The sequence below is a fragment of the Sinohyriopsis cumingii genome, chromosome 11 (assembly GCF_028554795.1).
Source record: "Sinohyriopsis cumingii isolate HCF-2022 chromosome 11, ASM2855479v2, whole genome shotgun sequence".
Classification (NCBI taxonomy): domain Eukaryota; kingdom Metazoa; phylum Mollusca; class Bivalvia; order Unionida; family Unionidae; genus Sinohyriopsis; species Sinohyriopsis cumingii.
This window is the reverse complement of record NC_142971.1, coordinates 90,292,583-90,436,761: the sequence shown is the minus strand read 5'-3', so window position 1 is coordinate 90,436,761 and position 144,179 is coordinate 90,292,583. Positions and strand designations below refer to the sequence as shown.

Below are 144,179 nucleotides of genomic sequence, written 5' to 3'. Positions count from 1 at the left end.
GTTAAACCCTAGAACAACAAAAAAGACCTTGAACTCAGATATCAGCAATGATTTATTTCTAACTTATAAACAAGCCAAAAATTATTATACAGTTGAATTTGCAAAGGATAAAAAGCTACTGAACTCAAATCCAAGAAAGCATTTTCTTTAAAAATAATATTATTCATATAGGCACAAACTCCTACCCACAATTATGGACAAAGGTCAAGCACACAAAACAAATTAAATATACATAATTGCATCATATTAAGGATTGCTCTTTTCAAAATACATAAAATTCTCAAAATCTCAGTTTTATGCCTGAAGAGATGTTTCTTGTGTTATAGCTCATATAGATTAGGTCTTTATTTTAAAATATTTAGTTAACAAATTTACCTCCCACAATCATTCATACTTTTTAAAAATAATCCTGATTTTTTAGTATAAAGTTTAATAAGTGAAACACCTTTTATTAGACTCGAGCACTCAAAATTGCAGTCATTAATGGCACTATTTCTTTCCAGGTCAAACAATATAATGCACTGTGCAGAAGAGGTTTCACACTTAGTGGTTATCAAAGACAAGCTGTTGCTTTGGAGACAACATAACAAAGCCAGTGCTATTAACAACTTTCTTCTCAAGCTTTTAATTACAAATGGCTCAGCCATTCTAAGTGAAAGTGGGAAACAACTTTTACACCTATTTACCTGTGAAGCTGTACCCCAATGTAGGGCAGTCTGGAAAAGCAATGGGATATCCCAGTGTAGGGCAATCTGGAAAAGCAATGGCATATCCTGCCTCATTTAATCACAAGTGACTTTGTTGTTTTGGCAAAGAAAAAAATAGACATTTTATATTTGGTTGTATGTTCAGTCAATAATAGCATTAAAGCCTCTCATACAAACCTTATTAAGGTTAAGCTGGACAAGTTTTTCTTTCTCTATAATATTTCTTGCCTCTTTCTCTACTTGGTTTTTCTTGTACACACGATCTGAAAATTAAGAATAAGCCAAACATATGTAATCTCTATGCAGACATCTAGATTCAAGTAACTATCAATAGTTTTCAAATTTTTTAAATGTTCATCTGTCAGTCCAGGTTTCAGTCTTACCTGCAAAAAGCTTAATGTGAGATTGCTGTCATAACTGCCCCACACTTAACCTTTACAGCAACTTTTTGACAATTTTATTTCTTTATGACTGATGGTTTGCATTTGTCTACCAACTTCAAAATTATTGTACTCAAACGTGCTCCTTGCAAGAAATGTCAGGAAGAATTTCTTATATTCTTAAAGTTGCATTCCCTCACACTGGATAGAAAACAGATAATTAATGACACATGATACTACAGTTTTCAAAAGGAGAATAATTAGATTTGTTTGCAGATATGTACACCAGTGTCATGAATAAAAGGGACAAACTGAGTTGGGGGGACCTATACAATTAGTCAGACATGGTAATTGGAAAATAGGCTAGGATGATTCCAATACATTCTTTGGCACATATACATATAAAAAATATATACTAATCACAGAGAAGTTGAGCATGGTACATGCAATGTAACACAGCCTACCCAAAACTATCTCAAGGGTTAGTAAAGTGTAGAGTGAGTACTCTTGTTGACCAAGTGTCCCTTTCATGACAACTATGCATGACCTACAAACCGTTATACCTGAAGAACAATAATCTTAACAAAGTTCACATTGATAATCTGGTGAAGGCAAGATTTGGACTTTTTTAACGTAGCTTTAACAATTTTTCAGCCATATCGCTACGATGTCTGCAGTGTGGCAGTTTATAGTGATGTCTAGCACTGGGGCATCATGCCGCAGACATGTAGCACGATGTCCCACCCAGTCACATTATCCTGACACCAGGCCGACCAGTCCTAACACTAACCTCTTAATGCTGAGTGCCAAGCGAGGCAGCTGTTAGTACCATTTTTGTAAGTCTCTGGTATGACTCGGCTGGGGATCGAACCCATGACCTCCTGCATCTGAGGCGGATGCTCTAACCACTAGGCCACCGGAGTGGTTGGTGAACGCAAGATATGTTTTTGAATCTACACATTATTATTAAGTGCTAATTAATAACATTTTTAGTCTGAAACACAAGGTTCAAACAGGACGGCCAGGGCAGATTTTGACTACAAGAAACTCTGGTTACATAGTATAGTAAAAAAATAATGCACTTGTAACATCAGTTCAAAATAGCTTTTCTGAGGAGATGCAGCTTTAAATTAATGAAAAAATAGATGGATGTAGTAAGCAATAAAACATTTTTTTAAAAACTCTTGAGACTGCCTCTTTCTGCCAACCAAAGGATGGTCTCTTAAATAAGATGCATGCAATATGGTACATACTAATCAGTACATGAAGAATCTGATCTCTCAAGACTGGTTGTCTTTCAAGTCAAGTTCTACTTCACTTTGCTAGACTATTATGTTTCATATGCTTTCAACAACTCTTAGACATAACTAATGAATTGATCATACTAATGTTTTGTTCAACACAAGTATCAGCACCTTTTGATTGGCCTGTAATGCCTTAAACAGGTACTTTATTTAAACTCACTGCATAGCTTTCTGTTCTACATGTACTCTGTCGTGTTTCTATTAAAGCCATGCAAAGTACCGCATTGTTGCAGAATAAATGTGATTACTGAGCCTGTACATTTTCAACAATGCTGTTGACCAAATCAATTTTTTTTCTTCATTTATTAATTTCTTTATTCATGAATGAATTGAAATATTTAGAATTCAAGCAATGTTAATGTTCTCATTAGAAGATGTTTTTTTAAAACTATGGTTTGTCTGTTATAGTAACACTGGCACATACTCTAAAACAAAATATTAAGTTGATGTATGAAATTGGCAACAACTTTTTGCTTGGTTTTGAAAATAAACTTGGCAATTAGTTTTATTTCTTATCATAGATCACATTATTTCATACTTCTTCATAACTTTATAGTGATCACTGCTTCAATGACTCAATGTGGTTGTTTTCAATGTAATCTTTGAAAGCTAAGGTTTGATATACTAACATAATTACAACCAGGTTAAATGCATGTCCTAGGATGGAAATGAAAAAAATATAATTAAAAAACCCCAGAATAACTGGGACAAGCAAGTTTAAACAAAAGATCGAACATAAGAATACCAAAAATGTTATAAAACAATATTTGAGATACCAAAGCACACTGAACTCGTGAACATCTTGTTTGGGAGCCATATTACCCGTCCTAGAATGGAAATGATAAAAGAAAGTTTCAACATAAAAAAATAAATTTAAAAATGTAAAATAAAATAAAATAAATAAGAATTGGGATGAGTGATTTGGAAAGAAAGTTTAAACATAAAAATACAAAAAGTAACAAAAAATTGGTATTCCACCTTGAGTTTCAAATTTGTGACCTATTGTTTGGCAAGTGGGACACACAGAAAAGAAAGACAGAAAGGTAAAAGTGTGTGTTTATATCTAAGATGCTCTATCCAAGTAAATCTGCCAAACAAACATGGTTCTTTATTGTATTTCTCTTCTTAAACAGCAGTATCTGACACTTCTTTGTCACAATACAGTGATCAGCGTTTAACTGACTTGGTGTGCACGTCTTTTTAAAGGTAATCAGTGCTGACTAAAGCTCTAATGTGCCAGACATAATTACATACATTGTCTTGCTAAATTCTATTGTGGACAGTAAAATATATTTCAGAGATGTCATGGTAGTCCAAATAAGTATAAATACTGGCCTTGAACTTTCACATACCATCTTGTTTTTTGAGACCGCTCTGGTGGCCTAAATGGTTAGAGCGTCATGTGCAGGAGTTTTGGGGTTAGGACCCTGGACGGGTCATACCAAAGACACATAAAAATAGTACTAGCAGCTGCCTTGCTTGGTGCTCAGCATTAAGACGTTAAATGGTTAGAGCGTCATGTGCAGGAGTTTTGGGGTTAGGACCCTGGACGGGTCATACCAAAGACATATAAAAATAGTACTAGCAGCTGCCTTGCTTGGTGCTCAGCATTAAGACGTTAGTGTTATGACTAGTCACCTGGTGTCAGGATAACGTGAGTTAGTGGGACATGATGCTAGCTGTCTGTGGCATGATGCCCCAATGCTAGATATCATTATAAACTGCAACACTGCAGACATCATAATGATATGACTGAAAAATTGTTAAAGCTATGTTACAGCCCCTAATCACACACACACACACACACACACACACACACGCTTACTTATTTGACCTTGAATAATCATTATAATAATAAATATCAACACTGGCCATGTACTGTAAGAACCTCATACACTGCAAAAGAGCTAACCATCATTGCCTATGCAGCAGCTCACAGTAAATGATATGATGGGAAAAAGTTGAATGTAGGAGAGTCTTTTGTTTTAAAATTGATAAAAATGACAGAAGACAGACATCAAGAGATTTGTTTTGAGAGTGGTGATGAGGAATTTGATGCAACATACTGAACTGCATCAGCAAGATAGGCTTTAAGATGGCACTTTTTTGGGCAAACCAAAAAAATCAGAAATATACATACATATATATTTAAAACTATTTTTTTTTCTCCATTTTATGTCATCGTTCAAAAAATTCCTAGCCATGAGTGGGTATGTGCTGACAGAAAATACAGGTAAAACAGTCAAGCACTGGTTTATTGTAAATAATTAAAACATAGTGTAACAAATGATGATCAGTGCACTTTCCAACTATCATCACATGAAAATGGATTGAAATAATAATAATTTTTAAAATGTATTAAATCACATACTCTTTATACGGCAGAACAATGGGTTGATTTTACGTCATTCTGGTTTGAAACTGCGGTGCATGTTACACATCAGTGCACATTATACATGCCAAAACAGCATCATTTAAATATAAATTTACTGTACGCATTTAACAGTATGGCCTAGAACCAGAAACTGTGGACTCGGTCAGGGATTCAGATTCCATCACAATATGGTCTAGAGCCTGGAACTGTGGACTCAGTCATGGATTCAGATTCCATCATAATGAATACTGTGGCAACTATCCTCAGGTGTTCCAACTTACAACTGAGTAAATTGGAACAAGCATATGCTGGAAGTTAATGTAGCTTCGTTACACTGTTATGCCATCCAGTGCAAATCATGCATTCTCAGTTGCTGTATAGCACAAAAACAGTGATCAATAAACTTTGACCTTGAGCAGGAAACAGTGATAATTAAATCTTGACCTTCAACAGCCAAAAATTAAATAAGCAAGAAATGTGATATTGTGAATAAATTTTACAGAATAGAAAGAAGAAAAAAGCTTACAAAAGTTTGTTTCTCCAACAGTCCAGTTGATCATAGAAAATTCCAATGCTGCTCCCAACAAAAAAAAGAATGGCATAAATCGGTAAGGTCCAAATATTCTCCTTCCTGGCCACTTGTCAAATATGTATGAGATGCTACTACTACGTCTGGCTTTTTGCATGTTCAGATTCTGATCACTCTTTTCTGCACTCTGAAAACAAGAGTAAAGGTCAAATTTAAGAGACGTGTTTACAAAATCATACCTCATATATATAGTCCATCAGAACAGATCCAGATGTGCTCAATGAACTAGCATATCAGGGTTGATGCAGTTTGTTAAGAGAAATCAGTAAAACAAACAACACAGGCCCTGATCTGTTGTCACATTGTGTGATGGCAGAGAGGTACTATGCTGTCTGCAGATGAACTCAACTTACTGGTATAAGCAAGTATAAATGGTACCATTAAATTGTTAACAAACTCCATTGCTGACCCATCATTAGTACTATCAACTGACAACATGTCACATGTGTCATGAGTTCAAGTTAAGAAATAAAAACATTAACACTTCGAAGAGGAAACTTATTCTTGGAAAGTTCCAATACAATACTGCATTAACTTATATTGGCCAATCTTAACAAAACAAACATAAAGGTATATCTTAAAAAAATTGCATTTGTACAAATGCAATTTGTCCAAAATTTCATTATCAGTTATCTGAACAATCATATGGATTGCAACAACCTTTGGATAACCTAGGCTGACATTTAGTGATACTGATAGTGAACCTATATATAGAGATGCAGACTGAAAGATGTCAACTCCAGCAACAGCAAAAACAAAAAAGGTTGTGGCAAGGAACATAAAAGATTAAGGGTCATGAAATTTAACCCTGAGTTGACTGGTCCACTGATGGAGCAAGAACTACACTCACAAAGGCTCAGCCAGGTATTTCTGGGTAGTGCAAAACCTGCCTGGGTTCAGGTGGCCAAGCTTGGTACTTGTCCATCTACAATGATAATCTGTGTAAATAAAGATGCTGTGTGCTGTACAAATCATGTACAGTAATATAATACTATAATGCATAAAGAACCTGGAAGCTTTTGGGGCATGACAGATATTTGACGAGGCAGAAAATGTGAAAAATAATTCTAGTAATAGGAAACACTTATCAATAGAAATTTGAACAAGTTGCTGTATGGAACCAATATCTGCACATTCATTATTTATTCTTGACTGTAAGGGAAGCGTTAATACATAATGCAATTTATATTCTGTAACTGCCTCTTCTGAAAAATCTTTGTATAATCTAGAACAATTAACAGTTGTACAGTAACTGATACAGTGCAGCAGCTGGTACAAACATTCGTCCTTCGTGACACAGACTCGTATCGTTGCTTATATAGTACATGTATGGCGGGTCAATTGTAAGCAACGATACGAACGACTTTGGTTCTAACAACTTAAGCCACAGTAAATCTTAATGTAATTGTAGCCATGTTTCAAAGTAAGATTTAAAACAAACAAACGATCTGGGGTTATAAGTATCTAACTTGCTGAAAACAATAAGACAAAACTAACCATGTTGATATATTTCCATTTTTCTCAACTTTATTACTTGAGCAGCATGGTCAAGAAAGAAATTTGATGAATGCAAATACTCTATATATTGGGTAGTCCTACATGTAAGACATCGACGCTGATATTTATGTTTTGAGCGTCAGGCACTAAAACAAAAATAGCACTTGCTATGTCTTACATTGTAGGAATAGTTATTGGATGACTTGTTTCTCACGGATCAGAATACTAGCTCATTTTCAAGATCAAACAGAAAACTGGTCACATTTCTTCGATTGCAGCAATTGTCGAAGAGCTATAAATCTATGCATGTATAATACTTCAAACAAATAATGACCTTCAACTCTCAGCTAGTGACATTTTGGCTGAATACTATATAAGAAACATGTTGCGTATACACATCTGGTTCGTTTAACACCCCTATATGATATTGGAGAGTACAAGCGCAATATGTTTCCGGTTCCTGTGATGCTCGACAAAAGGGAGAAGATAATCTGTACAATTGGTGGATCAGACGACGCAATGGCACATTGGTCTCTTAATCAATATTTTTCAACAGTAAGAAATTACTTTATATACTTCAGAGCAGCTCACAACAGTCAGTATGTTTGATAAACACGAATATTTAGAGGGAAAATGTGTCAACATGTGAATCCGTATTTGACATGACTTTTAGGATCAAGAATTTATTTTAAATAATGAAATGTCCGTGATGAACCATAAGGGCTCCTTACAGATGTTATTAAGAGATCATTAGACAGAGGCATGGGGCCAGACCGATACTCATAATTCATTTTTAACGAGCTTCTGTGCGATGGGCTATACAATTAGATATACTATCTCTCGATTAGAAAACAAACTGATTAGAACTTTTCAGTGACTTTTTATGTAGAGTCTTGAACTTCACCCCCTCCCCGAATTGCAAGTACAGAATATTTTAATCAAATTTAGATTATATATACTATACGCCTTTCTTTTAACCAGTGAGTAAAGACCTCTACATTGGTCTTATATCTTCTTCAACCAGTAACAGGATTCCGAAAATTAATTAAAAAAAATTTCAATAGCACCTTACAAGCTTTCTGTAATATGAATAGGTAACAGTTAAGAAGTAAGCAGTTTGCTTACGGTGGTGTTTGTACTGACGGATTAACTAAAGTTATGGAGTTGTTGTATTCTTAGCCATTAATATAGAATGACCTACTGACATTGCAGAGATCTCCCCCATGCTTTTTTCATTACATCAGGGTAAGTATGCAGTAGTATCACAGAATGTTTTCAGAAGCACTCATTATAATCATAAAATTTAAACAATAAATAAAATCTAAAAGTCCATATAGTATTACAGTATTTTTTAAATTTCCCTTTATCTAGTTAAAATATCAGCAACAGTTTTCATTTTAGAAGTCTTTTTTCATCCATTCATAGGATGAAATATTGGATAAAGTGATTAATTTTATTAGTACTGAACCTGGATACATCCACTTAATCAAAATTTGTGCCTGATTGGGGTACACAAATTTAAGTTTACACTTGTTTTTTCAAGATGTCTTTCGAGTATATTAGCTGGGAATTCCATAGCTATGTAGGTGGCCCAGTATGGATGACAATGGCTTAATGAGTGGGTACTTATTCCTGATTATCTTGATTATATACCCAGGAGCAGTGACAACATTTGACAGTCACATAATAGGGCTTGGAATTAGGTGACAAGGATGTTTAGTTAACAGAATAATGTCTAAAGGTTAGTGGGAAACATTCTGGCATATATTCACTGTTGCAGAGCATATCAGCAGGTTCAAAAGTGTTGCAGCCTATAATTGTAGCTTAATTGGACCATGAGTATAAGTGAGTCTGGAAAAACACTACATTGTATTTGTGATGAATATTTTTTTAAAAAAAGAACAAGTTGCTTGGGGGCAATTAATAATTGTAATGAATGATGTGGCTAACTTACTCACAGACAAATGGTAGATTCAAGATCATAATTAAGATTACAGATCTAGGCATATTCCTTTCTACTCTTATGATACCATCACAGAAACACTGAAGCATGCCATTTGATAACACAAAATGTGAAACATAATCACCAATATTGTAGAGACTTGCATGTCACTTAAATTTATGCATTTGAATGAAGACCTTGTTTATATTTCATGAGTAAAATCATTCATTAACAGGTAAGTTTTTATCTTGAGCATTGTCTTGTATCAGAATTAGTTCCTTTTATTTGTCATTTTCTATGTATTCTAACCAATTGCTTCAAAGCATTTTAACAGCTAATATACCATCATTTGTTTCCTCTCTTTCCTAAATTTATCTCTGGCCAAAAAAAAGCATCAGTTTTGAAAAGTTCATTGTCTTCTATAACATTTACTCATCCTCCATATTTGCTTTTCATATATTTGTGACAGTCTGAGCTTCAAACAAGGATGTCATACATGTAATAATTTCAGCGCTTGATTTGTTGACTATTTTCTGATCTGTACATTTTGTCTTTCTTAAAGTTATCTAAATTAGCTTTTTTTTCTAGGCTTTGCTTATATTAGTGGTCATTACTATGCTAGAAAAGTCAAAGAAACTTATAAACCTAGAAAGTTATATAGAAAATCAATTGTGAAGATCTGTTATAATTATTCTATTTAAGACACTTTTCCTTTTTTCAGCTGTATGATGCCCTTCATGAGTATGATGGAGAACACGCAGCAGTAAGTTTCAGTTAATCATTAAGACCATTGAATGTCTTGTGTAAAGTGAGGGTTGAACGTTACTCTACTTTTCATGTTGTCAGATACATTTAGTATCATTTGTAATTAATGACTTTCAAATTTAATTTCTTTAGTAATTATTTGTACTTAGTAACTAAGTCGGTATATAACTATAAGTAGTACAAAAATTATTTTGAAACAATTTACAATCTGAATGTATTTAGATTAGAGCATTATCTTAATTGGGCACCCTCCATTTAGTGAACATCTTATAATAATGGACATTTAAGAATCCTTATCATTTTCTTTACATATTGAACTTAAAGTAAATGTATCTGTTTATTAGTCCAACAATGTCCTTTAAAGGCAGATACCATTATAGATTCAAAGCCACTTTTGACCATCAAACCAATTTGATAGTATTCGTATATTTTTACTTTCAAATCAGGAGTTGCTTTCTTTCAAACATCCACATGTGGCTAACACACGGCTGCAATTAGAGAGGCCAGAGAACAGTGTACAGAGAGTCTTTGAATCTCCCTACGATGAACTCGTAGCAGCTCATTTAAGGTAATAACTTGGATGTAACCAATATTTTGTTATATGACATCAATGCAATGTGTGGTTTGCAGGGTTAATATTTTGATGATGTATGTACATATGTATGGATGGAGTTCGTGACATATTGATACTATCCTGGCCAAGTTAGTGCCAAACAAGAGCAGAACTGCTAAAAGCCAAATTCCTCCACAACTAAAAGTAAAGACTAAAGCTAAAAGTTAAAAGAGATTGCCAAACTCCTAAAATATCAAACATAATGAAGATAGATATATATTTGTTTGCAAGAGTGATGTTGTTGTTGTTGTTGTGGGGTTTAACGCCATTTTTCAGCACGATAGGCTATACATGGCGGCCAGTATTAATGGTGGAGGAAGAACCCGGAAAACCCCGGAAAGAACCACCGACCCACGAGACAAGAGTGATGTAAAGACACATATAATATGTTTGGTGCTTTTGAATGTGATCCATGGGTCATGGTTTGGGTTTCAACATATGCGAGGTTTGAAATATGACTGACAATACTTTGCATGGATGACTGCTTTTTTACATGTAGAAATAGTTCATATTCAGGTAGGTTGATGATAATTTCTGTTTGTACATCACAATGAAAAAGTGGGAGTTCACTTAACTATTTTGGTCACTGCAGACATCATTGTAATTCATTGTAATATTACTCACTTGATTAGATTTTATGAAGGATTCAGTAGAGTTTTGCATTGGCTAAGAAATTTCACCAATTTTTTTCTGTTTATTACATCCAACATTTTTTAACCTTGGCATTTTTAATAATATCATCTTATGAAAGACAATAAAATGTAAAAAGAAATTAATCGCTGTGCTTGAAATTACATGTAAACTGCCATTTATACTCACGTTCCAATTACAAAAGAAATAAACCCAGATCTGTTGGCACACTATGTGACAGCAGATCAGGATCTTACTCTGTGTTGTTTGTTTTAGTCCAAACAAGCTGCATATACCCTGATCCGCCAGTACATTAGGTAACAGTAGATATGGGTCTTTGCAGTTTGGATTTGGATCTGACTTGTAAATGAGTGTATGTGGCACATCAACTATTCATGCAAGAGGTGAGTAGAAATATACTGATTGCAGAAATATCCAGGTCAGAATACTTTAAAATTTGTAATTTTGCTAAGTAAGTATGTTCAAATGAGGAATTCCATTTTGAAAATTTATAAGTTATTAAAGATACAAAAATTTTAAATGACTTAATTAGATTGCTTAATGATAGTGCTTTTGTTGTCAAAACCACATGTTGATTTCAAAGTAATGCAAACATTAGACTTTATTATGGTATATTTAAAAATGCCTCACTTTATACTAACAAGCAAGCTCAGAACGTTTTCTTAATTTCACCATGTTCTGATGAGTCCACCTCACTTTGAAAATTAATAACATCATTTGACTAAATGCCATGCTAACAATATGCCATTTTATAATATGTCTGAAAATGATTTGCTTTACCAGACTATTCAGTACAAAAATAGAATAACAATTCCAATTGATTTGGTCTGAAAATAGTTATTTTCTTTCAACAATACTAAAGTTGCATTCTACAGTTTTTACAAAATTGTATCTTCATTTATATGGTGTCTGCATAATGTTTTGTCTTTGTAATGAAAACTGCCCAATACTGGGAACTGTTTCAGCTCTTTTGATCCAAAATAAAATTCTGTCTAGCATATGTGTACAAAAATGCATAAAAAAGCCAAAATACTTTATTTTTGCTCTGTCCTGTTTTGGCAAATTAATTTTCCTACAACTACACTCATATGGAAATTGAGCTACCTGAATTTGCCTCTCATTCTACAAACTGTATAGAAAAACTAATCAGAGAAAGTTTTTTATTTCAATTTTAAACATTTGATAGATATTAATGCTTTTTAAATCAGGCATTCACTACTCTTTGAGTGCCTAGTTTTACATTTGAACCCTGTTGCTAGTTATCTGCAGCATCTGGTGAATACTGGATGCTTAAACAAAACTAATCAGCATGATTCTATTATTAAAATATCAAGATTCACTTCTTATTTAGAAATTCGTCCCTCAACAAAATATGAAATTGTGGAGTGGACCCTAAAACATCTAAGCATATTTGTCCATTTCATTATTGTTATAAAATTTACTCAAATCCGGTCAATATTTATGAATATCCTATTTCCTTTATTTCAAATTTACGTTTTTTCAAATGCACTGTTTTTCACATTGATAGAAAGGTTGCCACAAAGTACCTTTTTCTCAATTCAGATGTTGTCTTTTTAAGGAAACAGATTTTAATAACTTGATCAAATTATTTATTTTTCATGACCGTACTAATATGTGTCTTAGCCAAATAAGAGATACAAAAATTATCAGCTTTTGTTATTTCTTTTAAGGTCAAATCATGTAAGCAGTGTTCAACCAAATTATTATTATTTTTGAGTGAGAGCGATGCATCTTGTTGTTTTCAAGCTTATTTTGTTATGCAGCCATGATTAATTTATGTATTCATTTTCATGGGTATATTTTATTTTCAGATGCTGTTGGGCAGTGGGAAAGCATGACTTTATGGAAGCTTACCACTGTCAGTCCATAGTCATGCAGTATCCTTTTTCTGTAATTGAGTCAGATAAAAGAAGTATATGTTGTCTTCATTTACAGTTGTAAAAATAAGGTCACTATATACATGTATTAATGTATTTACTTTGATAGAAATTCTTATTATCTTGTTTCCTTAAGAAATAAAAAAAAAACCTAGATATTACAGTGTGGACAGACTTTTTATTTTCTTTGGTTGTTATTCAGATTACTGTGCACATGGATTATCATTTTACACAGAGTATCGACTGAAATGCCTGGATAACATGGATTATCATTTTACACAGAGTATCGACTGAAATGCCTGGATAACATGGATTATCATATATTTTTTTTGCAGTTTTTCAGCTGAAATGTCATGGTTCACAGATTATCATTTTACAGAGTGTACCAACTGAAATGGCATGGTTAACATGGATTATCATTTTACACAGTGTATCAATTGAAATGCTATGGTTAACATGTATTATCATTTTTCATAGTGAATCAACTGAAATGCATGGTTAACATGGATTATCATTTTACACAGTGTATCGACTGAAATGCCTGGATAACATGGATTATCATTTTACACAGTGAATCAACTAAAATGCATGGTTAACACGGATTATCATTTTACACAGTGTATCGACTGAAATGCCTGGATAACATGGATTATCATTTTACACAGAGTATTGACTGAAATGCCTGGATAACATGGATTATCATTTTACACAGAGTATTGACTGAAATGCCTGGATAACATGGATTATCATTTTTTGGGCAGTGTTTCAGCTGAAATGTCAAGGTTCACAGATTATCATTTTACAGAGTGTACCAACTGAAATGGCATGGTTAACATGTATTATCATTTTACACAGTTAATCGCTGAAATGACATGGTTAACATGGATTATCATTTTAGACAGTGTGTCAATTGAAATGCAATGGTTAACATGTATTATCATTTTTCATAGTAAATCAACTGAAATGCATGGTTAACATGGATTATCATTTTACACAGTGTATTGACTGAAATGCCTGGATAACATGGATTATCATTTTACACAGTGTATTGACTGAAATGCCTGGATAACATGGATTATCATTTTACACAGAGTATCGACTGAAATGCCTGGATAACATGGATTATCATTTTACACAGAGTATTGACTGAAATGCCTGGATAACATGGATTATCATTTTTTGGGCAGTGTTTCAGCTGAAATGTCAAGGTTCACAGATTATCATTTTACAGAGTGTACCAACTGAAATGGCATGGTTAATATGTATTATCATTTTACACAGTTAATCGCTGAAATGGCATGGTTAACATGGATTATCATTTTAGACAGTGTATCAATTGAAATGCAATGGTTAACGTGTTATCATTTTTCATAGTAAATCAACTGAAATGCATGGTTAACATGGATTATCATTTTTCACAGTGAATCAGCTGAAATGCATGGTTAACATGGATTATCATTTTACACAGTGTATCAATTGAAATGGCATAGTTAACATGGATTATCATTTTACACAGTGTATCAGTTGAAATGCCATGGTTAACATGAATTATCATTTTACACAGTGTATCAATTGGAATGCTATGGTTAACATGGATTATCATTTTTCACAGTGAATCAACTGAAATGCATGGTTAACATGGATTATCATTTTACACAGTGTATAAAATGAAATGCCTTTGGTAACATGGATTATATTTATGCAGTGGATCAATTGAATTGCCTTTAGTTTTTATCATTTTGCACAGTTTTTCAAATTAAGTCACCCACAATTTGGTATTTTTCGGAGTCACAGGCTGAATGTTTACTCAGACTTTACATTGCTCTCAATACCCTTGATTCTATTTACCACCCAAACCCTGGACATTTTGAGAATTAAAATACATGTAATAAATAATGGTTGCCTGAAGAATTCTACATTCAGTTGGTTGATCCCAAAGAAAGGTTATGTTTAGAGAAACACATACACATGCAAGCACACAGAACCAGTGATTTAGCAAGTTAATTAAAAAACTTGTAACTGTTTCTTATGTTCTGCATAGTTTGTGGAGGAAATTAATGATGTCAGTTGTCAGCTTCCTGCAAGGAGATCATTTTCATGTTTTAGTTTTCTATATTATTTCCATTGTAGCTATTCATTTGCAGTGCATAGACAGAGTGACTGGTTAGGTGAGATTAGTAAAGAATGTTTACCACACACACACACATATATACATATATGTATATAATAACAGTAATAATTAAATTTCATGAACCTATTTGTGTATCTCATACTAGGCTAGAAATTATTGCTACACAGAATAATCCAACATGGATACTAAATGCAAGCACATTTGTATAATTAATGTGGATAATTATATCATTAAAAACATGAAGCAAGTAATAAAAAATTAAGTTTTAACAATTATATTGCTAAACAAATATAAATATTTTCTTATTTGAAACACCCACAGTGATTGTGTGTGAAAGCTGCTGTGATTCATAGCAAATAATTAAAACAATGAAAATTATAATACAAGTATTTATTTCAAGAAATGTAAACTGGAGGAAGGTTGTCCTCTCTTTGAGAGCCTTTAGTCCTAGAGGGCTTTTTTCCTACCGCTGTAAAGTATATATATATATATATATATATATATATATATATATATATATATATATATATATATATATGAGTTGACCTGCAATCAACATATACCCTGATCTGCTGTAGCAGAGTGTGCCAGCAGATCAGACTCTGTATTATTCTGTATTATTCTGCTTAATAATCCCAACAAAATGAATAGATCAAGATCTACTGGCAAATATAGATGTTTGCAGCTTTTAGTTGAACTCAACTTCTGTAGTTATGTGATTTGATGCATTTTGTATACAATCAGACCATTCTCTCTGTACATTGGAATGACTTCTCTTTCCCTGCCCCCCAAAAAGAGGTAGAAGGCTCCAGTTGAAAAGTAGATGACACATTCTTTTCTGGTTTCATACATTTTATTCTGTTATAGAAAGCAGTATTTAAATGATACTGGAAAATACACAGCTATAGTATCTGTATATAGCATATTTTGATAGTACTGCATTGGTGGCCATTGCATTGTTTTAATGTGTCTCTGTAATGCTTATAGTATTCAATAAAATTAATACAATTTCCATCAGGGGTCTCTTTATATGTTTACTTTATGCTTCAAATGTAAGTTCATATGTTTTTCCTTAACTTTGTTAGAGCATTTACCAAAATATTCCAAAGCCAGAAGGATGAGAACTGGTCTCTACCAATACTCTTTGTCATCAGCATTGATCTGAGAGTCTTTGCAGTTAATGTAAGGTTAATTTTTACCATTTATATTGTATCTTCATTCAGTATAGTATAAGAAACTGGGTTTCTGACAAAACTACAATTACTTTAAGACTGCATGAGATGTTCTGAGTTTGGAATTGTATTCTTAAATACACTTGTCTGTTGTGAATATTGAGATAAATTCATGGTACACAGGAAACCTGCTATAATGAAGTTGTAGGAATCCATAGCTGCTGACTGCATTATGTGCCAAGCTGCAGTATGGCACAAATGATTGGAAATTAAGTGAATGAAAGCATGATGGTCACAGAATCAGGGTGGGGGCAATAAAACAAAATGCAGTCAGACATAAGGTAAATTTTTTACTGCTTGCTGATTTATATAATGGTTTAGATTAAGATAGTCCCTTGTTCCATAAAAATTCATGAGTGCTATGTAAGAAATATGAATTGTGAAGTTCTGAAACTTATTTTTATCTGTTTTTCAGGCTGGCTGATGATTTGTGTAGTATTAGAGAGTAAGGGACATCTAAGACCAAATATCGGGAACCTTGACTGTGTTTTATCTGTATTCATTTAATAATGAAGCATGTTATAGCAGGGTTCTTCTGTACCAGTCAAAGCTGGCATTTTTCATTTCTACTATATGTATATGACATAATATTAACAATAATGAATTTGAGGAAAGAAGTTTTAGGGCTTTTAGAAGTTATTAACACAAGTAGCTCATGTGCAAATTCTGAGTTTTGGCAGCAATCCATGATGGATAAGAGGTGAGCTTATTGTGTAAACAGACAACACAACAGCAGATCATAAGTCACTTGATTTCTAAAGTTCTTGTATAAATTTTGTTATTTTTCTGTTATTGCAAAGATTAACATTTTTTTGAAATTTTCCTATTTATTATTTAATACGTTGCAACCATCTTATTTGACATTGAATCTTTTCCAAAATTTGAATTTTTTCCAAAATTTGCAATGCTACAATATACATTTGGCAAAAATTGACATGTCAATGATGTCATAATGTAAAAAGCTGACATATCAGTGATGTCATAATGTAAAATGTACTCCAACTTAAATTTATTTTAAAAAATATAAAATTGTACTTGAGATAAAACTATTTAATCCATTGCAGCATCATCTCATCAACCCAACCCTTCACCTGCACACGAATCATCCATTCTTGGTACATGAATATTTTTTTATAGCTTTTTCATGCAGTGAAAAATTGTCATTGGAGGCAACACATATCTTGAAGTGGAAACCGCAAGGACTAAAGTCAGATTTTAAAAAATCTGCACCAGACATGATAATTCTCACACTTGTAATCCTGTCTTATTGACAGTCTATCCAGGAATGAGATCAAAGTATACTGGAATTTCACGTCAATGACCATATTGTCGGTGAAATAATCTTCTCTTCTGACCTTCACGAATTCATTAACTGATTTTATTTTCTCCAAATCTTTCATGCAATGCTGGGTAATTGATGTAGATGCACGAAGCACTGCATTGTGTTACTTTGTTCCATTGTTTCAATTTATTTTCAAAATTCACATGAACACACAGTGAAAGAAACCAAAGTTAGCTTCACTATTTCGGCGAACATTGTGTATTAAAAAAAATAATCAGCACACTAAAAAGAATCCAAATTTGGCTTCCAAGGTTGGCTTGCCTTGTAATAAAATAACCTTTGTATTGATTTCCTTAAACAAAATTGGCTAAAAGTATCCAAAGTTGGCTTCCAAGATAGGCTTGCTTTGTAATAAAAATAACCTTTGTCTTTGATATCCTGTCTGTAAGTTCAAACATCAAGTTAATTGCTAGCTGACAGTTGTGTTTATTCACCACACAGGCTTCTGATTGCTTGGTATCTGTAGTCATAACTAATACCAACGGGCATTTATGTCTGCAGGTAAATAATATACACAGCAGTAAATTGCTTTAATAATACTTTTTGTAACCCGTGCTAGTGAAAAGATTGTCATTTGCACTCAAGTGATTGTAGTTTCAAATAATGATTTTTATTTGTGAGATACTGTCATATATTTGACCTGGATATAATACAGTCTTGGTTATTTTGCAACTAACACCATGTCATGTGTGAATGACTAATGCTTTCAAGCAATATGTTGATTATTTTATTCTCCTTTGCAATTTTGTTGGATCCAGTTTTCAGTCTTATAACATATTCAATCCTTTGAGTACAGCCAAACATGATTTGTTTCTCTATGTTCATGCCAGTGAACATTGTGTCGTGTGTTATCTGACATAAACAGTATGCGCATTGGTATGGGTGCCTATGCTACATATACAGAGTTCATGGATATATTTTTTCTTCTTTAATTCTCATGATGAAAAAAGAGAAATTATAGCAGTTCAAGTTTAGTTTCTTTCATTTTGTTATTAAATCACTGTTTTGTTTATCTGTGTTATTACAGTGTGCAGTGGGGGGGTGGCACACATTCAACACAAATTTATTTTGTTTCTCAAGTCTTGGGGCATATGACCTTAGTGAAAAAATGTTTCACCAACAACAGTTCTTGTCCTGTGAAAACAATAGTACTCCTTTGCTAATCCATGGATTTAAAAATTGATGATTACTCTTTGCAAAGCCACACAAGTTGATAAGCAAGAAAATAAATGAAATGACATGTTTATCATGGGTAATATCATGTAATGGTGCACAGTTGTGTGGGCATCTTGGAGGTACTTACATATTATTTGGGGGCCCCTAGTGGCCGAGTGGTCTAAAGCGCTCACTGTTCCGAATTACTGCCATCTCACCTCTGTCTACATGGGTTTGAGTCCAAGCCTCGGTTAGTATGGGTACATGGGAAAGCCTGCCAGTAGCTTCTTGTGGGTCAGTGGTTCTTCCCTGGGTTTTCCAGGGTTCTTCCTCCACCAGTTATACTGGCTGCCATGTATAGCCTATCTTGTGCTGAAAAATGGCGTTAAACCGTAGAACAACAACAACAACAACAACATCATATTATTTGTTAGACTGAGCAGTTTTACATTTTTTCTTCATTCCAAATAAAATTTTTAATGTACTTGTGAAACAGTCAAATGAAAATGGCTACAACAGCAAGTTGGAACAACATTTTTTGTTAGGTCAGAGGCTGGTGTCATTAATTTCATACTGAGTTTGAGGTTTGTGTTTTTTTTATGTTGCCTTTGAGATTGGTGACATTTCATGTTGCCTTGGTGACATCACTGTAGAAGTAATTTCCTGAACTTTTAAGTTTCACTTGAGCCAAAAATAGATCTGAATTTCACTGTTAAATGGCCGCATAAAAAAATACAAAATTCAAAATCACACATTTTTCAGTTTGTAAATTCACTACTACAGTTTAATTTGCAGTCAGTAATTTCTTTTTAATGATGGGTGTGAACCTCTGTAACAGTTTTGATTTGATCAGGATGTTTGATGTAATTATATGTGATTAGATTTTTGTGACTGTTCTTTTCTCCTAATTAGGCTGATATAGAGGCAGTGAAGAAGGGAAAGAGTAAGCCAGGGGAACGACTGGAGAAAGCCGCTGAGCTCTTGATGAATTGTTTCAGGGTTTGTGCAAGTGACAAGTAAGAGACAGGCCGTTTTTCTTAGTTTTTATTTTAATCAAAGCTATGGAAATGAGTATGACCTCAAGTTGATCAGTTACTAAAGGTTTATTAAACAACTATGGAAGTTATAGATAACAGAATTCCAAGAAATTCGATACATTTGTTTCCCTTATCCATGGGATCAATCCTGTTGATATAGGAATTAGTTGTTGTTGTGTGTTTTAACACCATTTTTCAGCACACGATAGGCTATGCATGGTGGCAAGTATTAATGGTTTAGGATGAACCTGGGAAAAACCATCGACCCATGAGAAGCTACTGGCAAGCTTTCTCACATACCTGCATTGGCTGAATCCTAGACTTGAACCCACGCAGACAGAGTTGAGATGTCAGTGATCTGTAACAGAGAGTGTTTTAGACCACTCGGCCACTCTGGGCCCCTAGGAATTAGTAACTTTATGGTCAAAGATGCTTTCACTAAATATTGATTTGGTTATTTCAAGAGAATAACATTAGTACTAATCAACACATTTGTACCAAAACATTGTATATGTTTTACCCTCTGCCAACGAGTGGTCTAAAGTGCTCTCCATTACGGATCACTACCATCTCACCTCTGCGTGGGTTCGAGTCTAGGATTCGGCCAATGTGGGTATGTGAGAAAGCTTGCCAGTGGCTCTTCATGGGTCGATGGTTCTTCCCGGGGGTTTCCCAGGTTCTTCCTCCACCATTAATATTGGCCACCATACATAGCCTATCATGTGCTGAAAAATGGCGTTAAACCCCACAACAAGAACAACCCTCTGCCAAAAGAAAGGCATCTATTGATTTGGACATGTGTACCTTCAAGGGCAAGGTTGTTATTACTAAAAATAGATTTTGACTTTTGCCTTTCATTCCAAATAAGGAGTTCAACAAACCTTGGTGCAGTCAAGTGCATCTCCTTAACCTTTATACCAAAATAAATTGTCTTCATATCTTTTCTTGTACTCATTGTCTGCAATAGATGTAGCTGCGTTCAGAGTAAGGACGAGAGTGGCTGAATGGTCTAAAGTGCTCACCATTATGGATCACTGCCATCTCACCTCTGTCTGCTTGGGTTCAAGTCTCATGTTCTTTTTCCACCATTTATATCCTATCTAGCTGAAAAATGGCATTAAACCCTACAACAACTACAACAACAACGACAGCATTCAGGATAATATCTCAGTTCTTGGGAAATTTTAGGCCAGGATTAAGTCACAGATGGGTGAAGATCGACTTAAAAGTTCTGTTGAAATCATGTCTGCATGTGCTGGTTCATATATATTCAGCAGAAAATATATTCAGATGATTAAACCTTTTGTATCATCATACATTTGCACTATTCTCGGTTAGAGATTTGTATCTATTAAAATGTGCTTTTCCATCCATTCGTGTGTGTGTATATATATATATATATATATATATATATATATATATATATATATATATATATATATATATATTCATCTGCATGTATGTTACAGTATATTATGAATGACTTTCTTGCAGCCGGGCATCCATAGAGGATACTAAAAAGTGGGGCATGCTGAATATTGTCAACCAGTTGTTTAAGATCTATTTTAAAGTGAGTATTTTGAATATAATTACTTATGGTATTTCTTATGTAAGAAAATTGTTGACTCTGTTCAACCTGAATGACAGTGTTAAGTTTTGCTGGAATTATGTCTTTAGTTGTTTTAAAAAACATATAGATGGAATCTTTCCGTTGTGTGGTGGGAGGAGCATGTTGATTACATCTTAAGATAATTTTACAGTATAAAATGTTTTGATTAATATTTTTTTAAAGTCTGCATTAGTGGGAAAATAGATATAGCAGACTCTTTTCTCTGTTTGTCAACAAGTTTGTTAAGATTTTGATTCAAGTTTTTCATTTGCTTAAATATTCTAAACCCTTGATTGAATCCCATTATACATGGCATGAATCATTGTGAAGTGAAGACCATTCAATCTGAGACTTGCTTGATGCCTCACAGAGCATGTGTTCAAGGTCATAGTCTAAGAAACATTATACCTAGGTTTTGGTTCCAATTTGTAATTGGCCTATATTTTCCTAAACCCTTTTATGGGTACATTCACACTTGGGATGAATCATCTTGGAGCTGGGACAGTTTGTTCTGTGAAACACTTGTTCACCCATTTGACCTTTGAGTCAAGGTTACAGTCTTAGGAAATTTGCATTAAGGTTTTGGCTAAAGTTGTTTTCTCATCTGCTTATATTTCCAAAATCTCACCCTTAGAAGGAACCATTATAAAGCTAAGGCAATTCATGCGTACTGTACCTTTTGATCCTGCATGCAAGGTCCCACATTTTAAGGCAATGATACTGTTTTGGGCTTGAAATGCAGGCCATGGCTTTCTTGTTTAAAGAATTAATTCCATGTGTCACTGGAAGATGGTGTTAGTGGATTTTATGCTTTTGTTTTAATGTGCAAAATAAACTCTAAATTTTAGTTACATACATACAAAACATTACTGCAGTTAATTAAAACATGGTCAAGAAGTCATTTTTAATCACATGTTCTTGTTGTTAGATAAAATACAATCTCATCTATGTCACTTAGAGCTTGCTGTGATCTTAGTATTTATGTTTCAGTCACAGGACATACTATTTCTCTGTATATTTGTGCTTCTCTTAGTTATTATGTCTTATCAGTTTTTATTTTTTTAAAGATTTAAGACTTATTTTTTTATACTACAGATCAACAAGCTCCATTTATGTAAGCCATTGATTAGGGCAATAGACAGTTTGCCTATCAAGGACAAGTTCTCACTTTCACAGCTCGTCACATTCAGGTACAATTATTCTTTTATGACTCTACTGATTGAAGACCAGAATAGCTTAGATCTTATTCTGGAATTAAACAATTTTTGGAAATGATTTTGTGTGTGTATATATATATATATATATATATATATATATATATATATATATATATATATATATATATATATATATATATATGCATGCAAGCATGCATGCATACATACATACATACAATGTGCATACACACACACACACACATACATACATACATACATACATACATACATGACATGGCCTTTGAAGTGTTGGTATAAAGCAACTTGATATACCAATAGTATTAATATGAATACACATTATGAACATGTTTTTATAGCTATTATACTCTCTAAACATGGATATGAATTTCTTGGAACATTAGATTTAAAAAGGAATCAAAAACAAGAAAATGATTTTCATGTAAAATATTTTTATAGAAACTAACATTTTTATACAAAAAAAACAAACAACCATACTCAATCTAGGAAATAAATATTATTGAGCTCCACCCTGTGTCATCTGCTGTCATCTCTGTCAACACTACTGTTTCCAGTCTTTCCCTCTGGTAAAAGTCCAACACAGCAACTATGTGGAAAAAAGAAAACAATGACATCAGATAAGGAGCAAGATGATGAAGCAATATTTAATCTACTAAACTGTGAGTTAATTGGAGAGTTTGATAGAGACATGGCTGAGACATTTGTAAATGAAAATGATCATTGTGTTAGGGAAGACAGATTTGTACACCATGAGCCTGATGATATACTGAAATTTATAGAAAGTAAGCAGAATGCAAACACTTTAAGGCTAGTGACAGAATTCTTGCAGTCAAAAAATGAATTCAGAAATTTACACAAGATACACCCATCTGAATTGGGTCAGCACCTGGCTGGTTTTTATACTTAGTGTTAGGAGAAAAGATGGATCTGAGTTTGAACCGAACAGCTTAAGAAGCAGCATCAGCTCCATTGATCGCGACCTAAAAATCAAGAAATATGCAAGTACAATCATGATAGGAACAGACACAAATTTTACATTAACAAAGGAAGCTCTTCGGGCTAAGCCAAAGGATTTAAAATCTAAAGGAAAGGGAAATAAACCCAATTGGAGTCAGCTGATCACAAACGAAGAAATAAATGCCTTGTATAGCAAAAATCTAATGGGGATGGAAGCACCTGAAGCCATTAAAACACTGTGGTTTAACAACTCTGTGCATTTTGGTTTGAGGGGAGTGACTGAACATTACAATCTGAAATGAGGGGATATTACACTAAAGAAAGATTATATTAGTGACAAACAACAACTGATGTACTCCAATTACCTGAGCAACACCGGTCACCCAAGTAACGATGCTGTCAACCCCCACCCCCAAAAACAAAGAAATATCCAACTGCACAGCAACAGACTGTAGTAGATCAAGTTCCCAAATGTGTAATATTCAAAAGAATCAAATTATCAGCAACCCATTCTACGGATCAAACATCACCGTACAAAATTTGTTTGTCATGAACCTTCAGCAAAACATGAACAAGATCCCCAGCTGGGTCAACTTCTTTCAACATGCGAATTCTCAAACAGGGCCCACACAGTGGAAACGTAGAAGAATTATTGAAAGTGACACTGACAGTCAGTAGGAATAGCAAAAAAATGACATAAACGATATCAGTGAAATGTGGTTAAGGTTAAATTGCTTAGTTACCTCTTGTTCCTTCATTATTTTGATGTTTCTGGCTTGACTCGTACTGTTGCTATAAATGCAAATGGCCACCCTGTTACTATAATGTTCATGACAATAGATGCTGCAAATTCAATGTTTGCATGCATATTATTAAAAAAAATAATTGAATGTTAACTATCAGCCTTGTGTTTTCATTTCATTTAATATTGCTAAAGGAAACATAGGAATTAATATGAAAGAAGTGCACAGGAAATTATGAATCACTACAGAACTTCTTTGAGCATACATACATACGAGGGGTTGTGAAGAGTTCACTCCCCTAAAGTGCACTGTTTATGGCTGTCAGTTTTATTTTCCATATAAAATGAAAACTTGTATGTGGTATAAATAAAATATATGCATAGTAAGTATGTGGTATAAAAGATATCCCACTCATTGTATACATTTTTCCTTAAAAGGAAATTCGGACATAAACCCACATCTCTAAATAGGGCTTACAGCATGTGTGCATATACTATATTTTTATCTCATATAAACCCACAGTAAGTCCTATTTTGAGAAATAGGACTATATAAGCATAAAATATTGCATATAAACATACAGTAAGTTTTTTTAGAAAAGTGGGTTTATAGGGGAAAAAATATATAGCATTTACACGAGCAGTATATTCTTTCATGAGAAATGGGTTTACATGAAATTAAAATACAGCATATTCACAGTGGTGAATGATATTGCTCAGCAGTTGAGTGACATACCAGTCCCACTCATATCACCCACAAGACAGTCAGCACCAAGTTATCTTTGTTGCCATTCCAGGGAACCACTCTGGTGGCCTGAGTGGTTAGAGCATGTACCTCATATGAAGGAGGTTGTGGGTTCAAACCCTGGCTGAGTCCTACCAAAGACAAAAAAATTGTACTTACAGCTGCCTCACTTGGCACTCAGCATTAAGAGGTTAGAGTTAGGATTGGTCAGCCTGGTGCCAGGATAATGTGACTGGGTGGGACATAATGCCATATTTCTATGGCATTATGACTCCGTGCCAGATATCACTATAGACTGCTGCAATGCAGATATCATAGCGATATGACTCAAATTGATAAAGCTATGTTAAAAATCCAAAAACATACACCATTCTGGAGACATTTAGCAGTGGGAGATTATGGAAAATGATATTCCCATTGCAACTGTCATTTCACTGTCATAATAATGGCAAAGAGTGGGGTATGGGGCTCCATTTTTAACGAAAATGACATTTTGTTATATAGCAAAATGTCCTCACATTTTGATATATAGCAAAATGTTCTCTGTGAGTGCCTTTCCTTCAGTGCATGTTGAGCCATCATTCAATCATCTCACTGTCAGAAAAAATTTATATTCGTAAAAGTAAATTTTCAGACAAGCAGATAGTTAATGAATCTGCAAACAGAGAAGATGGTATTTGTGATTCATGGTGAGCATGTAGGTGGGTATGTTGAAGATTGCATTATTTTCCTGATCTAGCAAAGTGATGCCTTGTTCGTCATCAGTACCATATTACCAGTACACAATGGTCATATGTTAGAGGTGTGTGTCTGCAGGGAAGCTGACCCTTCCAGCCCTTGAGAGCAATAAAACTTTTATATAGCTGCTTACTGAGGAATTATAATGTCGCTATCTCTAAAATTCCAAGACAAGATTTTCACCTGAAAAAGGTTTGCAAGTCTGAAACTTCCTGATAAGCATCGGCTGAACCCTGATTTGCAGATGCAATGGCAGAACAAAGACTATGTTGTTTGTTGTTGGACCTGACTTGTAAGAGAGTATATTGTTATGTATATTTGATTAATTATATCTGATTTAATACACATTTATTTCAGTTTAATTGTTTGTCACTTTTACATTTTTAAAAATTTTTTCATTACATGATATTGTAATATAAATTTATTCCTTATAGATGATACTTTTTTTCAGAAAATAGTTTGACCTTGACAGTTAGTTTATAAATACCAGGTGTTGATCTAAATCCAGACCTTGTTTCAGAATTTGTAGCAACCATCGTAAACAAGTTCTATTTTATTTTAAAATGATTGGTTATCTCAAGGTCATGATGGGACTTTGTCTTTAAGATGTAAACAAATTTTATGTTTTATTTCTTAGAGTAAAATCATTGGTTTTCATCAGGGTCACACTGGGTAAACGTGATCTGTAACAAGTACTTATAACTTACTTATTCTATAACCTTCGAGAAGATGTTTACGTGACCCCTTGTTTAAGTTAAGAATACGATATAACCCATGTTTTGGAGAATTAATCTCAGTTGCAGCTGGGCCTTTTCTTACACTAAAAGTTGTATGTATTACTGTTTGGAGTTATTTCAAATTACTTGGATTCAAAAGGACTAATTCTTTTATTTTTCTGGAAAATATATGTGTTCATGTAAAATTGTTCAACAAGGACAACTCTTTATATTAAAAAATTATTCAGCTATCAGAAACTGGAGTGATAATTCTTGTTTCTAGAAGGAACTGTAGACTTCAGAACTTCAGATTGCAGCATATTATCATCGTCTTCCATCTTTAATTCTTCGTCGGGATTCAAACGTGAAATCAGTAGAACATTTTGTTATTATGACTACTAAAATTTTATTCTTGGAATAATTTTGGATTTGATTCTTAAAACTAAGTTCATATTTTTTTATTTTTACAGAATTTTTCCAGGAAAATAAATTATTGTATTTTTTCAAAGCTTGTTGTTTTCACTCTTTCTTGTGTTACTGTTTATTTGAACCTAAACACGTGACATAAGAATATATGGTACTAGCTTTGTAGTGCACCCTCAGTATTAAAAATATGGCCATATAGCATGATAAAATTTAAACAAAATCCCCAGTATCAAGAAAGAAATAGAAATTGTTTTTTTGTTCTCAAGTAAAATAATTTCTCAATAATTTGGTATTAAAATGTATTTTGGTCTAATGCATTTGTGCACCGTCAGACACAAATGAAATTTAATTTGAAATTTGAAATTAGGTGTTAGGTAAAAATCATTAATCTGTCAACCCTACACATAGTTACTTTGCAAGCATACTTGACTTTCTAACAGCTTCTCCATGTCATACTATTGGTTGTTTAATACAATCTTTTTGAGTTTATTTATGGGTGAAGTGAGTTTGCATAATATATATGGGTGCAGTGGCAGAATTTTTAAGAGTCTTGTCTAAGGGATAAAATGACAGAGCAATCTGATTTTAAAATAAAATACTGAAGAAAAAAAGCCTTATCATATTTCCTTCTTAAAGGGAAAGTCTGTCTAATGTAGAGCTCATGTTTCATACTGATGTATAGTGTGAGCTTCTGTTACTGATTTTCAGGGAAGTGAAGTAGGTGGTAGTGTCAAACTTGAGTGCTATAGTGACAGTGCTGACACCATTAATTGAAACAAGATTTAAAAAGTACTGAACTAATATAAGTTGAAAATGACAAGTTTGTAATATTTTGCTTGTGTCTGTATTACTTTACTTATAGTCTTATATTGAGGGATACTTTTAGGATGCACCTCCTTTGTATATGAAAATGCAATTTATGTTTTATTACTTTGAACAGATACTATGTTGGAAGGAAAGCCATGTTTGACAGTGATTTCAAAAGTGGTAAGTAAATACATATTCTTTTTTTATGTTTTGATATAATTCATTTATCATTCATTCAGTTTCAGTTATCTGAAGAAGAAAAAAAAATAACACCTTATACCACTTGGACACCCAAGGCCCCAATATTTTGATATGAATAATAACTTTTATTTCTAGCTGGAATTGTTGATGTTTGTCTGCAAGTCTCACATTATGTCTAGCATCAAAACTGAGGTCAAGGTTTGTGTTTTTTTAAGTTATTTTGCACTGTTGCTTATAGTCACAGACTTTGGTATATTACTACAGCCATCAGAGCTAACTAGGTTACATTGACTTATCATTGTTTGCAATCTGGCCATATTACAGTAGGTGATAACAATAATTTTTGACTCAGTTCAATTTAGTAATAAATAAGTCATGATTTGTTCCTCTGGCCATATTACAATAGGTGATAACAGTAATTTTTGACTCAGTTCAATTTAGTAATAATTAAGTCATGATTTGTTCCTGCACATGAAATAATAGTATGGATTGAACTTGATAGATTTGCATGTCATGTGTGTTTTATGTTACTTATTATTTTATGTGGGTTTTTTACTGATTAGAATATTAGTGAGCTTCAAAGTGTTATGGATTAAAAAAATAATTAATTTAAGGTGATCATCCTTCTATGTCAAGCTTAATACTGTATTTAACTTAGAAATGGGAATTTGTTATTTGACTTTTTGTCACATTATTAGTGTCTGTATGGTGTTCAAGAATAAAACTTAGGGGAAATAACTTAGGGTTCAAGTTTTCAGTGCAAGCTGTTGTCTGGTTCAGATTGTTTGTCAAAATAGTGAATGTTGTATTGCAAATACAAAGCCTGTGTTAAAGCGGGATTGGAGGGGTGGGTGGGGAGAAAAAAGCTTGAAGTGAAAGTTAAATGCAACACTTTCCTGGCTGTATTTTTATATTAATGTTGATGCCAACAAATAATAAGGTTTCATACTTTCATGGCAAGCTATAAGAGAGTGAGGAATGCATGCATGATAATTTAACCATTCCATTTTTATTGAGCCCACCTTGGCGGAAGTAGAGCATAGCAGTATCGCTGATAGCCATGTGTGTGTCAGTCTCTATCTGTCCATTCATCTCTCCATCCATCAACACCCAGGATTATGCTCATTGTTAAAGTTTTTTACTTTGCTAAATAACAGGTGGGTTTAACAGCTGATGAGTACTTGTCATTTTCAGCTGATGAATACTTGTCATTTTCAGCTGATGAATACTTGACTTTTGCATTTGAAAGATGTCACCGTGCCATCAAGAAAAACAAGAGGTTGATTTTGATCTATTTGATTCCAGTTAAGATGCTTTTGGTATGTATTATGAAATGGAATTAATGCTTGTTTGTGTGGCCTTAATACTCAGCAACAAAGTAAATCATTTGGATTGAGAACTGCAAGCAGTATAGACCCACAGCTGTCATCACATGATGTGCCAACAGATCTGGGTCTATATAGTTTGTTAGGAGTAATCAGTAGAACAAATAGCAAAGACCCTGATATGCTGGCCCATAATGCAATGGCAGTTCAGTTTATTTGTTGTTTGCACTAGGACCCAATTATAAGTGAGTATATATGGTAGCCTTACATTTAATCATCACAACATTTCTTACAGACAAAACCTATCTGGTGGCCTAGTGGTTAGAGTGTCTGCCTCGGATGCAGGAGGTTGTGGATTTGATCCACAGCCGAGTCATACCAAAGACTTACAAAAATGGTACTAACAGCTGCCTCGCTTGGTGCTCAGCATTAAGATGTTATTATTAAGACTGGTCGGCCTGGTGTCAGGATAATGTGACTGGATGGGACATCATGCTACATGTCTGTGGCATGATGCCCCTGTGCTAGACATCACTATAAACTGCCACACTGCAGACATCGTAGCAATATGACTGAAAAATTGTTAAAGCTATGTTAAAAATCCAAATGACACACACACACTCTTACAGACAAATATTTGGAATGAGTGAGTTTTTTCAATATAACCTGTAGCTTTTGTTTTTGTAATTCCATCACAGACTGATAGCTCTGGTGGCCTAAGTGGTTAGAGCTTCTGCCCCAGATGTGGGAGGTTGCAGGCTCAAAACCCTGGCTAAGTCATACCAGACACTTATAAAAATTGTACTAGCAGCTGCTTCATTTGGCACTCAGCATTAAGAGTTAGTGTTAGGACTGGTCAGCATAGTGTCAGGATAATGTGACTGGGTGGGACATGATGCTACATGTCTGCAAGATGATGCCCCAGTGCTAGATGTAATGTTATTTGTTAATGAAGAGTAACTGCAGAAGGTGTTCTATACTATTTCTTAAATACAAGACATCAATACAGCTAGGAAGTGGAATAAAGACTGCCCTGAAAGTATCTTTCCCATGGAATATAAACTTTAGTGAATGTATAACATAAAGCGGCTGTTGGTGTGTGTCAGTTTTAATCCATTGTGGATTAATGTCAGGTAGTATTTCAAAGCTACTTAGATTAAGGCTTACTCTACACTAGACCACTATGAAGTGCCACACTGCAGACATCATAGCAACATAACACAATCTGTTAAAGCGACATTCACAATCTAAAACATACACACACGCCATCATAAACCATTTCTTTTTTTTAGTATAATTTCACAGGAACCTTATTAATATCATTTAAAGCAAAGTCTTGCAGTGTTTAGAAACAAGTCTGCTTAAAATAAGGTAACTGATAATAATGAATTACTGGGACTTTGTCAGTGAAATTTGTTGAATCTTATAGTAGTTGCATCCTTCTGTCAGTCCATGTTGATATCCTTCCAGCTGTCTGTCAACGGTTTGGTTTCTGCAAGATAAGTTTATACATAATATTTGGATTTCTACCAAATTAGGTACATGTACGTGGTTTTATATTGATTAGACATTAAACAAGTTTAATTATTTTTAATTAGAGGAATAATGACACCTGACTGATAGTCATCCTAACTTTGGTTTCTGTAACATAACTGCAAGATTTTTTGAATTTCTACTAAATTTGGTGTTCACATTTCAAGCCATGAACTGTTTTGATTTCCAACATTGAGTTGCATCATTTAGAGGAGTGTTAACCCTTGATTATTTGTCCTACAAAGCTATGGTTTGTGTAGAATAACTTTACCACTGATATGGTTTGCAACAGTTTTTCTAGTTTGATTTGTACTGAAGACATGTTTAGCTCAACTGGCCATAAATCCAAGTGAACTTACGTCGCAACCAGAATATATATTCTCTCATGCATTGTCTATTTTCAACGTCTTCTCAGAAACCACTGTACCAATTTCAGTCAAACTTTGCATAGGTGATTATGGCTTACGACCTTGATGCTGATCCACTCATAAATATCTCATCTGTTACAAAAAAATAAACATACTATCCAGCAAGCTCTTCTAATAATATGCTGAGCATAAGTTGACAAAATATGACAGAAAACATCATGACATAAATTTCTTTCAAGTTTGCACAAATTACATTTGCCATCAAATATGGCTACCATTACAAAAATAGATAAACCCTTAAATAGAACAAATTTCACAGAAAGTATTTAGTATTACATTATTTAATTGGCCCAAATGGGGATACTGCCATTGCAAAGAAATGAAAACAAATCCACATAAAAACATCATACTGATCAAAATTTCTTTAAATACTATTTTGGCATTCGGCTTTGAGGAAGATGTATGCCAGGTGAGTAATATCAGGCCACTTGGGTCCCAGTTGGTTGAATATAATTTTCAGCCCACTACATTCCATTAGAGTTACTGTAAGTATACAGGATCATTAATTACTGGAGTGATGCTCCATTTTTTTCCGACTTTAACTTTTGTAGCCAAACAATAAATACCAGAAATCAGTTGATATCAAGTCAAATTTTTTGACTAGCTTTATATTTTTGGTACTCTTGCTTAAGTTTGATTGGCAGCATTTTATATCATCTCTTTGCTCTAATTTATTACTAATTTTGCCAGCAAACAAAATTCTGATTGTTTTGGGTTGTGACAGCTAGTAGGTGCAACATTGCCAGTTCATTATTCCTGATTCAGCAGATCTAATACGGTGACTTTTTATTACATGCTAAAGCGTAATCTAATGATCAGATGGTTACATAGCGGGTAACATTTAAAAAAGAGACTAGCTGTTTGTTATACTACCACTGATTCAACAATTTGCTGTTAATGAAATTTGTTAATGTTAAATCCAAAACCACATGCAATTAAATACTGCTTTCAGTTTTTTTCAGTCCTAGTAATTTTTCTCTAATAAAATACATGATCACATGGATGGTAAGAAATAAACTCCTCTACCTCTCAGTTCCAGCCCTAGATCAAACATGTAGTCTTTCCCATCTATATATCATATTGACAATGACAGTAGTATCTATGAGAAGATACTTTCAAGATACTGTTATAAGCACCTTACTTTGCTACCCCTTGGTAGACACATGTATGCCATTAAGATACTGTTATATACACCTTACCCTGTTACCCCTTGGTAGACACATGTATGCCATTAAGATACTGTTATATACACCTTACCTTGTTACCCCTTGGTAGACACCTGTATGCCATTAAGATACTATTATAAGCACCTTACCTTGCTACCCCTTGGTAGACACATGTATGCCATTAAGATACTGTTATATACACCTTACCTTGTTACCCCTTGGTAGACACCTGTATACCATTAAGATACTATTATAAGCACCTTACCTTGCTACCCCTTGGTAGACACATGTATGCCATTAAGATACTGTTATATACACCTTAGCTTGTTACCCCTTGGTAGACACCTGTATACCATTAAGATACTATTATAAGCACCTTACCTTGCTACCCCTTGGTAGACACATGTATGCCATTAAAATACTGTTATATACACCTTACCTTGTTACCCCTTGGTAGACACCTGTATACCATTAAGATACTATTATAAGCACCTTACCTTGCTTCACCCCTTGGTAGACATCTGTATGCCATCAAGATACTTTTATATTCACCTTATCTTGTTACCCCTTGGTAGACACATGTATGCCATTAAGATACTGTTATATACACCTTACCTTGTTACCCCTTGGTAGACACCTGTATGCCATTAAAATACTGTTATAAGCACCTTACCTTGCTTCACCCCTTGGTAAACACCTGTATGCCATTAAGATACTGTTATAAGCACCTTACCTTGCTACTCCTTGGTAGACACCTGTATGCCATTAAGATACTATTATAAGTACCTTCCCTTGCTACCCAATGGTAGACACCTGTATGCCATTAAGATACTGTTATATACACCTTACCTTGCTACCCCTTGGTAGACACCTGTATGCCATTAAGATACTGTTATAAGCACCTTACCTTACTTCACCCCTTGGTAGACACCTGTATACCATTAAGATACTGTTATAAGCACCTTACCTTACTTCACCCCTTAGTAGACACATGTATGCCATTAAGATACTGTTATAATGTTTCCTACCTTAAATATTTCAGCATGTTTTTTATGTTTTCTAATTTCATGGTGTTTGTTTTTTGTAATCATATCATTATATATGTTTTTTATGTTATAGGTGTTGTCTAATATTGTAAAGCGCTTAGACCGTCTAAAGATTAGGCGCTATACAAAGTCCTCATTATTATTATTATTATTGTAATTATTATTATTATTATAATAAGCACCTTACCTTGCTACCTTTTGGTAGCCGTCTGTATACCGTAAAGATACTGTTATAAGCACCTTACCTCACTACCCATTGGCAGCCATCTGTATAACATTAAGATACTATTATAAGCACCTTCCCTTGCTACCCAATGGTAGACACCTGTATGCCATTAAGATACTGTTATAAGCACCTTACCTTGCTGTTTTCATCAACACTGTGCAGTGTCTGTAAGTAGTCATGTTTTAATTTTCACTGTACAGTGTCCATAGGTAGTCATTTTTTCATCATCACTGTGCAGTGTCTGTAAGTAATCATGTTTTCATCATCACTGTGCGGCACTGTGCGGTGTCTGTAAGTAATGTTTTCATTGTCACTGTGCAGTGTCTATATGTTTTCATGTTTTCAACGTCACTGTGCAATGTCCATAAGTAGTCATGTTTTCATTGACATTGGGCAGTGTCTGTATGTTGTCATGTTTTCAGTGTCACTGTGCAATGTCCATAAGTAATGTTTTCATTGACATTGGGCAGTGTCTATATGTTGTCATGTTTTCAACATCACTGTGCAGTGTCCATAAGTAGTCATGTTTTCATTGACATTGGGCAGTGTCCATACATAATTGTCAGAGGAGACATGGTATACCATGTAAATGTCCATCAGCCAGGTCTATGAGGAGTAATCCTTTGTAGACACTGATGATGAGGATGAGCACCCTTCTTCAGTCTACTGCCACAGTTGGCAAAGATGAAGATCTCCAACCCTCTGTCAGACAAATTCCAAAACACAGGGAACTCCAGCACTTATTTTCCAGATAGCCAGTTTCCAGCATCCTCCTTCTGCTGGTACTGTACCCACATGGATATGTACTAGGCAAAGGTCCTAAGCTTAGATAAAGACATTAAAGCAGTGTGCATGACCACCCCACAGTTGTGCAGAGTTGATCACCATGTCTTAAATGTAACACTAAAACTTGTATAGAGCATATCTTCTTGTAAATGTTGATGTTTTGCTCAAGCTTAAACTGAATCACATATAACGTATGGGTGGCCACCCTGATAAGTTAAGCTAACAGTATTATGGTAGAATTCTTCCCATGGATGCTATTATTAGTTTCTAAATTAAATATGGAAAGACAGAATTCTGTCCTTCTTGGAGGGCTTGATTTCTGAAGTGGCAGAATTTATTTCCTAATGTTAATATGGATGGGTATATATTATGGAGAAAGATTTTATCGTCAAATTTACTTTTTCTGAAAATGTTTGGTTAAATTTTTTATAGTAATACAGCAAAATATCTTTTTTTTTAAAATTTGCCCTTGAAATTTAACTGTATTAGAAACTCTTGCATCATACTTTGAGCTAAATTTGACCAGTCATAATCTGCATCCATCATATGGTCTAGATCTTTTCAGTTACTTTCTTAACTTCCCTGCAAACCTATCTGCATGTATATGTGTGTGTGTGTGTGTGTGTGTGTGTGTGTGTAAACATGCTTGCGTATGTGTACAAACAGAATTCATATGCTCAGGTGTATAATGCCCTGATGCTCTTTAATTCAAATAATTGATCTTTGTTCTAGGGCCAGATGCCAAAACCAGGGCTTTTAGAGAAGTATGATTTGATGGCATTTGCAGATGTAGCAAAAGGAGTTGGGTACTGTATTTATTAGTATGAATTACTGGTACCTTTTTTCCTATCTATTCTACAATATGTCTTTCTGCATGCAGACAAATACAGAGAAGATGGTTGTTCCAACCACACTAGTAGATACCATTGATCACTGCCATTATCGTCCGGTTTAATAAGTTGTCAGACTATAGCCATTTTTTTATTTTAAAAAAGAATTTATTTTAATTTAATTTAATATCCATTTTTTATTATTATCACATGCCATAAAAGAATGTTATTTTATTGGCATAGAATAAGCTGGCATTTAGCTCATGACTGAATAGGTTTTTGCACCTTGTATATATACTGTTATACCAAGATTCATGTAACTTATTGAGGGAATGCATTTTGATGAGCACATTTTCATTACAAAAAAGTAAGTCACTGTGATCTATATTTCATGCTTCACTGACTTTGGGTAAATGTTATGCTTTAAGTTTATTTCTTAAGCTCAGTTTGTGCTAGAATTATCAAACTAGGTGATTGAATGTATCTTTGTTAGTACCATACACATACTACATAGAATGTCACTGTGACCTAGATTTCACATTTTACTGGCTTATGCGCTTATCTCATGGCCAAATAGAATTTTAGGACCAGTAGATATAAACTGTTACACTGAGATTCTTGAATGTTGGTGAGGAGATGTATCTTAATGAATACTACACCCTCATCACAAAATTAGTTCACTGTGACCTGTATTTTATGCTTATTGACTTTGGTAAAATTTAGTTTTGTTAGTTTATTTCTCAAGCTGAATTATGACAGAATCATCAAACTGGATGATTTTAAGCATCTCTATTGGTAACACACCCTTATCACAAAAGAATGCCACTTTGACCTACATTTCACTCTGTACTTCCCACACCATCTCTACTATCAATATGGTATAATTAATTTTGGGATTACAATCTGATGTTTTGACCTCAGCAGTTTGTATAATCATAAGCCTGTATTCATTATACAAGTCATCATATTTGAAAATTGGATGTACCAAATCATTCACTCTGTATGACATTGATAATAACGACAAACTGATTAATGCTTTTCACATTACATCATGTATCCTGTTAAAATGTTTTCATCAATCTAATGAGTGGCTTGTTTATTTAGGGAACACCTGTTTCAACAACATAAACAATTGTTATGTCAACGTGAAGTCCTGTGGAAATGCTTGGACGCATTATTGTTTATTAATTTCAAGTTATCTAATTTATCTTACTTTCAGTTTCAAAGCATTGAGATATTAATCTTTGAGTGATTTGGTTGATATTGATTTCAGTACCACATTAGATGACACATGATTGATTAATTAGTTAAGCAATTTAGGTTGACTGAAAACATGTAAATTTTGAAGGAAAACATGTAAATTTTGACTCAGAACCATGTAAATTCTGTCAAAGTGAATTGTAGTAGCTAGAAATTAAACATATTCTAAAAATGTTGATGATCTTCACACCTGGATCAGTGAATGCAAAAGAAAAGGATAATCGTAATGTTCATTAAAGTTGATGATTTTTTTTTACAGTTGATGAAAGAGCTATTCTTTTGATTATATGCATAAACTTGTACTGCTGTTTTAGGAACACAAGCAAAATTAAATATATACAGTAAAGCTGGAAGATAATGTAGAACAACCAATAGTATCTAATGTAGAACAACCAATAGTATCTAATATAGAACAACCAGTAGTATCTAAGGTAGAACAACCAATAGTATCTAATGTAGAACAACCAATAGTATCTAAGGTAGAACAACCAATAGTATCTAAGGTAGAACAACCAATAGTATCTAATGTAGAACAGCCAATAGTATCTAATGTAGAACAATCAGTAGTATCTATAACAACAACTAATGGAAATAAATTTGGATTTAATAAATTAGCTGGTGTGCCATTCATGATATCAGTACTCATGTTTCTCATTGCTGTCTACCTATGAGTTTGTCCTTTCTACCAATTGTTTTAAAAATGCTTCATTTCATTTTGAATGTTTAATTCTTCTTTCATTTCAGTTCTGGTAACCTGCTGCTATTGAATGAAGCTCTACAAAAGAATGAAGCATTCTTCATCAAGTGTGGCATCTACCTAATCCTTGAGAAACTCAAAGTTATCACCTACAGAAATTTGTTCAAGAAAGTGTAGGTATTTCTTACAGAATTTTAAGATGGCATGTTTGATTGCAAAACAGTTAAAGTCTAGACATCTATGATGTCAGTCCATCAGTCGATACTTGGTTTTCATTTTTTTTTTCTGGTATCATCACTTTGGTTATTGACGTTTGTCAGATACTTTGTCTGCAGAGTCATGTAATTTGATACACAAATGCATCATTGGTACTACACTGTTAGACAAAACTAGGCCACTGAGACCAATATTTGATACATCAGTGACTTGTATTATGTTTTGGTTTGATCTTTCTTTCCGAATCATGGTCTGATGAATTCTCTAACTTGATATATGTTAATCTTCATTTCAAGTGAATAGTTTTACACAGTCTGATTACTTGGTCTGTCATTTTTTAAAAGTTTTTGAGTTTATTTCATCTGTCATTTTACTTAAACGTTAATATGAGTTAACAGTTGCAATAGTTAAAACAGTGGTCATATACAGTACAGATCTTAGTAGGTAATACAGTGGTCTATACTATACAGATCTCAATAGTTAATGCATTTGCCCTATACTGTATAAATCACAATAGTTAATAGTGGCCCCTTACTGTAAAAGTCTTTAGTTAATATAGTGGTCCTTTACTGTAAAAATCTCAATACACTAGACCCTCGCTGTCAAAATTTGGATAGTTAATACAGTGGTCCATTACTGTAGAAATCTCAGAAGTAAGTACAGAGTCCCAATATTGTACAAATCTCAATAGTTAGTACAGAGGTCCAATACTGTACAAATCTCAGTTGTTAGTACAGTGGTCCCTTAAATAAAATCTAAATTATTAATACATCAGTCCCTTACTGTACAAATCTCAACACAGTGGTCCATAACTGTAAAGAATGTTTTGTGATCCACCTGTAAAGAATTTTTGACGAACCATACAGGTAATTTTATAATAAGGCATTATCATCAGTCACATATATTTAATATATATCAGAGTTTTTCTGGTGTTTTGATCCGAAATACATTAAATTCTGTTTGGATAAACCATTTTTACTATACATGCAAAAGTAACAGATATTATGGGATGTATGCACACAGTAATGACTTAAATGATCCATATTTCACTTATCTACAGTTCACTTGGGCATTGTGGGATGCTGTATCGGGGTGTAGTCTTGGGAAAGGCACTTAGCTCTCATTTCCTTGGCTTGATATTATCAGTAATGTGTTCAAAGTGCTGTTAAAAACCAGTGAAACAAATGGGAACATCACTTGGGCATAGCTCACACTGCCAACTTATTGTGAAAATATTTGCAAGGCAGGGTCATTAAATCCGGACTTTTATTAGTCAATTTTTGATGCTGTGTCTCAGAAATATTGGGAGTTAATTTTGTGAAGTTTAAGTTCATTATTACAAACACACACTGATGATATCATAAATATTGTCCATATCAAGTATCTGAATGTATGAGAAGACTTAGCTCTCTCTGTCCATGTTGTGAACTCTCCACATTTTCTAGGTACCATGTGTGCTTGATTATAAGTCGAATCCAACTGCAAACTGCACTTACCCAGATCTGTCGTCACATATTGCACTGGAAGATCTGGCATGGTGCAGTTTGTTTGATATAAATCAGACAACATTGACCTTGATGTGATGCTGTATTATGTGATGCAGATCAGGATATTGTTTGCAGTTGGACTTGACTTATAAGCAAATATAAACAGTACATTTTCTTTCCCAATCTGTTCATGCTCATTAAAAAATACATTATGGTCCATGATTAAACCATGATTAGACTGATTTAAACCATGACTAGACTGATTTAAACCATGATTAGACAAATTTAAACCATGAAATTATGTGGCAATGAGGCACCAAATAGGCATAGTGGTGGGTCCAAGAAAATCGTGCTGTTCTAGGTGGGTTAAACATGCCCCTTCTCTCCCACAAGGTATGCTGAGATTTAGACTTAGTGAGGGGCATTTTTATGCAAGTTATGACCAAACAAGAGATATATGCACTTATTAAGACATTTGTGGGTATTGTGTTGAATATCTTTTATTTAATTTTATGAGTTAGAAAATCTAAAAACATGGGAAATAAAGCTTTAGTGAGAAATTTCACACACTGAGAAAGACTGTGAGATGACTCTTAGTTCTGCTAGATTTATCTCACTTTGTTAGAGATCAAAGCTATGCATTGAAGTACCAGTATTTCATGAATGCAGATGTCTTTTAAGGTCCACAACATTGACTGCTTTAAGTTTTTAGGAGGGGATTGACAATTTTGATGTCCAAAGTGGGGTTGACTGTACTGTAAAACAACTAATATTAGCACAATTGGCACACTGCCATGTTTGTACTAAGTTAAATCTGCACCAGCATTTTATCATATTGTACTTCATAGTTTTATTTACTTCAATTACATGTTCACTGACTTTCAGTCAGCACTAAAAGTTGGATAGGTGTGGGACTGCTAAATTCTGCAGGTGCTCATGTTAGTCTTTTTAACATTATCTGAAAACCATTAACATTATAATGAGATGCCTGTGTTAAATTAGGGCTTGATATAATCCTGATTTTGTGTCTGCATTACAGTTACCTGATATTGAAGACCCATCAGCTTGCTATTGAGTCCTTCACAGCAGCTCTGCGATTGATGCAGGTACAGTGTTAGCACTCCTATAAATGAAAATTAATGTTGTGGTGATATAGAATTCAGATGCCATATATATTTTGTTTTTTTTTAGTGTTATTTCTTTAATACAGTGATGTTTCTTTTTGCTTTAAATACCTTACCCAGTCATAATACCTTAGGAAAACTGCTACTACCTCGCATATCCAGCCCTCCCAGGCAGAATGATCTCCCTTGGTTGTGCCAAATCCCAAGAATATCCCAGTTACTACTGTTGCTTGTCCAAAGATGCATGCTTTCACCACGTAAGACCTCCCAAAAGCCAGAATTAACTTTTGGAAGATACCATTACAAGTTTGAGGAGTCTTTTCACTTCTGAGAAATGTATACTCCATCAATATTTCCAACTTTCCTCTCTTCCTATTCCAACAAAGTTCTGCCTTTACAAATTTCTAACACTTGTCATCTTTTCACATTTAATAGCTCTTTAACAGGTAGCCTATGTGGCTTCTTCATAAGTTTGTGAAATGTATAAACCATCCTTGAGCCTTCCTACAGTTAGTATTTTAAATTATATTATTCGTGGACCCGTCATTGCTTTATCAGCTCATCTGCTATCACTAATTTCCAGGTAAAACACATGGTATAGCACCCTGTGTTCAAAGACAGGTGCACTGAACTTACATGTACGGGCTGTCATTGATACTTCCTACAGGTAATATTGTGAATTGATACAATATATTGTCGCTACGTTGCCCTCATTTTCATAGACATATAAACATGACATTTTACTGATTTTACCTGTATAGAACACCACTGGGCATATTCCTACATGCAAAATTCTCATAATGGATATTGTTACACCTGTTTTATAGGTATCTAAATGACAGTGCTTCAGATCCTTTTTTATGTGCAGGTTTTTGTGTGTAATATATAAAGTTGTTTATATTACTGTGTATCTTCTGCTCTAGTCAGACAAGTACAGGTAAGTTTTCTATACAGGGTTTACTCAGTCATGTCCTACTAATGCATGTTACTATAGGCAATGCTTGAGTGATGTTTATCTGTATAGGCAATCCATTGGCCTTCTGCAGGAAAGCTGTCATTAGAATTGATGTTATTTTCTTCCTTTTCATACATGTTAGTACCATAAGCAATGCTCCAGTGATTCTACCTGTACAGGCAGTCAAATTCACATGTCTACGGGTTATTGTGACTAGAAATGATTATTTAGCATCCACTTTCTAAATCCTAATAGCTATGCTCTAATCTGTCTGTACAGTTCAAGTAGTTTTCTTTGTTCGTAATGCTGCAGATACTCACTTGCTCATCAAACAGGACACTCGCTACACTACGTGTATAGAGGGTCTTCTCTAGTTTTGACCTGCATATTTAGACCATGAGTGAGACCAGTTGGACAACCACTCAGCATATGTAGTTTCTCTGGTTGTCACCCCTTGCCTATATGTCGTACCTGCATATTATGGACAGACATGAATCATAACTGGGGAGATGTGAACATCTGATTGCACATAAGGGCAGTGAGATGGAGAGCAGCAACATGTATCAGTTTCAGTCTGTCATATCAGAATTATGGACCAGATGTGCCCATCAAACATCCATTAACCAGTTCCAATCTCAAGATCTGGACAGCATCAAGCCAGCCAAGATGGCCATAACCCTGCATGACTGGACTTGACCATATAACTCTGATTGTAATGGGCCATGATCACAATTTGATTTTACAGTGTCAGCAAAAATGAACTTGTCCAGTTCCATAGTGCTGCCAAGCTCTTCATAAATAGACACTTCCTGCAGACAATGCCCAGTCCATGTTACCACATGGAACCTCAACACTTCTGGCGTATGATGTCCATTTTGGGGCCTCAGTTTTTCAAGAGATGTATCTTTACATCTGCCATCTAAGAGACTTTACTTAACAAATGTTAGAAGTAACAGGATCTAACTCATAAGTGATGAAAGTGTAGTGGGCCACCATCATCAACATTCTTCTCTGATTACTTAGCAGCTTGTACAGGAGACATTGACTTTACTGCCTTCCTCTATAAACAACAATGTTGGCGTTATTATGACTGGGTTGGTATTCTCAAAGAAGCATATTTTACTAGAAAAAAATTGATTTTATACTATTTCTTTAATATAGTCTTGTCCCTTTGTTTTTATGGCATTTCTTTAATAAAGTGTTGATCCTTTCTTTTATAGTATTTCTCTTTAATATGGTGATGTCCCTTTGTTTTTATGGTATTTATTAATACAGTGATGTCCCTTTGTTTTTATGGCATTTATTAATACAATGATGTCCCTGTGTTTTAATAGAATTTCTTTACTACAGTTATGTCCCTTTGTTTTTGTGACGTTTCTTTAATCTAGTGATGTCCCATTAAAGATAAGAGATGTACTACATCCAGCTTTACTTGCCTGTTGACTTCATGGTGTTTCCTGCTATAACAGTTTCTGAACCATCAAATTAAATAACTGTAAAAAAGCCATTGAATTTAAATGTCACAAAATGTGGTACAAAATTAAAAGCAGTAAAAGTTTACTTGGTTATCCACTGTTGGCTTCAATATCATCCATCATGCATCATCTGTCAGCAATAGCTAATTTCAACTTTTTCATGAAAACCAATTGACCAGTGTCATCCATACTTGGCATATGTCTGTGGTCACTCTATTTATATATGGTACGTGACTATTTGGAGATTTCAGCATGAGACTGTTTTTGATCAACCATCAACAAATATGGTACTCATCTTGTACAAACATTTCCAAGCTTCAAATGAGTCTTTAGTAAATTAAAAATGGCAGACAAATGAATGTCTGTGATAAAAAAATATCTTACATTGTGTATTGATCATCTTCATCAGTTGCCTCCTTCACAGCAGCCACTTCCTGCTTGCCATTAGCAAACAGTGGTCTTCCAAAACCAGGGTTATCTTCCATGGATTTGTGACCACCTGTAGTATCTATAATTTTTATTGTATACTAATTTTTGTGGATTTTGTTGTTGCCCAAGCAAGTCAAAACCACAAAAATTGTCATACCCAAGAAAATAAATGATACTACAGTATGACAGAGAATTCCATCTGTAAACTTTATCCAAGTCAGCCTTGATAGTAATCAGAGACATTTTTTAGGTCACTGTTCATTTACCTATGTTGTCACATGAATATATTTGCAGATTTATTTTGCCATTTAGAATTAAATTTATTGAAGGCTCAGAGACACAAACAAAATTACAATAAAATATTCTAAACTTTTCAAATATCCCTCAACACCCTGTTACTTACTACAGTGATTTTTCCAGGAATAGCTAGTACTTGACATAGGCACCCAACACCAACATGCTATGAACCACCTGCTCTCTTTGAATGGGTACAGTGATCTACTTTCCTGTTATAACCAGTAATGGCTTCAAGACACATATCATTTGGCATTCAATCAGTACCAGCATGGTCAGTGGCTCACCTAAACCATTCCAGGACATTGCATAACCTCATATGGTCATCATATAGTGATCATTCCCACAATAGCTGGAACTGGATACATGCTGGCCATGGATCACATTGACAGCTCATTTAGAGTTTCCACCTATGCCATCTGCCCATGGGACTAGATACAGTAATATGTTTTCCCAGTATATCCAGTCTAAAGCTTCACAAGCAGAAAAGTCCATCACTGCACAGACTACTGGGTCATTGTCTACATCCTATAAATGCCCCCATCCCCCCTCAACCATTCCTAGACATTTTCATACAAACCCCAGTAATGACTATGGTGATCATTCCTCGATAGCTGTCACTGGGCTTGTGAACCAGGTGTCAGCCAGCCTCAAATTAGGTCTCCACTTCTGGCACAGCATCAGATAAACCCAATTCCTGTTGAATTTCTTATGCATTTTGGCCACAGTTTGCCACTGGCATAGCTTTTTAGTGCAACTGCAACCCCCCACCCCCACCCCATCATCCACACCATGGAATGGAGGCCATTGATGGCATTCACAAGCTTTTATGTCTGAGGTCATTCATTTTAAGGGCTTTGTGTGACCTGGTATGACCTAGAACAGCAGTGCAATGTGCTACCTTACCAGGTCATTCTGTAGCTTCCTAAACATGCATGTTAGTCTAAGTCAGCTGGATTCATAGGATTGAACATTTTTTCTATACTTGATTCTCCATGTACTGTCCCTAGCCTGTATCTCACATAAAACCAAAGGGGCCCCGAGTGGCCGAGTGGTCTAAAGCGCTCTTCATTACGGATTACTGCCATCTCACCTCTGCCTGCGTCGGTTCGAGTCTAAGATTCAGCCAATATGGGTATGTGAGAAAGCTTGCCAGTAGCTTCTCGTGGGTCGGTGGTTCTTTCCGGGGTTTTCCCGGGTTCTTCCTCCACCATTAATACTGGCCACCATATATAGCCTATTGTGTGCTGAAAAATGGCGTTAAACCCCACAACAACAACAACAACAACAACATAAAACCAAATATTGCATTTTGTACATTGGGAGAACAGAAGCAGGGTCAACACCTTCATATATTCATAATGTATTTATATATTACATATTTGCTGAACCTTTTATTATTGGATAGGATATTAAGGGAACAAACCACATTTTTTTCTTTGATAAATACTTATTTGATCATAAAACGAGTACACTGTCCAAAGTCCTCCCTGCAATTACATCCTGGAAGAGCTTGTGCATCCAGTCCAGTAGTAACTGTTGATTGATTGTATTTGATGCCAAGCCCACCAAGCCTACTATCCAAGGGGATACCACTCTAGTCAGATGTTTGCCTTGGTAAGCTGAAGACCTTTTGGGGGTGCTCTACAGATAATATGAACTTCTTAGTGACAGGTGTAAGATGAAGTTGTTTGTGTGTGCAACATGCACAAGGGAGATAATGTTGGCATGCCTTTATGTTACTTTCATGTACTGTTGCTGAAATTTATTTGGATACAGTATTTGTGGAAATTGTACATGATCTAAGCACAAAGCTAACTAAATGACTGCTCCTATTTACTCAAAATATGTGCCAGAATTAGTCTGAAGTGTGCTATTTTTAGCAGTTATTGAAATAGAGAAAAGGAATTTTACCAGAATAGACAATACCAGCTTCTGAAAGTGCAGTGAATGAATTACCAAATATATAAAACATCAAAAAAAATGTTATCGGGTCTTTTTTAAAATACAGTATACTTCTAAATCCAGAAAGTGAAAATGACTATGTGGAGCCAGCATTTTTTAAAAATAATTGCACGTCTGAAGCATGACCAAACTGTATATTCTATAACCCAAATTACACCAATCAATCTTACACCAAAATAAAGGGAATTCAAAGTTCTTTTAACTATACCTTCAATATACAATATCTTTTTTAAACAACCAGTATAACCAGTAAGGGAAACCTGGGAAAGTCTTTTTCTTTAAAAATCTAACCCAGTGCAAAATTACAGAACTGTAGAGGGCCACCTTAAGCACTTCTGTTGCTAAATAAGCCAAAAGATATGTTGAATATACTTTTTTAGCTTAAAAGAGCTAGATTTGGGAGGTAGTGGATGTACTTGTAACAGATTATGATCAGATTAGTATAATTGAAGAAAATATTTTGTTGTGCAAATTGGTTTTACTGCCATATTTGATAACTCATGAAAGTTTTACTTTATCACTAATCTAAAATCCCTGTGAAGGTGTGGACTTATGCATATGATGTGATTATTCATTTATTTTCAGGTAGAAGACATTGATAACGATGAAACGGCATGCATTTTGGCCAACTTGATTTATGAGGTATCCATTGTGATTAAAGCATTCCTGATATCGTAAATCTAGGTGCAAGCCTAATAGATTTCTCAAACAGTAGGGTATGGGCATAGAAACAATAAAGATATCTTTAGTATATACTTGCCAGAAAGTTTCCCAATAGGTAGCACTTATCATCAGATAAATATCCTTGTTATTATGATTGCAAGTCTTACTAAAATGACACTTAAATTATGAACTTAAGACAAAAAATTTAAAAAATGTGATAGTTGTGGTTAATCATGATACTTGTTTGTGTTTGATCCAGATATGGGTTTCAAAAATAACTTCATTGGAGTTTGTAAGGGAACCAGATTAAATTGATAGGATGCTTTAGAATGCCCTTACTTTTCATTCAGAACATTTGGTTCCATCAACTGAAAACATGTTAAGTGTGAAAAGAACAATCAACCCCTTTAAAATGTATAAACAATTAGCACAAAAGTACAAGAAAGAATATTCTATTTTTTAAAGCAATTACGTATATTGGATATCATGTCATGTTGATTTGAATATGTTTCATTGTGGAAGAGATGAATGCTGTTGCCATTTGAAATTTTAAAATAAACCCAAAGATTATGTCAAGTTACGAGATATCAAGAAGCCATTGAGTCCCATGGAGTTTTCTGAAACTTTATGGGAGGTAATTAAGGTCTGAGTATAATTTACACACTTTTTAGTCAAAGTTAATTTTTCCCTTCACAGTCTCAGTCTTAGATAACACTTTCTGAACTTTTTTAAATACATGTTTTCCAAATCAAGAAAAATAATACATAATATTTTGTTGTACCTTACTAAAAATTGATCTAAAAATATTTACTGCCTTACTTAGAAGGTCTTGTTAGGGTTGGCAGGTCTTATATACCTAGAGTAAAAAAAAGTAAGTTCCAGCTTTTGAATATCGATTGTTAAAATGAGTATTTTTTAAAATGTTTATCATTTGGTGTGATAAACTGAAATTTCAATATATTTATGGACATTTTTATGGGAATGCATCTTTTATTTGTTGATGGTTAATAATCCATCCTTAGGAGGCCATTTTATTTATGCAACATATAGTTTTGAAAGGTCAAATACCAATAAGCTTCAGCTTCTCGTGGGTCGGTGGTTCTTTCCGGGGTTTTTCCGGGTTCTTCCTCCACCATTAATACTGGCCGCCATGTATAGCCTATCATGTGCTGAAAAATGGCATTAAACCCTAAAACAACAACAACAACAACCAATAAGCTTCCATTATGATAGCTTACATAAGATGTCACATGAAAGCCACGATTTGTAATTTCTTTATATTTTCATATTTGTATTATAAGTTTACTGAAGGATATACTGTGTGAAAAGGGGGTAGTTTGATATGTTATTTTGTCAACAGAGACAAAAATTCTTGATTTTTTAGTATTTTCAAGAAATGTCAATTATCAAAGAATTTTATGAGAATTTCAGAAGTGGGAACTTACTTATGACCAATTACTGTGTATAAGTAAGGTTTAAGCTTTCCTGAGCTTTATGCTGGGGATGCTCAATGATGGAACTTACCCCATATTCCATGATGTAGAGTGCTTGAAAGCACATAACTCACTATGAACAGGAAGGATATCAGTCAGTTGCTGGATATCTGTATGGATATCATCAACAGCTGGATATCTGTATGGATATCATCAACAGCTGGATCAGCTGGAGAAAATATGGTCAAATGCTTTGTTCAAAAAGCACATCATCAGCTATAGTTGTTCTTGAACCCACAGTTTCCTAGACCTATGCCCACAGCACATATAGATAAAACAAACAGCACTGCAAGCATGAGTACTTTATAGGATAAATTATTTTGCCTACAGCACATAAACAGTTCTTCATATTTAAATTATAGAATGGTAAAGAGTTCTTTTTTACAGATTATTTTCTGTTTCTCTATAATCAACATGAAGACTAAAATATTTTTTCACTGTACAAATTATCTGATTCATAATGCATGATACTTAGACCATTATTATGCTGAGAAACACATACTGTTTGTCTGGCAGTGACAGTCACTGCCAGAAAAAATAGTTATCTGTGTTTATCTATTTATGGTGCAGTTGGAACATCCATAATCTTTCTGTCACGTGTTAGAAAAGACCATGGTTGTAAATATAGACTATTTGGAAGGGGCTCCGAGTGGCCAAATGGTCTAAAGCACTCTCCATTACAGATCACTGCCATCTCATGGTGCCAGTCATATACATCTAATATGCATGCTAGGATGAATGTGTTAAAAATTTGTCATTACTGTGGAAATTCTATTTGCCCAGTAGGAGTATCAGTCCATTCAAGGTACCCTTGCTGTAGTTTGTGAAAGAATTCATATCTTGAGTAGGGCATGTACCAGAATTGTTACTTTGGTCATTACATCTTTTAGTCCATCCATCCATCATACCTTTGTGAAAGATTTAGTTGAGTTTTCAACCATGAGTGATTCATTCATGTGTCTGTAACATGGTTTTAGTTTCAGTGTATCATTTTCATGTATAGTTCTACATTTTTAGTATAGTACGTAATCATATGAGTTCTTAAATTTACATCACTTTTCATTTCAGAACAAAATAAAGGGATACATTTCCCATCAGCATCGGAAATTGGTTGTCAGCAAGCAGAATCCCTTTCCACAGTTGTCAACAGTTATATGACAAAGCTACAATGTGTTCTTGGCATAACAGGAAGAAACTTTGTTGAAAGTTAAGCTGGTTTTCTTGTGCTTTGGAATTGTCAAGAATTATCATGAAGCAGTGACCAGAAAGAGAACAATAGCGAGTCTCACAAATCAGATGGCTACCACCACAGCTATATTGCAGACTTCATGGCAGTATATGAAGATGTTTATAGAGGTAGTTATGGAAGTGCAGAAACAGCATGTATATATCATATTGGAACTATGAATTCTTCCAGCATAGAGGGGACATTCTTCCCCTCAGCTCATAAAGACTTTTCATTAATTTCCCCATTATTCAATGTATAGATGTCAGTTTTATTGTTTTATTGCAAGTAAGATATAAAAAAATTCCAAATTATTTTGTTGACAAAGTGCCCCCCTGCACTTTTCTTCTCTCTCTCTCTCTCTTATTGTTGAAAAATTGCCCTACTCCACTCATTTCTTCTCCCCACTCCTTACATACATGCCAACCATTACACTTTTGGCATAATCATTATGCTTTTTTCGCTAAATTACACCTTACGCATATCTGTGCTCGGATTATTTGTTTTCGGTATATCCCCCTCCCGAAAAAATTAATTTGTTATCTCATGCAAGCGCCTTTGGACACCTCTACTCCATTCGCATACAAGCGCCTTTGGACGCATCAACTCCATTTGCATACAAGCGCTTTTTGACGCCTCTACACCATTCTCATGGAAACACCTTTCAACGCCAGCTGTAAACATCAGCCATTTTGAGCGGGTTTTCGTGTGCCACCTTTAGGGAAAACCCCCTATTAGATACTTCATTCATTGCTGTGAATGACCATTATGTTAGATCACGTGGTTGTTGTTTATGCTCTGGTCGAAATCTGCTATTTAAAGTAGCTGGGTCATATTCTCCACTCTCCAAAATGGAGGTCGCAGATTTTGTTCAGTACTTATTCGAGTTTTCATGATTAGAATCACAGCTATGAAAGCTTCAGTAAGTTAGGTAAAGGCTCTGATATTGATGTAGGCAGCAATTAGTTTTTATAAATTATAAAATTCAGATGACTTAGTGATGTAGACGCAAAGAACTTGTAAATTTTTAGTATGAGAAATGGCAGCTACTGTTGGTCATGCGGCTTCACTGACTTAACAGAGAACGAATTCTCTCAAGATTTTAAAGCACATAAAAAAAGTCTTCTGTAAAAAATAATTACACAGCTATAATGATCAGACTTTACTCTTAAATTTTTCCATACATAATAGATGTGTACAAAAAATGTAAAATGGTTAAAATTGCTGTTAAACGTAATAAACACTGCATTGCTTAACAGTTAACAGGCAGGCCTATGTGTATGGAGTCAAATAGGTAACTTGTTTTCTATTTATAGCACTCTGCATTGGGTACCTTTGCTACATGTGTATCCAAGAGCTAACAAGCCATACACTCTTTTTAGAGTCTGTATAAAAAACTTTGACAACAAAAAGGGCAAAGTTAGAGTGCCCTTCTTTCGTTACCAGAATTAACAGTAGATTCCACTGGAGAAAACATTTTTTTATTTGCTTGATAATGCTTTGAATAAAATAACTGTGAGAGATTAAGTATTGTTAACAAAAATAAAACTGAATTCAGATCCAGGCTCAGTAACCCAGCACTTAGTGCTCTACTTGTGCACAAAGCATTCATAGCCTCAGCTGGTACAAAGTGTTTTGAAATGCAATACGAGAGTCTATTGCTTTTTAAAGCTCAAAGTGTTATATACGAAAACTTGAAGCAGTAATTGATGTTAAAAGTCCAGAGGGATAAATAAATCATTTTGAACATGTGCTTTTTGAATTTTTATCATGTTATATGTGGATTACTCTTCTTCTGCTTGGATTACTCTTTTTGTCCACTTGGATTACACTTTTTCCTCGTCAAGGGTTGGCATGTATGTCCTTATAAATTTTCCACTAAATTTTTCATTTCTTCCCTACTCTTTTTGTGGACCAATTGCTGCACTCCACTCCTCTCTTTATTTTATCAGGGCAAGGGCTAGGCGATACTGCACATTGTGTGAAACAGATATTTTGGTGTGTGGTGCCCCCCCCGATATGTATTAAAACTTTGGAAACTTGTAAAGAACAGTAAATTTCACCAAATAAAAATATTGTCAAAGTATGAAAAAGCAAAGGTTTTGTTTCATTTTATCAACCTTTAAATCTTGGTACAAACATAATTCTCTTTCCATTTGCTCCATTTTCCCACTGCTGCTGAATAACCTCCTTATCAGTTTTTGGTATTCGAGTCTTTTCTACATAGAATTGTTTGGCAAGTCCCCCCTCCCCACCTCACCCAATGTTGTTGAGTAGAATAACTGACTTCTCTGTTTACATGATGACATGTTAATGTTGGTAATGATTTATTCGGATGTTGCTAACTGTATGTGATTTAATTATGCAGACGAAACTTTTGCAAAATGGATGAAATGCCTTCTTCATAAAGGAAGCGATAAATGTGTTTCATGATTTTTCGGTCTTTGTCTGGTACCCTGATTTGTTCAAGGTTAATATCTGTGTGTGTGTGTGTGTTAATGCACAAAATCTATTTTTAGCCTATGGTGACCCTGTTATGATCTTGACAATTACATCTGGTTGTAGGCCTGATCATCAAAGAGAAGAACTCGACAGATGTGTGAAGCCAAAAACTCTATCATTACATTGTTGAGCCCACTTCTTGTAAATGGTGGCTTTTATAGACAATGATATAATATTAATCTTAGTGAGTGTTACATGTACTTTAGTCAAAACTTCTTTCAGTAACAGAAACTTGACATTGGGAGAAATGTATCGACGATAGAGATAATCTAATTATTTACCTTACATCATGATATGAATTAATTATTGGTTATGGATGCATTTGAAAAAAAAGTGGCCACTCATGATGGGAACATTTTCCATTTTTTTACTAATATCCTGGCCGCTGGTCACGTTAGAGGGGTGGCCGTTCTTGAGTGGTACTTTTGAATATAAACTCGTTGGTACCCAGGGATTCTGGCTGTAAGAAGCGAGTGACTGCTGGTCAGGGGGGCTGTTCAAGAGGGGGACTACTGTATGTGCTGCATGGAAAACACATTTTTGTGTGTTGTGTTCACATATCCTGATGACTGCATTAACCAGCATACTATGTAAAGTAGACGAGTTTACAATGCACATCCAGTATGAGTGTCTAGTAGCCCCCTTCAGAATCTTGTTATAGGTACTTCTCCAAAATTGATGGTAATGGGGTTTACACGAAAAGACTTATTATGATGCCTAGTTGGTCCTAATTAAAAATTAACCAAATCTGACATCCAATATGGCCACTTTGGCAGCCATATTGAAAATCATGCTATTTCAGTTCCTCCTGAATGGATGATCATATAAACAATGGAATTTTCACCAAAAGATTTCTTACGATGTCTAATTAATTATTAATAAAACTACTGAACTTATTCCAATATAGCTGCTACAGGGGCCCTGTTGAAAATCTTGTCATAGCTACAGAATATCAGAAATGGTTTCAGTGCTCAACTGTTAACCTTTTACCTCAAATATGCACTTTTGGACCCCTTTACCCCATTCTCATAGAAGAACTATTGGATGCTTCCATCCAGTTTGCATACGCTATCCTCAGGGAAGCATTATCAACACCTACAGTCCACATCAGCTATTTTGAGCTGGTGTTTGTTGCTTCACTTTTGGAGAAAACCCCCAACTAGAAACTACAGGCATTAAAGTTAAGGGCCATTATGTCAGATCACATGGTTGCTATCAATTAGGTGTAGGTATTGGAGGAGTTTTTCTAATCTTTTATCTTTGATTCCTTCATTGGAGAGAAACTTGTCATTTGACCAATAAAAACTATAGTGAGGAGCTTTGATTATCCCCATGAAGATCAACATGCCAATAAAGGCAGACATCTCAGGCACACTGGTCTCTGTCCAGTTTGCATCACTGATTTCTTGATCTGCATGTTGTTCAGCTGCAAATTTATTTGTTTCACTTACAATATTTTCAAAAAGTCCAAATGGAAAATATAAATGGAAATAGTCTAGTTCTGGTGCCATTTCCTGCAAATTATGTGATGGTCCTGACTGCTGAGTAAATGGACTTCTGTCAATATCTTGCACGTCTGCAAACCAGTTTGGCTGATCATCATCTGTGTCACTCTAGTCTGATGACATTTTAGTGTAGATATCAGATGAAGAATTTTCAGATTCTTCATCATTAATGGCATCATCATTTACCAAATCGGGTAATTTGTCAGAACTGAATCCAGACAAATTGTTTTCACTTCCAGAAAAATAACTATAAGACAAAATCACCATGACAAAATCAGGGAATTCCCTTCATAAATACAAAATTTCACTTCCGGTATCAGGTGTTTTATGACTTGATGGAAACTTTGCATATTGAAAAGAATGGAAGAAATTAACAATACACACATTCTTAATTTTGTTATTTTAATTTATATGCCCCATATTTATGGCAGATTTCGTGTTTTAAACATGTTAAAGCTATATTATAAAACAATGTATGAAAGAAGACTTGCCTTATTTGCCTTGCATTCTAACAATGTGATTTTAACATAAAGAATATAATGAATTTATACTATTCATGTAAACTTCGTTATCATATTAGTAAAAATTAATATGTACATCAAATTGAGGTATTACAATTGGCTAACAATGCAATCTTTGATGCAACAGTGGGGAAAAAACCTACATATAATTGGTCAGTTAAATTTAGATTTATATGGTCTAATGTTAGGAAATTCATAATTAAAATTGGATGTTAGTAAAGATGATTTATTAGTTTTTACCAGCATTTGGTTACCTCATGGCAAATCAACATTTAACTGGAAGATGTTACCTGTTTATAGTTGATACTGTGTAATGCATACAAATGCAGGGGTGGGGCAAGGTAATAGCATAGTTATGCGTAGATGGGAAGCAAAGGTCAAGGCATAAAAAAGCACACCTGGGAGTAATGGGTTAAGATGTTGTCATAATCTGCTATTTATAGTTTAACAGGGCTGGATTCTCCACTTTCCAAAATATATGTTGTTCTTTCTTGAGTTTGGATGATTAGAATTACGACTATGAAGGCTTCAGATATAGGCCTGATTTTGTTATAGGCACCACATACTTGTGACTATAAAATTCAGATGATTTAGTGATATAGACATAACCAAAGAACTAGTACATAAAGAGTTGAGAATGGTCAGCAGTGGTTGGTCACACAGCTTCATCAACCTGATGGTGAATGAATTCTCTCAAGATTTTAAAGCATATAAAAAAATTCTTCTTCATATATAAAGATCAGATTTTATTCTTAAAACCTATTTCTGGATAACAGATAAGTTAAAATAGTTCAAAGTTATGTTGAACCTAACATGTATTACATGCTAAACGTTTTGCAGGAAGACCAGGTTGCAGAGAGTCATTTAGAAAACAGGTGTTCTGTCTGTAGTACACTGCACTTTGTGTCTTGGGCACATGTATATTGACAGCAAAAAAAGTAATAGACACCATGAGGGTTAAAAAGAAGTCTTAACTTGTATTCCTCTAAATTCTTTCTGGCCAGTAGAGCATCAGTCTCTGTATGCAACTGTTGCTTTCTCAGCCATAATAACTTTTTGACTCCCAAATCAACAAGCCTCTTAAGTGCAAGCCCTTCAGATATGAAGCTAAATGGTCTAGGACTAAATTAATATGCATAAGTGTTTCTTTTTTTAGTCAGTGACATTGACCTTTGATCCCCAAATCAAAGGTTTCTTTCTGACCCAAAAACCCAGTATATGCCATTCACTCCACAAAATTTGGTGCAGGTAATTATTTTCTTCAGAAACATTTATCATTTGTCATCAATAGTGACTTTGACCTTTAACCCCCAAATCAGTAGGTACCTTGCCTGTCAAATCATCCACAGAGTTTAGCAATGGTTTGTGACATAGGACTTGAGGTATTCTGTGGAAACCATTTTCCTTTCTTGGTGTCTCTCTGACTTTTCCCATTAACCCCAAAATCAGTAGGTGTCTTCCTTGGCTCAGATCTGAGTTACCTACAGTTTTGTCTGTTGCAAACTTTCAGTATTGTGGAAATAGTTTATCAGTAACTTGTAACTGTGACCTTTTGACCTCCAAATGAATAAGTGGCTTGCCCATTTCAAATACAAGACATCCAGTGCGATCAAAATAGGTTATATAAAACATTGTGCAGAAACCATTTTTCTTCCTAGAGTTCCCACCATCTTTTATCTTATGCCCTCAAGTCAATAGGTGTCTTATCCCGAATGCAAGCCATTTGCAGTCTGATCAGGATATTGGGTTTTAAAATTAAATTATTGTGTGGAAACAGTGTTATTTTCTGTCAATTCCTGTGACCATGACCTTTGCCTTTTGAGTCCAACATAGATTGTTTTCTTCCTTGCTCCAAATGGAGAACTTGGGTTTTTGTGCAGAAATGAAGTTGGGAAGAGATGCACTGCCTATTGCTGGTTTATGAAAATTGAAAAGTGCGTGTGTGATTTGGATTTCTAATGTAGCTTTTAAAAAAATTCAGTTATATCACTACGATGTCTGCAGTGTGACAGTTTATAGTGATGTCTAGCACTGGGGCATCATGCCACAGACACGTAGCATGATGTCCCACCCAGTCACATTATCCTGACACCAGGCCAACCAGTCCTAACACTAACCTCCTAATGCTGAGTGCCAAGTGAAGCAGCTGTTAGTACCATTTTTGTAAGTCTTTGGTATGACTCATCCAAGGATTGAACCCACAGCCTCCCACATCCAAGGCGAATGCTCTAACCACTAGGCCACCAGAGCAGTAAAAATTGGAAAGTGAATCAGGTTTAGCCTGCCAATCCTCAGATATAAGAGTTTAAAACATGTTCACTTTCCAGATTTTCCTGTTGTTTATCCTCAACACTTTCAGTCCTTCCATTTGAATTATCTTGATATAAAAAAAGTGAGCAGAAATTTTAGGCTTCTTCCTGAAATATCTGTGACACAAGGCGTGCATAGGAAAGACAGTCAGAATTTGTCAGTAAACAATTACATTGAGTGGTGAGTTTACTTTTTCCTGTCCAAGCCAGCATATATATATCCTTGCATAACCCATTGCTGTTGTGGGTCAAATGCCATTTTTCAGCACACAGTAGACTATAATGGCAGCCTGTATAACTGGTGGAGGAAGAATCTGGAAAATCCCTGATAAGAACCAATGACTCACAGGAAGACACTGGCAACTTTCTCACATACCAACATTGGCTGAGCCCTAGACTTGAACAAACATGGACAGAGGAGAGATGGCAGTGATTGGTAAAGGTGAGCATTTTAGACTACTCTGTCACCTAGGGCCCCCATGGATAATGCAAAACGCATGTGTAGGATGTATATCAATTTATGAACAATCTACATTTCTGGTACTGTTTTGAGCATTAGGAGACTTCAGTTTTGCAGCAAATTTTCACATTTTTTGGGAATCACATATTCTAGATGCAGCCCTGTGGGTAGACGAACACCACTTGCACAAACTTGAAAAGCCCTGACATCAGGATGTTCCTGGTGGAGACCAGAAGTAATCCGAAGTATTTATGAAGCTGATAACAGCAAATGACACATGGCTGATAAGCATTTAAAAGAAATTAAAATGGCTGTGTCCAGTATATTGATAGCTAAAATCTTATAATGCAAAATCTATCATCGACAGCACTGCTTTAGTTACCACTAGAAAACTTTGACCATACAACCTGTCTAAACTTTCCAATAGTTTGGTTTGTTTTCAGGCACAACAAAAAAATAAGTTAATTCAGTGCTGAGGCAACATGAGTAAAGTGTTTTGCCAAAGGACGCATCACAATACCCCACCTATACATGGTAGATACAAAAAATCTCTGATAAAATTAATGAATTGTCAAGGGTTATATTGGTAACAATGGCCTGCTTTCATTATTTTGCCCACTTTCAAGATAAGTTCTAAAACTGTCTACTCCATTTGAGTCCATCTTCCCAATTATACAGAAGGATGTTCAAAGTTTAAGTCTTGAGATGTAAACCTCAAAAAAATATACAATGCATTGTCAATAAAAGTTAGTCATTACTAATTTTAAAGCTATGTACTTCATCAAATCATTGTATTGTCCAGGCTTCTTCAATGATTCTACCTTATCATTATTAGCTTCAAAGATATGAATACAATGATTTCATATAGTACATAACTTCAACTTGGATTGCTTGCGATAGGGATCTGGCCCAAATAGGTTGATCCAACAGTGCATCAGGAGGGGGAGGGGAAAGAGATTTATAGATAATAATAATAATGAGGACTTTGTATAGCGCCTAATTGTTTGAAGCTCTAAGCGCTTTACAACATTAGACAACACCTATAAGATAAAAAACATAATAATATTATTACAAAAACAAACACCATGAAATTAGAGAAAACATTATTTAAAAAAAACATGCTGTGAATATTTCAGGTAGGAAACATTATTAGGTCTTTAAGTTTGTTCTTGCAGTCAAAATAAGTGAGTTTTGAGAGCCCTCTTGAATGTGATCACTGTCTTTGTGTCTAAGTTCAGTGGGCAATTCATTCCACGTTGCTGGGCCCTGGTATGCAAAAGAATGCTGTCCATATGACTTTGTTTTCATAGTGGGAATAATGAGTATATGATTGTCAGAAAAGGAATGTAAGTATCTTGCTGGTGTGTACACATGGGTGAGGTAAGATAGGTATGTTGGACTAGAGTCTGACAGTGAAACGTAGCACAGAGAACAAATTTTGTGTTTGTTTCTGGATCGAATGGATAGCCAGTGTAGGGTAAAGAGCAGCGGGGAGGTGTGCTCTGATCGTGGTACTCTAAGTATTATCCAAGCAGCTGTGTTTTGAACTTTTTGAAGTTTCTGGAGTAGATATTGAGATGAACCAGACAGAATTGAGTTACAATAATCCAGTCTTGAAAGAACTAATGAACACACAAGTGTTTTAGTGGCATCAACTGAAAGATATTTGCGAATTGAGCTGATGCGTCTCAGCTCAAGATATGCAGCCTTGCATACGTTCATGACATGTTGGTACAATGTGAGAGTACTGTCCAGAGTAACACCTAGGTTTCGTACTGATTGTGTGAATTTAATGTTGGCATTACTGATATTTATTGTTTGAGGTAAAGGATGTGAATGAATGAGAAAGTCCTTGTGTTGTGATCAGATGACTGATATAATTTTTTTTCTTCAGAATCTTTCATCAAGAAGTCATCAATGACCTTTTTGAGGACTCCAATGTTCTTTCCAACAATTAGTATTAGTTACTTCTCATATCTCATATGTGAGAAAAAGGACATACTCCCCCAAGGCTACTAACTTATTACACAAGCACACATTGTCATGGACTTACCCTGTTTTAACTCTCTAATCCACAAACACACTTCCCCATTCTTAAAGCAGACAAAACTGACATTCACCATGCTTCTCTTTGCATAGACTGGTTTACCAATACCAACATCTAATTCATGCTATGGTAAGTTGGTGTAAAAATGTATCACAGTATGGCCATAAGGCATGGGATAATGCTGAATTTACCCAAATATACGCAAAATGTGATAAAATGATGGATTAGAATGATCATTGATACTAAGTTTTCCCCATTAATAAGAGGTAAAAATGAACATTAGTAATAAATATTAGCAAAATTCAAGGGTTTTTAAATGGTGTCAATGCAAATTTAAGGACTTTTATGTGTCCCCCCCTTTTTATATACTAAACTGCTCCAGTGGCCAATTAGTTAGAGAATCCGCCTTCTGATGCAGGAGGATGTGGGTTCAAAGACTTACAAAAATGGTACTAACAGCTGCCTTGCTTGGCGCTCAGCAATAAGAGATTAGTGTTAGGACTGGTCAGCCTGGTGTCAGGATAATGTGACTGGGAGGGACATCATGCTACATATCATAGTGATATGACTGAAACATTGTTACTTATATGTTAAAAATCCAAATCACACACACACACACACACACGCACAAGACCTTTTCAGGACCCATGCGTACTAAAAACTGGGTGGGTCACTGTAACTCTTGTCTCCATTAGCTGCCTTTTACAGAAGGAAGCATTCAACAGCCCCAAACATGCAAAAGAGCTGTCATGGGGAGATAATAAAAACACAAGATACTGATTAAATGTATTCACAATATTTATTGTGAAAATGCATTGTAAGACCACAAGATTCATAGCCTTGTCATACAAAGTGGTTTTCAATGTTAGCAAATTAAATGAACAGTGCAATATCTTCCTCCAGTTTAAAAGTTGAAGAAGGATTCAATTTATTTCACATGAGCAGCTTATTCCTTAAATGTTAGACTTGTCTTTTCGGATGGGTTTTTAAACAAGATGGGTATGAAAATTACAAAAAATAGAAGCCTACTTAACAGTGAGATATAAAAAAAGTTCTGAACAAGACAAGGCTAAATGGAAAGCAAGGTTTTACAATTAAAGCTGCATTTGTTTTTTACACTGTTCTCTAGGGGACAAGTTTGGTGTAAATTGTTTAGTTTTAGTGTTATCCTTACTCCTGAACTCCATATTAAATTGCAAGTCCATTACTTTCCATACAAAATTCATCTAGTATGTTTAAAATAATACTTTCAGCTTGAAAGGTTTGCAGTTCACTGATTTGACAACCAAGAAAAAAGATGTGTTCTATCAATCTGACTTTATCAAATATAAATGGATAGACTAAGAGAACCTCCCCATATTTGTGGCGAAGACTGGGAAATCAAACTTTTGGGACAAGATTTATATCGGGACAGGCTAGTCAAATTTGTTGGTACAAATCTTACTCCTTAAGGGTTAGCTAGACTAATTCTGGGTCTTAATTCTCTTCCTTGACCATCACATGCATAAATTTTTGGCAAAACATGGAAGTCTGTGTTCCATAAATGCATTACATAAGTGTGCCTACAACATTATGTGAACTTATCTACCATAAGCATAGGACAGAAAAACTGTCCAATAGGAGACAAAAAATGTTCTAATGTATAGACATAGTTGCAGCAAAATTAACCTTTTAAAATGAAAATATTGGGGTTTTTTTTTTGCACCATTTCTGTAATGATTTAAACAAAATAGAAATTAAACAATGCGACCCTATTAATCTTAATGTTATTTTTGCACTGTTGTAACTCTAAACAAAATGCTCAGTTATAATGATAATGGTGTGCATCTGGTAATCTCATTCATTTAAAAAACTACCGGTATTATTAACACAGTAGGAATTTTTTTTATTGATTTTTGTACTGTAACCAAATCATAAAAAGAAAAGTTCAGACTGGAATTAGGTGATGATAATATGATGAAACTTCACCATCAATGACATATCAAAATAATTTCAAAACACAAAACTCACCAACACCATTTTCCAAAAGCCAAAAATAAAAACTTACAAACATTAGTGTTGTATATTTCCACATCAACAGAGTTTGCTTATCAAATGATGGCATCTATTATTTATTCCCTTCACACTTGTGAAAACAGAATATATCACAGCGAGCTCAATGATATATAAACTTGCTGATCGTCATGGTAGTCATTATTCAAACATTTTATATTGAAGTAAAATTTCATTTTCACAAAAGACAACTAGACAATTTTTATGCAAATCATTCAACCTCGCATTACAACAGTTCACTTTCAATCCAGGCCCATTGTGAGTTAATAAACAGAAACCCAATGCAAAATATAAAATGAAAAAAAAAACGTCATAAAAAATGCACCCAATTATTTATTTATTTTTAAATTCTTGCCAAAGGGGGCTTGGATAGTAACCAGAGTATTTACACCTGTCGACAACAGCCAATTGCACATTGACACTTACTTTAAATACAACAAACAATGACATACAAGCTTAAAACGAGATAGAAAACAAAAGACAAACCAGAGAATCTAAACATACAATTGTGACAGTTTCATGGTAATATCAGTCTTCTAAACATATAAACATAAATGATAGCTACAGCACACTTTGACAAGATCATGCTTGTTTGACCATGTTTTTTTGTGGCACATCAATCTGCAACAAGACAAATTGACTAGTTAATCATTGGAACTTGAAACCAGTCGTCAGTAATTGGGATATTGCTGTATCTATGATAACTGATTTCCTAATGAAAAGTTGATATATGTTCCTGATATATGGATACTATGAGCGAGTTCCTACTATATGTAAACACAAATTAGATTAAACTGCCTTGGTCTAGATCTGCCCTCAAACCATATGCTGGCAGATCTGGGTCTATGCAGTTTGTTAGGACTAATCAGCAAAACAAATAACACAGACCCGGCTTTTCTATCACAAAATGCAGATCAGGGTCTAAGTTGTTAGTTGGATCCAACTTGCATGTGAGCATATATGATACCTTTAAAAATATCTGCCCAAATTAAAAAATGATATTCTCATTAAAATATGAATAATTATAAAACAAAAGCAATAAATTTGTATAAAAAAACTTGTCACTTCAATATTCTTTACTGCCATGGTGTCTTAAATGGATGTGACACTAGGACATACATTAGTTCATATAATATCAGTGTCTTCGTCAGGACACATGATTGTACAAATCCCCACCAAATTTAATGGGTCTTTAATATCAGACAGTGAGTGCACAAAAAACTGAATCCTCGTTACGAGAGTGAATGAAAACTATGGACAGATGATTTGCCATAAGCGTTAACAAAACTTGGAACTGTCATTAAGATTAATAGATTGTAGTAAAATAATCACAAGTCAATAATCCAACATTTACATAATAGGAACATTGAATAGGAGCAATGAGATTCTTTCTTTGACCTATTTTGTAATAAATTTTTGTACCTACTGATTTTGGGTGCATGAAAGAGTTGTGAACAGTGGAAATGTTTTTAATATTTGGTGGCTAAGAATCTGCCATTACAAGCAGTTCTAAAGTATGTAATGTATTCACATAATGCCATAACACTCTGTTGCTGTTATGCTTTTAACTGGAGTAAAGAGTTGTAATTAAAAGTTATTTATCACACATGCTTGGGAAATGTAAGTGTTCGATTCAGGAGAAATTTCCTGTGTCCAGAAATCCTGGAGAAAACATTCAATGCTACAATGACCTAACTGGCATTAATTTATGATTTAAGACATAAAATCCACCTTTTATCATATCAAATAAAATAATGATATAGCATCTTCCAAAAGATAAATTGATGAAGATGTTTCCTGTAAACAATAGTTTTAAGGTGCTGTAATATGTCAATATTGACAAGCAAGATTTGCAGAATGCTAAGTCTTGCATGTTCTACTGTGACATAAAGCAAAAACTCTTACATCATTGCTTAAACAAGAAAAGTAGGTCACTGTGACTTCCTTTTTTTGCTCATGGTGAGCAGTACCCTCCAAGATGTGTACACCCATTAAGTTACTTGACTGAACATATTAGTCTCAAATAAACTGAGACAAATGCAAAAACTTAATGCAAACATCCTTGTGAAATAAGGTCACTGAACCCTGTTTTGCAAACGATGAGTAAAACCCTCCATGAAAAATACTCCATGAAGTTTAATGACCGTACATACAAACGTATCAAATAAACTGAAGTAAATGCAAAGTCTGAAGGCTGATGCCTAAGCCATCACCCACAACAAAAATGACAACTCCTGCCGAAATGTGATTTCTACCTATCACCTATGCCCCACAGATGAGACAAAAACTGTTATAAATCAAAGTTCTTGAAATAGGGTCCACTTCCAGTGGCGCTTAAGTCTCATTGTAAATGCAACTGAGAGTTGTAATACAGTGGTTGCCCTCCTATCAGGCCACACCTTCTGCAGTGCAAAGGTAGCCTTGTAAAGAAGGACTGGCCTCTTACATGGAAAGAGCAAAACTTTTTCATAAGGGAAGTAGATGCCTTTTAACACACAATTTAGATATATGAATTTAACACTTTCCTGTACTATTCCTGAATTCTCAACATTCTCAACCATGACAGAAATATTAAAACAATATAAACAGTTTATGATATGGTAATACTCTACATGTATAATTCTACAAATTCTATATTCAGTATAATGAAATATAATAACATGAAATATACACATACATGCACCATTAGCTGCCTCACAAGATAATGATAATGAAGATTGCCAAGATATGCATGTAAAACAATATATGTTGGCCTCTACTGATGGACTAAAGTTATAAGACTAGAACAACTGATCATATTTAAAAACATGGTATTTATGTACAATTGGAAAAAGTATACATGAGAGTACACAAATATGGCCTGCAAACTGTAGACTGTACTGATGTCCTGAAGCCCTGAGCTATATAATCAACTGATTAAATTAATTTTGTGACCAATGTTTAACTTTAGAGGTAGTAACTAATGAAAACTGCATGTACACATGACCTGCTTCATAAACAATACTAAAGTACATGTAAGATACTAGCTTAAATCCTATAATGATTTAGATTTCCCTACCTGAATAATGCCAGTGACCTATCTGAGTGCCAGAATTCTATATATTGGGAACCATCATCTACTGATTGTCTAAGAAGAAAATGATTGTTATTCCTTTATATATAAAGATAATTATCAATCATTATGTAAGATATGGTGACTTTGCTCGGTTTAATTTCCATGATCTCTCAGTACCCTCCAAGATCTATACACCATTACAGTGACCATTAAAACTGCCAAGTTTCTTCCATTTTCTGACTCAATCTTCCATTGAATTATTTTGATGGAAATAGTAATTTTCTGCAAATTTTAAGACTTGGCCAAAGAAATTTAAATATATGTTGTACAAATAAAAAAATAATATATGTTGTACAAATTAAACAATCTCTCCCTCAGACCATTAAATGTTAGTTTCTTCCCCAGAAAATATTTCTGCTACAGGGTTGGTACCTATCATCTTTTAGGTCAAACTTCCTCTGAATTAATTTTGATGGATATAGTAATTTTTACACGTTTTATGACTAAGCTTAAGAAATTAAATACATGTATAAATTATGGGTTACACACTTTTGGGAAAAGACTGACAGGTTGTTATAACTTGTAGCCCAATTCCAATGCAACAAGTTTTATGTATTTATAGATGCAACAGGTTGTAATGGCATGTCAGCACATTTGTGACTATATGGTGCCAATTAAAGGTAAAGCTCTAAAAATGTCAATATAAAGAAATGACCATACAGTTAATACAGTTCTACATTGGTGGTTGGTTGGCTTGTTCCAGAATGACATTACACATAAATGCAAACCAAGCATTAGTCAAGGGAGCCTTGATTTTATTAGTAAATTTAGGGATACGTTTGGAGTATTATCAGAAAAACAGATTTTTAATCCACAGCTACTGTTCCACAAGAAGAAAGCAGGGCCTGTATGTTAAGCTCATGATCAAAACTTTACTGCAAAATGTGACTCTGACCCCAAGATCAAAAGGTTGTGTGAGCATGTCACAGTATAAATTGTCTTAAGTTCATGATGACACATCCTATATATGAAGAAAATCCATCATGGGGTTTGGGAATTATAAGGAAATGAGAAACTTGGACCAGACCATAACAAGCTGTTAATGCTCCTGGTGCTGGAAATATGACTGTCTTGATCTCCATTAACACAGACTTGACAGAACACATGATAAATGTACATTCTGAAGATCTTCATATTTGACCTTTAAGGCCAGATTGATCAGTAAGTCAAATAGCCAGTGTCAAATCGAATGAAAGAAGGAAAGACAGGATCATGGCAAAGTTAATTTGGCCATGATCGCCCCCAAAAGTCATGGGTTAGACATGTATAAGGTATGAGAAATTGTATGCATGGAGCCCAGTGGCTACCACACGATACAACCAAATCTAAATTTTGTCATAATGTAACAATAAAACGTACTACAGACAGAGCAAAGATTATGAATGACTCATAAAAAGAAATATACATAATCTTAAAGGAACATTTCAAAGTACTTTCTCATGGTTAGTGAACTTTATCTGGACTACCAGGACTTTTAAATTTGTTGGACCCTGATATGAAAATTAAAATAATTTAAACTGAAATACTTGAAAAGTATTACACGTGATACTTTTTATGAGTATTCAATTTACTACATATTTACAACAGAGAAATTCTATATACAGTAAATACACATACATAACCAATGTATACTGTATACACTCACATACAAGTGGAATTTAACTGCAAACTGTACAGACCCAGATGTGCATCTGCATTGTAAGATGACAGATCTGGGTCTGTACAGTTTGTTTGGAGTAAACGGTAGAAGAAATAATACAGACCCTGATCTGTCAGCACATTATGATACAGCAGACCTATGTTGTTTGCAGTTGGGCCATGAATATATGTGGTACTACAAAAATATTCTTTGTTTACATGTTTTTATCTGCAAAAGAGCAGAATGATGAAACAATTTACCAACTCTAGCACCAAGCTGAAGTTGTGTGCAATTTATCAAGCATTACAGATCAAAAGAAATGTCACACCACAAATGTTGTTCAGCCATATAGTATTATTTGCTTTATCCTTGACAATAGCCAGATAAAACTGGTGATTTAATAAAACATTACACTGATCATTCAATGATTTTAAATAATTCAAAGGTTTATTACTTTTTTTTCAACAAAAGTGAAACTTTTCTAAAACCCATAACTGCATAACAATACACTGTGTAACCTGACAGAAGATACAGTATCACATTCTATCTCATGCTTTTCCTGGATTGACAACAATTAGTCTAACATCAATTTTTAAGGTTATTACATCATGAAATTTGCCATCACTATATTAAATCAATCAGTATTTCCCATGCACAAATTTCCCTGACTGCCTATTGTAGGTCCGGACATGGATGTTCCAATGTAGGAGATGCTTGAAGAACTTCAACACCGATGAAGAAATGGTTCACATCTTCATTTTAAGAAGATAAGATTCTGATTTCAGTGTCTTGATATGCTTAGATGCCCAAATACATCTATGGTTTCAGTCGACTTGTGCTTTTTTTCATGAGGGCTGCCTGAAAACTCTGTAGCCATTGTCGCTTATCATGTTCATCATTAGCCATCAGTGTGTGTGAATGGCCCTCGTTAGGATTCGTGAATGAAACCCGGAACAGGTTTTTTGCTGCAAACAAATGATAAGATGAAAAATCCAATCATAAACACTTCATAAACTATTACAGTTAAGAAGAAAAAATGTGCACATTTTTTCAGTCACAAAACGCATTCTGAGCTTATAGATTTTTTTTAAAGGTTCATTTGAGACTAATGGTGTATTTTTCAGATGGCAAGTTTATTATAAACAGGAGGCTAATTTACTGAATAATTTGATACCTTTGTATTTCAGTTTCTTTATGTGATTTACTGAATTAATGGTCATAAGATGGCTATCAAAGCTACTGATGATCTTTTAGGAACTACGTGAAATGTGAAAAGCACCTTAGTTTGTAAGCAAGAATATGAAAAAAGCAGGGCATCAGTTCCCAAGAAAGGGCACTAAGCATGTGAAATCACTGCACATGGGAACCCTACTTCATATCAATGGACAAGAGAAATACATAACCAGCAACACAAATTTACCAATTTAAAAATGTATCACATTGCTACTTGTTATTAACTTTTAAAAATCTAACCAATATGTGAAATTAATTACATTTGCTGTTGCCAGATATTTGTAGGATGACTTTTTGTAAAATATTAGTTTAAATTCCTAAAAGACTTGGAATAATCCCTAAAACTCTAAAAATATTCAGAAATAAGTATTATTAATATGTCGAAACTTTTGAACAAAACATACAGTCCAAATTTGAGTTTAATTAAATAGTCTATAGAGATTTTGCAGGATTCAGTCAAATTTCTTGAATATGTTTATATTCATATAATGATATACTATTTTCACTGTCAGGTCATCATTTGTTGACCCTGAATTCCTATTACTGATTATCTCCAATAATAGTGAAAATAGCAAGTATCAGAGCATCAATATGAAGAGCTTATCGATGACTTGCACCTAACCCATTTTATCCTGTTTACCAATTTCAACTGCAGTGCCTGATTCCTGTGAAGCAATTCTAAATACATTGTGGTAAAATGGAGCATCATACAGCAGCAGCTGCTGAAATTGTGACTACCTTCACCATGTTTACTAAAAATGTTGTAACAATGTTATTTCTTTTATAAAGTATACAAAACTATATATCTCTGAAAAGGTAATAAAATTTGCAACACAGTGATATATGTTTTGTTATCATTTACCAATGCACATGCTCACAACTGTATTTTGAAATAGGACTTGAAAGAGAAGGAAAAAAAAAACAAATTAAAAAACTTACCAAGATGTTCAGTGAATCTTTTGTCCATGAAAATTAATGAAATGCTCTAATATTATGCAAACAAAATAAAGATAATTCAATTTCTAGTATTTTGGTCTAAATTTGAAGTTTCTAGCACTGTTAGTTCAAAAGTTATAATAATTTTACTAAAATTGTACATGACACAAAGAACAATTTGTTTACTTCACATTCTGGAACATGTACTTCAGCGTGCAGTTTCTCATGAAAACTTGTCACAAATTAATCCTAGAAATCTTTCAACGTAACGATTTGTTTCATCAACAAGTTTTTTCCAGATTAAATCATCCCAAAGTAACTCAAAATAATGTTTTGCATCGGCTTCTCCTGGGTGTTGCTCCTTCTATCAATTTAAATCTTGGCTGCAACGAAAGTGAAAAATCATCCCGGACCCATTTTTCTTGAAAGCTTTCAAAGTCAGCTTCATTCTCCGAATCGCTGTCGAAAAGTGCATGAAGCCATGCATCATCTCTTTCATCAACTTTATTAAATTCTAACCCATCATTTAAGTCAATATTATCATCGGAATCATCCATATCGCTACCCTCGCCATCAACATCCATGTTTACATCAGAGTTGTTGTCCATCATTTTATCGATTGATTTTCAAGTCAACAATTTCTTTTCGAACCGCGTTTTTGTTTACAAATTTCACTGTGCATGCGCGCTTTAACCATTTCCTGTGTAGGTGAAGAAGTACATATATACATGTGATGTATAACATGTTTCTAGAGATGCTACACACATACGTAGTAGAGTACAACCTTAGTCGTATTCAGGATAAAATAGGATACTATGACTGCAGGCGTATTCAGGATAGAATGAGGTATTACGACCACAGTCATATTCAGGATAAAATGGGTTAATTCCTATTCACACAGTTCTTCACATCAATATCAGTTACTTAGCTTACAGATAAAGTGCAAACTCTTAATGTGTCAATGTATAAAAAAGACAGCAAAAGAATGAGAAAGAAAGATTGACAAGCAAAAAGTGAGACATGACTGCTGGACACTTACAAATTTGACCAGAACTAAAAGCACTACGGAAGGAGCCCATTTTGACTTCCCCATCTTTCAGATCCTCCACAACCAACTCTGTAACAGGAATTGGGTCTCTGTACACTTGAAAACACTGCTGACCATTTTGTGTAACCAGACGTGTCACAACCAGGATTTTATCAAATAAAAACACCTGTACTTTCTGAAATGATACATAAAAATGAGAAATAGTAAGCAATCCATAGAAGTCGACATTCAAAGTAGTTTGACAAGAGTCACTCGATCAAACTAAAAACTATAAAATTTATGGAGAAAAATATTGTACATACACATAATTCCTGACAGAGCATATACTGACCTATATATCTCTTGCAGTTGCAGCCTAAATAAGTGATGATTAGGGCATATAAACAAAATTATGAAAAGTAAACCAAAGTTATCCATGCAACCTCAGAATGGAAACACAAAATTTAAAAATTGCCACATGACAGCTGTACACAAGTCACATTGTAAATTAAAAGAAAATAGCCATTTCTATAATATTCACATATAACTTGCGAGATTATTCAGTCCATAGGAAATTTACAGTAGTGCAAAAATCTCATTTGGATTTTGAATGTCTCCGTCAACAGAAAATAATAAATCTAGGAAAACAAATCAAATGTGGTTTTCCTGCCTCATTTTAGCATCAATGTAGCTAGTTTGCTTGGAACTATCACAATGCCATTACAATACCTAAATTTAATAAAATGATAATTCACAACAGGTCCAATTACTCATAACTAATGAATTATCCTAAAACTGCACAGCAGAATCTATTCCTTCTACCATCATGTGAGACAAATAAATTATTATAAGCTCATTTTTTTCTCCGTCAACATTACATTGTCAGAATCATGCAATATTATCCAATACTGAACTCGCGTGCAAATATACATATTGCATTCACGTGCATAAAGGAACTATTTACTATTGTAAACAAACAATGGACACAGACGCCAGCACTTTTGATTTGTAAACAAATCATGTACACTTGCGTAGTAGGTGCTTTATGTTGTGGTTGTTTAAATTTGTTTCTGAATGAAGTAAAGCAGATGTTTCGTGGACCACCACATACCAGCTGCTTTGGCACATTCCACGTTGATAATTGCAATTGAAAGATTTCATATTTTTCCCACATTATGATTTCAAACATTCAATAACAGAAACAGAAACACATCTGCAGATGTCAACACGCTTCTTTCTCGCTTCTTCAATCCTATGTATTTATGTATTTCATGTGGAATTGTCACATATAAATCCAGTTCATAATCATGAAATTTCGTAGAATCAAAAAAATACCCAAATCTATTCATTCCAGATCAAATGGAAAAGTTGTTGCAATGTGCATTCATTCACAATATGACTCCAAATTTCAATTTTAACTAGACACACCATTTTCTTTCGAAAGTTATGTTGAGCATGCACAACTAAGTTCAAATTTATCTGGTTAGAGTTATGTGCGCAGTAATAATGTTGTGTAATGACGAATTTGCACTTGTGTATTTAGTTTGGATAATGGCATACATTCAGTTACTTTGTTTCTTGTAGTGTATTTTGTTAATATAAATAAGCATTAGGTAGAATAGAAAAAATGAATAAAATGAGCATATAATAAAAAGGTTACTGCATTTGTATGGGAAAATATGAACTCGTTTTGTCAGACGGATATACAGCACTCCCAAGGTTGTGCAGTATTTCCATTCAAAAACTTATTCATATTTTCCCATACAAATGCAGTAACCTATAAATATTAAGCAGTGGTCTTGTAATGAAATAACACTAAAGAATTCACTCACAGTGCCTTTGTTGTTTTTCAGTGTTCCATTGCACAAAAGCATTTTGGAGCAGTCCAGAGCCTTGTGTTTCTGTAGAAGAAAAAAATTAACTCCTTACAAAAGCTGAAGCAATGACATAGGCCATTTACAAAGAATAATATATTTTGTTGTTGTTGTTGTTGTTGTAGGGTTTAACGCCATTTTTCAGCACATGACAGGCTATAGATGGTGGTCATTATTAATTGTGGAGAAGAACCCGGGAAAACCCTGGAAAGAACTACCAACCCACGAGAAGCTACCGGCAAGCTTTCTCACATACCCACATTAGCCGAATCTTAGACTCGAACCCACGCAAACAGAGGTGAGATGGCAGTGATCTGTAACGGAGAGCGCTTTAGACCACTCGGAGCCACAATATATTTTGCAATATAATGATAATGGTTATGTAAAAGAGATGTTTAAGTGGAAACTTTCTTATTAAATAATTATCAATAAAGACAAGGAAACAATTCTCCATCATTAGCAGCGATATAAGTTTGTTCCTTATTAATTTTGAGGTCTACTATTATACAGAATTCCTGTAAAATTGGGTGTGGGTGAGCTTGGTGGCATGTATTCCAAGATTTTGTTATCAAAGCAACTTGGCAACAAAATTATGACTGTTGAGAAAATAGTTTATCTGGTGCCTTTAATCTCGCCATAGAAATGAGAATTTCAATGTCAAAAATACATCAAGATATTTATGTAAAGAATATAGTTTGTTCTATTTAATAAAAGTTAAGTTGCATTATGCTGGGAACTTTCTACGCAATTGGAATGTCATCTTGGTCCATCATTTTGAGAACAAATGTGACCATTTGTGAACAACTGGCCTCCCCCACCTCCATACACTGTGTCAAACCCACAAACACATCCATTATATAAGCCCCTTTCAGAAACTTGTATGGATTTCAATTCCTACTGAGGGAAGCAGGAGAATCAGGTTCAAACATCAGAATTTGAAAATCAAAATAAGACTATTTAAAATTTTGTATACAACAATTTTTTTAAAGCATTAAACCCAAATGATTAAAAGTGCTTTTGGGTTCAAACATGCTTCATACAATCATCTTTCCCATAATTTGATATGCTTATGTGTGTTAAGAAGATACTGCAAATGCATGTTTTTTTAAAATTGAAATTTTATCATTTGCATTCTGTTTTGAATTTATGAAGCACGCATCATTTCTTTCATGGTATAAATCATCATCAGTCAATTTTTTTCTACATCGTTCTCAGTTGGATCAAAGCAGTGAGCTGATAATATTCAGCTGCATTTGTGATAAAAATGCTAAGGTATGCTTTTACCAGTGTTCAAGCAGTAGAGTGCCCATACAAAATTTTACATAAAAATTACAATCAGATGTATACCTGTGTTCAAGCAGTAGAGTGCCCATATAACATTTTACATAAACATTACAATTAGATGTATACCTGTGTTCAAGCAGAAGAGTGTCCATATAACATTTTACATACATATTACAATCATATATGTATACCTGTGTTCAAGCCGTAGAGTGTCCATATAACATTTTACATACATATTACAATCATATATGTATACCTGTGTTCAAGCAGTAGAGTGTCCATATAACATTTTACATACATATTACAATCAGATGTATACCTGTGTTCAAGCAGTAGAGTGCCCATATAACATTTTACATAAACATTACAATTAGCTGTATACCTGTGTTCAAGCAGTAAAGTGCCCATATAACATTTTAAATAAACATTACAATCAGATGTATAACTGTGTTCAAGCAGTAGAGTGCCCATATAACATTTTACATGATTGCCCTGGTGGCCTAAGTGGTTAGAGCATCCACCTTGGATGCAGGAGGCTGTGGGTAGGACCCCTGCTAAGTCATGCCAAAGACTTATAAAAATGTTACTAGCAGATTTCTCACTTGGTGCTCAGTATTAAGTCAGTGTAAAGACTGGTCAGCCTGGTGTGAGGATAATGTGACTGGGTGAGACATAATGCTATATGTCTATGGCATGATGCCCCAGTGCTAGACATCACTCTAAACTGCCACACTGCAGACATCATTGCAAATTACTAAAATTATTAAAGCTATGTTAAAAATCTAAATCACTTATACACATTTTACCCAACTGGAAAATCAGAATCTAATAAAACTGATTGAATGATGCAAATTAAGTTTTAAAACAAGAATGATTCTGCGAAAATTAGAATGGTTGGCATCTCTGCCTGTCACACTATCTGCTGATGCTGCATAAAAACAATCAATTTTACCTGGTCATCATACAGGTAGGTTATCCTTGCCCTGTAGTACCGACATTTGGCTTCTCCTGTCTCTTTATCAGCCTCAGCAATAACCTGCTCTGCAAGTCGAATCTGGTGAAAAGGGAGACAATCAATCAGTATGATGATAAATCTGAGAAAAGATTTCCAGTACAAGATTTAAACTTGAATTAGATTTAGTTCTTTGCTTTTCAAAAGTATTACATCCTTAGATACAGCAAGGACATTGATGTTGACTGTTTTTTTTTTTATACACTTACATACATATACCAATATGTATTTTAATCTTCAATTTAAATACAGACTTCAAAGGATCAAACTACTAATTTTTTGCAAGACAATATACTCACAGCTTCCTCTAAGTGATGTACATCGTTTTCTTCTTTTGATGTCTGGAAGGCAAAATTGAAATGTATCAAAAGACTTTGAAAATGTGAAAAAGGGACAATAATTTTTGTGATTAACATTTTTGAACAAATTATACAAATACATATCCTGATGGTACTGCATTTAATTAAGCACATCTCTCTGCAACTGTGATATTTAAATTTTGTTTGTATCTCAATATACAATAAATGTAGCTTTTTATAGGGTAATAATTTTTGTTCATTTTGTACTTGCTTGAAACCATGAATTTAAAGACCTAACAAACAATAATTTTCCCTCCAAACAACAGGTCCCCTTCCTCAAGCCACAAATTTAAGTACAAAAAAAAGCAATTTTCCATAAAACCACAAAATACTGATACCCACAAGAATTAAAGAATTCCCAGTAAACAGTAAATCCTTCCAAAAAAGACAACTGTCTGACTTGAGCAACAGTATTCTGACTATTAAGATGATCCGTGTTTAGAAAATACACGTTTGCCATGCCTGTATACGATTTTGGCAAGTAAATGTAAAGCCAATGCCAAATTACACTAGTGACACACGAAAGACAGCTGACAGATTTTTGCTATATGTTTGAACTACCCAAACTCAGATATAATGACTTAGTCATACATTGATTGTTCCCACCATTTTGACATCCTCCATAGTGCTGGAAGAAGATATCTCACTTTTTAGCAGTCTTGGCATTTAACTGTATATTCTTTAATGTTATGAAAATTTTGTGTAAAAGCTACATCAATTATAACTAATATATGTGAATGCTCTTTTAAAGGATGGATTACTTGATCAAAACTTGTTGCACATCTTGTGTATCTAAAACAAATACAATTCACTATGTTAAAATACTAATAGATTGCCAATGAATATTCAACTTACATATCTCTGAATACTCTTCAAAAGTAAGGGGTATTTGACGAACCTCCCTCTGGCACCATCTGAAATAAGAGAAATTATACAGTAACATCTTGTAATTTATTCCAACAAAAATCTGAAGTGATTGTGACACATTTTAAATTAAAAGCGCACACAAAGTCAACAGTATACAAGGATCTCATCTGCTGCTAAAATGAACATATTTTAAACATGAAATAGCCTAAATAGTTAACATCAAAGCAATGATCCCTCAACAATGTGGATGTGCATACCTTAAGTCAACTTACCAATCTGTAAGTTATAACTCTGTAAGTGTATGTATATCTGTCTTATTAATAACTTCTTGAACTCAAGACCTCACTTATACAGTACAGCAAAACATGTCTTGAAAGGCCAGTTATGAGAGAAAGACATACTATATAATGTTATGGCTTGTAATGACAGATCAGCTGTACTGAGAAACCGTAATTCTGGGGCATAGGGAGGTCTTTCAACACAGGTTCTACTGTATTCATAAGTCTAAATCTTAACTGAAATTTCCTGTGATTTGGATAATCATTTCTGTCCAAGGATATCTTTGGAGTTTTTAATTTTATATTACTCTTTAAATTCACAAAAGATTTATGTCGGCAGAGCATCAGTGGTGTAGATGTGGAATTGCTAAAATTTTGCCACTGATTTTGCAAAACTATTTCATTTTTTTCCAAGCTGGAATATAGTTACACCATGGTTCAAAGTATTTGTGCATTCTTATTAGTATCTAATCATTCACAATATTTTTCACCAAAACAATTTGCCAAATGCATTTTTTCACCTGATCAATATTTTTAAAAATCAAACTGCTAAACTGCTAATTCACAAATCAGCCCAGATTAAAGAAGTGTGTAAACCATGATCCACATCCCCCATGAGAAAACATGTGTACATCCTGTATTTATGCAGTGCTCAAAAAATATATGTAACTTTACTGAACTTACATTTGACAGGGTGTGCACATAATTGGTGCTAAATTAGTGAAAGATGCAAATGGTGCCAAAAGCAAATGTTGTCAGTAGAATGTTAACATATACACGCATATATCTCTCACTTAACTTTCAGCACATAAAGTGTCAGAATTAAAATATATATAAAATATAAAGCACTAGGAGTCATTTCCAAGAGTGTTATGGGCGTGTATACATACCTAGAAGCCCCCACAGATCCAGTTTTCTGCTGAATGGAGATTCCTGGCATCTTTGAAGGAAATCATCCACATCAGGATCATTTTTCTTCTCATCTAACAAAGCTTTGCCAAACACCTGATTGGCACAGAAGGATACATAAGCCTTCAGCTTGGGAATCTGAAAGTAAAGGAATAAATATCTTCATCCATGGCTATTTTGTATCCATAATAAACTAAAGCTTGGGAAGGACATTCTATATACCTTCAAGAGAATCCAAAAATGATATTTTAGATTTATCTCCATCAGCATGTTTTCAAATGACAGAATGATTAGATTAACTGGAAGAATAAATTTTACAATGAAATATTTTCCACCAAAATATTTCCGTGTTCTAAATTAACACATAAATAATGTGCTGACATATTTTAGAAAACACCAGATTAATAAATGATTGCAAAGGTTTAAGTTATGTAAAATAACAAAATCGTATCTACCCATTCACAGACTTGTCTTCCCACTTCAAGTGTTGTGCCATCTGGCTGTCTCTGACATTGTAATCTTTCTACCAAGTCTGAAAGTAGAGATCATTCATATTTACAATGGTGACAAATCATGAACACAAACAATTCATGGCCACCTGACCACTGCAAATGGCTGTATAATAATGACATTTTAAATGCCGTAGGTGTACTATGCAAGAAAATGCATGCACTTTTATCTCAGAGTCATGTAAGTCCAATGTACCTTGTGGATTTCATGCCAAAATGTGTTGCAGTGATTGACAAAGAAAATGCCTTTCTTAATAGCACTAAACATAACGTTAAGCAGTACCTGAATGAAAACTGAAAACCACTTAAATTCATAGCCATAGGGACATTGTGATTATAAATGATGGCGGTATTAGCTAAACAGATATTAAAATGGAAAATTGATAAAGCATTTAAAAAAATAAATAAAATTTTACAAATATTGCTTGCTCTAAAACGGGCATATAAAGACTTCATCTTCTTTTGCTTTTAGAGCAATTATCACAACTACAAAAGCTAAATATATGTGTTCATGCAGATCCAATGCCCCAAGATGGCGCCTGAAAACTGACCTCAGTACAAAACCTAACTGCATGGACAAGATGATAAGATGATTATATGCTCCTACCACATTCATGGTGGGACACCAAAAGAACCCCAACCTAATTAAAACTGAGATAGCTAACATGATGGAGATCGGAAGAACATTGAGAAAAGGTTATGTTCTGCTGAACTTTCAATCCACCAATCAAATTACAATTTATACATTTAAGAAAGTGAAAAATATCATTCAAAATATGCTATTTCATACCATTTATTTATTTCACTTTATTTGATATCTTACTAAACAATAAGTGGGCATACAGTGACACAGCAGAAATAAAAATGGCAACCTCTAAGACACTGGATTTTCAGCTGCTAAATTATTAAGCTGTTTATAAGTCAGTATCATTCATCTGTTAATGTTTTCAAAAGGTTATTTGTTCTAAGTAAGTAATGACTGAATTGGTTCAAAAAATTTCTAAAGAATGCAATAATGGCTGAATCATAGTGGGGAATAATGTCTTCTTTGTCCAATGCTTAGGCATGTAAAAGACAGACATAGAAAGTCAAACAGAAAGAAATCCTTACCATCATGAATTGGTATCAGTGAATCAATTGGTCCAAAAATCTGTTCCAATTCACCATCTGTCATCAGCTGCAGCTTCTGCATGGAATCTCTATAGGTCTGAAGATGAAAGGTTTCCACATCAAGTATCAAGATACAAAAACTACTTGTTGTAAAGCAAACTGATATAATTTGTTGCCAAAAAAAATAATCTTAGTTATGAAATTTACTTTAAAAGTTGTTTCAGAAGTTCACACAGATTTTACATTTAAGGAAAGTTTATGATTTGAACCTCTAAAATTTAAAGGTTGAAAACATCACACTTTCCAATTAAACCCACTTGCATGCCAAAAACTATGGTTAACATTTATTAAATCTCAAATACCATATTTTCAGTACCTTTATTAAAAAGACCATTTGACTCACAAAAAACTTGTGTGTAGAGTTTTAAACACAGTTGTTGTTGTTGTTGTTGTTGTAGGTTTAACGCCATTTTTCAGCACACAATAGGCTATACATGGCGGCCAGTATTAATGGTGGAGGAAGAACCTGGGAAAAACCCAGAAAGAACCACCGACCCACGAGAAGCTACTGGCAAGCTTTCTCACATATCCACATTAGCCGAATTCGAGACTCGAACCCACGCAGACAGAGGTGAAATGGCAGTGATCCATAACAGACAGCGCTTTAGACCACTCGGCCACTCTGGGCCCCTTTAAACACAGAAACCTTATGAAATGGTTAAAAAAAAACTTTCTTCATTAAAGCCTTTAAAATATGCCTATAATTTATATTAATTTAGTGATGGTGTTTTGTGGTTTGCAAGTTCCATACCATTTGAGTCCAAAAAGCCATAATAATAATAAGTCAAGACTAATTATACATTAATCCTGTCAATTATATCTGCTTGTAAAACATGTATGCCTCCATTGCTACATAAAAAGTCAAAATAGTTTACAATATTGAAAAATTCAAAAAAATTGTTCAAAGGTCAAATAATAAATGCATGGTTCTGGTTACATTGAAAAAAGACAAATGAGGGTAGGTAGGTTGAGACAAATTTTTTGTTTGCTTTTGGTCTAGACAGATTTAAATGAAGCACAAACTAAAAAATAAGTAATTATCTTTGATTATAGTTACATTATTTCGTAACAAATTTCTCCCAAAACATATGTTCTTTGTTTGACCAAATGTGTTCTCTCTCCAAAGTCAAATGTAAGGCCTGCAGGAATAAAAAAGAAAAGTCACTTGCGAAACTGCAACCACGCATACTTTTTTATTTGGTCTAATGTTATGAAATCTAATCAGGACATCTACATGTGCATACAAATGTGCCTACCAAATTGTATGTGTGTACTTCAATTAGCTTTTGGCTAATCAAGCATGCAAGGATCTGTGTGTGTGTGTGTGTGTGTGTGTGTGTGTGATTTAGATTTTTAACATAGCTTTAACAATTTTCCAGTCATAATGCTATGATGTCTGCAGTGTGGCAGTTTAAAGCGATGTCTAGCACTGGAGCATCATGCCGCTGACATGTAGCATTATCTCCCACCCAGTCACATTATCCTGACACCAGGCTGACCAGTCCTAACACCAACCTCATAATGCTGAGTGCCTAGTAAGTCTTTGATATGATTAGACCGGGGTTCAAACCCATGACCTCCCGCATCCGGAGCGGATGCTCTAACCACTAGGTCACCGGAGCGTTCATTAAAGGATCTATTCACTCTGATAGGCGAGAGGATGGATAAGTCAGACAGACAGAGAACAAAGGAAAAGAAGAAAAAATAAAATAGGCATATATATAGAAATACATAAGTACAAACATACTTCCTAAATGGAAAAAGAAAGTAGTTCCAAAAGTGATATAATTACTGTGGCAATATAATTTTTATCCCACTGATATACTTTCTCCACTTAATATGACACACCTACCTTTTTGACAATATTCAGATCTTCAATAAGGTCAACTTCGCCTTGATACAGTTCATAGATTGCCTGCAGAGAGATAAAATTACACTACTATGGTTTCCTTCACTGTAAACCTGCAGCACATTTTAGTATTTGAACTAGAACACCATGAGACAATATAACAACATGACTGTCATTCATGAATTCTTTTTCTCTCTTTGATTTTCTGATATTTAGAAAGAGTTCAATATTTTCATCCTGCAGCTTACCTTTGGTGTTCTCAACCTCAACCTGAAGATTTAGTGTTGATCCTGCATGCAAGCTACGATAAGAGCTCAAACTAGTGTTGAGCAGATATCATACAGATTTAATGTCCATCACTGCAATGGTGATCTAACTCTGAAACTACTGTTCAAAAAATGGAAGTCTCTCTAAAATTATAAGTCTGTCAAAAATGGAAGTTTAAATGATATCCTACTAAGAACTAGTGGATGTGAAGAGTACAAAGACCTCAGTTGAGTATTATATTTATTTCCTGTATTTGTTAAATTCATTATATAATCTGTAGTCTATATTGAAGCAAATGTTAGTGAAAAGTTTATAAGTCAGGAATCCACAAATTACTGGATTCAGCTACAGGCAAGTCATTTGAACTAGACTAATAACGAAGCACATTGCTGCAGTTCAGCTGATTTACTTTTAATTTTTTTTTTAAAAAAAAGGTTTAATTTTTTTACATTTTATGTCTGAGCAAAACTTTGAAGGTCATAATGAGCCAAGGCAAGTGAAATGTCTGACACAGCAGCTTAATCAGGCTGATCAATGGTGGGAAATGAACCCACTTACTTCTAGTCCCAAGCCAAACACTTTAACCACTGAGCAAACCTGGGTCCAGGATTTTATTTTAAAGAGAGGACTATAAGAATTATTAAGTACCAAACAAGTACTGTATTTATCAATCTATAGCACAATATCTACAGGAAACAATAGACCCACTTATCACATGTATGTGTGTGCGCGCGCGCATATGTTTACCCACCAATCATAAGTGGATTAAGATCAAATGCTGAAAATACTATTATTATAAGCCAAATGACCATGCAAAATCTCTGATTCTTTTTGCCACCCAAAAATGACTTTGTCTTTTCATATGTATAAGAAAGGGCTTTACTAATGTTAGCGCAATAATTGTAAGTCTTTTTGTTCCAGCAAAAAATTTATGATAAAAGTATTAGACCTATTACTATCTAAAGAAAATTATAAAAAAAAAATCAATATGCTGTTATGAAACTTTGTTCTTTTTACAAAGAAGCAGAAAATCAATGGTATATAAGAAACCTTTTTTTTCCTATGTAGAGGTGATTGGTATCAGGCTTCCAGATTCAAACTGGCACAGACAATAGCCTTGTTATAGGGTGACCATCTATATATTTTTTGCTGATTACTTTCCATCATTTCATTTGTAACATACTGAGACAGCAAAAATACCCTGTCTAGTCATTTTCCCAGATCAGACAAAATCTATTATCAGAAGAGTAGATTTATTACACTATATTTTAGTGCCATGTGCAAACAATACCTATTACAGTAAAGACTCTAAAACCACATGCTACATCAGCTGTATCTCCTTGCATACTTGTCAACGATGTTTTCTTTTAAAAATTACCTTATGCATTATTAGCCATAAACCTATCTTCTTAATGCATAATTAAACTGTCTTTGTCCTCTGTGTGCGTACTGACATACAGTGAAATGCATAAAAACAAAAAAACCTTGGACCTTATGGTGTGTGTGTGACATGATTTATGTTTACTGAGATGTGACAAAGTTTTTTTCTTAGAGAGAGAGAGAGAGAGAGTTATGAGAGCATCACTGCCTTTGTGTGTAAACATGCAAAAAATTAAGAATACTATTTCTTTTTTTAAAATAAATGTATTTAATTAAGAAGCAGCTGAACAACATAAATTCCTTCTGAAAATCCCTTCCTGTCACCTGAATAAATATAGTTGTTCCATACACAAATACAGTCCTTGTCAGAAGAAACGTTTGAGGAATGAAATACTTTTATAACTTTTACTAAAAGTCCATTAGAAAAATGAAAGATAATGTTAATACTCCGTATAATTCATAACACTTGCAGTTCAAGAACCTGGTTTGAAGAAAACATAGCGCATTTTTTCTTTTTCTTACATCTTTTTTTAAACTAATGTGGCTTGTGTTAATGACTCCATTTCTTGTGCCATAGCAAATTAATGCTCATCCTTAGCAATCGTTTTTTAATTGCTGTATAAGATATAAATGTTCTGGGTATGACATATCACACATGTTCTCATCATCACATTCATTACTTTCATCATCAACCTGATTTCTCTCACTGTGACACTCTCTCAGTCCTCGGAATTATCCTCAACCAAAACATCATTGTCAAAATTGTCCAGTTGCAATTCATAAGCCAGATGAACCAAGGGAATATCATCCCCATTATCATCTTCATTGATGTTATTATCATCTGCAGTAATACTGAAGCAGGCAACTTCAGATCACTTCTTCAATAAACTATGCATCATCTCTGACCATGCTTTTGAGAATCAGTGGAGAGCATCCAGCCAAGAGATCAGTTTACAAAGTTCACTAATACTGTCAGCATGATCTTAGCCACACCAATCAAAAGCAAAACCACATGACAGGCTAATAAGGCCCTGATATTTAATTAAAAATCAAGCAAACAATGTTCTTCATCTCACAGGTACATGCTAACTATAATTAATCTAATTTGGCATGTCAGCTAATTTAGCAGCTAAAATATATCTCCAAGTTTGAATTGAGGTTTGGTTTCATGGGGTTTTCTTAACTGTAAAATGGAAATTTGGAAACAAAATTTGTTTTCGTATTCAAAGTTGAAGGGCTTTGGTTTACTGGGGGGAAAATGATTATATTAAAAGAAGGAAAAATTTTAGTACTAAATTTTGGTCTCAAGGGGATACCGGTAGCCAGAGGTTTCAGTTTTGAATAGTTTCATTGTATTCTGAAACATATCTGCCACATATTTCCCATGAATGCCAATATATTCAACTTTTTGCACCATGGGAATCAGCTAATGTACTGGCCACTGCCATACTATATATATATATATATATATATATATATATATATATATATATATATATATATATATATATATATATATATATATATATATATAGAGATATATACACATATATATATATCAGCTCAAATTGTAGGACCATTAGTATGAGCATATTGATAACTACCATATATATTTTGACTCCTATTGGAAACTACAATGATAGTACTTCAAGGCAGCATTATAAAATCTGCTGACAAATAGATGTGCTGGTACTTAGACGAAGAAAAAAAAAACTGAAATACAGTACATACTTGCATGTAAGTAGGCTTCAGGTGCAAAGACCCAGATCTGCTGTTGCATAATTTCTTGGAAAAGTCACTAGAACATAGACCCTGAACTGACTGCATATTATGCAATGGCATATCAGGGATCTATATTGTTTGCAGTTGGACCAGACTTATAAGTAAGTATACATGGCATCTTCAATACAGGGAAAACAAGCAGTGATTGAAAATATACTTATATAGTACTGAATGAAAAGTAACATTTTGTAAAAGCAGTAATGACAAAAGTCAAAGAGAATAAATAGTAGCATTAAATAACCTATTAATTTGAAGGGCAGTTTTATTCCAATTTTCTTTAAAGAACATGAAAAATGGACAACCAATACTGCCAAAATTAGTGAGTTGTTAAAATTTAACAATGCAAAAATACTGATATATACTCTTTGGTTTTAATTTCATAGATATCATATATGTTTGACCTTACCTCTTGGTGTTTGATCTGGTTGTGACTCATATCAGATGGCATGGTGCCAGCACCTGTCATCACCATATCACTCCATGTCCGTGTCATGCGCTGCTTGGCTGGTGACGGCTGTGGTGCCTTGTATGGAGACAAGTTATTGGTGTTCCGAATTGACAAAACTGGAGAGTTGGGAATCTTGAAGCTGATTGATCGCTTTTAAGAGATTGAATTGAAATGAATTGAAAAGATTATGTGAGCTGTCCCAAGAACAAACATCCTCATTGATGAAAATATCAAATTCTCACACTGTGATCATTATATGAAATAAATTATTTGCTGTATTTATGATTCTACAAACAATTTTCTTCTAATCAATTCAATTCTTTTTATTGAATATATTTTTATGAAAATAATAAATTAAATTTCAAATCATGATGTCATATTTTATGTCAACATGTAGTTTATAACATCACAAGTCTTACACGACTTTAATGCTTGGGACGCAAATTTTTCCTTTGATATTCATGTTGCATGCTCAAAAATAATGTTATAAGAAACAATTAGGGCTGTGTATGCTTCCAATACAAAATGTAGCACAATACACACCTTATGATAAATGATGAGACACATTTAATGCTATTCAAACATGTTTAGATGATAATTGTTTTGTTTGCCTAACATAAGCCATGGCAGAATGAAATGTTTTGCTTACTAAGGATATGGGTGCACATTAGTTGTGCCAATAGTTGTACATATGCAAAACTAAGACCTATGTCAATTTTGTTTACTTCTTTGTAGTATGTGACACCGAATCATGTAGAAAACAAATGATTTATTGATTTATTTTGTTTACTGATCAAAGTATTTTTCATGATAATTTGAGAATTTGTTGGGATTTTAAAATTTCTTACTGAAGCAACAGTTAATAATGATTATTAAGTATCAAATCAGCGCATAATATTGATCTATACTGTTTTTTCTGTATAGTTATCCTGCCATAGAAACAATCAAATTAATTGATTATTACTAAAATTTTAATGATCACCCAATAATCTAGTAAAAGTACTAGCATATTTATCCCATGATAGGCCCAAGCTTTATGATAGGCCAACGTCTCATGTAATATTTTGGCAAATATTTACTAAGGATATTAAATGCACCCCTTCTTTATAATAAATTACTAGGCTCTCCCCATATCCAATATTATCGTGTACGAAATAGGATAATATGAATATGTAGACCAGTAATAAGTAAACAGATCAAGAACAAATGTCTGGCAAAAGCCATTAAAATGTATATATCTGGGGACAATTCCCTAACCCAACTAGTCTGAACAACTAAAAAGCTATGTTTTGTACATGCAATTCCACATAATCTTTACACAGAGAAAAAGCACAAACATGTGTCTTTGGAGACCATTTTTCCTGATCATCCTTGCTGGTCAAGAAGGTCAGTTAGAAATGTTGCCCTGCAGAAACTGGTACCCCAGGGAAAACAATGAATTTACAGTATTTACATCATCTATGTGTAATTTTCAATTAAGAATCACAGCATGATATTCCATAACATGTTCACAAAAATGATTAATTTCAAAAACCAAAATGACTCAATATGATTCATTTTCGGGGTATAATAATTTAAGCCAACTTCAACCATAATATGAAAGTCTCTCACAAGTCATTTTGGATTGCAAACACTTGCATCATATTATGTTCAGCTTTATCCATGTCATAAAATTACATTATAAAAATTACTGAAATATTGCAATGCCACTAAACTTGATTGAGTAACACAATATGCAGCTCACTGTAAGTCAGATATGATTCAACTCAACACTCATGTAACACCCTCTATATTATGGTGTTTTATCTATAGGAAATGGTGAATAATTTGACATAATTACCTTTAAATTTGATGACTTCCTTGAGGCTTTGGGGGAAAGCAAGTTTGCTAGGGATGACACTCTTAATAGAGATTTTCTTGTCCTCTTTTTCTGAAATGATAAAGATGTACAAGGATTGTACCATATTCCAGACACACTTCCCTCAAAGTCTTGCTGCATAATGATGCTTTCACACTGTTACCATTACAACTCAGACTGAACAGGCCTAGAATTAACATTGTTTTTTGTAGCCAGAAGTACTCTGAGACTAAGAAATATTGGCAAAATCTTCAAATCCAAGTTAAGAATTTTCCATATTTGTTGAGCGTAAAGTAATGTAGATGAAATGACTGGATTAGAGATATGTGACTCTAACATGCGAGAGGAAAAAAGGGCCACAGAATTTACACACACCCCATGTCCAACTTAGACTAATTACATGGAATTTGACTTGCAAAACAATATTTACTTCCTAGGATAGACAAATAAACAGCAAATGTGACTGTTTCAAGGCTACATCAACTTTGTCAAGTAGAGCCCAAATAAACCACTAATCATATGGCATTAGTTTCCTTTTGTTGACTAACCATCTTTGTTAGCCAAGGTTCCAATATGATAACCCTATCTAAACCTTGGCAGATCCAACAGATATTTTAGTGCTTTGACACCTATTGGATTTTATGAGTTGCCTCTCTCAGTATGTAATGCCAACTAACCAACAGCTTGTAACAGCAGTCCATTGTTCACCAGTCAAAAATGGTGGAGGCAATTGACTTAAAATGGACACTTTGTAAGTTTAACATCAAAAGTAAGACTACATACAAGAGGGAAGCCATTACAGGTGTATTTGAGTGAAATGTATTTGTGCACTGGAAAATTTCTTATTTATCAGCACATTTAAGTTGTGTGCTCTCTTTGACCATGTAGGAACAGTGTTCAAATTTGAACAATTTCATTTTGGATGTTGTGGCTTGCTGCCGCATCCAATGAAATTCACAGACTCAAAGCACAGAAATATCTGCTTGATACACCAAGGCGTAGATAGGGTTCTTGTATCAGAACCTTGGCTAGTGAAGATGTGGACTAACCAGTCAGCCTTATTACAACAAATTTCATCTGTTCAAAATCAGCACATGTCCACCAGTACTAAGCTGTTAAGTTTCAGTTAAGGTCAACAAAAACTTGAAATAGCTGGTCATGTGACCAGCTATAAATGTGACTGCACAGTGGCCTAGTGGTTAGAGCATTCGCCTTGGATGTGGGAGGTTGTGGGATTTATCTGCAGTCGAGTCATACCAAAGACTTACAAAAATAGTACTAACAGCTGCCTTGTTAGGCGCTCAGCATTAAGAGGTTAGTGTTAGGACTGGTCGGCCTGGTGTCAGGACAATGTGACTGGGTGGGACATCATGCTACCCCAGTACTAGGCGTTACTATAAACTGCCAAACTGCAGACATCGTAACGATATGACTGAAAAATTGTTAACAGCTACGTTAAAAATCCAAGTCACACATCACACACCAGCTATAAATGTTACAGGCATATGATTAGCAAATTTAAGAGTTCTCATGTATCAGTGAGCTTTTAAGGTTGCTTGTCTCCCAAGAGAGAAATTTCGGGATAGATTGAACATTGTCCACGAAATACCATATATACTAAGTTAAATCCATTTGAATAATGTGCTAGCAGATCCGGGTCTGTTATTTGCAGCTCGACTCAAATTGAGCATATAGACAATGGAACTTCTGTAAATTAAATCTTTCTAGGAATAGTCACAGAATATGTTTTCCACTTACCTGTTGTTTACATTTTAAATTTGTATGAAGTCCATTGGTAATATTTGGATATAATACTCCTATAGTAAAACTAGCAATAACAAGATGTTCACATGGCTGGTCTTTACACTTCCAACTGGTCACCATTTCCAACACATACAATTTTAGAATATTTCACTTACGAATTAATCAGTTTAGATTCTACTAGTATCCAACCATACTTAAAAATATTACTACTTAGTTATATCAGCAAGACTTCATTATTTAGACTTTTCACAATGTCTGAATCCTGTCCACAGCTTACGTTTTTAGAACTCTATCCTCACTATTGTGCAGTAACAAGCATCTTGACAACATAAATATTGGCACTTGAGCTAGGTGAATAATTATTGGTGAAAGAAATCTGCATGACGTCAATACACAAGTATCCATTCCACATGCAGCAATACACCTGAAAACCTAGACCCTTCCTATTCTGTTCCTCCTTTCAGAGCTTGATTGATGTCAATAAAGTCAAATTGTCTAGCAGAACAAAAACTGAATAACATTTGAATGCACAAAGCAATAAAAAATCTCAAAATAGACTGCCTGCTTGAGAGTCCTAATTAACTGTCCTGGAAATGTATTAATTCTCTTTTTCTACCTTTTATTAGAAACATTTTAAATGCTTATTTAGATGCATCAGGCACTCTTGGACACAAGTGGACCAAGGGCGGTTGCTACTGTAACAAATGATTGTTTTTCATTTATCAATAATGAGTAGTTGCCACTATTTAGACTGGGTTCTTGTTTCCACTACAAGCCCTAATCACAGAGATACCACATTGATTATGCAAATTGCTGTATGCAATCAAATCAGAGAAACTGAGAATGAAGAGAAAAATAAAAAGAAAAAAGGAGGCAAAAGTGGGCCTGATGTTGCTCACCTGGCATACAGCGGTCTAAAAGGCACATGTAGTAATAATAAGACAAGTGGGTTGAAATTCACCCATGACAGGACAATATCCAGCTATCCAGGTGAAATCAGCAGTATTTACATTTTGTTTAACTATTTTTAATTTTAGTGCAACTTTGGCAGAACTAGATATTGTATTGGCATCTTTCATATGACTGAAAAGGCTGTTCACACCTATCAAATTGTTACATGATCTGCAGAGCTCCACATCAGCTTAACCATACTAGATTGTCACTCTGCTTGCCATGTAAGTCACACTAATGCTAGGGTTCCAAAGGTTCCAACTTTGACAATATTCTTAAAGCAAGCCCTACAAATCATTCCTAACACATTTAATCAAAACTGGCCCAGTGATTCTGAATTAAGAAAATGTTCCCACCTGGTTGCAAAGAAGTAACATTAATTCAATTCTTGCTATGCAATATCAATATATCGATGACACACAGTATATGATATGATACATTATCGATGCACATATCAACTTCATGTTTTTTTTATCTTTTGAAGATCTGTTAGTGGTGGGGTGGTGCTATTTTATTATACACTTGGTTGTAATTCTAGTATGCAGATTACAGACACAGGCTTAACTATTCATATGCCATTCTCATCATTGGCAGGATAAGAAAGAAAAAAATGCACTTCCAGACAGACTACAGTACCTAGTTTACAGTGAATTTAATTCAACCTTTCAGACCATTTCAGGCTGATCTGTTAAAAAAAATGCATGATACATGGTTACCACATTCTTTGTTTTGGTTTGAAAGAATACTTTAAAAACATCTTATTTCATGCCCTCAACTCAAATTAGGAAGATACGATGGTGTTATCTTCAAAACTGAAGAAATACTTTAATTTCCTTGTGCAAGAAAAATCTTCTATTGAGCATGTTTGAGTGTGGGAGTGGAGACGACTAACAACCAAATCCATCACACTGCATTTACTGCCAAAGCAAAACAACTGCTGTGGCCAGAGACACTTGTTTCTGCCAGTAAAAAGGAAATTATCTGACAAAACATTATCAACTTCTACAAATTAACGAGGCTAAAATTCCTGTGGTTTGGAATACACCCCATCACTAATCCTGTGCCATATTTTTTTCCTTGTTTAATTCTGTCAGCACAGTTATCTGCTGATTAATTATGTAAATGTAAAAGTAGACATTCTAAACTTCAGTACTTCACAGTTTATTAAAAACTGACTTCACATAAAGCTCATATATTACTTTGTATCTATTTGTATCCTAGTCTTCCAGTATGTCACATAATGAGTAAGCTACACTTAGTTCTGATTAGTGGTCATTGTTTTACCATGGACTTCAGCAAACAATGACCATCAATGAGAATTGATTTGTTGTTGTTGTTGTTGTTGTTGTTGTAGGGTTTAACGCTATTTTTCAGCACACGATAGCTACACATGGCGGCCAGTATTAATGGTGGAGGAAGAACCCTGGAAAACCCCGGAAAGAACCTATGACCCACGAGAAGCTACTGGCAAACTTTCTCATATACCCACATTGGCTGAATCCGAGACTCGTACCTAAGCAGACAGAGGTGAGATGGCAGTGATCCCTAACAGAGAGTGCTTTAGACCACTTGGCCACTCCGGGCCCCCCAATGAGAATTGAATATAACAAATATCACTGCATGACACATTAGAAGTGTAGCATCCAAATTCAATCAATGAAGACAAGATACAATGCAGAGAAAAACTCAACATATAAGTGGCTATTAAATGATCAGTACTGAAATCATAGATGACGAAGTCTGGAATATCTTTATGTAAATATACATTATTGGTGGCTGAACATACTAAAATAATTAGCATGGAATTGGTGGGGTGGGGCCAGATTTTTAACCATGAGAGTTAGTCACCTTGTGTTAATTTACAGAGAGCAAGCAAATTTTGTCAACATTAAAAAAAAAACATCTGACAGAATGCATATGCCTGCAAGAGCTGAATTCTCAACTTAAAGAACAAAAACAAAAATAATGAATATTTATTCACAACTGATGAAGATTAAAGTAACACGTATAGGGTAAGGATTGTTTTATAATGATGTTTCACCTCTTGTATCAAGATGGTACATGTATTGATATGGAGAAAATACTGATGCATCAATACATTGATTGTTTCACCCCATATACCAAATTTAATGAAAAGTGACTCAGCTGTTCTGGAGAAGCTGAAAATAGGTTTTCACCTGGTTGCTATGAAAGGAAACCACACTGCTGCCAGGGAGTCACCCTACAATCAAATCTGGTAGAATATCGCAGACTTATTGTTCCTACCAATTTTAATCAAATTTTGCTCAGCTATTCTATTGAAGAAGTTAAATAGATCTTTAACATGGTTGTTATGGAAGCAATAACTCTGCCTGGGAAGCCATATTTTATCAGCTGATATCAAAACTGCCTCCTTGTTCTAGACAAGTTGAAAATAGACTTTCTATGTGCAGAGATAACAACCTCTACCAACAAACAAAAAATAGGCTGCTTAAAAAAAAAAAAAAGGACTAAAAATAACAAAAGGAGTATTTCAAATTTTCAGAACAATTTATTTTAAATATTAAATCTTCCACACTGAATTTGAGTTGAAATTTACTTATTCGTTGATGTCTTGTGTATTTAATTTAAATGCTAGTAGCATATTGTTTGCATTACAATATAATCTTTATTGCCTGCACTCAGTTTTAACATCTATCTTCAGCTTTCTCAAATGAATCTTGGCACTAAAGAATTATAATCAGATATCACAAGCGTTTTCAGTGATTTAAATATAGTGGTGTTGAAGTGTGGCTCACATACAAAATATTATTGCCATTTGAGTAGGTTCACTGACTAATCCATTTAGGACTCAAAAAATTTACTGAATCCTTTAGCATGCCATTTTGGTTTTGAACTAAATATTATTGCAAACAGCATTTTTAAATTTATTTCCAAGATTTTCCAAGATTAATTTTGAGAAATTCTGTGATATTAGAATTTGAGAATTGTAATGCAGTCTGAAGTATAAGATGCAAGTAAACCAAGTGTTTTCACCAAATGAAAATGGGTGTCAAACCCTGAGTTACCTCTACATGTATATTAAGATCATTTACAATCATTATTATAATGGACATGGCTAAGGTTAGGCTGGGTTAGAAGTACCAATAACCCTTAAATATGCTGCTTTTTGGAAATATAAACCAAGATTTAAAGTTAAATGTTACATTGTTCCGATCATTTTTCAGTTATATCCTGTCATTTACATGTTCTTATATGGAATTACAAAAGTAAGAGTGAACCTTTGCAAAAGCTGTGATCATACATGCAAATTTTCTGAATAAGAAAGCTCATGACTAGAAATTCACAACTTTCAAATTATTGGATCAGTGAATAAGTAAATACACACAAGTTCTGCAGAACAGCGTCTAATCTGTGACCCGTGTTGTTCTGTATTTCCTTGTATCTGACTGGAGAAATATTTTAACCCTTTACCTCATAGAGTGTATGGATTTTTAGCCCTCCAATACACATGTAACAAAGCTGCCCAGTGCAGTGCGCTATAAATAGAACACCTGTTACCTATTTGACTCCATACACATAGGCCTGCCTGTTAACTGTTAAGCAGTGTAGTGTATGTTACGTTTAACAGCAGTTTTGTGTAATTATTTTTCACGGAAGAATTTTTTATGTGCTTTAAAATCTTCCGAGTACTTGTTCACCATCAAGTCAGTGAAGCCGCGTGACCAACTGTAGATGTCATTTCTCATACTCGAAACTTACAAGTTCATCATCTGCATCTACATCACTAAGTCATCTGAATTTGATAATTTATAAAAACTAATTGCTACCTACATCAATATCAGAGAATTTACCTAAGTTACTGAAGCTTTCATATTGTGATTCTAATTGTGAAAAGTACTGAACGAAATCTGCGACCTCCATTTTGGAGTGGAAAATAAGACCCAATTACTTTAAACAGCAGATTTCGACTAGAGCATAAACAGCAACCACGTGATCTGACATAATGGTCATTCACAGCAATGAATGAGGTATCTAATAGGGAATTTTTCCCTGAAGGTGGCGCTACGAAAACCCACTAAATATGGCTGATGTTAAGGGCAGGCATCAAAAGGCGATTCCATGCGAATGGAGTAGAGGCGTTCAAAGGCGCTTCCATGCGGTAAAGGGTTAACACAAAATAATTGGAAGATCAATCATAATGGTGATGACAACTCACCATCACTGCAAATGTGATAATTCTTTCTATTCATGACCTCATAGGTAAGAGAAAAAGCTCATTTGGCCCATAATAACAAGACTTAGTTATAAATTTCCATGGACAGTGTTTGCATCTGTTTGATAGCTGAAAAAGTACATTACTAAAATAAAGGATTTCTCTTTGACTAATTAGGCAAGGTCCCTGATATATATAAAAAATGCTAGAAAATTTTCTTGCAGCTTTGTACACTCCATTTTGGCGAATGCTCTATATCAACTGCATTAGGACTGATGATAGGACCCTCAAATTAACTGGACCATGATTAAATGACAAGCACCAATCACCTGCCCCAAGACACTTCTAAATGTAAAAATCAATGACCTACAATTGGCAATTTGTCAAAAACTACACAAAGCAATATTTTCTCATATGAATAACATACTTAGTGATCAATACACCCAATAAAAATTCAATACTAATCCATAGATTTAAAAATACGTCAACTTTATTATTGGTCAATAAACCCATGATATTTCAGTTTTAGCCTGGATTCTGACCTTGATGCACAAACACATGTAGTCATGTGTACAAAACAGTGTGATAAGCCAACTACAATAATGATATCAATAAAGCTGCAACACTTAATTTTCTCAAAATACTTGTCAGCGTGCAACTGCCAATAAATGGGTCTTGCTATTTTGCTCAATATTGATCTTAAATATTGGATCTGAGTCTTTGGCATTAATGGTAACTTTTATTTTGCTGAAGACATACTGGGACTACATGATACAGTGAATGTCCATCAATAAGTGATGTACCCTAGCTTACATATATTTCAGTGCTATAAAATGGTCACCTGTACACTGAAGACAAGATTATGCAGTTCCTTGTGCGTCCACAATAGACTGATTCCACAGTATTATTGTACTTTTATTAGTTACTTTGTAACTAAAAGCCATACAAAGGGAGAAAATTCTTTGATATTATACTAATATAAGGTCAAAACAATGATCGAGCTCATAATGCATGGTACATATATATGTACACCACTGCCATATTTTGATAAAATATATCCAAGGTTCAATATAATACGGACTAAGAAACATTAAAAATTGGATTGATAATTAAGCAAAGTGCCATCTAGAGGCAAATCAAAAGACACTAACATGTTTTCATGATTGATGAAAGTGCACCCTAATGTCATGATGATTAATCTAGATGGAACTTATTTCCTGCATTCTAAGAAATAAGCACACAAATCAAGCCTAGAAAGGAAGTTATGTTTTTGATGAAAAATTGATTAGATATCAGCCAAGTTTTATAGCATAATTTAAACGAATTCTTATGTAGCTCTGGTGGCATAAGCCTCATTTAAAGTGGAACTCTCTCCACTTTTTACACAATTAGCCATCAGGTCTAGAAGATTTTAGTCTCTTGACAGATCTCAAACTACTACTAAGCACTGTACAGTTCTGACTCCCAGAGCATTAAATATAAAGGTCACCTTCTTTTGATTTGCTCAAGTGTTGTTCTCACTTAGATATATACAGGTTGATACATGTCAGTTTGGGGTTTAACACCATTTCTCAGCACATGATAGGTGGCCAGTATAATTATAACTAGTCGAGGAAGAACGGTGTGTGTGTGTGTGTGTGTGTGTGTGTGTGTGTGTGAGAAACACCAACCCACAGGAAACTACTGGCAGAATTCTTGCATACCTGAGTCTCAAACCCATGTGAACAGAGATGAGATGGCAGTGATCTTATGGTAAAGGCAAATACTTTAGACCACTCAGTCAACCAGGGCCACAGGCTGATAAATGTTTGCGTAGCAATTATGTTTAATAACTCATTTAATGCCAAAGATCACAGTTTGGTTTATTTTTTTGGTACATGATAGGCTAGTATATTAGGTTGAGAAAGAACTAAGGAAGAACTAATGACCCATAGGAAGCTACTGGCAAGCTTTCTCATCAACCCATGTTGGCCAAGCTAAGACTCAACTTAGGTGGACAGTGGTAAGATGTGTGAGTGATCTGTAAAGGATAGCGCTGGAGACCAATCTGCATCCCAGACCCTCACAAAAATTATGTAAAGTCAAAAGTGAATTACCATGCTAAACTAGATTATTCTATTAAATATATATGATGTGAACAAATATTCTGCTTCATAGGTGAGAACACTGTAGATTGACATTTCAATGCACACAAGGTTTCTTTACCTGAAACAAGGATGGTTTCTTAAAAAATGTGGAGGAGGAGGGAAGTGGATTAAAAGATTAGCATAGCATGAAACCTACAACAGTGCATCACAGAATGGACCCTAACCTTGCACCTTTTTTCACAACCAAATTTGAAGGAGCAAACTGTAAACTGAAAATGACAAATGCAAGTGCTATGAGTTCAGAGATCACAAGAAAAGAGTAAATCAAAATTAACAACTTGACAATGGGGAATTTCCTTCAGTGAGTAAAGAATGCAGAAGATTATGGAATAAAACTGCTTACATCACAAATAGAAAAACTGGCTTCAAAATGACCAACACGAAAAATAAAAGGTTTCATTTTGTTAACAACCTTGCAGCACTTTAACAGTAGGAACCAATTATGGCGCTACTGTACACATAGGCTTTGACAGCAATTCAAATGCAGACGAACTGCAGAAATTCTCATTATGAATGAGTCCTTGTGATAATTTAACAATATTGTGTTTTTTTAGAAAAAGATCTATTAGCATGAATTTACTGCAGTAATTGACAGAAACTTCAAAGTACATGTTCATAATTGTGGTGATATAACAAGCAATTAATAAGTAAATAAATACTAGACAGAGCCCCCCCCCCAAAAAGCAAATGACCCTATAAAATCAATGTAAAGTTTAAAGCAGGTTAAAACAAGAGACTCAACTGTGAACAAGTTGTTCATCTGAGATTTAAGGAAATCTTCACACTTAAACTCTGACTCAACTCACACTTCTGAAATCTGATTGCCAAATGTAAAATCATCGACTAAATAAATGCCTGAACTTTTTATTATAGCTGAGTGTGAATTCTTTATAATCATCAGATGTTCCCAAGGTTGACAGATTAAGGGGTCTTCTAAAAAAGACTTTTCTGCTTTTTAAATATGGTCCACAGAACCATAATTAAAGGACCTTTCAGCGGAAAACACTCAGAAGTTTTTCTGAAGTTGAATCACTGGAACGCATAAGATTTTTTAAAATGTTGGTCCCTGTGAAGAGAAACCTACTGTTTCCAGTAAAATATGTCTCTTCGATATTATACTTACCCAATCATAATGCCTTAGGAAAACTACTAGCACCTCATAAATCCAGCCTCCCATATTAAAACTTTTCAGCTGAAAAACTAAAAGTTATCTGCCCACACAGGTGGCAGTTTAAGTGATCTTCCGTTGATACCGGGACTGAGAATAACAGGGGGCGCTCACCAGTTATTATGTACTTTTGAGAGAGTGACATATGTAAGGTGAAGTTGTTTTCATTTAAAACATGCACAATGGAGAGAATGTTGGCATACCTCTATGCTACATTAATGTAATGTGGATGATATTTCTTTGGATTTTGTACTTTTGGATATTATACATGATCTAAGCACACTGCTAACTAAAATGACTGCTCCCTTGTGCTAAAAAATCAGAAAATTAAATAAATACTTTTCAAACAAGTCTATACCATTTCTTTTTAACAATCATGCAAGCCAACCTCAAGATATGTATACATGTAATTTTTTAAAATATAAGTTTGCCTAAATAAATGCATTTAGAACTTACTTCATGCATCTTGAGATGTCTTGGCTTATACATGGGCCATGTACATTTTAGTGTTTATACCTCTTCAGTTTGGGGGTCGGCTTATACGTGAACGGGCTTATACACGAGTATATACGGTAAGTTGATCATTCATTTTCTTGCTTTTTATATATCAAGATGACAAAGCTATATAAATCTGTCCAGGGATCTTGCTTTTTACAAATAATTTATGGCTGTTAAGTTCTCATTTTTCTCCTAAACTTATAGTGAATATTTTCATGTAGCTTTGATAGTTTTTTCAAAACAAGATTTGCACTTTTTGAGCATGAATAATGGTGATATTTAAAAAACAAACAAGTGTTGTTAATCTAAATATGCTTCTGACATTGTTATGTGGAAAGGACCAGTGATGATTCAGCAGCACTAAAGATGACAACAGGTAAACGGGTACTCTGGTACCTGCCCATTGATAATAACCTGTGTAATAAGATAAACAACAGGGTACCCGTTAAAAAAGTTTTCCAAGTTCAGATTGGGATAGAGAATAACGATTACAGTTCAAGACTTGTGTTGTGTGCCCATTTATTCATTATGACAGGGATTCATATGTTGCTTAAAATTTACCTGTCATACATGTACTATATAATAATACAAGGGAAGACACTTCTCTTCTTTCTTGCATGACCTATTTAAGAATCAATGCTGATATTTCAAGCAAGACCATCCTAACTTCTCACCTATCCATGGTACATGCACCTTTTTCTCAGACTTAAATGTTCTTGTTTTGAGACCCTGATGACATTAACTGAGTCAATAATTTTTGTCAACAGTGACAATATGTACTGATAAAGAAATAAAATTTAAATAAGTACACAACAATTCAAATAAAAGAAAGCACAATAGAAATGTCGGGTCAACTAATGCACTTTTGCCTTAAGTTTGTGGCCCTGTAGTCAGGGTCGCTGTTCATGTGTTTGTTTACTGGACCTTTCCTATTAGCGGAGAACCCAAGCCAGGTATTTTTTGTCACGACAAAGGCAACACAAAACCTTGGTTACCATAACATGCACTTCTTAAACCTAGTTAGGAAAAAAATGAACATAATGGGCAACAATACAAAATGAAAATTTTCACTGAAATATCTAAACATAAGGAAACAAATCTTTGTTATTTAATAATATCTCATAAAAATTCACTATGTATGTAAATGTGGTAATTTTTTGCATGAATTTTACTGAAAACAGTTCCAAGAAAAAAGACAGGTCTCTTTATCTTGAAATCAATCTGTCATAGATTCATTCTATTTTGATACTATATATGTAGCAGACCAGTCTAAATTGAACATAAATGAAGCCAGGTATAATATAACAATTTAAAAAAAAAATATAAAATGGAATGTTTCAATGTCACTGATGGATCTTATATGACTGAAAAATGTTGAGTCATATTATTAAACATAACATGTTGCACCAGACTGTCATTAAGGGACAAACCATGGCAGGTTGAGGATAATACAACAATCATCATTTGTGGACTTTGCGACTATTCGCGAAAGTTAATGTAGACATGTAGACTAGTTAGAGTGAGTGTTATGCATAAATAATTTATCAGTTTCTTTTGTGTCTATACTCTTGTACTAACTACTAATCCACATCATTAAAACTGACTGAACTCCCATTTAGACCAAGATGTTAATCCCTACCAGCTGTAGAGTACAATGCTGTCGGGTATTTCTTCACACTTAAGGTTCTCTCTCCAATACTGAAGCAAAACGCATACCGAATTCGACTGACTGATGAAAATAAAATACAGCAATGCTTACCATTTGAAAGGAGGCAGTTGTCACCAGAATATTCTGTTCAAAATAATATCAATTTTGGACACAGGGGACACCATCCCCGTGTTTTCCTGTATGTTGGCCTATTCTGCGCACAGAAAAGATGTAATATTTATTAATCGGGCAATAGAAATTAAATGCATTACTTTGGACTGTTTCTGTCAGCATTATAGTATATAGTACAAAACTGAACGTAATAATGCCAATAAATGGCAAGATATATTAAGCAAACAAAACCGATCTTGTAAAACAAGTTAGTAAAGTTCAACATTTTATAATAAAAAAATATTATGTGGAAGAGAAACAACAATGAATATGATGTAACGTGTTTACAACATCTTGCTGATGGGGACAAATTACTTAAGAATTTAGAAACAGACTATACGCCAGTGAATTTCTTGAGAATTTATATTCTAGTGGCAAGTTCGCACATTGGGTAGCTGATGATTTTGTACATGTGGGACAACTTGCAAAAATGGAAACTTGGATTAAAATGCAGTATTGATTTAAGGTATACATTTCCATCTTTTATATAATGTATTTATATGTATGATTCTAAAAGACACATAGTAAATCTGATTTTCTGGGTTGTCAGTTGAAGAAGGTCATGGAGTGGGTCTTCATGTTCACATTTAGAAATCACATTTTCATATGCATTTTGAGTCAAAATGCCAGATATTTTGGTACACTTTATGAATATCACTATTCTTAATTAAATTGCAATCGTTCTTTCTTGATACAAAATGGATTTTTGACCCAAAATAACATGTGATCCAATGTTTACAGAAATGATGTATTGTTGCGTAGAATTACCCGACGCGCAGACTTGGGAGACATGGTGGAATGTGATTGGTATATCCAATAAAGTCCTCTATCTAAAAATAGTGCTACTAGAGAGCTCTGGATCTGATTTAATAATTTCTATTATCTGATATTTAAAACAATCTATATTGCGGTCAGATAAATTAAAGTGGTTAGACACCAGGGAATCTATATGATTACGGATATCCCTCAGGTGCTTTTTTTATTCTCACTTGGAATTCCCTTTTAGTCTCACATATATTTTGAAATGATTAGCAAACTCTTATGAATTTTTATACTGATTTACTGAATTATTATTATTCCCTTGATGAGTTACAATAGTAACGAAACCAGTCATAGACAGGCGATGACTAGGACACCCAGCAGACAGGAGTGTTCGCCTCCACATCCAAACAGTCATTATCTTTACTAATCCACATGGATTTAGCCGATTTGGGACAAAATATTTTACTACAGATCCAGGTAAGTAGCAAAAATAATTGAATGTTTGTCATAGTTTTCTGTAATTATGGCACGTAATATAAAGATTGCACTTTTTATGATCAGATTATGCTTTTTTTGCCACTTATATCAATAATAATTAAGCTTATACCTCTCTTGTAGGTTGGCATGTGTGAACCTACAACAAAGCAGGTCAGGTTCACTTTTAATACAGTTTCCTTTGGATTGGGTACCTGGGTAAATGATTGTTATTACTGATGTGTACCCGGTAGAAATTTCCCAGAATTTTGACATCTCTAATCAAGACGTATATTTTTCACTCGACTAGACCTGACTACAAGGAGATTCAGGTTAAATTCTAGTCCTGTGGAACTAACATCATTACAGCATGTGACAGTAACCTGTGCTTTATCCTAATGTGATTAGTGTAGTAAGGGACTGAAAGGAAAGGTGTACTTAATGCACACACTCATACATAGGGTTTATTATGGAGAAGTGTGATCCTAAATTTGTAGTGAACACACAAAACTCAAACTGACACTGAGAATGGTGCAAGGAAGTGCAAAACTTTCGGAATTTTTACCTTTAGTGAAATCACTGAATCAATACTTCATTGACAGAACAAAACAAAAACAAAATCTAGTTCTGTTCTGAATAAACAATTTCAAGACTGATTATCTCGAATATAACGGTAATTTATAAAGAAAAGCAAACAACTTCATCAGACAAAAAATATTTATTTACAATAAATTCAACACAACTATAAAACTATTCAACAATTTAACCTATCCCTATAATCTTCTCTCAACTCACTATCGATCTCCACCCAATTTAGTTTTTAACTTGCACCTTCACTTATGCTGCAATCTATCCTTTAGGACACACTGCACATGAGATATCAAGGGAGAGGTGTAGGCTGAAAGAAATGTAACATCTTGTGCCATGTGAGAATCAAGCAGAGAAATAATTTTGTTCAAATGGTATCTCGTGATTATAGATCTATAGGGTCAAATGGTAACAATACATTTATTACAATATTTGGTGCATTCCAGTAGAATGTGTCATTCAGATTCTGTATACATGCAGGACAAAATTACACAAACATGGAGATCTAAGAACCTTTTATCTTTTGTATATTTCAATAATTAAACAGTGAGAATTCAAAGTTTTGTTTTAAATATATTGAAGACACTGAAGTGAGCTTGTCTTCATTTGCTTTAATTAGTTTTTCAATCTTTTCTGAGAATTATGTGCAAGTATTTCCTCTCAAGAAATTTACACCTGATGTCCAAATTACCTCAGTGAGTGGTTGAAAAAGACTAATTGTCTCAGAAATTCTTCATTACTTTCATTGATTATGAGATTTCCTCAGATGTACAATGAATAAATAACAATCCAGTTTGAATAAAACTTGGACATAAAACTGAATACGTGACAAACAACTGCATAATGTAAAAATGACTTCTTCAAAAAATGTACCTGATATATTCTTTGTGAACATGGCAACAAAATGAGAAATGAGCTTGAAGTTCTTTTCATATCCAATGAATTTTTATTGCTCTCAATGAACTGAACCATGCAAAAGCAAACTTCATAAAATAAGGAAATAAAATTTCAAACAATCAAACAAAACAATGAACATCTAAGTATAGGTAAATATCACAGAACTGATGGAATACATTCTTGATCAATAAAATTTCAAAAGAACAAATAACACAGACCCTCATCTACCTGTGTATTATGCGATAGCAGAACAGGATCAATGTTGCAAATGTAGTTAATATATACTTGAAACTTGCAAAAACATCACTCAGTCAGTACAAAAGATCACGGTCAACATACAGATTAAGATATAAAATTTTAGGTCCAACAAATGCCTGTTGTCCCTTGAGTTTAATATTTATTTTTACAATTGGGGTCAAAAGTCTCCTACTTTGTTCATGTTGAAACTGAGTATGTGATGCACTGTTCATAATAGTTTCTAAAATTAGTTGAGGGAATACCCAAGTCAGTCTCTGTGCCTTTTTCTAGGTTACTTCTCTGAAGTTTTATAGTATAAAAACTTGTATATATAAACTAAAGTTCATTTTCTATGCATCAATCATTACATATAATTATACAATTACTGCAACTTTCAGCTATATTATTTTTCTTCGTATCTGGTGGTTAAATTTCCAAGTTCCAAGGCATAGATATTGACAGTGTTTTCAAACCCATATAAGATAAATTAGTGTCTTTAACCCATTTTACAAGCATATGTCTGAAGAAACACACCTCAAGCCTCAATTACCGTAATGAATAAAAATCTTTTGCCACTTTAAGTCTTAGGATATGCTAAATTATTTTCAAAAGTGATTTTTATGACCTATAAATGTTGGAACATGAATTTATAGCAATTTTTTCATGTAACATAACTCCAGGAACACCATCAATATTCTTTTCTACTAAAAGATCAATGCCTTTTATCCATCATAATGACACAAAATAAAAATAACCTTGAGGTTGACTATCATCATGAATTATTTTATATGTGATTATAATTTGCTCAAGAAGTCAATACATTTAGTTTTCCTTGTTTCTTATTATTGCAACCCAATTCAGACTTGTGTATAATCTGAATGGTTGCTGTAACAGTAACCTCTCCCTATTGACTCTAGTCTAGTTAATTATTGTTTGATTATGCGCTAGAATTTTTTTTATCAATACATCAGTAATTACATTTTAATTTTGCCCTAAAAGTGTGAATGCCTAACTCATTAAAATGTGATCCCAGTATGACAACAATGAACAGCAGTTGTGTTTGGTTCAACACTCACATTTAGTGTGCATATTTACATAATGGCACCACCTGTCCACCACATGTACATTGAAGGTTTGAACTTGCACTGAATGAAGTAAATTCCTTGTATCAGAATCATAAATACCACTGCATTAAACTTAAATAATATCTCCAAAATACAATAAAGAAGATTCAGAAATAATACTTTGTAAATTAATAGTAATACCATAAAAACTCAGTTGTAGTTTGCTTTGAAATAAACCATGTGTACCCAGTAAATCTGCCAGTGATACCTGGTGTATCTCAGTTAATCAGAGTGTGATACCAGGTGCAGTGCTGTCCAACCTTTTTGACACCATGGTCCACTGATAAATGTTTTTCTTCAAGCTGAGGGCCGCATCGCGGGTTGGACAGCACTGACTAAGTAAATCAAACAGTCATACCAGATGTACACCTGCATAAATCAGACAATGATACTAGATGTGTATTTGAATCATAGGGTTAAAAGGCTTACCTTTTGTCCAGCATCAACACTTTGTAGGCTGACTGTGTCATCCTCAAGTTTTCGTTTTTTCCTTTTCTGAAAAAAGAATGTAATCACTTTCCAATAGACCATGATTTTTTTTTTGGAAAATTATAATTTGTACACTATATCTTTTCCTTTTGCTTCATCAACAATTTACCAAAGTCTGAAACTATGCATTATGCATTTAAATAAAAAGTGCTCTGATATAAGTGCAATTTGTATTCATAAATAATTTATTTCAAGTTTCATGCAATATAAATAAACTGTGAATAGATAATTAAGAAGTAAATGAGTACTAGAGGGATCAAAGGGATTTTCCCAGGTTCTTCCTCCACCATTTATACTGGCCGCCATGTATAGCATATCTTGTGCTGAGAAATGTTGTTAAACCCTATAACAACAACAATAACAACAAAGAAGCATAACTTCATGACAGGCAATCTGTACATTCAAGAATGTCAACCCTGAAAACTACTGTTATATTAAATTACAATCTTTCCAGCACCTTTTTGCAAACAAGTATATCGTATTATTTGGGGCAGTTGATTTTTTCCCACAAAAAGGAAAATATTACAGAATTCATGAAAAAGTAGAAACCAGAGTATACTCAATGATTACATCACATAGCTCACCTCTACTTTCACTAGTTCCATGCTTTCACTGCAAACAATATCATGCAGCAGATAGAGTCAGACTAATGTGATCTTGGACCATTTTCCAAATTGTCCTATTGTTGGCAATCATTTATCTTTAAATCTGAACTTTTAATCAGTTTAAAATTTAACATTTAAACTAATAACTGGCATACATAGTCAGTATTGTGCTGAACTATTGTGTAACTACCTATCTACCCACCCACCAACCTACCTCCCATGATAGTGCGTAACAGAATAAAAAAGAACATTCTTTTCTATTACATCAAAAGTTGAGGCAGCCAGTTGAAAAGAAACACATTAATGTTTTATTAATCTGTTAAAAATTATTCTTCTAAAAATCTCCATGAAAAGTTATTATTGTCTACCCCTAGAAGCCAGATGTTACTCAGTGAAAGTTGTTTCTGTTATTCATACTATACTGATCAGGCCTTAGTAGGCATGGATGTATATATGTCAAGCACGAATCAACACAGTACAAAATGTAAGCCACAATGACCATTTTTGTTTTAAAGATGTCATAGTAAGAGATGCATCCAATTATCAAGTTTTATGATCAAAACAAAATTACACTGAAGAAATGAACCTTTAATACAAAATTTGAAGAAATCATGGAGCATGAAATATAGGTCACTGAGACCTCTTTTGGCAAAGATAGATGTAGAACTTGTCAAGATGCATCCACTCAACAAGTTTCATGATAGTAGGTAGGACTATATGCATATAACATGCCAAAAACACATATGGTCATGAGCTAAATACAGAGAGTTAACAAGCTAGTAAAGGATGAAATATGGGTTACGGTGAGCTTCATTTGCTGTAAACTGTACATGCAGAAGCTCTGTAACTATCACACTACCAGGTCAAGCTGACTCAGACTTTGGCGTCTCTGGAAAAGGTGGAAGAGATACAGTAAAACCTGTTATGAGAGACCGCCCCTTCTGCCAACCAAAAGCGGTCTCTCAAGACAGGTGGTCTCTCATAAGAGGTGTGTGAAAATGGACTGGTTTTCAGGGTCAATAGTTAGCATTGTTGAAAAATAAATAATACCCATACTCACTGTACATGTATCATATCCTTTATTCATAAATCTTGTTAAATATTGCATGCATTCCTCTCAAAATACCTTTATATAATAAAGATATACATCTATCAAACAACGGGAATAAAATTTATATTTCAACATCACATTAATATGTACAAAAAATGAACAGTTAGATATGATGTATATATCTTATTCTATGCACTTATTCACTTGTTTTTTAAGAAATCCATTATACTTCTTTGTTGACATGTTTTACTCAGCTGTTTGGTCTGAACATGTATCTCAATTAATGCCTTTTCCTGAATCAACTTTCCACTTACTGGTTATGTTTTTACTCCTTGCAACACAAAACCACTCCCATACTCGCTCGTTCAGATCTCCGTAAACTGTCCTTCGTGCCGTGGCATATTTCCTCTGTACTTGTGCACCTTTCTGCCATTCGTTTCTAATGGACTCCTTGTCTTTGATTACATTTTGAACTTGCGTTTTACCGACGCTTATCTGACTGCTATTTTGCGAGCGGTCTCCCCTTTTTCATTTCTTTCAATGACATTTTTAATCCTTTCTTCCAGTATTAAAATTTTTCTTTTTTTCAGCGGAGGTTCTGACATTGTTATTAGTGTTGACGTTATAAAGACTATCGGTTTTGATCAGGTTTTGGGGAAATGTGGAATAAATATATATTAGGTACCAATGAATGAAACCAAAAGACATAATTAACTCATCAAGAAACTGAGACGAAGTTTAAATCAACAGCGTTATAGCTCGACAAACAAAGGTTGCGACCATCTGCACCCAGGTAAACACATGGTGACTTGGTGAGACACTAACAAAAGAAATAAAAAATAATTTTAAAAAAATCCGGAAATGATTCTCACTTACTAGTATTAAAGACAATGAGCGCATTCACCCTCTAGGCATTATGGATTAACTGGAAAGACAAACGATGTACTCAAAAGTACACTGAAGCCCTTTCAAACGATTTTTCACTGGGACACAAGGACTACCGGCGTTTTGTGAGTTTTCATAAAGATAAAGAAAAAATACAAACCTCTCAATTGACTGCGTGTATCCATCATTACTCCCTTTGATGTTACTCTTACTGGCTATTCACATGACTTTGGCACTACAATGGCGGTTAGTGACATGTACTTTAGTCTGGTTTACTGCAGTTTACAAATGACACTGTACGCTGGAGTTGTAAATTTCACAAAACTGGTACTGTAGCAAGACAAATTCTTTTTAAATACTTTATTAGAGCAATCTTTACTATTTATGCAGTCTTTGTTACAAAGGATTAAATGATGGTTGGAGGTGTTTATCTCGATATATGATTGTTCAACTAAAGTGTTATTTAATGTGCACTTTGTTCGCATACATTTATCCCGAGCTCTAGTGTTTACAAAGGATTAAGTTAAGGTCAGTGGTGTCAATCTGTTTTTTTTTTTTTTTTGCGATGCGGTCGTTCATAGCAGTGTCAAAATGCATATTTTGCCAAGAAATCGCGGTCGCTGGTCGCGTTCAGCAGGTGGTCGTTCATAACAGAGCGTTTATATAGTAAAATCGATCCGTGCATTACGATTGTGGTCGGAAATGACAGGTGGTCGCTCATGACAGGTTTTACTGTATTTGATTCTGATTGATTACATTAACTAAGGGGCATGTTTCCCACATAAAATTTCCTGTTTTAATATCGCCACATCAAAAATTTTAATCAGTCTAAGCTTTTCCTGCAAGAGGAAACCCAAGAGTAGGACTCCTGGAGGAATTTGCAAGAAATTCCCTCGTAAAAGAACTGTTGTCCAAAGGGGACTGTTGTCAAAAGAAACCGACAACCTAATTTGGCGATTAGAGGGAGGAATGTTGAAAGCAAAGGTAGTGTGACAATTCCATGTAATTTGTTGATGCCATATATAATGCTTTGCTGAATTTATTTACTTGTATTTGCATGAATCTTTTTTCTACATTTGTATAATAATTTGCTTTATGAAGTATAACTGTGTTGAGTTTATGCATAGGAAGTCATACATTAATCTTCTATAGATAAGTTTGACAAATTGTTTGAATTTGTCGTCTTGTTTGCACAAGAATCAGGTTATAAGAATTTAATGCAGTACATTAGTTAATATGATTACAAGAATCCGTGTGAATTCAACGAATTTAGAAGATTTCACGTATGTTTAAGAGTCAAGTGTGTATTGACTGAAATGATGTAGTTATTTATGTAATGTATCCCATTTATTCACTGTGTAAATTGAGGCTGGCTCAGAACCCCAGGCCTCGTGTGGTGTGTTAATGTGTGACTAACTAGGGTCATTATAGGACATGTGGAGTCAACTGATAGCCTCAGCATCTGTCTAGTACTGACAGTAAAATCTGATAACGAGGGAGAATTATGCAGAATCTCCTGTATCATAAATGACAGGAAATTTTGGTTGTCTCTATTTATATTTATTTAAAAAGGAGAAAATAGTTCCTGAGACATATAATCTTGTGACGTATCAATTCTGAGACATATACAGAGAAGTAGAGAGAGAAGTGCAGTGGGACGTACAATCCTGTGACATATTAATTTCTGAAACCTATTCTAAGAGTATCCTGAGACGGATGGTGGAAAATATCATCCTCAGATCCAAGGGTCTGAGCAGCTACAGTGGAAGCAGAACTGGGGATGAGCAGGTTATGCAATTGTACAAGACAATGACTTTGATTGTTCACTTGATCCTATGATGAACTAAATCTATCAGTAAACAGATTGGCTATTTTATTTAAATCTATTGTGTTTCTCTGTAATTTGGTGAAAGTTTGATTTCTAAAAGCAGAGTATATTCTCACAGTTGTTTTATGTAATTGATTAAATTGTTTGTTTACATGTACGGGGGCTCGTGTTGGTTTGTTCAATATATCTGCTCAGATCTTCATCTATTTCACCTATAAGTTTCACAACTTATATTTATATTTACTCGAATCGGGCAATAACATCAAGGGGGGTCAACCCCTAGATAATGAAAACCAAATTAAGTGGGACACCCACCAGAAAACAAAACCCCTTACATATCCAAATCAGTGAAGCATAACAAATAGTTATTATTGACCTGCTACTGAAATGAGAGAGCAGTTTACATATAGATGCATCCTCAAGGTTGTACACAGAATAGTAGGTAATAAGCCTGAAAAAAATCACCAACCTATAAGTGGTCCTGAGCTAAATACAACCACCTAAACCAGTTGCATGAAATATAGGCCACAGTGGCCTTTTTTTGGTTTGGATGTGGTATTAAGAGAAATTTGTACAATCATTTAGCTTAATTATTAGCGAATAAACTGTAAAAATATCAAAATGAACTAGTCAGTGAAATGTGAAATGAGTTATGAGCTAATTGCCAAAACAAGCCAATAATTTCTTATAGGCCACAATGACCTTTTTTTTAATGTAAGGGTGTACATCTTATAGGAATGCATACAATCACCTAGATGACTTGGGCAAAAACGGTGCTTGAGACTGAAACAAGCCACTGAAGCACGAAATAAAAGTCACAGTGATCCACTTCTATAATGAGGGTGTAGTACTCATGAAGATGCATCCTCTCAGCAACTTTCATGAATCTAGGTATAACAGTATATACATAGGGTTCTAAAAACCTATTTGGTAATGTACTAAATGTAAAAACTAAACTAGCTAGCTAAATGCAAAATGTAGGTCAATTCTTTTGTGGTAAGGGTATGGTGCTAAGGAAAATGCATGCAATCATTTAGTTTAAATATTCTGGCCTGAACACTGCTTGAAAAATAACATGGGAGATACAATTTACCAAAGGTCACTGAAGCATGAATTATAGATCATCGAGACCTACATGTGTGATGAGTGTAGTATTCAACAAGATACGTCCCCTGCCCCAAAGTTTCATAAATCTTGGCATGACAGCACATATACAGTGTGCTAAACTTTGGTAAATGTAAAATTTGTACCATAAAATTTACCTAAAGTCAGCGAAGCCTGAATTATGTTCAGTGACCTATAGGTGTGATGAGAGTGATGTAATCCATCTTCACTAGCCGAAATTCTGATATGTTAACATACCCATACCATGGCAGATTGATCAGATATTTCAGTGCTTTGTACTAGTGATAACTAATGAATTTCATGAGTTGCCTCTCTTAGTATGTAATGCCAACTGATCAACAATGTGCAACTTTGGTATATCTTACACTGGCCAAAAACGGTTGAGGCAAGTGACCTCAAAAGGATATGTACCCAAGAGAAACCATTTCAGGTGTATTTGAGGGAAAGGATTCATTTGTAAAAACATGCACCACCATTGGAAAATTTCTTATTTATGACTCCATTCCAGTTGTGTTCTCTGACTGTCTCCCCACCATTCAATAAAGTGTTCAAATTTGAACAACTTGGTTTTGATTGGATGAAATTCACAGACCCAAAGCACCAAAAAAGAAAAGTGGATCAATCTGCCAAGGTGAAGATTAAGATATCAGAACCTTGGCCAACAAAGATGGTAGTACTCATGAAAATGCATTTATACACCAAGTTTCAAGATTACAGGTATTACTGTATTTATACAGTGTGCAAAACACCAGAGCTAAACACAAAAACTTAACAGTGTACATATGTTTACACTTTTTGTATGGACACTGATGTCAGTGCTGCAGTTACTAATATACAGTTTTACTCACAAAAACTGAATCAGTTAGTGATTTCATGGTCATCTTCAAACTCGAATGATAACAATATAATAGAGGTCAACTAAAAAATAGGAAAAATAGGACTACTGGACATGCTGTAAATTATGTTTCTCACTACTTAATTCAAGGAAGCTCTGTATACTTGACAAGTGACTGCAAGGATATATGACTATTTCCAAACTCTTTTTACAAAACTGCAATTTCAGCCAAATAATGGAGTAACTACCAATTTCACTATCTCCTTAGGACTCATTGAAACAAAACACACAAAAACTAGTATATGTATATAAAAAAATGTGGATACATAATTTCATATTTCTAATAAGCTTACACAAGTTGTGTACAAACTTCAAGGACACCATACAGATTGAAGAAAGATGAAATTCACTGACCAATGTTGAAAATTCTGACAGTAATCCAATCACTGAATGTCTGCGAGAATTCTTTTCTGAGATGACATCTGTTGGCAATCTGAAATTAAAGAAATGGAAGTGATGACACAACAAATAAGACAAATGACTAAAGCTGTACCAATGTCACTTTTTGGCGATTATGCAATCACTGCATATAGCCCATTAATAAAAATGCCGATACTGATTATCAGACCAATTATTTCAAGAAACCACCTGTTCTACAGTTAGTAAAAGCACTATCATTTGATTGACAAGTAAAGCATGTCCTATTTTTGTTATAACTAACAATGCCTAAAACGGGTGCAGATTTATGTTAACAGTTCAAATGTGGTCTCAAGCTACCATACATGTGACAACTATTTCCTACATTTTATATCCCACCTTATTTCTTATTGTTAATTCATGCATGCAAATAAAACTCTTTACTAAATAACATATTTATTCAAAGTTAGTTTTTTTGGGGCACATATGCTCTGTGATGTGTTTATTCACTCCTTCTTTTAATTTAATGAAGGCAATCAAAGCTTACATATACAGTACAGTAATGCCAGGTAAAGTTACTTGTGTAAGTTTCATTGGTGGAAATGGAGATCATAATTTGCTTGTTGAGAAAGAATCTACAGTATTCTGTGATCATTCCTGGGATTTAGGAAGCAATTCACTAACAAGCAAAGCATGTAAAGCGCAGCAAAAAAATAAATTTCTGAATTCCTGGTTGATGGAGATGTACTTGTGAAGCTAGCCATTAAAAAAAAAAGGGGGGGGGGGGAGGATGGTTTAATTTATGAATGCATGAAATCGACGGTCGCATTATACGTCACTTATCTTACATTGCAAAGTACGATCATAAGGTTTTAGTATTAAAATGTCATTATCTAAATAAAGTTTCTTACAAAACTATTATTGGAAAAAAATATACATAATTTAGATTTAATGCCTCATGTTTCTATTAAAAAAAGAGATAATGAAGGAAAGTAGATATTTTACATTTGATAATGCATTTATTTCAGGTTACAACAGTTAGACCTATGCACTAACAGTGATGTGCAACACAAATTTCATTGTAGCCAGAAGGACTAGTATATTGAGAAATTTACCAGTCCTGTTCACAAAACAATGTCACACAGCTTTCATGTACGTTTCCTGAGTCAATTTTAAAGTTCGAACAACCCACAACAAAACTGGATGTTTTCTGTGTGTTTGTTTTTGCAGGCTGTGTACACCAGTTACACCACATATTGTTCCTTTCCTTGTCATAATTCAGCCATTCCCTGTCTTTTGTACATTTCTTTTGAAACTTTCCATTAAGCTTTTCCCTATCATAAGAATTATTCCTTATCATTCTCATTCAACTTTTGCTTTTTTTCCAGTGGCTGAACACCTATCAAATGCCACCTTTTGCCTGTCTTATAAGGAGGGAATTGTGCCTTGTTTTGAAATATGAGATGTTATAGCATAGCTGTTGCGAATTATTTAAAGCAAGAAAAGGAATGGTACAGTGTCCATTATATAAGAAAGTCAGAAAAAGAAACACGTGTCTTTGCCCCCTCCCACAATTAAATGGCCTCTCCCTAACAAAGACTTAACTTCAGCAAATGTTCTGCATGATCAAAGCAGTAGCTATTGTAAACATTGTTATAAAATATTAGTATCAGAAGATAGTGTTAGTTTCAGCTTGGAAAAGGTGTGTTCAAATCAAACAAAGCCATCTGAAACTCGGCGTGTTGTATTTAACAGATCCAATTATGGCATCATAAGTCGTAAGTTTGGTAATTGTTCCTAATTAATCGAACCTCAATGCATTGTTGAAATTAATAATAAGGCGGAAAATTTTCAATTCTTAGATGCCCCTGCTCAGAGATTTTAATTCCCAACAAATGTGCAGCATTCTGCTTGGATATCTCCACGTTTATTCAATTATTTGTTCATTCTTTTAAGGGAAGAATATAAGAACCATTCTTATCATCATATAAAAAGTTGTTGTATGGAAAGGATGTGTCAATAACGTAATTGTAATAAATTGATCTAATTCTTATAATTATTTTGATGTAATGTAAAATATGTAGTTTCCTGTTTGTGACTGTTGCAGCGTTTGGGTAGCGAGCACAAAAAAGAACCTTAAACAAAAAAACAATGCTAACTAATTTCTTTGAATAGTTTTTGCAGTGTTCTTTTGTGTGGTATACCACTTTGTAGTTTTTTACTGTGGTCGAGTGAATAAAGTGTGATACCACATCATTTTTTCATTTAATTCGTTATCAGATTTATTAGGATCAATTACCAAACTTCCGTTGTTAATAAAATCAATCAATTCTCTCTGCGCTGTCTGGTACTTGAGGCGACAGCAAGGGAGCACCATTTTGGTCTGTCGGCTGCTGTTATGGGGGCGGTCTGCAGGGTGAGGCCTCTGGTCTTGAGTTCTCGCTCCACTTTTCAACGCCAGGTCTCTTTGGGTCTGCCACGGTTCCTTTTCCCCTGTGGAGTCCATCTCAGTGCCACCCTTGGTAGTGAGTCAGGGGGCATTCTGCAGACATGGCCAAGCCATCTCCATCGACGCGTTGCAATGGTCTCAGCGATGGTGCTTGTGCCCGCTCTGTGCCGGAGTTCCTTGTTCGAGATCATGTTTGGCCAGAAGATCCTCATGATCCGTCGCAGGCACTTGGCCTGGAAGACTTCGACCTTGCATTCTATGTTAGCAGTGGGCCTCCAACACTCTGACCCGTACAAAAGGACGCTCAGCACGTTGCTCTTGAAGATACGGATCTTCGTGTGGGCGCTGAGGTTTGTTGTCCTCCAGATGGGCTTCAGCACTGTGAAGGCCTGGTTGGCCTTGCTGATTCTTGTGGTGACTTCCCTTGTGCAATCTCCATCCATGGCAACCTTGCTGCCCAGGTACTTGAATTTGTCTACTTCTTGCAGAGGCTGGTCATTGATGGTGATTGGGTCGCCCACTCTAGTGTTCTTCCTCAAGACGTGTGTCTTCCCTATGTTGACTCGAAGACCTATGGAGCTTGCTGTCTGTACCAACTGTTGTGTCTTCTGTTGGATATCCTGGTGTCTGCTTGCCAGCAACCCGATGTCGTCAGCATAATCCAGGTCATCCAGCATTGAGGTTGGCATCCACTGTATTCCTTGCCTCCTGCCCTCTATGGTGCGGCGAATGATCCAGTCAATGGCCAGTGTGAAGACGATCGGCGAGAGAATGCATCCATGCTTCACTCCGGTTTCCACCTTGAATGGTTCAGTGAGTAGGTTGTTGTGGATGACTATGCACTCAAAGACCTGATGACGTTGACAAGTTTCTGGGGATGCCGATGTGTCGTAGGATCTTCCACAGAGAGGCTCGGTGCAGGCTGTCGAAGGCCTTCTTAAAGTCCACAAAGACCACATAAAGGGATCCATTCCACTCATGGGACTGCTCAAGGATCTGTCTCAGGGCGAAGATGTGGTCAATGCAGGATTTGCCCTTCCTAAAGCCTGCCTGTTCCTGGCGTAGGATGCCCTCCACAGCTGTTGTGATGCGTTGGAAACTGATGCGACTGAAAATCTTACTGGAGATGGATAGTAAGGTGATTCCTCGCCAGGTGTTGCAGTTCCCCAGATCTCCTTTCTTGGGAAATTTGACGCTGATTCCTCTTTTCCAGTCATTCGGTGCTTCTTCACTATCCCAGATCTTTTGGAGACTCTGGCAAAGAAACTGCGGTGTCTTTGTGTCTTCTGCCTTCAGCATCTCGGGACATACTCCATCATCGCCAGGTGCCTTCCCATTCTTCAGCTTGTGGATGGCCTGCTTGACCTCCTCAACTGTGATGTCGCAATTGATGTCAAGGTCCTCCTCTGCTTCAGGAATGTCAGTGAGTACTGGTAGGTCTGGGCGATTTAGTATGGACTCGAAGTGTTGTTTCCATCTATTCAGCTTCACCTCCTCCACTGTGACATGAGTTCCATCTTCATCTCTCACTGGAGGTCGTGGTGCTGGTCGTAGTCGCCCTTCAGCCTCTTGGTGTTCTGGTACACCGTCTTCATGTCTTTCTGCTCTGCTGCTGCCTCCGCCTCCTTTGCCAGTCTCTCTGTGTATTCTCTCCTGTCTCTCCTTGCTGATTTCTTCACCTCCTTGTCTTTTCCTCTATACGCCTTCAAAATTCTCTTTCAGCCTTGGTGACTTGGAGTCCAAAAGTCTCTTCTTAATCTGCTTCTCTCGTCTATGCGAGTCCACATCTCTCCCGATATCCACTCTGTCTTCTTACTATTCCTATAACCTAAAACTACTTCTCCTGCTTCCTTCATTACTCTGTTGAAATTGTCTGTGGTCAGCACTGTCTCATCTTCTAGAACACTAAACCTATTCCTTAGGGCCAGCCTAAACTCTTCCTTCACTTTTGGATCTTTCAGCTTGGCCACATCGAAGTGCTGATTCCTGGAGACCCTTATCCTAACTTTCCTAAGCTTCAAAGTCACCTTGGCCACCAGAAGACTATGGTCGCTGCCAATGTCAGCGTGCCGCATCACTCGCAGCCAGCGTCGGTTGTCTTTTGTTCCCTTGTTGTCGTTTCTGTAGCAAGAGCTGTTTTAATGGGGTGGGGTTGCTAGCCCCACGCCCAACCCTCCTCCTTTTTCAGCCGGGCTTGGGACTGTCCTTGGCGAAGATTTGTTAATAATGGGACCATAATTTGCGCTGTTAAATGAAATGCACAAAATTGGATGGATTCTTGTTATAGAAACGCACCTTTCCGAGGCAGAAATTGACTTCATCTTCTCATGCTAATATTTTATGACTGTGTTTACAATGGCCACTGCTTTGATTCAACAGAACATCTGCTAAGTCAAGTCTTTATTAGGGAATGGCATAAACAAACGCTGACTATTGATAACCGAAACTTACTAGCCCATCGGACTATTAACATTATGAAAGTTACTAGTCAAATAGGAAATCTACTAGCCTCTGGCTAGCGGACTACTGCTAATCTCAAGCCCTGTAATAGTCTTGGAAAAAGATTCACTACTTATTCTGGTGATTTTGTTTTGAAAATTGGCGACATCTTTTTAAATGCCAGGACCATCCCTGTAATGTGTATGCTGGAAGTTCAACAGCCACACGTGGCCTCATTGGCTAGTTGGCTGCTGTGATTGGAATGAGTGCATGTATGGTATTGATAATTTGTTGTGAGCAAAAAATCAGTGGTAGCTTACAGCAAAGGTGTTAAAAAGTATTTACTTTTAAGAATATACTGTCTTTCAATTAACCCCCAAATCAAATGTTTATTCCTTAATTTCCACTATTAAATTCTGACTTAAAATTCAAGTCATGTCAAGAAGAATGCTATGATTAAATTTTCATTTTGGAAATTTGTTTACATCGGCACTGATTATTTCTGCCGATACCAATTATATCAATTGTTCCAATAATCGGCCTGATTATGAGTATGGCCGATTAATCGGTACAGCTTTACAAATGTCTATGTCAAGTTTAAACTCCTGTGAACTTTAAGGTTGGTATCCTTTTTGCTGATGATGCTTTATCCTTCTACAACCACTTTGCAATATACTCTTTATTAAAAAAGTCTATAAAAAAACCAGAAGAAAAAAGAAGAAATGATGAAAAGGGTTAGAAGTTTTATGTTGGATCAGTTGATCATAAAAAAGCATAGCACAGTCGATTTTCCACATTTTACTGTTGTATTGTGTGAGGAGGAGACCTCTAATATTCTTCTTACATTTAGAGACTACCAGGAATACAGCCTGGGTGATTTTAAATATTTTAACATCCATGGTTCCCAACAGTTTTGAGTATGAGGATTGATTCTTAACTTTAAAAATAATTTTGCATAACCCCCACATGCTAACAGTTGTACTTTTATGCTCCCTTGGAATTTCCCCCACCCCCACCCGTGTGTGTGTGTATATAGTCAACAGGCTAGGAACCACTGATCTACATCATCTTTTCAACTTGCTTATACGGATGCCAGTTGAGGACATTATTTTTTTTAAAAAAAGAAGCTGTTATTTTCAAGATATTAAATAATACAGGCCATGTTTTTATTGTTGTCAATTTTGTAAGAATCATAAGCATACAAGTATCTGGTTGAACAAAAACAATGATTAATATGAAGAATGTTCAGACAGAGTATTTCAATAAATATTTTGCACAGCATGATGTTAAAAGAGCATCAAGTGTTTTAGCTTTTAAGACATTATCATGAATACTGCAATCATGTTTCCTAGAACAGATCCTATATTTAATGTATTTCTTCAGCTTCCATTAAATGAAGTTGTAACTAACTACTGGTATCATTTAAAAGCTAAATAAAAACTTTCCGTAGACTACAAGTTTTTAGAAAATCTAATTTTAATGTTAAGCATGAGAACAAGATTCTATCTCTGAAATAACATGAACAAACATCATGTCACCATTGTCAAATACATACCAATGACACATATTTCTTCATGCTATCATTTAAAAGATAAAATAATTTTTCAACTGACTTCACCTAGAAAAAACAAGCTTGTTTAAGATCTAAGGGCAGCATATAGGGTGTAAACATGGGTAAAAATGCCATCTTACAAATAATATGAATCTACTTTCTGATATAACTACTGAAGATAAACAAATTAATCTATCCAAACATTTCATGCAACAATGTAGTTACATTTTGTATGATTCAAAAGCTGAACATTTTTTTAAAACAGAAAAGTTCAAAATTACCGGCATTGTCAAACTTAACCATGACAAAATTAATTTAGAGATAACCTGAACTTTACTGCCACCACAAGTATGCTCTGCTCTCTGTAATTGCTTTGATTAAAGCACATCATCATTTATTAAGTAATTTTAATTTAGTTTTATTGAAACTATGGATTTTCTGCAACCTGCTGTATTTTTTAACCCTATTAATCATCTTGGACATTTTGTAATGGTAAAATGCATAAAATTTTACAGTCACAATCCTAAAACATGTTTGATTCTGTTTTATTTCTTTCAAAAGACACAAGTGCTTCTAGATTGTTTTTATTAAGTTAAAGGTTTTATTACTTTTAGATAAAGTAATATTTTACTGTCATTAAACAAGAGTATCTTAATGGACTGGGACACTATTGTCCAAAATGAATTTCCAGGAATTAAAGATAAGGCTACTACTTTTAAATACAAAGAGTTGAAACCAAATTGATATTCTTCAGCAATAGCATTTTCAAATTAGCCACTCTGGTAGCCATACTGGATTTAAGGTCCACACCTTTTTCATTTAGGACAAACATGACACCTTTAGATGACTTTTCATGAAATGCAGATGTTAATATGGCAGCCATAATTGAGGTCAGTTCAGCACCATCTAGATATCATAATTAGTCATCTGGCAAAAACCTTATGTCAGTATGACTTAACATTTATAAGTACAGTCAAACCCGGTTATCTTGATTACGTCGGGGGTGTAAATAAATCGTCGACATAACCGGGTCCCGAGATATCCGGGTTCATAAAAACCGGTAATTTTAAAAATGTCCTTGAGCATTACTCCTGTCTCTTGCTGGTGTTTACTGGAATCCCCTCCCACTGCATGTTACAATAAAATAAACAAAACGCTTAATTGATAATAAAATGAAATGAACTAACCTGGTGTTGTTATCATTTATTCCTTTTTTATCATCATAAGTAATTTATTAAAGAAAAAATATATCTATGAACTCCATATATCACATGTAGCGTATGCATCCATTACTGTAGTGTGCATCACTTATGTCAGATAACACACGACGCATTTTTATAATTGATGTGAATATTGAAAACCAAATCATGTTTGGTTGTACTCAGAGGTTTGAATATGTTATCAGATTGAAAAATGGATCAAAGAAAATCACAAACGAGAGAGTGAGAGAGAAACATCCACCGATTGCTTTCAGGCACCCGCCATTCACGCATAACGCGGTGTTAGGTGCAAAATAACCAAGATTGTATTATATCCAGGTTAATATATGACAGTATCTCGCAGATAAAGATCAATAAATGTTTTTGAAAATACATGTACATGTACATGTACATTGACTGTGAGTGCAAATGAGGAAAAGCGATCCTATAAACCAACTCTGCTAGACGCCATCATGTATGCCCGTGCAGCTTGGAACAGTGTATCGCTGAAAACCATTCAAAACTGCTGGTTCCATTGTATTTTTCCAGAAATGTCTGATGAAGAATTTCACCAGCAGTGTTTAATTGCACAAGAAATTAAAGAGCCTCAATCAGAAATAGGTCTTGAAGCGATGGCTGATGAGATTGCGGACTCCATAGGCATTGCTCGGGATGAATTTTCTAATTATGTTCACGTGGATGATGATGCCAATGCCTATGGTGAACTTACTGATGAGGAAATAATCCAATCGGTGACAACGAAGCAGATACAATCATGCAAGCAAGATGATGATGATGATGATGATGATCAGCCTATCACTATCCCAAGCTACAGTGAAATGGCTGAATGCATTAAAAAAATGAAATTGTTTGTGGCAAGTGTCGACGGTGCCGAGCATATGTATGGAAACGTAAGTGCTTTTGAATCGTTCGTTACAGATCAGCACCGGAGTAAACAAAAGCAGACTGATATTACTTCATATTTTCTACAAATCGATCGCTTTTGCTGACTATTTCTTGTACAATTTCTGTGAGATTGACGTTAAAAAGTTGCATTTCGTCGAATTAAGCGGGTCCACATGTTACTTCGGACCGAAACTTATGCCCGACATAACCGGGTTATCGACTTAACAGAGGTCGAGATAAGCGGGTAAAAAATAGCATAACAAAGAAGAATTTTTTCGGGACCAGACCAAAACGCTCGACATAAGCGGGTTGTCGAGATAACCGAGGTCGAGATAAGTGGGTTTGACTGTAGTAAATATAGCCAGATTTTCAAGATTGCTGCCATAGTAGCCACATTGGATGTCTTATCAGAACCCCTTTTGTTCAGCCCTTATTAAGTCTTCTGGTGAAAAACTAAAGTTTATGAAGTCTTCTGGTGAAAAATCAATGTTTTTGTGACTTTCTATCTAGAAACAGCAATAACATTGTCAAGATGGCTGCTGTGGTGACCAAATTGTAAATCAGATCAGCAAGATTTGTATTTAATACCAGCTAGACACCGTAAAAAGTTTCCTAATGAAATCTCCATGCTGGTATGATTTTCTATTAAATAGTTACATTAACAAGATTTTCAGGATGACTGCTGTTTTGGGAATATTGGATGTCAGATTGGCATCATTTACATTTAGAAAAAATTGCATAAGAAGTCTTTTAGAAAATCCAAATGTTATAATGACCATATATTTAGGAGGAATCACAATAATATGATTTCAAGATGGCTGCTTGGCAGGTATATTAGACCTTAGAGCACCAACATTTTTCTTTAGGATCAAGTAATGGAATATGTGTGTAAAGTTTCATGACAATCCTCCAAGGAGGAATAACAAGAAGATTTTGCTATCAGCAGGACATGTCAGGCAATAGGGCATTACAACAGCTTATTTTCTATGACCAGAAGCATTAAACAACAAAAGCTGATCCATGTTTCAGTATAACATCATCTCTCACAGTGTCAGTAACTGAGAGCTGTTCAGTTTATAATGTTAATGTTTACAGTGATCTTCATCAGCACCAAACTCATTCAATTTATAAATCAAAGACTGACAAAAAATTGTGAATGGTCTGGAAATTTTACTGCATTATGTGCAGGTAAATGCACCAAATGTGTATAATTTGTGCAGATAATTTGGAAATACTACTTGTTGTTGTAGGGTTTAATGCCATTTTTTAGCACAGGATAGGTTATACATGGCTACCAGTATAAATGGTGGAGGAAGAACCTCGAAAACCCTGGAAATAACCACCAACCCACGTGAAGCTACTTCAAGCTTTTTCACATATCCACATTCACTGAATCTGAGACTGAAACCCATGCAGACAGAGGTGAGATGGCAGTGATCCATAATGGTGAGTGCTTTACACCACTCAGGGCCCCCAACAAAGCTAGTAAAAGCTGTAATCCAACTGAAAAGTTATGGAATGAATGATGAATTCAAAGTCATGAATCAAACCATCTATTCGTTCTTCGATAAAACTGAACAAATATTGATTGCTGCCATGCAAAGTTAGTCTTCATCAAGAAGTTCCAAAAGCAAACACTACGGAAAGGTCATGTATGCATTCAGTAACACTTAATTCAGTAACAGGCATAGTTTCCTCTGACCCTTGCCACCTCATTTTTGATATTTTGACATTTATGTTGGGGTGTAGAGTCATAGTGCATTCCCTATTGAAACGTTTGAATTTGCCGACACCATTTTTGATAGGGAATGTACTCTGACCCTACACACCAATATAAATGTCTAAATATAAAAATGGGGTGACATGGGTCAGAGGAAATTCGGACTATACACAGGTGCTCGATGCAAGCTTGATGTTAAGAAAAAAAAAAACAAACATCTAAAGGAAAAAAAATCATATAAAGTGACAAAATTACCTTAGATTACCCCGATGACCCGTTCTGACACAGGACCCTCTGTATCATAATATATAAGAGAGAAGGTACGGAACTTCCAAACACTTCGCTTCACCCATGACCCTTGATTTCCTTCTGCTATTTTCGTCTTTACTCTGTATGATTTTTTCCCTTTAGATGATTGTTTTTTTTTTCTTAACATCAAGCTCGCGTCGAGCACCTGTGGGACTATAGCAGGCATTGTTTTTTTTTTAAAGTTGATAACACATACAAAAATGGTGATTCACTTTATTTGGATATTGAAACATTTTCCTTTGGAAGGTCATTATTTACCAGCCCCAAGAAAGACATGACAAAATTCGATATTAAAGCACATGATTTTTTTTTAGATGAAGTCAACCTAAATGTGTGATCCAGTGAACAGTGAATTGATTGCCACACGCTGTGATGTCACAATGAAAATAGCTTTCTGAAAATATCCATTGCGGATATTGAATTAAAAAAAAAATCATACCACCACATATTTTGATGATTCAATCCAACCTGTTCTTTTCTTGACCAGTATACTACCTGACCACCATTATAAAAGTCCACAGCAATCATTTTCGTCTTAAGTTTCTTGATAACAAGTAAGGTGCACTTAATTATTTGCCAAGTTGCTACACTGTCACATTAGAGTAACAGCTTAATCGTGGCCAAATTTACAACAAAATGCAAAGGTTTACAAGATTAGAGACACCTTTATGTGTGAGAAATACATACCTAAATAGACTTTCATCACCCATCCTGCGTAACAATTAACAAAACAACAACAAAACCAATCCAACAATTTTGAAAATGGCGGCCTCCTAGTGTGACATCTTTGTTAGCCAATCAAAAGAGAGAATTTGGGAATACCCCTTTTCGGTTTTGTTTGAATTTACCTAGTAATTTAGTAATAATAAGCGAATCAGTACCGACTGATGGGAATAATAAGTAAAAAATAAAATATTTTAAAATATTTATACAAGCAGAAATTTATGAAAAATATATTGATAATTATATTGTTAAGAAAATTTTGAAATATATGGTTAATTAAGTACATATGTATTTTTTAATCCGTTAATATAAAATATATGTAAGTTATATATTTCATAGCATTTCGTTTCTAACATGAACATGTGTGTAAACTCAATATTCTCAATGCATGCGGGGTAAGTTTGATGTAATGCAGCAGAGTATAATTCCATTGTTTAAATTAACATGTTTTCTGAACAAGATATCTCACGCTTCAGTTTAAGTTTCAGGGATACGTGTCTTAAACCCGCGCGTGTGTGTGTGTGTCGTTTGACTTGAACGTAGCTTTAACAATTTTTCAGTCATATCGCTACGATGTCTGTAGTGTGACAGTTTATAGTGATGTCTAGCACTGGGGCATCAAAGGTACAATCAAATTTGTGACAAAAAGTTTAACTGTTTAAATTTTCTGAACACAGGAAACGGATGCACACATGGCTTAAAATTTGGAATGTACACTAAGCTTATAAAGTTATGAATCACTTTTGGATTTCGTGAAGCAAAGCATGTTTTTGAAAAACAATTGAAGGCATATTTGTTTCTTTTTTTAATTTTTATTGCTTCACTTTTTTCTACTTTTCATTTATGATGCATTACATGTGCACGTATTTGCGCAAGTTTCATTTTTGACCCCTGTAAGAAGAGTCGCTGAGCAGGAAATATAGATCAAACTTTGCTTGGGTCTTACCTCATTTAAAACCATATATATATATATATATATATATATATATATATATATATATATATATATATATATATATATATATATATATATATCTATGTGTGTGTGTGTGTGTGGATTCTAGATGTGACATCCCCAGTTTTCATTGTAAGAGGTGTACATGTAAATAAGAATAAGCATTTTTTGGGGGGTTGATGATTTCCATGAGCTTTTCATATTTATTTTATCTATTCACCATTCAGATGTTCAATATAATATAGCTGCATAATCCAGGATTTAGAGAGATCTACTTTTAGAGAAATCCTTATTATTGTTTTTTAATATTGTCATTAATATCACCAAAAAAGTCATGCAGGAAGAGTCAATAAAACTATACCTAGATGTATAGTATGAATTGAATGTTAAAGTGTCATGCTTGCATACCATTTTCGGGGGGGGGGGGGGGAAGTCACTTTACAATGATTGCCTTAGCACTAAATAACCTGACTGCATTGTTGTTCATGTGGTAAAACACCAAACCAAAGCAAACTGAACCCACACCATATTCATTGAAAAATAAGCACTTGATTCAGGAAAGATGAATTGGGTTTCAATATGTCTAAGTAGATGTAAATAAAACAATATATATCAACATTTGCCAGTTGCCGTATATACCTGCTTAAAACTCACATTCAGTTGTAAACTAATTAGATCAATATCTGCTGTGACAGTAATGTGCATGCAGATATAGGCATATGTTTGTTATGACTAATCCTCAGAGCAAACAACATGGACCCTGATCTGCTGGCACATTATTAGGTTAGAAATTATTTATTATTTTAGTTGTAAGATGTGAGATCATTCACGTTTATTTCAGTCACTACTGTACACCATGTTAGAGTTGGTAGTAATTATCTTCAGCATGTATAGAGTTGTTAGCAATTATATGAAATCCTTTCTGTTGGTTTATTTGTAATCAACATGTTCCCCATGTTCCTCAATCTGATTAAAATCATATCTCCACTGTTATACATGAAGATCTGTCAGCAGCTGCATAGGGGTCATATGTTCTGGTAACTTAATCTATTACCATAATCATGAATTTTATCAAACATTCGGATGAAGTCTTATATCTTTACATTTGGAGACTGAGCAGTGCGGATGAAGAGCATCAATGTGTACCCAACAATTTGAGTCACATTCAGATTTTTGAAAGCTTCATTTCCATTGGTTGATTCAAAGGTCACCAGAATATGACCCTTAAGCAGTTGCCATCAGATCTTCATGAAGAGATCTGATTTTGAGCAGATCAGATTGTTATAAGTTGAGTCCAACTGCAGATGGCAAGACCCAAACCTACCATCACATAGGTCTGTGTGGTTTGTTAACAGTAATCATTAGAACAAACAACATATATGGCAGATCAGGGTCAATGTTGTTAGCAGCTGTACTAATTGTATAAGTAAGTATACATGGTATGTCATTGCATATTATACATGAGTTTGATGCATACATAATTGGAAGCACTTTAAATCAGTGATTTTCATTTAGTGAGTCAGAAACCCCATCATTTCATTTTAGAAAAACTGCACAGTTGGGAATTTGCAAATATTTAAGTCTGCAAGATTCTGAAATAGTTTGCATTGGGACTATGGTCAGTTTTTAGCTTAGGGACTTTAAAAAAAGAAAAAATCAACATAGACCAAAAATCTGCTTTGGCATGATTCACCAGCACATTAGGGTCAGCACTGTTCTTCTTACTTACGATTTAAAGCCAACACCTGTCCTCTCTTTTTTTAAAATAAGGTTGGGAGTCCCAGAGTGGCCAATTTATATAAATCAATCACTGTTACAGATCTCTGACTAAGCCAGTGTGGGTATGTGAGAAAGCTTGCCAGTTGTTTTCCTTGGGTTGTGTCATTCTTCCCAGGGTTCTTCCTCCTCCAGTTATACTGGCTACTATGTATAGGCTATCTTGTGCTGAAAAATGTCATTAAACTCCATAACAACAACCACAACATGCAAGTTGAATATTTTTCTGAAAGAAACTTGGCTAATATTTTAGTAATACTTCTCAAATGTTTTCAGAATATCTAGCTATATGTGCAAAGAAATGACCCTCATTGAAAGACACTAAAAATAACATTCAATAATATTTCAGTCATCAGTGAAATACCTGGACTTTAATTTTTAAAGATATTCTTGGAATCTTTGAATAAACAAAAATTAAAGAAGTTTGTCAGTTTCAAAAGCCTCAACTATTACTTATGTTGCTATTAGTGATGACATTTCATCGAGTCCTTTTGACAGCAATAAAGTTATTATTACATCTGAGGTAAAATGTTTAGTGCCGGAAAAGGCATGGGATGTTCCAGCTGACCTGAATGCCTGATTTGTGAATGAATTATGCAGTAGCATATCTAGGTATACTAATTTCTTCGATCTGCACCAATAAGGTGTCCTTATAAAAGGAGTGATCTATTGAGAAGAGGAAAAAATGGTACCAATATACTATTTTGGTGCCTGACAAGGTAGTCTCCGAGCCTGGGTGGCCTTTCTTGAGAGGGTCTCTCAAGAAGTGACCACTGTATCTGATTTAAGAACTTGTCATAAAATATTAAATTGTTTTTAAGATAGTTATAAATTTTATTGAAATTAACAGCAAATCATCACTTTGTAGCCAGGATTAAACTGAGGTGGTGTTATAAATTTGTATATACATATGTATTGATAGACATGCAGGCATACACACACACACACACACACACACATGGACATACATACTGATAGATATATATACAGATATATAGATAGACACCAATTGTCATAGATCTTGTATTTATAAGAAAACATTAAATTAAATGGCCTACATTCTGTTATCTGTTTGTGACAACAATAAAATTATATTCCCCTACCCTGACTGCTTCGGTGGCCTAGTGGATAGAGCGTCCACCCTCAGATGCAGGAACCTGTGGGTTCGAACCCCAGCAGAGTCATACCAAAGACTTATAAAAATGGTACTAACAGCTGGATAATATGACCAGGTGGGACATGATGCTGCATGTCTGTGGCATTATGCTCCATGGCAGTGCTAGACATTACTATAAACTTTCACACTGCAGACGACATAGCAATGTGACTGAAAAATTGTAAAAACTACATGTACATTAAAAATCCAATCACACACACACACATATTCCCCAAGCCACACTTTTAAGTACCAATGGAGATCTGTTTATGAAGACTATAACTTTCCCTTACCCAATCCACAGTTTCAAATATCAATATTACCATCTGTGTATTATAACTAAAAGATTCCCTTACCCAATCCACAGTTTCAAATATCAATATCACCATCTGTGTATTATAACTACAAGATTCCCTTACCCAATCCACAGTTTCAAACATCAATATCACCATCTGTGTATTATAACTACAAGATTCCCTTACCCAAGCCATACTTTTAGCTACCAATGTAGATCTGTATGTGAAGCTATAATATTCCTTTCCCCAAGCCATACTTTGAAATACCAATGGAGTTATATTTGTGAAAACAATAAAATTCCCTTCCCCAAGCTACACTTTAAATAATGCTGACAATGTTTTTGCATTAACTCACACAGATTGATTGATTCACATTTTACTTCCATCATGATACATTTGTTTGAAAATAATGATTAGATCTAAACAATCTTACACAGTCCATTCATGCATTGCAGTCCATTCATGAACTGCAGGTTTTTTGTAACTTCTTTATCATTGGGCAAGGTATCAGTTTGAGGTTTAAAGCACACCTGCATAGATAGAGCATCCATCTCGGATGCACAAGACCATGGGTTCGATCCCCAGCCGAGTCATACCAAAGACTTACTTAAATGGTACTAACAACTACCTTGTTTGGTGCTCAGTATTAAGAGGTTAGTGTTAGGACTAGTCAGCCTGGTGTCAGGATAATATGACAGGGTGTGACATCATGCTACATGTCTGTAGCATGATGCCTCAGTGATAGACATCACTATAAACTGTCACACTGCAGACATCATACCAATATGACTGAAAAATTATTAAAGCTACATTAAAATTCCAAATCACACTCACACATCACACACCTGCATAACAGAGTGAGAGAAAGAGAGACAGACAGACAGGCATAGAGAGAGTGAGAAAAAAATCTCTATCGTCACATAGTCCTAACTGGGGATCCCACATAGTGTGTGAAGATTACCAGTGCTAAGGAAGTGTTAAAGCACAACTTTAAGATGTCAGTGCAATATAATGTAATAAGTGAAGATCTGACGGCAGCTGCTTGGGGGTCATGTTTGGTGACCTTTGAATTAGCCAATGGAATTGCAGCTTTCAGGAATCAGGAAGTAAATCAAATCATTCGTCACACATTAATGCTCAGTCTCCCAAGTATCAGGATATAAGACTTTATTTGATTAGCTGATAAAATTAGTGATTATGGTAATAATATAGATCACCAGAACATAACATCTAATTGGTCACTTTCTGATCTTCATGCTGTAGAACAGTTGAGATATGATATTAATCAGGTTGTTTAAACCACTTACTGGCTTCCCACTGGTTAGAAAAAGTCAGAATTTTCATCTTTGAGGAGATTCTGGGAAAAGTAAGAGAATTTTATGATGAGAGAAATTCAAAATTGATCCATTAGTAATGGAAAAATGAGGGAATTTTGTACCCTAAGTCAAAGAAAATTTGATATAGACAAAGACATGGGAAATGTGCTGTGTAATTTCACTTGCTAAGGCTGTTTTCCTATCCATGATTTCAGGTTTGAAACATTGTCCATGGGCTAATCACAGAACACTGCTTTCCTAAAAATAAAGCCTCCTAAAATTGATAAAAAGCATGGTGGGGTGTCTTTTCAATCATTTGCTTATCATTGGAGAAATATGGCCAGTTCTGCTTTTTAGGTTTAACAATAAATTATGTGTCAGTCTGTGTTTTAAATGGAAGTTATGGTCAGGGAAAAATTGATTTGATCAAGGAAAAGTCTAATGTTTATTCTAGTAACCTGTGGGAACCCTGACCTAATAAATCAACATTTGATTTTTAAATCATGACTACTGACCTATGCATTTAAAGTGTAGCACAGTGGATTATTATGAGTAAGTATTAAGATTAACATTGTTATTTCATTTCTCTCCTATTGATCTAGTTTTATTAATTGCAATATACAATCAGCCATTTGTTAGAGTTATTTGTCCAATGTCTGTCTTTAAGAATAATGCTGATTTCTCATTAGCTGGGTATACATTCTGTACTAAAAATGTAAGTTGATATGATCTCTGTGACATTTACAATAGCTACTTCCTGGTCTCTGCTTTAAATGTATTTTATCACATGCTTATAACCTTTGTAAGCTGATTAGGTAGTCTTTCCTCATGTATGCCTTTTTAAACTTCCTTCTCCAGGTATTTAGACAGGTGGAAGTTGACAAGTGTTGGAGTGTTTGTCCTATACTGGTGAAAATCAGTTAGCTGCAGAGCAGTGTTGGATTTTATTTATCAAAAGCATGGGGGAGAAAAAGAGAAGTATAATTATTTTAGCTTTATAAAAATTTTACAAAATTTAAGGATCAACTTTAATTTACTGATTTGAGCTATGTATAGCTGCTGATTATTTTACTATCATAAAAGGTAAAAAGTATACACCAGTCTTTTTGACCTTTTGAATAATTTTAATTTTATTTTCTTTGGGAGAGAAACAAATACATGTAATATAAATAGTAACCAGTCTCTCCCAAGCCCAGTCAGTGTAGAGCATTCAGTCCTAGTAAACTATATTTCTTTTAGCTCTATCGGTCACAGACCAGAATAGATTTTAGATGGCCTGTTGTCCAGTGTCTATCTGTTCAAGTTTGCTATTGACATTCTTCCTTAAGAAATTGGAGGATTATGATGAAACTTTACTCACTTGTTTATCCCACTGTCTCGTTGGTCTTAAATGAAATTAATGTTGTTCAGACACTCAATACGAGGGGCCCCGAGTGGTCTAAAGCGCTCACCATTACGGATCACTGCCATCTCACCCCTGTCTGCGTGGGTTCGAGTCCAAGGCTTGGCTGGTGTGGGTACGTGGGAAAGCCTCCCAGTAGCTTCTCGTGGGTCGGTGCTTATTCCCTGGGTTTTCCGGGGTTCTTCCTCCACCAGTTATACTGGCCGCCATGTATAGCCTATCTTGTGCTGAAAAATGTCATTAAACCCTAGAACAACAACAACAACAATGCTCAGTATGGCCACCACAGTAGCCATGATGAATAACTTATCACTACTCCTCCAAAATGGATGGTCATATCAACATTGGGAAATCACTTCTTATGATGTCTAGTTTGTTCTAAATGAAAGTGGTGCTGATTTGACATCCAATATGGCCATCATGAAAATCTTGTCATTACTACTTCTTCTGGGTGGAAAGTCATATTCACGTTGGATTTTCTTATGGTGTTTTGTTGATCAATCCTAATGAAAATGGTGCCCATCTGATGGTCACCATTTCAGACAGCTTGAAAATCTTGTTACTGTTACTGTTGCTCCTCCTGGCATGGTATTTTTACTGACTTTTTGGTACTAGATGAAAATAGTACCAATTTGAAATCAATATGGCCACTATGGCATACATGTTCAAAATGTTATTGCTGTATATTGACATGAGGTTTTTACCAGATGACTAATTTTGTATGATTTCTAGTTGGTCCTGAATCAAAATAATGCAAATCTGACCTCATATTATGCTGCAGCAATGAACATATTGAAAATCTTGTCTCAAATTCGCCTGAATGGATGGTTTTTTTAATGTGGGATTTTCACAGAAAAATCTTATAATGGTGTCCAGCTTGTCCAGAAATAAAATGGTATCAGTCTTGCATCCAGTATGGCTGCCACATTGGCTGATTTGAAATTTTTTGTCACCTATGATTATCAGGGATGGTTTCAACCATCAGTAGTTAAAAGGTAGGAGATTATGTTTTTTTTACTTTGAAGTATCAGAACCTTTAAGGGACTCTTGTTTATGGTTTAAAATAACTTTTTTTAATGAATATTACAAGCCTATGGTATCAGATCTGATCTAGTATATGAGAAATCATTCTACAAGCTTGTACAATGAGAAATACAATTCATTGAGAAATTAGGGACACTACTTATCTATGGGCGTGTCTTGAAAATCGGATTACAAGGTAAAAGATTAAACTTAATTTAACTTCGGTTTGTTTAAAGATCAAGGAAGGATCTTTGAAATAACTGAGGAAAATTTTTCAGGAGATATATGGATTTTTCATGAATGTGTTATGAACAAATAGGAAACTAAGAAGTTAGTCAGTTTCGGTACATAATTTGTATTCATTTACATGAACAGGAAGGAAAGGTACAGATCAGTTGATATTATATTTGTTGACCCTATCAGTTCATATATAGGTCAGTTTTACAAGTTTCAGCATGAAAAACAAAAGCGAAAACAAAAAACTACCTTGCCATATTTTGAAACTTAGAAGAACATTGTATTCCCCATATGAAAAAACAAATTCCATATAACCAGACAAACTCTTAATATAATACCATTTTTTATTTCAAATGTATTTTACTTCACCGTAACAAGACAGTTTGAAATAACTACCTCATCACCCTGCTACTTAGCAATACTGTAACCATATCAATGTACATGAAGACCCAATGATTGTCAAATTCCCCCACCCCACCTGAGGCCATTTACTGTTGTGAGCTTGATATGATATAATTTTGCCAGCAATCATGTTGGACTTGCTGATAAACTGCACCAGTGCCAATATGCATTTTTATGTTTCCTGCCATCATGTAAAAATGAGTATGTTAAAGATTCTGTTGTCTGATTCCAACCATTAATACTTGATACTTTTTCTTAATGCTTCTTGGTATGTAGTTGCCCAAATCGGGAATAATTACTCACTTCCCACAAGCACTTGGGCTTAACACTCAAAGAGACCCTCTAACTTAGTAAGCACATACCCAGGAAATAACTTCAAAAGCAAGAAAAGGAGTTAGGTTTATTTTTTATTCATATTTTACAGAGTCTCAGATTCAGACTATGTAGGAAATGTTGGTGTTGTGGGTTGGATGTCATTTTTCAGCACCCAATAGGATATATAACTTGCGGAGTGAGAACCCAGGTAAACCTTGGTAAAAACCACCAACCCATGGGAAGCTACTGGCAAGCTTTCTCAAATACCCACATAGGCCTAGCCCAAGCAGACAGGGGTGAGATGGCAGTGATCCATAACTGGGAGCACTTTAGACCACACTGCCATTCAGGGCCCCGACTCAATGGCCATGATAGCAGCCATCTTAAACATGTTGTTATCCTGACTCTACTTGAACAGAAGGTGATATTGACATGGAGTTTCACTAGGAGACTTCCAATGATGTCCAGTTGGTCTTAAATGGAAATGGTGCCAATCTGATGTCCCATATGGCTACCACAACAACCATCTTGAAACTATTGTTATTGCTATGGAATGGAAAGTCATGTCCTGAAATTATTTTCTCTATTCTTGTCTAAATGGTTACCATTTCAACATGGGTTTTTCATGAAAATACTTCTTATATATAGTTGATCCAGAATGAAAATGGTACCAATCATACATCCAATATGGCTGCCATGAACTCTCGCTGAAAAATCTTGTTAATAGATAGTCATTATGACATCTTGTTTTCATTAAAAGATTTCTAATGATGTCCACTTTGTCTTACATGAAAATGGTGCCAAGTTGACATCCAACATGTGCATATCAGAAGCTTATTTGAATATCTTGTTATTGCTGAAGAATATCAGAGATGGTTTTGGCACTTTACAGTTAAAAGGAAGAATTAAATTCAAGGAAATTCTTTTCACCCAGTAGAGTGTCAAGCCCTATGATGGATTCATTATTTTCTTTTTTGTACTGTATTTACATTATACTTGTAAATGTTGTATTTTCTTGCTTCAAATATTAGTAATATCAATCAGAATGATATTACATCAATATAATGAATTGTTTTAAGGAAATTGGCTTATGGCCATATCCCATAATTATATTTTCACTATGCTGATTGACAAAATTGATGTTGACTAAGCCAAGCCAGGCATATATCTCATACAAAATTTATGCAGTATTCTTTAGTGAGTGACAAATCAGATGCATCCCTAATTATAACATGCTTCATTGTTACATGATTTTGGGTATAATATGGTACCACTGTAGAGTCCATGACTAAAATCACAATAATATATAACAACATGGGTTGAAAGAAAATGTGGAACTCGTGATATGTGTTCATTGACTATTCAAAACACCATTATTGAAATATTTTCTGTTATATCACAGCTGGGTACGTTATGCTGTTCTCATAATATTATAGACCATTCTCAGAATATATTTATGTATTCATGTGACCCTGGGTCAGCGAATCCAAAACGAGGCTAAGCTAGGCACCATCTTCATTTTATCTTGCAACCATGGCTGCTACAATTGATACTGGCAAGGGGAAAAAATAGTGACAAATTTTTTATGTTTGTTGTGCAATGGCAATGGTAGAATTCACATAGATTTAAGCTTCCACTATATTCCATCAGCGAAGAAGATGGAGCATCGTAGAAAATGGATTGTTACAATACGTCGTGATGAGGAACTGAATGTTAAGATAATAAACTGGATGAATGTTGGTGTGTTTGTTTTTTCTTCTGAATGATGTAATAAAGTGAAATCAGAATGCAAAATAGGTTCTGTCATTGAAGCAAATGAGTGTGTGTATGTGTGTTATATAATGGTAGGTTTCTAAAAAAAGTTACCCCATGTCCCATTCCACAAAACAGGGTCATCGAAATCTCTGCGTACCTCCATGCAGCGCATTCATCTCAGCGATTATGAATTGATATACGAGTAGTAATTACATAAAAAGTGAATTTTATTATCTAGTTGAACAAATAAATAAAAACAGTAGAATGAAAATGACCACGATAGAGAAGAGATATAGCACCAATAAAATGAAAACGAGAGGACAAGTTGAATAAAATTAAGAGAGAGAGAGAGAAAGAACGTGACTGGATACAAATTAATGAAACTGTTGATAAAACCTATTGATATGTGTAAACGTAAGGAAAATGCACACTTATATCACAGGCCATTGAAATTCTATCACTGCAGTAAGTTAATGTCAGAGAAATCCCCCAAAAGGGAAGCAAATATATATATATATATATATATATATATATATATATATATATATATATATATATATATATATATATATATATATATATATATATATATATATGATTTTTCCTCCTTTTTTTTCTTGCATAGTTTGGCTTTTTCTTTACTACAGTGGTATAATTTTAATGGCCTGTGCTGAAACAATAGTTTGATTTTTTATGACAACTAATTATTGCAATTAACTCATAGTTGATTTTTTTTATTTGGAGACACCCATGATGAAATTCTCAACGAATGCAAAAGAAATATCTGGCAAACAGCTTAGATCGTTACTTGGTGTACTTGATGTACAGTAGAACGCCATATTATTTCTCGATCTGTCCAGCTTAGCTTTGTTTATTAATATTCATGAGGATCTCATTAAGAATGGTCTATAGTTCTCACATTAATATAGTTCAGTACATATGGCTGTTATGGACATCGATTACCAGGTTATAACTAGGAAGAGATGTATTTATTGTATGCCTTGTTACAATGCAAATACATGTGTATTTACCAAAATGGCCATAGATGGTAATAAGTCATTTACATGTACTGGATACTATTACCAGTAAAGTTATATCACAGGTTCATCCCCAGATAAATTGTAAGGTTCTATCAGTTGTGAAGGATGATGAAAAACTTAAAAGGTATTTTTTCAAAAGCTGTACAGAACCCTATAATTCAGTGAAATTCTGACAAAAGTGAACATTTTCTTATAAAGATTTACAGTTTATCTTGTATTAAAAAAGTAGCAATATGATTCATCAGATAATACAGAGTTGAGTACTCTACAGGTTTAAAATTGACCTTTTCATTAGCGTGTATCTTACCTTATGATCTCATCACAAAAGCTTGACATGTATAAAATTGTTTAACAAATTTCCTTCCTCACTAAAATCTTACTAACATTTTGTGATTTATATTAGATAAATGATGTACTTATTTTGTATATTAATGTAATCTACATTGTACATGCAAGGGCAGAGGCTGTGTCAAAAAGCATGATTGGTTAGTTTTGACAACCAGAATGAAAATTCTGGGTGCCACATCTGATTATAACATTCTAATTAATTACACTAATGGTAATTCCAATGAAAACAATGATTAATCAATTATTTAAATTTTAGTGTTTAATTTCTGGCAAATTCTAAGCACATGGAGGCCAAATATTCCTAATTTCAGTTCTCATTTTATATAGGCAGCCCATTTTTATTGATTTTGCATTTTGGCAACATACTTAAGTCAATCCATTAACTTTAACAAAAACGGGTTGTCCACCTGAGTTTTGACTTTGAGTAAATTGGTTTAATTTTAAGTTGCCTGAGAAAACTGAGTGGTTCATTTTTCTACTTGTGTAATTTACCTTTAAATGCAGGTGGTCATTCTCTGCAAATACATATTTGTCTCTATACCCAGTTTATAAGGTTGGAATCTTGATAGTTTTCAAGTTATAAGCCAATTCTATGAGCCACATTCTGTAATGGTTATAGATATACGTGCCATTTAAATGCATGCATGATTATAGGGTGTGAATCTTAAGTTTCCAAGATTTTACCCTGGGGAAGTCTCAGACTCCATGGACATGACCCTGGGTCTGTATTGGATACATGCATGAAATAATCTCCTGATGTCCTTCAAACCTATATATGGTTATAGGGTCAGAACCTCTGCAGTTTTCAGTCAGCATAGGTATCAGTGTCAATGGTGCACTTAAATTGATTATGGATTTAAAGGAAGTTTAAATGTATTTTTTTATATATTATAGATTTTAAACTTAAATGGCAGAAGTACAAAAATGCAGCTTAAATAAATAAATTCCTTTGTATGAGGGCCTCAAGGTAGATTAGTTTTTAGCTAATTGTGTTACCCTCTTTAAATAAGGTCATTATTATTATTATTTACAAGATTTTATTTCTAAAGTCAAACCACCATTATCTTTATGGAGTTTCATTCTTTTGGCTCAAAAGTTCCTGTTTGATAATGACTATACAATAGGCTTTGATTGAAAGTTGGTTATGACTCTACAACCGGCTCTCATTGAAAGTTGGTAATGACTCTACACCAGACTGTCATTGAAAGTTGGTAATGACTCTACACCAGACTGTCATTGAGAGTTGGTAATGACTCTACAACAGTCTGTCATTGAGAGTTGGTAATTTGGTAATGACCTTACAACAGGCTCTCATTGAAACTTGGTAATGATTCTACAACAGGTTCTCATTGAAAGTTGGTAATAACTCTACAACAGGCTCTTATTGAGAGTTGGCAATGACCTGACAACAGGCTCTCATTGAAAGTTTGTAATGACTCTACAACGGCCTGTCATTGAAAGATGGTAATGACTCTAAAATGGGCTCTCTTTGAATGTTGGTAATGGCTTTTCAAATGCTCACATGGAAAGTTGGTAAGGACTATACATATGATGTCATTGAAAGTTGGTAATTTCTTTACAGTAGGATCTCTTTGAAAGTTGGTAATGACTATACATAGGCTGTCATTGGAGGTTGGTAATGACTATACATAGGCTGTCATTGAAAGCTGGTAATGCCTATACATTGGCTTGCATTGAATGTTGATAATGACTATACAAAGGATGTCATTGAAAATTTGTAATGACTATACACAGGCTTACTTTGACATGGTAATTACTATAGATAGGCTCTCTTTGAAAATTGGAAATGATGATACGTAGGTTTCATTGCAAGTTGATATACAAAACATTCTCTTTGCATTGATACACAAAACTTCTATACAAGAGGCTTTCATTGACAGTTGATGTCATACAAAATTTCCTCTCTGGTGATGACTGTACAATATGTTTTTATTGACAGTTGATATCATGCAAAATGACATAGACACACAGACTTTAACATGCAGTTCAGCCAAGTCAGTAAGTAATGTCACATGATTTTCCTTTTGCTAGACCAGTTGAAAAGGCAACCGAAGGAGGATAATTTATATCATAGGATATACTAATGATGCATTTCTCTGATCTATAACAAATGAATTGGGCCCTGTTCTAGACAAAAAGAAGATTTATATCTGCCATCTTAAATGCAACAGTAAGCTTAGATTTGCATTTTAGCTGGTAATATTTCATTATTCTTTTTCTACATATCTTGTTTTGTCCCAAAAAAAATATAACTATACCTGATTTTTTTATATATATCATTTTGGGATAGAATTATGTTGGCAGTTTAACTGGTCTTAGGAAAATAATTTTAGCAACAGGAATGTTTACATGTTACTGGTGTGCATATTTTTTTTAAAAAAATCATTGTCAGATTTCACTCAGTAATATCTCAGATGTGTAGGTGGTAGAGAGGTAGTTGTGTAATGAACAGACTAATTGGTCAGGGTTTCACTGGTATTACCAATAATTAGTACATCTGATTTATTGATGGTTGCTGATCGGGTTACTTTTGCCTGTCTGTATATATTTTCTTTTTTTCCAGCCCATCAGCCTATCTAGTAAGTTGAAGGTGAGAAAAGCACAGAAGTATAGACAGTGAAGAAGACATGATGCTCCCATAGATACGCAGAGTGGAATATATGCTTATATCATCAAGATTGTAGATGAATTCAGTAATGTGTGAGACCCACAGATATTAGTGAGGTGGTCTTGCATATTTTATGTGGATGTAGAGTGCATGAAATGTTAAAGAGAACAATGGTAATTACTTGATTAGTCACTTAAATTGTAGATGACACATGTTAATTGAGAAAAATTGTGGAAAGCATGAGTAAATGAAGATTTTGGAAGGCATAATTGTAAAACAGTAGCAAAATATAAAATATACAAGAAATACAACATAGATGTAGAGGACGTAATCAAAGGAAGAGGACTTTGGTTTCTGTGGCCTATAGAACATAAATAAGTAAAGATAGGTTGAATGTGGATGTGGAAGACAAATGGATATTATGGACATGAATTTACTGTGGTTTGGGATGCTTTTTCTATATACAGTCAGCTTTACAGCATCCATGAAGTGTGATGATGTTCAGTTTGACACCACCTGCAATGATGACTGCTCACAACCGGTAAGTTTGGTCAAATGGTTTACCACAAACTAGCTGGTAATCTAAAATAATTTTTGCATGTGGGTTTGTAGAAATAGGTTGAAAATGGATTTGCAGTTCTGGGCTGTACCTTATATATAGACTTAAATTATCCATGGGCAGCAAATTTGCAATGTGGGTGCATCTTGTCATGTTGACATGTCATATCTTTATAAAACTTGGTTGTTCAATAAAGAATCTGTATGGTAAATTCAGTTTTGTAAATACAAAAATAATTCCCCCAAATTTGAAAATTTACCATTGAAGTTCTTAAAAAGTATGTGAAATTGTGTGCAAAACATTTATTTTTAATTTGCTATTTCAGGTAGATAGCTCATTTTACTTGCTTTGCATCATGGCAGACATATTTTGTTTGATATACTTACCATCAGAAGCTTGTTTTCCAGATTGGTTTTGACTCTTGAGTCATTTGGTTATCTCGTATTAATTGTATGTTGCCCTGGGTTACCTGGCAATTGATTTTTCTATACATGGTCCTGGATTTAAGATGAGTTGTTTTTGTAGATATATCTTTTTCTTAAGTTTTTGCAGTAATGTTAGTTTGGAAGCTGTGATCTACAATATGATTACAATATCTACAATATGATTACAATATCAACATAAACCTTTAGGAGCTTTTGTCATTCTATTTTAGATTGGTGTTCATCATCTACATACAACCAAAATGTTGTTTTGTAGCAATAAGCTATTTGATGTTCCTTATAGCATTGCAGTGTTCATTTTTTTGTATTTATATTCATGTGTACATTCTATTGTCTTTACTGATATTATTAGGACCATTTCATACATATCAGTTTCATTGTTCTCTCTATCAAATGGCACATAATTTTAAATTCTGTGCAAGAGAAGCATTAAATAGGTCCCCAAATTGATGCACAACATATTTTTTAAACAAAATTTAATTGATTGCAATTTAGTAGCATCTGTTGGGTTCAGTCAGTAAGGTAAGATTGCATCCAGGGGATAATTAATGAAACAGCTTGATAAATAAGTAAAATGTTCTTGTTAGAAATAAATAGATTATTTCTATTATGTTACCCTTATCCAGGGCATTTTATCAACTTTATCAGTCATTGTGTGATATGATTGATGTTAATTTAATCAAGAAGGTCATTTGTGTGTAAGAAAGTACTAGATTTACTTTGCTAGTAATGCATAGGTGTCAACTTGTATGGTTTACCCATAATATGTACGTTTGTTTCCTTTTTCATCAGTGTACAGCTGTACAACAGTTTTGTACATTTTTTTCATAAAAATTTGTAAATAATTTTGTTTTTCTTTCTTGTTTTGTGTGCACCTGGGGCTCTTGGCATAAAAAAATTTTATCAAGAGAATTTAGTGAGAATTTGGTGGCCCAAAACAACCAATCAAATCGTACTCAAAACCGTGCTTTTCCTTTGATAATGAAACAAGTTTCATTTATGGTTCAACTCCCGTGCGTGAAGATCTTGTCATTTATCACTCGGAGATTAGATGCTCACTCGGATTTCTAATATTGACTAACTACCTCTGTAGTAAGTATGTTTTCTTATTTTATACATTATTATTTTATTATTTATACTTATTGCCATCAAATGCATAAAGTCTGTATCAATTTTCATACTTTACATAGTGTGGCAATCATGTTGGTGTAACCATAATTCATCCAACTTTTCAGTGTGGAGATAAAGTCAATTTATTAAAATTTTTAACAATACACTAATTAAAAATAAATACTCTATTGATTTTAGCACCGGCATTTTATCAGGCTGTTATAGTTTTGAGTTTGTCAGATATGTAATGCAAACAGGAAGATGCATTGCCATAATGACAGATACTGAGTGACTCAAAAATATGTAACACTGCCAATTTATATCAAGCTTGTGACCAAAACTGGCACACCATATAGCAAATTCATAACTTTTCAAACACCAGATACGCACTTTAATAGAAACGATCAGCATCCTTCGAGGTATAAACTTCTGGACTGCTACTGTGTCAATTTCTTTATTTCTAGATTTCAATTTTTGGATAGCTCCTGGTGTAATATCTTGGGGCTTATGGGGAAAAATATAAATTTGTAACATATTTGTAACCAGGAGATCTTCCTCTATCACATGTCAAATCTTAATTTTTAAATTATTTTTTTTTATTTCTCTCATCTAGTTGAAATATTCCATCCATCAAATGGCTGAACCTAACTCAAAGAAACGCAAGCTTGAAGACACTGACTGAGGTCATGGCAAGTTTCAGACTAATTGGATTAAAGTCTTCCCTGGCATTGTAGATGTATCCAAGTTAGGATCTTCACATGTTTTTTGTAAAATATGTGGTAAAGACATTAAAGTGGTGGTGTCAAGCATATATGATCTGGAGGAACACTTCAGGACAAAACTGCATGAAAGAAATTTTGAAATGAAGAAGGGAGCATCCATCAAAAGCTTCTTTGCTTAGCCAAAGCATGAAGATGATAGTGTTATAAGTAAAAAGAATGAAATAAAGTTTCAGAAATTTAAATAATTATGTAAATATGTGTCATAATAATTCGTGTATAGCATTTGTTGTTTTAAAATTTGATCTTATATAATGTATGAATAGATTCTTTCATGTAAGGTTTTTTTTTGGTCTTTGTAAGTTGTTTTTTTTTAGGTCTTTGTAAGGTTTTTTTTTGGTTTTTGTAAGGTTTTATTTTTTGGTCTTTGTAAGGGTTTTTTTTTTGGTCTTTGTAAGGTTTTTATTGGTCTGGCATACAGGTTTTCATCTCAAAGGGTTGACACCTATGGTAATGTGTTTGTTTTGCTACATATTTTAATAATCATTTTAGAAATGGTGGGCACAACTAAAATGGGTTTGTATTTGCCAGGAAGATCTTTCTCATTGCCTTTACTAAGGCTTTATTCTTGCCCTCAAAAGAAAACTGTTTTATTTTAGACTTGCATTTATAATTTTTCCTATTGACTTGTGCATTATATAAAGACTTTGATTTGCCAATATGATCTACCCCTGTGCCTTTTTGAGTATTAAGCTTTTTGATATGGTGCCATACATCTTCATTAGTTTTATTAGTTCTTTCTAGTTTAATTTGAAGTTTGTTCTTAGTATTGGAACCAAAAATTTCTTTGAAATTGCTTAGCTTATTGTGGTGTTATTTATTTTGATGTCTTCAGCACAATTGCAGAAATGATTGTTCAGATGTTCAACTATGTCTTTGTTATCTGAGAGGATTTTATTGCCATTTTCATTTGAGTGAGTAACCCTGGATTTTCTTTGGTACTTACGTTCTGGCTAATCGCTCCTGTGAGGTTTTTTTTTATTTCCTGATAATGAACATTGTTTTCCTTTGCTGTAGTCTGTAATTCCCTTCATCCTTATGTTTGTGATATTGATCTTGTAGCTTTGTAATGGTTTGGAATTTCTCATCATACCATTGAGGCTGTATGTGTGTTTTTATTCTTTAATCTTTTTTGTGGAGTATTGTTATGAAAGAATTTGGAGTTAAGATTTTAATCTGGAGCCTGATATTTCCAATTTCTCAAATAAATCTAGTAGAAAATTATTTTTATTAAAATTTGTAACATGTGTTTAATTTCTAAATGCTTTCCCATCATTATGGACAATGTGAACTAGTCTTGTGAGTAAGACAGACTGGTTACATATGTTAAGTATCAGTCCTCTTAATTCTTTGATATTTTTAGATGAGTGGCATATACATGGACGAGATACAATTTGCTTGTGTTTTCACCAAGATTTATGTTTATATCTTATTTAACCAGTTGCTATTTGTACACAATGGATTAAAGTTTATGTTAAGATTACCGAGAACAACCATTTCCATGTTTCTAGATGAAGCCATAATTATTTGATCTGCAAATTCATCAGAAGATGAAGATTGAGCATTTGGTGGACAACATTCAAAGTAGGTTTAAATTGGTCTAGTTATGGGAATTCAGGCCAAACAGTTTCCAGATCAATGCATTATAAATCCATGTCACTGTAGTTGAGATCCTTCCGTATATATACCAGAAGTTCCTTTCCAAAATTTGCTTATTCTTTCCTTCCATTTAAATACAAACCCATCTGTTTGTAATTCTCTATCTGTTATGCTTAATCAATCCAAGAACTTTGAAGTTTTGATATAATGCATTATTAATTTCATCAAATTTTGAAATTTGCATGCATTTAAGGCTCCAGTTTCAATGCTCTTTTTACAAGATTAAAATTGGTGGCCAAGTGGTCAAAGGTGCTTCCCTTTACAGATAACTGTCATCTTATCTCTGTCGATGTGTGTTCGAGGCTTGGCTCTGCCAGTGTTGGTATCCAGGGCTTGAAATTAGTGGTAGTCATCTAGCCCAAGGCTAGTAGATTTCCTGTTGGACTAGTAACTTTCCTAATGTTAATTGTCCAATGGGCTAGTAAGTTTCGGTTATCAACAGTCAGCATTTGTTTACGCCATTCCCTAATAAAGACTTGACTTAAACAGATGTTCTGTAGAATCAAAACAGTGGCCATTGTAAAATATTAGCATGAGAAGATGAAGTCAATTTCTGCCTTGGAAAAGTGCATTTCTATAAGAAGAAGCCATCCAATTTTGTACATTTTGCTTAACAGCACAAATTATGGTTCTCTTATTAACAATGGAAGTTTGGTAATTGATCCTAATTAATCTGATAACGAATTAAATGAAAAAATGACATGGTATCACATTTCATTCACTCAGCCACAGTAACAAACTACAACGCGGTATACCACACAAAAGAACACGGCAAAAACTATTCAAAGAAATTAGTTTGCATGTTTTTTTGTTTAAGGTTCTTTTTTTGTTGTTGCTCACTAGCCAAATGCTCCAACAGTCACAAATGGGAAACTGCATATTTTATAATTGCATCGAAATAATTATAAGACTTATATCAATTTATTACAGTTGTGCTATTGACTCATCCTTTCCATACAACTACTTTTTCTATGATGATAAAATAGTTTTTATATTTTTTTCCCATACAAGAATGAATAAATAATTGAATACACGTGGAGATATCCAACCAGAATGCTGTACATTTGTTGGGAATTAAAGTCTCTGAGCATAGGCATCTAAGATTTGAAAATTTTCCTCCTTATTATTAATTTCAATAATACATTGAGATCCGATTAATTAGGAACAATTACCAAACTTAGGTATTAATGATGAGACTGTAATTGGCGCTGTTAAATACCACACGCCGAGTCAGATGGCTTCATTTGATGGGAACACAGCTTTTTCAAGCTGAAACTAACATTATCTTCTGATGCTAATAATTTATAACAGTGTTTACAATAGCCACTACTTTGATCATGCAGAACATCCACTGAAGTCAATTCTTTATTAGGGAGAGGCCATTTAATTTAATGGAGGATGGGGGGGCAAAGGCACATGTTTTGAAACATGTTTCTTGCTCTGACTTTCTGATATAAAGGACATTGTGCCATTCCTTTTCTTACTTTAAATAATTTGCATCACCTATACTGTAACATCTCATATTTGAAAATGAGGCACAATTTCCTCATAAGACAGACAAAATGTGGTGTTTTATAGAAGGTGTTCAGCCACTGGAAAAAAGCAAAAGTTGAATGAAAATGACATAAAAGAGAGGAATAATTCTTATGATGGGAAAAGCGTAATCGAACGTTTCAGAAGACATCGACACAAGACAGTGAATGGCTGAATTATGATAAGGAAAAGAACATTATGCATTGTAACTGTTGTCCATAATTTGCAAAAAGCAAACACAGAGAAAACATCCAGTTTTGTTGCAGGTTGTTCAAACTTCAAAACTGAATCAGTAAATGTACATGAAAGCTGTGGGCAACACAAAAAGATTTCAGAGAGAAAAGCAGCTATGCAGATACGACCAAAAGAATCGACCGCTGGTAAGATATTGGAAAGTTTAAATCGGAATGTGTTTGACTGGCTCGTTAACTTGTTTAGAAATGCACATACTACTGTAAAGAACAGAAGACGCTTCACTGATTTTGTATGGATGTGTCAGCTGGATAAGTTGATGTTGGAGAGACTTTCAGGAATAATAAACAGGTTGTTACATTTACTCACTACATGGCTGAAGGTGAAAGGCAGAAATTTGTCAAAGTTGTGAATGAAGCAAGGTTTCATTCAGTAGCATGTGACAGTTTAACTGACAGTTCAATTCAGGAGGAGGAAATTATATATATATAAGAATTTGCAAAGGAGGTGAGATTAAATCATCATTCCTAGCAATTGATAGTGTAGAGTAGGTAGATGCTGAAGGTGATCACCACTGCATTAGGTAATGCTGGAACAGCAGAACAAGACTGTTGCATTTGGTAGTGACAGAGCAAGTGTAATGATTGGCAAAAATGCTGGAGTTGTATCTAAACTGAAAAAAATCTAACCATCTTTGCACCAGCTTGAATTGGCATATAAAGATGTAGCGACAAAAACCTCCCATTACACAAAGATCATCACTCTTTTGATTGGACTGTATTATTACTACCGCAACAGTCCCCTCAACAGAAGTAATTTAAAGACGTATCACCAGTGATGCCAAGCAGGGTTGGAGGCACACGGTGGTTACTGCACACTGAGAGAGCTATTGACAGCTTCTGGATAGGATATACAGCCATCAAAGAACTACCTTGAACAGGTATTAATCTTTAATTTAATATTTAAATACCCATTGAAAATATAAATGCAGCTTTAAATGCACGTCTCTGTCACTAACATATAATGCAGTTGAATTGTAATGTAACAATTTATCACATGAAAATACATTCCATTCATAATTGTACAAAGGTTAATTGTAAAAATTGCTTTCATTTTTTAACTTATATTAAAAGGGTACATTTATTACTACTGTTTATTTATTTTTTATCCATATTATGTTAATTTATCCACATTTTTTGAACTAACAAGTAACGTTAGAATTTCATCAAAAGTTATTTTTGTTGTCGGCTTCCTTCACAGAAATAAGCTGCATCAGATGCACTTGGAAAGGCCAAAGGTTTAGTGAAAATAATGAGAGAACCTGCTACGTTGAAATTTATACTGTTCATGACAGATGTTATATCACTTCTGTCCAAGCTGTCATTAATGCTGCAAGATACAAGTGCTTCAGTTGCTGACATCAAGCAGAAGTTGGATGCCACCATTTCCATTTAAGAAGTATAAACTCAAGTATGCTTAGCTAATTTATCGTCCTCATCTGCAGACTGTTACATTCATTACTTGAATCATACTGATTACATTATATGCAAATTAATTTTATGGTTTGTCTCACAGAATGTTTATTATATCGATCTTTACAGATTGCAATTGCAATTTTGTAATCACTAAATATAAACATCATTAGGTAAATACAGTCATTTATGGTTTTAATACTAATGTCATTTCAGCTGTTCTAAGAATATAAATTGTCATAGCACACTTTTACATTTGCATTACAATAGTCAAATACATTGTTCTAACTCCTGCATATTTTACAGGGATGGCCCTCGACTGAGACAGCTTGGCAGTATTTCTATGCTGACAGGTGTAGACTTTAGTGAAGATGATTTGATCCAAAGGACCAGAGAGGAAGTGACAACATCCATAATCTCATGTCTTGAGAACAGATTTAGCAATGCTCATGATGGTGTTATAGGTGCATTCAAGATAGCAGACTTCAAGATATGGCCAGCTTCACTAAACAGTTCAGGTAATCTCCAGTTACTGTTTTCATCAGACATTTGATGTTTTGCCCATTTTTGTATTTTTATATATTAATTTATTTAGTTATTTAGTTGGGTTTCTGTAACAAAAATGTGTTGATGTTTTGGTTTAATACAGAAAACTTTGGTGATGATGGCGTGTCAATTTTGGTGGAGCACTTCCGGCCAGTGCTTGTCAGTGCAGGTGTGGAATATGATGCAGTGGAATTGGAATTGGACATATTAAAGAGTTTAGTCTACAGCAAGTAGATGTATATTCAGATATTTAAAAATAAATACAAGAAACTTCATTGATGCCAGATTCATTAAAAAATTTTTATCAAGCATAGTATCTTGATTACAAAAGATAACCATTTAAAGAAATAAAGAAAGCTTTAAAAAAAACAATTCAAAATAAACATTATTTAAATATTAATGTTACATTTTTCTTCATATAAATGTATTCAAATTAATATTTTCTTAATGTATTCTGTTATCTTGCAGTTACAAAGACATCTATGCTTTGACTTGGCCCACAGATGTAAAATCATGTGCTGCTGACTGCAAGAATATTCTGGCATTGACCAACCTTATCCTGATAATCCCAGCCCACTCTGCCAATGCTGAGAGGGTTTTCTCAGAGATGAAAATGGTGAAGAATGACTGAAGATAATGTTTGCAACCTTGGGTTCTGTCCAACCTACTCTTTATAATGTTCCATACTAATGATATTCCAACATATGATCCATCACCAGCAATACATTTGTGGAATGTTTCAGGGAGACGGGTAAGGAGGCCAAAACAAACCCCATATGGACCCAGAGTGCAGGTGGAGGATGAGAAAGGACACCTGGATTCCTTTCTGGAATTGGATCCAGATTACCTTGATAAACAAGAAATGTGAATTGACTGAATGATGACTTAAAGCGGGATTTATACTTCTGTATTTCATATGATAATGCTATTTATGAAATAAAATTGTTGTTAATCTTAATACAAGTGTGTGACATTGTTTTGTGGACAGGACTAGTAAAGATTTGGCAGGACTAGTAAATTTCTCAGTATGCTAGTCATTCTGGCTACAAAGAAATTTGTGTTAAATTCGAGCCCTGTGAGCATGTGAGAAACCTTGCAAGTAGCTTCCCATGGGTCTGGGGTTTTCATGGGTTCTTCTTCCAACAGATGTACTGGCCACCATGTATGGCCTGTCTTGTGCTGGAAAATGGCATTAAATCCACAACAACAAAGTTAAAATTAAATTATCACTGTCAATCTGGAGATATTTCTGCATATGACTGTTGTCATATTGAAGATTACTATTAATCAGATTGGTATCGTTTCTTTATCAACATCACATCAGTACGGTATGAATATAAACTATCATTCACTGTGCTTCAGGTTCTCCACTGTCATTACAAGAGTAAACAGTGGAAAACATTATATAGCAGTGAATTCAAATCATAAGTAATTGAGCACAGACATATTTACTGCTTTATCATCCTTCAGGTGTGTCTTTGAATAACAATGGATTCTTACAGTTAATTCCATGTAGAGATATCATTTGGACATTTATCACATACCGTTATGGAGTAAAGAATATTATAGATACTTTCAGTTTGAAAATATTGTGCTACTACCTTTTTGCCTTTCCATGAAGAATTTGTTTTATGATGTTTTGTCTCATTACCATATATACTCACTTATAAGTTGAGGCAGAGTGCAAATACCACAATGCACTTGCAGATCATGGTCTGTGATGTTTGTTCTGCTGATTACTCCTAACAAACTGCACAGACCCAGATCTGCCTGCACATTATGCAATGGCAAATTTCAGTCTGGTCAGTTTGCATTGAACTCATAAGCAAGTATATACAGTAGCTCCATTTGAGATGGTTGACAATTAACTGACTATCTTTAAATGAGATGTTGATTGTAATCAGCATGACTCTTCAAGCCTTACAACACAAAATTTTGATGCCATTTAGTAAGTGTTTTGCCTATTGCATTAATTGTTTTATCTTTTTAGGGTCAATTTTGATGCAGTTATTCCCTTTTTCCATCAATATTAATCTCCAAAGCTGATCCTCATAACTCACTCAACTCAGGAATTATGAAACTTATTCTGATGCAGATTGGATTGTATCAAGACATAGGTTACACTCTACAGTTTTGTTTTTTGCATAGGGTTAGAATTTTAAAGGAAAAGAATTTCCTTGGGTTTCTTTACTGGTTATAATGGCTATTTAAAACTCCTTGTATATCTTAGGTATAATGCAAAGAACCTTTAATTCCCTTTATTTTGGTGTATGATTGATGGGTGTAATATGGGTTATAGAGTATACAGCTTGGCCTTACTCCAGATGTGCACCTTTCAAAAACCTGCTAGCTCCAGTTGATCATTTCACTTTCTGGACTAAAGATGTAAATTGTAAAAGAGCCAATAACTTGTTTTTACATTTTATTTATTTGGTAATTCATCCATTGCACTTTTAGAAGCTGATATTGTCTAGTTGGGCAAAATTTATTTTCCCAATTTTGGTAGGTGCTA

The 144,179-nt window shown here is 34.4% G+C and overlaps 3 protein-coding genes and 1 long non-coding RNA gene across 6 annotated transcripts in view; 2 read left to right on the top strand and 2 right to left on the bottom strand.

The window, feature by feature from the left end:
- LOC149788965 (ubiquinol-cytochrome c reductase complex assembly factor 5-like) overlaps nucleotides 1-7,293 on the bottom strand; it is a 17,264-nt gene extending 9,971 nt beyond the window's left edge. The window contains exons 1-3 of one of the 3 annotated variants that reach the window (XM_089975116.1): nucleotides 7,186-7,293; nucleotides 5,292-5,481; nucleotides 885-970 (exon numbers count right to left, since the gene is read on the bottom strand). In XM_089975116.1, the coding sequence (XP_089831242.1) occupies nucleotides 885-970; nucleotides 5,292-5,451 (246 nt within the window). In that variant the 5' untranslated portion in view covers nucleotides 5,452-5,481; nucleotides 7,186-7,293. Of the gene's footprint in view, nucleotides 1-884; nucleotides 971-5,291; nucleotides 5,482-6,851; nucleotides 6,994-7,029; nucleotides 7,144-7,185 lie in introns of those variants that run through there. The other 2 variants (XM_089975117.1, XM_089975115.1) reach the window with 2 other exon arrangements.
- Nucleotides 7,284-50,129, top strand: LOC149788964 (PCI domain-containing protein 2-like). The gene is made up of 15 exons (XM_089975114.1): nucleotides 7,284-7,406; nucleotides 9,515-9,556; nucleotides 10,005-10,126; nucleotides 12,655-12,720; nucleotides 15,937-16,033; nucleotides 19,493-19,596; nucleotides 21,112-21,187; nucleotides 22,322-22,416; nucleotides 27,686-27,732; nucleotides 28,972-29,072; nucleotides 34,996-35,069; nucleotides 37,098-37,223; nucleotides 39,793-39,859; nucleotides 45,581-45,637; nucleotides 48,220-50,129. Exons 1-15 carry the CDS (start codon nucleotides 7,299-7,301, stop codon nucleotides 48,307-48,309), a joined length of 1,272 nt encoding a protein of 423 aa, XP_089831240.1. The 5' UTR covers nucleotides 7,284-7,298; the 3' UTR covers nucleotides 48,310-50,129.
- Nucleotides 50,130-58,500: 8,371 nt separating this feature from the next.
- LOC149788963 (rho guanine nucleotide exchange factor 3-like) lies at nucleotides 58,501-118,791 on the bottom strand. The gene is made up of 15 exons (XM_089975112.1): nucleotides 118,689-118,791; nucleotides 107,425-107,503; nucleotides 100,622-100,687; nucleotides 83,551-83,640; nucleotides 81,669-81,860; nucleotides 77,837-77,899; nucleotides 75,925-76,021; nucleotides 74,761-74,837; nucleotides 74,287-74,443; nucleotides 73,107-73,165; nucleotides 72,192-72,233; nucleotides 71,833-71,934; nucleotides 69,555-69,623; nucleotides 67,735-67,918; nucleotides 58,501-65,491 (listed from the first exon to the last, which is right to left on the bottom strand). Exons 1-15 carry the CDS (start codon nucleotides 118,709-118,711, stop codon nucleotides 65,343-65,345), a joined length of 1,449 nt encoding a protein of 482 aa, XP_089831238.1. The 5' UTR covers nucleotides 118,712-118,791; the 3' UTR covers nucleotides 58,501-65,342.
- Nucleotides 118,792-141,430: 22,639 nt separating this feature from the next.
- Nucleotides 141,431-142,624, top strand: LOC149788962 (uncharacterized). Its single transcript, XR_016424461.1, has 2 exons — nucleotides 141,431-141,639; nucleotides 142,136-142,624. It is a non-coding gene; the product is annotated as an uncharacterized LOC149788962 (long non-coding RNA).
- The last annotated feature ends 1,555 nt before the right edge of the window (nucleotides 142,625-144,179 follow it).

Coding starts and splice junctions, on each gene's coding strand:
- LOC149788963 (XM_089975112.1), bottom strand. CDS start 118,711: ATGGGTGATGAAAGTCTATTTAG. Junction 81,861..83,550: donor GGAAGTCATCAAATTTAAAG/GTAATTATGTCA, acceptor ATCTCTTAAAAG/CGATCAATCAGCTTCAAGAT. Junction 76,022..77,836: donor ATCTGAATATTGTCAAAAAG/GTAGGTGTGTCA, acceptor TTTCATCTTCAG/ACCTATAGAGATTCCATGCA.
- LOC149788964 (XM_089975114.1), top strand. CDS start 7,299: ATGTTTCCGGTTCCTGTGATGCTCGACAAAAGGGAGAAGATAATCTGT. Junction 9,557..10,004: donor ATGATGGAGAACACGCAGCA/GTAAGTTTCAGT, acceptor CTTTCAAATCAG/GAGTTGCTTTCTTTCAAACA. Junction 16,034..19,492: donor TGAGAGTCTTTGCAGTTAAT/GTAAGGTTAATT, acceptor TCTCCTAATTAG/GCTGATATAGAGGCAGTGAA.